The 144,179-nt window shown below is 37.8% G+C and overlaps 3 protein-coding genes across 6 annotated transcripts; all 3 read left to right on the top strand.

The window, feature by feature from the left end:
- Nucleotides 1-25,921: 25,921 nt before the first annotated feature.
- Nucleotides 25,922-59,296, top strand: LOC149823279 (actin-related protein 5-like). Of its 2 annotated transcripts, XM_090018748.1 has the most exons (13): nt 25,922-26,068; nt 26,187-26,257; nt 26,466-26,590; nt 28,984-29,028; nt 29,362-29,464; nt 29,694-29,803; nt 44,867-44,976; nt 45,048-45,138; nt 46,834-47,029; nt 47,096-47,265; nt 47,472-47,599; nt 56,537-56,879; nt 58,290-59,296. In XM_090018748.1, exons 1-13 carry the CDS (start codon nt 25,968-25,970, stop codon nt 58,788-58,790), a joined length of 2,094 nt encoding a protein of 697 aa, XP_089874874.1. In that variant the 5' UTR covers nt 25,922-25,967; the 3' UTR covers nt 58,791-59,296. The 2 variants fall into 2 exon arrangements, with proteins under 2 accessions (XP_089874874.1, XP_089874873.1); XM_090018747.1 differs by having other exon boundaries at nt 46,834-47,265.
- Nucleotides 59,297-83,724: 24,428 nt separating this feature from the next.
- On the top strand, nt 83,725-112,986 carry LOC149823278 (putative protein S-acyltransferase 16). Of its 2 annotated transcripts, XR_016434740.1 has the most exons (8): nt 83,725-84,147; nt 109,743-109,835; nt 109,921-110,022; nt 110,109-110,186; nt 110,263-110,361; nt 110,457-110,552; nt 112,310-112,614; nt 112,729-112,986. XR_016434740.1 is itself a non-coding variant. In XM_090018746.1 (7 exons), exons 1-7 carry the CDS (start codon nt 83,878-83,880, stop codon nt 112,400-112,402), a joined length of 831 nt encoding a protein of 276 aa, XP_089874872.1. In that variant the 5' UTR covers nt 83,725-83,877; the 3' UTR covers nt 112,403-112,986. The 2 variants fall into 2 exon arrangements, 1 of the variants encoding a protein (XP_089874872.1); XM_090018746.1 differs by having other exon boundaries at nt 112,310-112,986.
- Nucleotides 112,987-132,391: 19,405 nt separating this feature from the next.
- Nucleotides 132,392-136,285, top strand: LOC149823277 (uncharacterized). 2 transcript variants are annotated; one of them, XM_090018744.1, is made up of 3 exons: nt 132,392-132,545; nt 135,092-135,828; nt 135,914-136,285. In XM_090018744.1, exons 1-3 carry the CDS (start codon nt 132,499-132,501, stop codon nt 135,985-135,987), a joined length of 858 nt encoding a protein of 285 aa, XP_089874870.1. In that variant the 5' UTR covers nt 132,392-132,498; the 3' UTR covers nt 135,988-136,285. The 2 variants fall into 2 exon arrangements, with proteins under 2 accessions (XP_089874870.1, XP_089874871.1); XM_090018745.1 differs by having other exon boundaries at nt 132,426-132,545; nt 135,901-136,285.
- Nucleotides 136,286-144,179: the final 7,894 nt, after the last annotated feature.

Here is a 144,179-nt window from a genome sequence, read left to right as displayed (position 1 = left end):
TCATTATTTTTGCACTCAAGGGTTTACTCTTGCAACTGGATATCAGACAGATTGGTTTTCTTACAGGATCCTTACAGGCTAGTGGGCACCTAAAAAGAAACTCAAATTATAGTGGAAGAAGAGAAATCTTTGCATTAGATATAACAACAGTTAAATTCGTGCAGTAAGAGTAGTAAAGCAAATAAGGCTATAAGAATGTCAAAATCTGTCCAGAACAATTAGAAAATAAGTTCGAAACCAAACTTAAAACAATCTGAAAAAAAAAACAAAAAAACTTTCAAGTGAAGATAGCATCATTTACTAAAATTTTCAAATGATTTCAAATGCCCCTGTCAAAATCTGTTCGGAGATTGTGATCTTGTGAAATTTGTCAGGGCAACAGCACAGAGTGACCCAAGGCTTGGGTTAAGATCTTGAACAAGACCACGAGTTACCAAATAATTGATCCCTATGAGGAAGCACTCAGTCATAAAGCACCATGCACCACGGTTATACATGTTACAATTACGAAGTTATACAAATATCTTATTCTAGCCAACTGCCCTTTGCTCCCTTTTCTTGCTATTTCTCACAGTACAACAAGATTGAGAATAAGCACAGATGACGATGGTGGCCGGGGAGAGAGGGACGGTGAGAGAGGATCGACGATGGGGGCAAGGGCACAGCTGAGAGAAAGAGGAGGATGATGGAGGCAGTCGGAGAGAGGACGGGAGCCTTGATGGAGGTAGACAGAGAGAGAGAGAGAGGGCTGACGATGGGGGGACCTCGGCTGAGGGTTTGGGATTGCTGAGAGAGAGAGAGAGATAGAGAGAGTCCAAAATCATGGAAGAGACCCGACCCCTAATGTCAGGTAACCCTAATAAAACGTGAACCGTCCTATCTGAGTTGATTGAACGGTCCTAATTGGTTCAACGGGTTTACAGTTTTTTTTAGTTTACATATTGCCCATAGCAACAAAGTAATGATGAGAGTGAGCAAGAAATACTCGTGGATGACTGTTTCAAATATTTGGGATCTATTATTCAAAAGTACGAAGAAATTGATGGATATGTAAATCATAGGATAAAGGTTGAGTGGATGAAATGAAAAGGTGCAACTGGAGTGTTGTGCGATCGTAGAATGCCATTGCGGTTGAAAGAAAAGTTTTATAGGATGACAATTAGGCCCGCTTTACTATATGGTACGAAATGTTGAGCTGCCAATATGTCTCTTATTTAAAAAATGAGTGTAGTTGAGATGTGTATGCTTAGATGGATGTGTGAAAATACAATAAAAGATAAGATTCGAAACGAGGAGATGCGTAAGAAGGTAAGCATTGCATCCATTGAAAATAAGATGAATGATGCTCCAGTTAGAAGAATGAAGAAATGAAAAAAATATATTAGTGAAAAAAGGTCGAGGTAGGCCTAAGAAGACTTGGATTGAGATGATAGGAAAGGCTATGAATGCTTTGAACCTCACCGAGAACATGGCATTGGATAGAAATGATTGGAGGAGAAGAATTCATCTGGAATACCCAGAATGATTTTCTTTTTTGGTTCATATCGCCGACCCCAATTGTTTTGGGATGAAGGCGTAGTTGTTGTTGTTGTTGTTTGTTGTACATATTGCTCATAACAGTGGATGGGCAATCATCGAACATGACAACTCGTTGATTGTGGACAAAAAACAGGATTTAGCGGCAGTCAAAGACCGCTGCTAAATCCTGTTTTATGCATTCACACTAGGGGTGGCAATCGGGTCGGGTTGGCGGGTCAGCATACCTCAATACGAACTTGACCCATTTATTAAACGGATAACCCGACACGACACCGTTAACCCGTTTAATAAACGGGTTGGGTCGGATAAATGGGTTGGCGGGTTAGTGGGTCGGGTTCGGGTAAACTGTTAAACGGGTTGGCAGGCGGGTTGGTAGGTTGGGTTCGAGTAAACGGGTTGGTGCACGGGTCGGGTTCAGGTAAACGGGTTGACCTGCCCGCCTAACCCGTTTATTAAACGGGCCAACCGGGTTAGTGGGTTGGCATCCCCTAACACGAACCTGACCCGTTTAATAAACGGGTTAGGCGGGTCGACCCGTTTAATATACGAACCCATTTAAGTTAAACCTGAACCCGGTTAAGAAGCGGGTCCTGTCAGATTTTGCCACCCCTAATTCACAGCTGACTCATTGGCCAAACGATTCAAGGCCGATACCGAACAACATTGATCTAAACTTCCAATGATGGTGGGCGTTTGAGGATTTCACAAAACCCCTCTAATGTACATCAACTAGAGGCTTACAAATAGTGTCTAATTTGTAAGATCAATCAAGAAGTGAAATTATTTGAAACCATATGAATTAGGAAAACCAGTCCTAGGGTTAAAAAAATATGGCATTTAATAGATCTAGGTCAGATATACCATACTAGTTTCTAGTTTGCTTACTAAGCACACATGCAACAGTTGAAGTTTTGCAAGTTACTGTTAACTTGACAAGAAGATTGTGGGGTGGTTTATCTTTCAGTGTCAAGTCACATCCAGTTAGCTCAGAGAGAGCTAACATGGCAGTTAAGCTAGTGCTACCTTTAGTAGAAGATGCAAATAATTGAGTTATAGAGAAGAATTTAATGACATGAAAAATGTCATAAGAAGCATCTATCTCCCTTTTCCCTTTAACTTGTCTAAAAATTGCAATCCAACTCTATTTTGGAAAAGAATACATTAAAAATTGTGCCTCTTACGAAAGTGTATGGTCCAAGCATCATTATGAAGATCTAACCTACTAAATGCACCAAGCCATCTCTTTCCTCACACTGACTTTTATGAAAACTCTATGCAAATACCCATACAAATTTTTAATTACATTCTCAACTCAGTGAGAAAGAATGTCAATTAAGAAAAAGTTATAAAGAATTCGTTTTTTTGCACTTGATACCCTTGATTATGCTTTTATAATATTTAAGATTTAAGAAATCCCTTCATATGTTTACAATATGAAAAAACTTGCATGGAAAAGCTGAGTTGGCAAACTTTGCAGAAATTCATACCCTTTTCCATGAAAACCCCTTCCCTTCCATGAGAATGAGATTATAACACAAACAAGCCCAAGTCTTCAACCCCGGTTTGGATCTCTGAAAACTTACTCTCATATTTTTTATTATTTCTTCCTCTACTTTAGAAGTGCTTGAGGGTACATTGGATAGTTCTCATCATCTAATGCCACATCTAACTTTAAGAATGCATTTAATGTGAACTATTTGTTATTTTGTATATCTTTCAGAAAATAATCATTTAAATGTTTTATGTTGGTTGAATTTTATCCCAATAGCAAGTAGATTATGTTCTTGCTAAATTCAACATTTAATGAATAGATCAACCAAAATTCAAGGTAGATTTACATCAAGTTCTATGTGTGCAAGTGTGCAGGAGATAAATGTTCAGGAGGTACATCTCTCTCTCTCTCTCTCTCTCTCTCTCTCTCTCTCTCTCTCTCTCTATATATATATATATATATATATATATATATATATATATATATATTCAATTGCGCCTGTAATCGAGTTGGGATCTCAAGTACAAGTTTGACTTAATCAATTGATCCTGTGATCAAGTTATTTTGATGAAAAATGTGTTTTATTGAATAGGATTTAATGTATTTACAGTCATGAATTTTGTGTTGCCAAAAATCATGTACACATGTGAGACTAACGATCCAAAAGCTGATTCCTTGTAAATGGAACTTGTAGATTACATCTTTGAGGTAAGATTTACCAAAAAAAGCAAAAATATAATATAGAGAGAGAGAGAGAGAGTAATGAGTCTGTGTTAAACCAATTTGGTGCTAAATGGGTTTTTGGGCTTTTTCATTTTATTTTTAAATTTTGAAGGTACAGGTACTTGATTTTAGAGGTGGGTTTTTATAAAGTTCAAAAAATCAAGGGTCCAAAATCTTTGTAAATTTTTTAGGCTCCAAACATTATTTTTTTCATCGAAAACACATGATCCAGGTGTGGATTCTTAGTAAATCAACCATGCCCAACACATTTATAGGGCCGGAACCGCATAAAAAGCACTGGAGAAGCCCGTAACACCCATTTAGCATGCGGTTTTGCACCAAATTGGTTTAACACCGAGACATTTTCCTATATATATATATATATATATATATATATATATATATATATATATATATATATATATATATATATATATATTACAATTGGTTGCACGTGCAATCTACTATTCTCCTTTTTTTTCTTTTTCTGTTTTTTTTTTTGGAAATCAAACCCTGTATGTGGTCGGTTTTGTGGGATCGACATTTAAATCACCAGATTCCTATACATGTGAGTAGGTCTTTCTGTGATCCAAAAGTCGATAACCATAAATGCTTAAAAATTGTTCAATTTGGAAATATATTTTTTGTTTAAAAAAGTATGATCCAAGGGTGGAATCCTAACAAATTGATCTGAAAACATCTACGGTGTTAAATTGAGCGAAAGCAGCTTGCATCATGAGATTGAGATCCCTGGTAGATTGTACCTAAAAATTGTGTCCAATATAAGAGAGAGATTTTGGTAAAATCAGTTTAGTCATAAAACTGAATTCAGGTGCAAAGTGGGCTTGGGTGTAAACTTTTGTGTTTAGGCCTGTTTAGGTTCAGAACAATTCAGTTTGAATCTTTAAATTACATGCTTAAAACTGATCTAATTTTTAAATGAGTCTGGATTTTGGATATGGACTGACTCTTGGGTCCATAACTGGTTCAGTTCTTTGGTCTGTCTGAAACGGGTCTTCCCAATCCGCTCACACACATGTATCTTACCAAACTCGTATGTCTCACGTAAATATTGATTGAACATGTCACTAGCACTTTGATGAATCAAATTTAACCTACATTTTTATACATAATATGTACATTAGAAATTCAGAAAATGACCGCACTGTCCTTGCAGAACGGCCTACTTTGGAAAAAGCCTCACAATTTGCCAAAATCTATCCCATTTCTAAAAAAAATATTCTTGACTTTTTTAAGATTTTTTGCCAAACTGCAATTATAGAATGACCGTCGCAACTCATGGCTGTTAATGTCTCCAAAATAGAATGACCTTCTCATTTCATGGTTGCAAATGTTTTTCAAAAAATGTGTGAAATGCTTTTTACTAAGATTACATAAGGGGCATGTTGGATTTATTAATCCACCGAAAATTAAAAGAGGATCGATTTCATGTTCTCGTTAAGCCGTTAAAATCAAATCTTAAATAAAACTTAATGCAGAAGCGTTACCTAAATTCATAGCGCTCTGATTGGTCATTGAAGGAGTACGATCTTCCAGAACCTTTATATCTGGTCATTTTCTTTCTCTAAACCTAATGAGAGGTACTGGATTCTCTTTCTAACTTATGGAGAGCCGGAAGAGAGAGCCTTTATATAAGGTTTGGGGACTATAACCTAATGTGTTTAGGAGTCTATCTCCAATTCAGCCCATTATATAATTGTAGACATGGCAAGTCTCTCCACATAGTGTATCATAACATATGAGATACCACAGGGCCTATCTGGATTAGATAACATGAATCGAGCTTGAACCTGAGACAGTTTTACAATGTATGGTTCAATGTATGTAGGCCCACACAATTTTCTAACAATCCTCCACTTGGGCCACATACGTAACCTTATAATCACACATTGTAACCTTATGAGCTCAAAAATATTGTCTTATTAAATGATATCTCTACCAATCTGGTCCATTGACCATGTCAACATAGAACCAAAACGGTCTTCATTATAAATAACATAATTGGACCCATCAATGATCATGTATATTGACACAACCAAATGACATGAATCAAGTATGGATGTTAAGCATGGAAATCACATGCAATGTGATCAAACATGCCTATTTTCAACTCATCCTTCCTGAAAACTTTAGTGAGATTACAACATAATGAAACTGAAACTTTAACTTTATACCAAAGTGGCAAAAAAGAACTTTATTATATCATAGAACGTCCAAATACAAACTCTCACTAAACCAACATATCATAAAATGATAAAACGCCCATGCGAGTAGTATGCTCGTGAAAGACCTTAGGTGACAAACCTTTAGTAAGCGGATCCGCAATCATGGAGTTTGTGCTAATATGTTCTATCGATATCTGATCATTCTGCACTCTTTCTTTAACAACAAGAAACTTAATATCAATATGTTTTGACTTCGACGAGTTCCTGTTGTTATTGGAATATAACACTGTTAAATTATTGTCACAAAATAGCTTTAGCGGTCTTTCGACATTATCCAAAATTCGCAACCCTATGACAAAATTATGTAGTCATATTTCATGATTGGATGCCTCATAACAAGCCACAAATTTTGTTGTCATGGTGGAAGAAGCAATGAGTGCCTGCTTGGTACTCCTCTAGGAAATAGCTCTTCCGGCCAACAGAAAAACATAGTCTGACATGGATCTTCGACTGTTTTGGCATCTCGCAAAGTCAAAATCAGAATACTTAATGATCTCTAACTGATTTGACTTTCTGCATGTGACCATGAAACCTTTTGTTCTTTGCAAATACTGCATAACCTGTTTGGTTGCTTTCCAATGATCTATACCTGAGTTACTAAGATATTTGCCTAACATCCCAACAATGTACGCTAAATTCGGATGCGTACATATCTGAGCATACATAAGACTCCCCACAGCATATGCATAGAGAATTTGTTCCATAGCCTTAATTTCAGACTGATGTTTGGGGCACTAAGCGAGACTAAACTTGTCTCCTTTAGCAAAAGGAGTATTCCTTGGTTTACAATCCTTCATGCCATATCTTTCTAGAGTCCTTTCAATATAAATCTTTTGTGATAATCCAAGAATACCCCATAAATGGTCTCAATGTATCTAGATCTCTAATATAAAAGAGGCGTCCCCAAGATCTTTCATTTCAAATTTCTTTATCAGAAATCTCTTGGTTTCGTGCAGTATGCCTATATCATTACTGACAAACAATATGGCATCCACATACAAAACCAGGAAAATGAATTTACTCCCACTGAACTTATGATATATGCATTCACCAACCATATTCATCTCAAAACTAAACGAGAGGACAATTTGATAAAATTTATGATACCATTGACGAGAAACTTGCTTAAGTCCATAGATGGATTTCTTTAGTTTGTAAATCATTTTCTTAGGATCGCCTGAGACAAAATATTTTGGTTGGACCATGTATATTGTTTTATCGATGTCTCTATTAAGGAATGCAGTCTTAACATCCATCTGATGTAGCTCCAAGTCATAATGAGCTACAAGTGTCATCATAATCCTAAAAGAGTCTTTCATGGAAACCAAAGAGAAAGTCTTTGTGTAGTCAATGCTTTCCCTTTGAGTAAACTCTTTTGCAACAAAACGGACCTTATATCTTTCCACATTACCCTTTGAATCCATTTTGGTTTTAAATATCTATTTGCAACCAATGAGTTTCACATCTTAAGGTAATGAGACAAGATCTCACACATCATTGTCACTCATGCATTTAATCTCCTCATGCATTGCTTCAATCCACTTTTGAGAGTTAAAACTTTATGTGGCTTGATGGAGGTTGATTAAATCATCTTTCATTAAGCTAGTATCACCCTAATGTTCTTGTAGAAAGACAATATAATCATCTAAAATTGCCCTTCTTCTTTCTCTAGTGGATTTTCTTAATGGCACTGGTTCTTGAGATGTTTCTTGAGGTTGTTTAATTTGAACTCTAGAAGTAAGCTTGATTTTGGATAGGGAGATCTAAAGCATTACCTTGATCCGAATTTATGAAAACAATGACAGGAATTGAAATCTGATCATTGTCATCCACAACTATAGGAAGAGAAAATGACTCTTTTTTAAAAGTAATGTCTTTTATTTTATCACTCCCCTCAAACTCAACACCCTTAAAGAAACAAGTGTTTCCCATTTTGAAAAAGGACTTATTCATAGGGTCATAAAACTTATAACCCCTATACCTTTCAGAGTACTCAACGAAATAACAGTCAACCATTCTGGAATCCAGTTTCTTTTCATATAGCCGATACGGCCTAGCCTCAATTAGATATCCCCAAATATGAAAATGTTTCGTACTAGGCTTTCGACCTATCCACAATTCATACGGGGTCTTGCTTACTGCTTGAGAGGGTACCATATTCAAAACATAAGCTACAATATTTAATGCTTCTCCCCAGAAGGACTCTGGTAAGATAGAATAAAAAATCATACTCCTTATTATATCCTTAAGAGTCATGTTTCATCTTTTAGTAACATCATTCATGTTAGGAGTGCCTGACATGGTATACTAAGGGACGATCCTATATTCCTCTAGGAATTTAGCAAAAGGCCATAGACGTTGTTCACTTGATCCATCATATTTGTCATAGTACTTACCACCATGGTTAGATCTGACGGCCTTAATTTTTTTGCCAAGTTGGTTTTCAACTTCGACTTTAAACGATTTGAATACATCCAAGGACTGAGACATTTCATGAATTAAATATAGGTACCCATAACAAGAATAGTTGTCTATGGATATAATAAAATATTATTGATCATTCCAAGAAGCCGTAGAGAAGGGTCCACAAATATCTATATGGATTAGTTCTAAGACATCTGTTTTCCTTTCGGCACCTAATTTCCTTATGTTTGTTCATTTTTCTTTTATACACTCAACACAAACCTGAAGGTCAACGAAATCAAGGAAATCAAGAATCTCATTTGACACAAGCCTTTGAATTTTTGTTTAAAAATATGACCTAAGCGATTATGCCATAACAAAGCAAAATTCTCATTTGTTAATTTTTTTTGTACCTCAAAAACTTAATTATAAGGTTTCATTAAATAAGACAATAATATCAAGCAAATAAAGGTTATCAACCGTAGATAAAGAATTGGTCCCAACAAAATTTGAATCAAGAAACAATTTAAATTCATTATTTCTAAATAAACAAGAATAATTGTATTTGTCTAAAATGAAAATAGAAACTAAATTCTGCCTAAAAGCTGACATAATAAATGTTTCTTTCAAATCTAAATAATTTTTTGTCTTTAATAACAACCTAAATATCCTTATTGCCTCGATTTCAACTATTTTGCCATCGCCCATATAGATGAATCTTTCAGCATCAATTGACGATCGACAACTTAGGCAACCCTGCATAGACACACTTATGTGAGTGGTAGCATCAAAATCCATCCACCAAGTGTGTTCGAGCACATAAGTTAAATTAACTTCGTAACAAACCAAAGTAAGGGGTGTACCTTTCTTCTCATGCCAGGCATAATACTTGGTACAGTCCTTCTTCATGTGACCCTCCCCTTTGCAAAAGAAACAACTAGACTTTGGATCCTGATGTCTTTTCTATTTCTCCTTTGATTTAGGGTCAATTGCAGCTTTTTTAGTCATTTTCTTTTTCTTAAACCTGTCCTTAGTGGTTATTGCCAAATGCGCACTCTCAATCTTCTCTTGCTTCATCCCATCATCTTCTTGCACACAGTGAGAAATGAACTCATTAAGAGTTTATTTTTCCTTCTTGCAGTTATAACTGATCTTAAATTGGTTGTACTATGCAGGAAGGGATATCAAAACCAAATGCACGAGAAAGTACTCAGACAACTCTAACCTTAGTGCCTTGAGTTTTAAATCAAGGTGAGACATCTTCATGATGTACTCTCGAATGTTTTGTTTGCCCTTGTACCTCATTGAGACAAGACTTGATAGAAGAATACTTGTCTCAGCTTTTTCATTTTTCGCATAACATTTTTCAATTTCTTGAAGGAAACATTTGGCATTTGCCTCTTCGAACATGGTGCCCCTGAAAGATTCAGGAATTGCATGTTTCATGATCATGAGACTCATGCGATTAGATCGATCCCACCGCTTGGAGTTTTTTTTATCCTCAGAAGAACTCTTATCCGTAAGAGCAGATGGTCGATCTTCTCGTAGTGCAAGATCCAGATCCATACAATCAAGCACAGTCATAACATTTTCTTTCCAGTTTTTAAAATTAGAACTGCTCAAAACCGGGATGAAATTAATGTTTACAGGTATCATAGAAGCAAAGGTATTAACTGAATACAGAATAAACAAACTCACGATTAGCATACATATTCACATGAAATAACATAAAATAACATATTTAATCAATGTTGAACCTCATTACAAGATACCCAGCATAACATTGACACTTAGTCTTTGGACAGAAGTGTTAACTTGTAAGTTTTACTCTCAATACAATAATCAAAACATGGACAGTCAGTCATGTTAAACAATGAGCATGAGCATGGAAAACTGAATGATTGTCCCATATTTATTACTGAAAGTATACATTTGGGTTCGGCCAAATAGTAATCTTCCTTTGGGCCGATCACTATTTGCATGAACAACAAACATATAGACATCACAATATTCCAAAATGAACTAACATACACAACAGAGGTTACTTTGACAGCATGTTGATTCAATTAATTCATTTTAAAATATTGGACCCAGAATAAAAAATAATAGCAACGTTCAAATATGTCAACACATGCACATGAGCATAATCAGTAAAGTGCATGGGTCAAAAAGGTAATTGAAAATAGACCCACCAAAATTATCCATAATGCACGCCAAATAGCCTTAGAAAACAATAAAATCCTCACATTTTTTTATTGTCAAATGCTGGTGCATGGGTCCGACAATCGGATCAGGTCGGACCTACTTGTAGGTCCTATAAGTGGTCTAACCTGGATCAGGTCAGTCCCTATTCGGTTTAGTTTCGGTAATCCACCAAATTGAATATGGGCCCATTCCATAGGTTGGGTCTAACCACGCCCAATTCATGGCTTGAGTCGGTTTAGTCCCCAAACTGAATGGGACTAAACTGAGTCAACAGGATTGCCACTCTTTAAATAAGACCTAAGCCGATTTGACCCCGACTGCGTGTTGAACCAGGCTTGGGTCACACAAGAAGGCAATACTCGGTAATACACAGGACCAAGCAAGTCTTGTGCATTACTAAGGAATCAGCCTAAAATGAATGCTCAACCCAGGCCAAGGTTGGTACCCGAACCGCCCTGCCTGACATAGTCGGCAATGGGCACTAAAAAAGTCCCTAACTCGATCAAGTGGAGGCCGAACTGCCCTTTGGTTCGGTTGGCTGAGAACCAAGCAAGAACCAGACCTTATGGTTGATTTGTTTCCTCTGATCAAATTGGCTAAATAGGGAACCAGTCCAAACATAATGGCTGAATCGGCCTGGACTAGGATGGTTAAATCTGACTTGTAAAATCCAAAAATTTTAAGAATTTTTTAGATAAATAAAATTGAGAATTCTTGCAAAGAGATATGATTATGTCCAGTCCGAATTCGTTGCCCCTTTGGGAATTGTCCTTAGTTCAAACCTCCCCAGTGCATACAGTTTTGTTTTTGTTTGCATAGGTTGACTTGATTTTTTTTTTTTTGAAAAAAGGAAAAATGTGGGGTTAAGAGCTCCTACATTTTTTGCCAATCCAAAAAGCAAGTGGTAACGTGGGGAATTACCACTTGCTAAAAATATTAAGAGGTGAGGATGCATTTTTCCTTTTTCACGTTTTTAGGAGAGCCCTCACCACAAGAGTAGGAAGGGTATAAAAAAATGGAAAAAGAAAAATTAGTTAGAAAAACAAATGTTCAATGAAGGAGGAGGCAACATGGGAAGTGAGGGGAATCTGAGAAATCATGTATGAGGGAACAATTTTCATTTTTTTAAAAAAGTTTTGAAAAAAACCTAATTTGAGGGAGCTAAAATAGGGAGGAGCCCTCTTAGCAAATCATGAATCCACGATTTTGCTCTCCCTCACTCTCACTCTCACTCACTCTCTTCCCTCTCTAAGCCCACCATTGTTGACGTGGGAGTTCTCTTCCTCACCTTACGTGGAGCTCCAACCAGGAAGGAAGTAGCGCCATTCTGCGGGCTCGATTCTCCGAATAAGGTAAGGAGTATTATGCCCATATGCACGTATTCAATGCCTTGTAGCACAAGTATGTTGCCATACTTGTTGGATATTTGGGTGAAGATACACACTTAGATGGTGGATCTCAACCATGGTCGACGTGAACGAGTGTCCAACCTCGCGGGTGAGCATACTTGATAGTATCAACCCAACTATCTCAACTGTCTCATCATAGGCTGGTTTATGGGTTGTGATGAATGTACAGGTCCAGATGACAATGCTGGATCTGCAGATTCATGAGGGTCGTGATTGATTTCCTCTGAGGCTCAATCGAAATACCCGGGTGGAATTGAAATCTGCTTCCGTGTGCGGGTTGAATATATTTTTGTGTTGCTTCCAACTAAATGAATTATTACTATAGATCTACGTAAGTGGTCCATATCTGATCAAACGGCCCTGGGTCAACCTGGATCTGTGACACTATAGTAGGACCAAGTAGATCTTATCATAAAACCAACTTGTAGATACACGTTATGTATTTTTTTTCTATATAGAAACTTTCCAGCATGATTAGAACTAGTAGTTCATGTATAGTAGTAAGTTGATTTCAAAACCGCACACACATTAGGTATTCTTCATCACAAAACATCTCCGATATGATTTATGTTAATATTCCATCTAAGTGCAACATTTTGATAGTTGGTTTGCTCACCCGATATGTAACAAGGATATAGAAAAAAAACGGAACGTGGTCACCCTTTTTTGTGTGCAAAGGAAAGGGAGTGGTTGGGGGTCGGTTGGACCCTAGCCTGGTTCCGGGTATTTTCAAGACCCTGGAGATAGCCGACATCAATCAGAGCATTGTGCCACAGGGATTGGATCTGCTGCAGTTGTGATGCAAGCCACTGCGTGTGGCGAACAGTCAACCCATAGGGGTTTGCCTTGACCAGCAGGTTCGGATGAAAGCGTTGCACCACTGACATGGGTGTCGAAAGGAAAAAAAAACTCTCATTTCGGGTGGAAGTTGGGGCCCTACACACGCAAGTGTCGCTGACAAGGCCGATGAGTCCAGCTCCTCACCGACTGCGGGTGACGGGTAGGACACTACCCTGGTGGTGGCAGCCAAACCAACACAATATGTCAGAGGCTCATTGTAGCCTGAGCACAGTCAAACAAAATTTGCACTAGGTGCGTGGAAAAATAAATCAAGAAAAAAAGAGAGATGTGGTATGGTTTCAAGAGACTACGGTAAGAGTGCTTCTAATGGAAAAGTATATCAAGCAAAACATGCCACGTGGATGGCACAGTACGTGGGGTACGAAGGCGTACACCCTAGCTCAGAAAATGAATGTTTAAACGTGGGCTCCGGGTTGAGCCGAATTCTGATATATATATATATATATATATATATATATATATATATGGATGGTGTATATTAGGCATTCTGATGGTAAGATGCATACACTGTGATTTAACCCGGGTGTGGGTATGGGATTTTGGAAATCCCTTGTGGTGCGATGACTCACATGAAGAAATCAATAAATGAAAGATTAATGTGTGCACATATATCAAAATTTGTGAGACTCTGGGTATACCTGAAAGATGGTATATGTTATCGGATTCTCTGGGCTTTGGGTACACCTGAAAGACAGTGTATGTTATCGGACCCGTGTTCTACCTTGGAGAGGGTAGATGATACAAGCTCCGTGGGACACTTATGTTTCTGTGAGAGCTAGGCGTCTCACCCGGTCTTCAGTCCTCGGAGTTAGGGGTCAGGACTACCAATGTGTTCTAGGTGGTAGATCTAAGTCTTCTGCAAATGTTATAGGGTGCATCCTAATTCTAGTTCTAGCCATTGGGGACTACTCTATCGGTCACAGACCGTCCCATTTGGATATCCATACGGCTAGTCATATTGGTTATTAAATAATAGACCCCTGTATGATCTTGGTCTGATACAATGTCGAATGCATGTGCGTACTTACATGGTAAGTAAAAGATAAACATAAAACATTACCATTTTCTTGTATAGTTTCTGAGTGCACTTCTTGTAGTAATTCTTAGAAATTTACAGTAACAAGTGATTTTTGTAAGCATGTGACTGTATCTGACACATTTTAATCATTTTCTTGTAAAGTAGAAATCATGCTTGTCTTAGTAATAATCTCCTTCTTAGCAAGTTATATTGCCTGAAATTTTATATTCATGACACTTAAAAATGTTGCACATATATGTACACAGGACACTAAGCACAAACATATGGATATAATACTTCTTAGGCAGACGAGGTAGTCAAACCCTTTCTGCATTAATATTTTTCAGGTAGCGAATAAGTGAAGTGATCGCGGGTATCACTGCAGAAGTAGCCATGGGATCTCATTCTTCATTGATCTTGCTTAGAACTCTGAATAATTTAATTAATTCTGCATTTATGAGTTGTAATAGATGAACATAATGCTTTGTTTAATATATTGAATGTTTCTTTAGTGCTCCTCTGTTTTACCCTGTAATTCGCCCAATTCTTGGACTCATTATTTTCGTTGTTAAAAAAAAAAATTTACCAAAAATTGCTGTCCAAAGTGTTGGGGCGTTACATGACTGACCAGAAAACTATGACTAATATACGAGTTACCATGTACAGGGAGCCGAACCAGCTTGTTCCAGTCCGACTCGACTCTCAATCTAATAGCCGAATCGACTGGAACCCAAAAGCCAAACTGGTGCTGCTAGGTCACGAAAGCGCGTTTGATCGGTCTGGAAGTCGAACCGATCACGACCAATGTAGGTCAGAACCATGGCTGACACTGACCTCAAAATGTCCATCGATGGTGGCTAGCGAGAGTCGAATGCCATGTAGACCATCGCCGACCAATCGAAGACACCAACAATGACTTGGGGTGAGTCGTACGTTCCAGGTCACAATCGATTGCCAACCGATAGACCAAAAAAAAAAAGTCGATCAAGTAGATGAAGTAGGGTGCAACAATGGCAGGCAATCCGACCAACAATAGTATTCCTATTGGCCGACGATCCAAAGGAGAGGAAAAACCCCCTTTCAGCCGGCTAAGAAATTGCTTCTTCCCCACACTGACTTAACCAAAACCAAAAAGGCCGATCCTGACACCAAAACTCCTCTCGTCCGGCAATAGAGTTGGTACCTAATGTCCAAAAAAAAAAAGTTGATCCAGAGCAAAAACCAACTCTGCCTGAGAGGTTGACCGACAACAAGATCGAACCTGATCATCTGGTCGCTAGAGCCGTCCAGGGATCGAAGCAGGCAGACGCCCATCCAGCGATCAGACAGGGCGTCTGCCCATTAGATAGTCTGAATAGGGATAAACCCTATACTACCCGACGATCAACGAATCAGAGAAGGGCTCAGGCAGCCTTTTTGTCTGATCCACAAAGAGAGGAAAGGCCCAATGGCCCTCCTGTCCGGCAAGGCTAAATGGGGGTAACCCCCTTGCCACACAACGGCGATCCGAAGATCGCGACAGACCATCGCAAAAAATAAGAAAAATATATATGTATATAAAAAAAATATATTTTCAATGATTCAACGGGAACATATACTTTGATACCAATTATTGGATTTATTAATCTACTGAAAACTAAAAGAGGATTGAATCCATGTTCTCGTTAGGCCGTTGAAATGAAATCTTAAATAAAACTTAATGCTGAAGCGTTACTTGAATCCATAGCGCTCTGGTTGATCGTTAAAGGGGTATGATCTTCCAGAACCTGTATATTTGACCATTTTCTTTTCTCTAAACTTAATGACTGAATTCTCTTTCTGACTTATGGGGAGCGTGGAGAGATGGTCTTTATATAAGGTTTGGGGACCATAACCTAATGCGTTTAGGAGTCTGTCTTCAATTCAGCCCATTACAAAATTGTAGACATGTCAGGTCTCTCCACATAGTATACCATATCATATGAGATACCACATGGCCCATCTGGATTAGATCACATAAATCGGGCTTGAACCTGAGACGGTTTTACAACGTGTGGTTCAACGTATGTAGGCCCACATGATTTTCTAACATAGCGAACACAAGAGAACATTCATAATTGTGTTAGAACATTTACATGTTAAGGTAAGAACATTCGCTAATGTATGCGTATTTAGTTAAAAGAACATTCACAAATGTAGAAGTATTTAGTTAAAAGAGGTTCACACATTTTGGGGACATTTGAAACCATGAGTTGCTAATGCTTTGAAACCATGAGTTGCGAATGTTAATGTTCCCAAAATATGCAAACCTTCTTTATTAAAATTGGATAAGGGGTGCTTGCAAGAGGATGTAATAACCCGTGAAAAAAAATTAAGTTAGGATTCGGGTCGGATCCGGACCCGGACCCGACCCGGACCCAATTGAGGCACCGCCTCCCTCGTGCCTTCTTTAGAAAATAAGGCAGGGGGTTTCAAATACGACCCCCCCCCTCGCTGTCTCTCTCCCTCACAGCCTCCCGACTCTCCCTCGCTCGTCTGCTGCCGCCACCTGCAACCCCCCGCCGACGCTGCTGCCGCCGGTGACCTTCAGGTACGCTCTCCCTTTTTCGTCTCTTCCTTGATTCCCTCTCGTTCTCCCTCATTTTTCCGTTGCGCAGGGAGGGGTTTCGAGTTGCCTCCCTGCTGCCCTCAATCACAGGGGAGGGGCAAAGCCCCCTCTCTGCACTGTGTTTGGTAAGGGACGGGCCGAGCTCCCCTCCCTGTGCCACTATTAAGAGGGGAGGGGTCGAGCCCCCCTCCCTACTCCTTGCTCCTCGTGGGGTCACGGGAGGGGTCAAACCCCGTCCCTGTGCCCACTCTTAGCAGGGGAGGGGGTCGAGCCCCTCCCTGCTCCCTATATCGGCAGAGGAGGGGCTCGACCCCCCTCCTCTCTGCTCCCTCTGTCACGGCAGGGGAGGGGCCGAGTCCCTCCTCCCTGCCTCTTGTTACGGCAGAGGAGGGGCTCGGCCCCCTCCTCTCTGTCCCCTCTGTCATGGCAGGGGAGGAGCCGAGCCCCTCCTCTCTGCTCCCTTTTAGGCAGAGGAGGGGCTCAGCCCCCTCCCTGCTTCGTGATATCGGTAGGGGAGGGGCTGAGCCCCCTCCGTGCTTTTTGTTTTAACAGGAGAGGGGGTTGAGCTCCTCTCTGCTCTTTGTTACGGCAAGGGAGGGGGGTCGAGCCCTCCGTGTGCCTCTTTTCTCGTTAGGCAGGGGCATCGCCCCTGCCTTCGCTGTTTTTCGGCAGGCCGGGGCAAGCCCCCCTGCCTGGCTTTTCATTGGCATCGGGCGGGCCTCCGTTCGTTGTTGAAAGGCAACGTGCAGCCTTCTGCTTCCCCCTTAGTGGCTCGCAGGGAAGGGCCTCGCTTCCTTGCTCTCTTGGCTGGCAGGGCGAAGCCTCCCTCGTTGTCTTCTTCGGGCAAGGGTGCGACCCCCTGCCTCCTCGGAGTCCGCTGACAGCAAGTCAGTAGGGGCTCGCGGCCCCTGTTTCTGCTTCTTGCGCTTATAGCAGGTGCGCATGCGCACGATGCCCCTGCCTCTGTTTCCCTTACGTCAGGGCGGCGATGGTGCCTCTGACTTTCTATTTTGGTATTAGCTTGCTAAGATCGTTACTTTTGCAGCTCGTACGACGGACCCCGCTTGCGCTCTGCGATCCGAGCCGCCAATCGCGTACATCCGCGGACGACAGCAAGCTTGCAACTCTTAAAGGTAGGGGAAGATTGCATAGAAGACTTGGACAATGAAATTGAGTTCAATTAACTAAAAAGGACAATTAGATAAATATATATGCATATATATCATATATATTTATACGAGTACACATTTAACTCAAGGACGCAGTTTTGCGATCCTTGTTCTTTACTTTGTCGTTGCGCATTGCGCACAGGTTTTGTGTTGCACTCCTGTTTACAGTTCATTTACTTTGCCGTTGCGCATCGTGCAAAGGTTATGCGTTGCACTTCTGCTTACCGCCTTTACTTTGCTGTTGCGCCTAGGCTCTTGCTTTTGCATATGTGTTGGTATTGCCTTGCTTTTGCAGATGACGTGCAGGTTCTTGCTCTTTGCGTATGCCTTAAAGGCATCCTCGTGGAGGATGCAAGAGACATCTATCACTCACTCTTGCGACAAGAGTTCAGTTGGGAACTGGCGATACATCCTCGTCTAAGGAGAGGGATACCTCGCAAGGATCCTGGCTCTTCGTGCGTGCAGTCCTGCAGAGTCGACTTGAGGTTTCAGGGAGTTGCGCGAAAGCATCAAAGACTGCTCCAAATCGAAGCATTTGGAAGTGTAAGACCCGCAATTTTTTTCAGAAAATATCTGAATAAAATTCATGAGGCATTTACCTGTAAAAATAGCATTTTTTCTCAGAATACGAAACGAATCAATTTCTGCGAGCCAGTTATACTTAGGATATTCGTCGAATCGCGAATATATGCCCAAACACTCTGGAAGCCATAACTTCCTACCTGAACGAAATCAAAGGATTCCTGCGAGCCAACTTTCTTAGTTACGTCAATACAAAGGGAATGGCGTACTCAGAATTTTTCGGAAAAAAATCGCCGAAAACCCGAAATTCTTGCGGGACCTACGAAAATATTGGTGGGTCCCACAAGAATATTCCTCAGAAAATATCTGGTGGGACCCACAAAAATATCCCATGGAATATCCAAGTGGGCCCCACACCAAGGAACCTCTTGGCATTAAAAAGAAGCCAAGGGCAAATGGGTAAAGGGGAAACTTGGGGCCCAAGTTTCATTTCCTATAAATAAAGGCCCTCCCCTTTAGAAAAAATCGCCCCCCCCCCCTTTCTAGCCTCCTCTTTCTCTCTCCTACTTCCTAAAACCTCCCCTACCAAGCCCAGTAGGTCTGAGCCTACCTGATTTAGCCTGAGCCTGCCTGACCTGGTCCTAACCCACTTGACCTAGGTCTGAACCTACTTGACTAAGTCCAAACCCAGTTGACTTGGCTTGAACCTAGTTAGGGTTGAAGTCAAAGTCAAAGTCCTTTTTTGTCCAGATTCTGGTTTGGACTTCTGAACCCAGACCTAGCCTCCTTGAGCTGAGTTCGAACCTGCTGAACCCAGTTGATTTGGATCGAACCATGTTTGGTTCAAACCACTTGGGTTGAGTAGCTTGACCTACTCTACCTCTTTCTCAACTAAGTCAGCTTCATCTGACTTAGTCTGACCTCTCGAAGGAAGGCTCGAAGCCAAAGAAGCAACCCGGAGCCATTTCTTCCTCGATTAAAAGTAAGTTCGCTTCATTAAACCATCTCTCTCAAGTATTTGATTGTTTGTATATAGCATATACTTTCTGAAGTAGTATCTTGCTTTAGTTCTTGGTTGAGCCCTCTAGGACGCTTCGGTGTTCACGCGCTCGTCTCGTAACTATCGTCGGATATATATGTTCGAATACGCAGTATATGCGTTCTTCAAAATAGTATATCACCCTAGTTCTTGGTTGAGCCCTCTAGGACACTTCGGTGTTCACTCGCTCGCCTCGTAACTATCGTTGGATACAGATCTAGGTGTATATCTGTTGATTCTGCCGACGCGTCTTATATCGCACAGGCTATGTAATTTACCTTTGCCGTCGCGTCGTATGATGCCAAGGCTCCCTGTTTTCTGCACTTCCGATTACTGCACTCCCGATTATGCATTTACTTACGCCGTCGCGTCGAACGATGCCAAGGCTCCTGCTTTCTGCAATGTATTTACTTACGCCGTCGCGTCGAACGATGCCAAGGCTTCTGTTTTGTTATATATGTAGAATATTTCGTTCAGTTACACACCCTGAACAATAGTATATGCATTTCTTTACGCCGCCGCTGTATAAAGCACAGGCTTCTGCTTATACTACATATATAGCGCATAAATGAGCGTTCAAATGGAGATCAAACTCCAAATCGCCCATGCGATTCCTTGACCGCTCCTCGTTCAAGATTATGCTTGACGAATGAAGCCCCTATTGGAAAGGCTTCGCTTTTTGGCAAAATGCTCTTTACGTAAAGACTAAGTCAATTACGTATGGCCTAGCTATGGCCAAGGGTTCCTGCAACCTTGATGGATGCAAAGTACGCACAACGGTGCGCATCCATTTCTCGAATTAAGCGTGGCAATTTCCTACCAAAGAGGGGAGATGCCGCCGAAATGGATAAAAGAAACGCACGCTTTATCCGTAAAAGAGAGGAAGTGCTACTGAAATTTCTGAAGAAGCTAAGAATAACTCAGAAAGAACGTAGCAGGATACTCTGACATATAGCAGAGTGCTACCCAGTTCATGGTTTGCCCTCTACAACGTAGAAGGGTTCGTCACACCACTGCCAGTAGAGCAGGGGAGGTGCTGACGAAATGGTCGGCAGAAGAGCTGCCGGAACTAATGGAACGGCATAATGATGTCCGTTGATGGAACAATGTCAGATCGGCTCGTATCCTTGTGCCTGCAAGGGCACCTTGCTCGTAAGGGCCGCTGAGCCGGAGTAGAGGTTGCGCCTTGTCTAGGTTTGGACTCGTTGCGTAAAAATACGCCGAGTAGCCGATCTATTTAGATCGAGTCATATGCATGCTCATTGAGAACGGTTACGCAACCAGACTCGTAAGGGCCGAAGAGCCAGAGTGTGTTGTTTCCACCCAAAGAGGTGTGATGCTCGTGGTGGCCGAAGTGCCAAGAGCGGTGTTCTGCATGCATATGAATAAGACTTAAGGTGGCACATACCCCGCGGTTGAAAATCGTGTTAGGGGTACCCCCTCAGTAATGACTGTGTTGGGGCAGACTGAATGGGGTTGGATACATACTCCCGTAGTGCTGAAAGCACGGGCTGCCTAAATGGCATGCAGATTTTGTCCAAGTAATTGTAAGACTGGCAGACCCCTTCAGGAATTATGCTCACTGTGGTATGACAGTGATGATACAACCTTGAGTGACATGTATTTTACTTTGGACCTGATAGAGTCTAGGATGGCCTCAGTCACTCATGGGTTTTGGGGTCGTGGTTATCCTTAAGATCTAAGGATTGAACCCAACTACTGCAAGTAGAGGATGCATCCGAATATGGGCCTAGTAGGATTCTCCCAGTTGAAACACACTGCCCTACTATGGATAGGGTCAACAGGCCTCTGGGGTATCTAAAATACATAGAATAATCAACCCCCAGAACGTCGCGTTGATGCCCGGACAATAGCTCTACCTGCGTACCAAAGGCGGGAGCGGTTAATTATCAAACAATGCATTAGTTCTAGGTACAGCGATGCTTTGAATGTATGAGTGGATGACATGTTGAGTCAGTCCTGCATAACCTTTGTGAAGGTGTCATGTTCGGTATACTACTGGACCGACTGGGCAAAGACCCGTGTTGTATCCGCACGATTAAGCGAAGCTCGAGGAGTTGTCCTTAGATGCGTGGGATACAGATGTGCCAAGTATGAAGACTTGAGCTAGACATCATTTTGAGACCCGAAAGAGGTCATGGCTAAGTCGTGGAGACTTAAGCGGTTATTCAAATCACAGTCCCGAAAAGGCTTGCTCTAAGTCATGAAGACTTGAGCGGATGTTCAACTCATAGCCCTGAGGAGGCTCCTGCGATATACGCTAAGTCTTGGAGGCTTGAGCGTCGTTATTGCGCATTGCGACCCTGAGTGGTCATTATTGTACGTGAGTTGAATGGTTACATGATTGCATGCTTACCAGACCATCAGTGGTTCTGACCCCGTTTTATGGGGATTTCAGGTGTTGGACCTGCGTGGCGATATGCGAAGCATGGCGGCATCGAGTTCCAGGGTTTCTCTAGACAGAGTTGTACTGCTTCCTTTTTATTGAACCTATACTGCTTTTCTAAGCAATAGTGTTGTAATAAACATGTGATTTTCGATAAAATGGAACACTTTGGTGGTCAATGAGTTGCTTGGCCACATACCTGCAACGTGCTCGGAGTTTTCTAAAACCGACGACTCATTATCGTCTTATTCCGCTGCTAAAAGTTTTTCTAAGTTCCGCTGCAAAGAAAAAAAAAAAGAAATTCATGAAAATTTTAACTTAGCTTTGTTTTGGAAATCCGGGGCGTTACAGGAAGGATGTGACTGACTGGTTCTGCTCGCCTTTTTGGCATATCTCGGGTGATTCCGAATTGGGGGTTCAAGCGAACTTCTTAGCGGGTGTTCTGTTGAGAAACCCGTATCCCATTTATCGAGGCCGGTATCGAGTCATGCGAAACATGTAGATACCCCGATAGCGGATGTAATTTGAGATAATCACATGCATAATGTTGGCACAAGGTACTGTTGTTTCAAAAGATAAAGTAAAGTAGATAAACTTTACATCCTTGTGAAACACTCCTGTTGAGACTTCTATTGAGGAGCTATACCCCCTTCATCCTAGAGTACTTGTAGTCGTGCACGACATGTCTAGTACTGCGTTGATCGGATGAGACGGTCGTGCGACCTCGAACAACGCTAAATGCAAAATGTTGTAATCACATAAATGGCCTCACATTCGCCTTCACAGGCAAGATGCTCGGGTGGTTTAAATACCACAGCATAGACTGGGTCGTTAGTTAAGCAACCCCTAACGTACATATTCGCTTCTTTGTGTCTGTCAAGGGAGAGGACAGAGCGATACAAACTCCAATGGACAGGTTGTTAACAACCACCCTACGGGCAATGCTCCGGCCTCCCCAGTCATTGGAGTTAGGGGAAAGGGGCTACATTAGTTAGCTCAACACTTCTGCAGAAGTTGGATGCGTCCATGGCACAACCTCCTTTGGGGAATCCTCTCTCGGCTAAAGCCGTCCCTTTGGAGCGAACTCAACTAGCTATTCGGGTTATTGAAAATACATAGAATAACAGACGCCTGAACTAGTTTCAGTTGGGTCTACGTTTTGCTTGCACGTACCCGCAGGTTCGTAATTATCGAAACATAAGGTCTGTTCACATTGGTCGTTGAGTCGTGAGCTTCGCTTGCACTACTGCTTCTCTTGCACTACTGATTCGCTTGCACTACTGCTTCGCCTGCACTACTAATTCGCTTGCTTGCTCGATAGTTCAATATACTACTCGTTGAGTTGTGTACGCCTGTCAAGGCGTTACTCTAGTTGGTTAAACTGCTTACGCAGTTATTTGCGGAGTAATAAGGAGTTTCTCATACTAGTTAAATGCTTATAATAGTAGCATTATGCCAGTTGCTACATATTAGCATGTGACTTGCTTTATCCCTTGGTCGAACTGTTTGGTGCTTATTGTAGCGTAGCACTTGTTGGCTTGCATCTCTTATGATTGATGTGATTGCATACAACTCGTAATCTACGAACTAGTGGCAACTAGGATTGATGTGGTCGCTTGTCTTATAAGCTGCTTACATATTGTGATATAATTATTGTCGTATGATTGCTTATGAATGGCTTGTGATGTAATGGTTTATGCCTTACGATTAATTTAATTACTTGTTCGTGGACTGAGCCATTTTATGGTAATTATATGTTTTACGAGCATTGTTATGAGTGCTTGTCTTATTCAGTTGTTTTGTTTGGCTGACGGGTAGAGTTAGTTACCCTGTGCCCATACAATCAACTGAATTGCCATATCTGCGCGTTCTAATGTGTCGTTTACACATGCTTTGAGGGCCTATTTGAGGATTGTAATATTCCTCGTGGCAATCATACGATGCGTAGGATTATATGCTTCTGCGCGGAGTGATACAATACATATTGCTGATATACATGCTTGTGCCCATATTGTGGCTACTGACCTCGAGAGCAGTCAACTGTTCGGAGCAGTCGATTGTATAGATGCGTGTATCACCGAGTAGGGTGTCTGACGAGCACCTGATCTCCAAAGGATTATCTGCGAGGGCGTGTATGATCAAGACCAGGTACCCGGCTAGAGTGGTAGATTCTCTGTGAGGATGTACACTGTCCACGAACGGGTAGCCGCAAGGACGGTGAACTCCTGTGAGGAAGTGTATGGTCCAGGATCAGGTATACCATCTAGAGCGGAATTCCTTGTGAGGTTATACATTTCCCAGACCAGGTGATCCGGCGTTGATCTTGTTTTTGGTATTAATAGCTATCGACCCCAAGAGCGGTCTTTTGTGTTGATGCGTGTATCGCAATGATTTTCATTGGATATGGCATATGTTGGGGATCAGTTTCCCAAAGGTTTCGCTGTGAGGTTATACATTTCCCAGATCAGGTGACCCGGCTAGAGTGGGAGATCTCTGTGAGAATGTACACTGTCCACAAACGGGTAGCTGCAAAGACGGTGAACTCTTGTGAGGAAGTGTAGGGTCCAAGATCAGGTATACCCTCTAGGGCGGTATTTCCTTGTCCGGTCGTATATCTCTCGGACCAAACGATCCGACGTGGATCTGGTGTTTTCGCTTACCATAAAAAGTTATGGTGAGCTGTGTCGATCTTCTGAGATTGTTTGTGATAGTCAACTATGAATTCATAGTTTCGGCTTTCTGTTTTAGCATGATTACATGCATGACTCAGATGTGAGAATCAGATCGTTAGTGATTTGAGTTATTGATCATGTTTTGGACCTTCTACGGAAGGGTGAGCTTCTCTGAGAATGTATGACACCTTAGTGCGTCATAACCAGTGACGGTTAGCTGCGTAAGACTTTGAGAGATGAGGATAAATTAAGGTTGTTCAGGACAATGCGTTTGTTAGAAGTAGTGAGCGACAAACGATGTCCTGATGGTGATTAGATGTAGAGACCTCGTTCTAGGAACGAGGACAAGCTTGTTGCGTAGTAGTCCTCAACTTACGATCAAATGGATCGTATGCTGCATTGGTCAGTTGCCCTGCTTACTTGCTTTGAACTGCTTACTTGCTTTGAACTGCTTACTGTTTGCACTACTTACGCATTTGCACTGCTTACTCGCTTGCACTACTTACTCGCTCGCACGCCTTATTCGCTTGTACTACTTACTCGCTCGCACGCCTTATTCGCTTGTACTGCTTACGTGTTTGCACTATTCACCTGCTTGCATTGCTTACCTGTTTAACTGCATATCTGCTTTAAACTGCGTAGCCAACTGAATTAAATGTACTTAATTCAGTTCCTTGTAGTCTTTCTTGTGCACCTACTAGTTTTTTCGCGAAACTAACCCATTCTATGGGTATAGGTGATGATTAGGTACACTACAGGCGATGGCGCGATAGCAAGATGACTTCAATACTTCTTCTTCCTGCTCTTAGCTCGCGTCCTGGACGCTTGGGTTCGTATAGGATTTCCCTTAGGATATCCGAATCTTGTCAGTTTTGGTTCTTTTAGCTAACGTGCCCAAAGTTGTCAGCTTGCCTTATGATTTATCAAAGAAAAATCTTCCGCTGATTTCATAAACAAACTCTGAAGGAAAGAGATATTTCTAGTCTCTTGCCTGTTTTTCTGAAAAAGGTTCGCAAGTTTGAAATTTGGGGCGTTACAGGATGCTCACAATTGTGTGAGGACATTTGCATGTGAAGGTTAGAACATTCATAAATGTGAGGGTATTTAGTTAAAATAGAATTCACATCTGCAACGAGTTGCGAAGGTTGTGAAGGTCGTACTGTATTTGCGAATGTTTTTCTACTTATGCCCTTTATACAATTTTTTTTTTAGCAAAAAGCGGCTTGCACGTTTAGGGGACATTCACAACCATGAGTTGCTATGGTTGTACTGTATTTGTGAATGTCTTCTTGATTATGCCCCTTATGCAAATTTTTTTAGCAAATGGAGGTTTGCACATTTTTGGGATATTTACAAAGGTCGTCCTGCACTTCTTACCTATTTCCCTTATGCATTTTTTTTTTATAAAAAGAGGTTCACATCTTTGGGACATTCACAACCATGAGTTATAAAAGTTGTACTTAGGGGTGTCAACAGGTCGGGTTTGGTTCGGACCCAGGCGAATCTAGACTCAAACCAGAGTTGAGATGATGGTAGCAGGTCTGAACCCGAGTCTAATTGGACACACCGTAAGAGAAACCATTCCCGGATCCTATAAGAACTCCATGAACCAGATATTCTTTCGTGTGTTACTTTCTCTCTCCTCATTGCCACAGGAGAGAGAGAGAGAGAGAGGATGCCGTTCGTAACGAGGCCTCTCCGGCAAAAGGATTATAGAGTCATCCCTCCCCACTGCCCCATCGTCATCGACAATGGCGCCTTCAACTGCCGTATTGGGTACTCTCTCTCTCTCTAGGGTTTCTTCTCTTCTCTTCGCTCTCCTCCTCGCTCTCTGTGATTTATCACACACACACAAACACCCACCCACTCTGTTTTTGTGTGTTGATGGCAACAGATTTGCGGGAGAGTCTGATCCCAGAATCGTCTTCCGCAATGTACTTCAGAGGCCGCGCCACAAAGCTACAGGTACTCACAAACCCCCAATTATTCCCTCGCTATTAGTTTAGGGTTTTCGAAATCACCGAACCCTCAATTTCCATTGCGTCCTTTCTTTCGTAGCTTCTTCTACGGAGGATTGGTGAAGAAGTGTTTGTGTGTGAAATCCTTTTGTTCGACAGTGAATTTTCTTGATTTCGTGCTCGTTTTCTCCTTCTGTTAATCGGTTCGGTTTTAGGCGAGAGTGTTAGCATCGTCGGCGACCACGATCCGGCGCTCATGAAGTACTTCGACTTCACACGTTCGTCTCTCCGGTCCGCCTTCGACTCCAATGTCGTTTATCAGTTCGAAACGATGGAATACGTAAGCTTGATTTTGCCTTTGAATTTCGGTTTACTTGTGCTTTCTTTGAGATTCTTGCTTTTTTAGTTTACGTTGTTAAAAGTACCATTTGGATGGAGGTGTCTCGAGTAGACGTATGTAATTTGTTGGGGCTGTTTCTTTTGTATCATACGTTTGTGATTCTGATCATTAGCATTGTCAGAACAAAGTGGTGCATCGGCTTTGTAATCACTGTTATGGATATGTGTTGATTAATATGTCTGGCAATATGTTGGCAATGTTTGATGCAATGTTGTGAGAAGCGTTGAGACGTAGGGTAGGGCTCCACCAAAAACTGAAGTGCCTCGAGGCATAAAGAGTAAGCCTCAAATTTTTTTTTAAACTAAAAAAATTCCTTCAAAAAATATTTAAAAATACAAATAAATGAAAAATTGCTTTATTGACGAAGAAACAACCAATGAGAAATAGAAAATCTCAAATAAATTCCGACAAATATGAGATTAATATGTAAAAGTAACATTAATGTGTATATTGATCTATGTAAGTATCTAAAAAATAAAAGTAGGCTAGGCCATCTCAAATTTCATTAAAGAGTATCTGATATCTATCCAAATTTATGTCACATAGGTGCGGGTGCGGGTACGGGTGCGGATGTGACGATGCGGCATTTCAAAAAAACTTGGGTGCGGGGAGTGTGTATATATATATATATATATATATATATATATATATATATATATATATATATAACAGTTTTAAGTTAAGACTACGTGTATTTGTGTGCATTTATGTATTTATATATATAATATAGATAAAAATGGACTTTATTAGGGTTAACATAATCTACTTTTGGATAGAAATGTACCTCAGTGTGGTTGACTGCACCTAACACAAAGAAAGCTATGTCCAAGTGTCGCACCCGTCAGGGTGCGATGCCCTGTTAGAAGAGTCCGTGTGACATAGATCCAAATGCATATCAAATGAATTTGAGATTGTTACTTGAAGAGATGAAATAGAAACATTTAAGCAACTTCCACAAGAAAACATATGGAACAAAGCAAACTTTAAATGCAACCGATATGAATAGCATGACAATTATTTGAACAACAATATTACTGCATCAATATAATTTTTAGAAGGGTTAGCTGGTTACATGGTTTATCCCTTAAGTGGGAAAAATAGTTCAGTGGGACAGAGCAAAGTTATTTTCAAAACTGTGTTAATTTTTAAAAAGGTTAGATGTCAAAAAAATGTTAATTTTCAACTTGATGAATAATAATAATGTCGGTCGTCTAACAAGAAGGACAAAGCATGTGTTTGTATTGCGTGTGTGTGCAGCCAAAGAGGGAGAAGCAGAGAGAGGGAGACAACGAGAGAGTGAGTGGGAGAGACAGAGAGAGAGAGTCAACGAGAGAGAGAAATAGAGAGAGAGGGAGACACAGAGAGAGAGAGTCAACGAGAGAGAGAAATAGAGAGAGAGGGAGACAGAGAGAGAGCGAGAGGGAGAGACAAAGAGAGGGAGAGCGAGAGAGGGAGACAACATGATAGGGAGAAACAGAGAGAGGTAGACCGTGAGAGAGAGGGAGAAACATAGAGAGGGAGACAACGAGTGGGAGGGAGACAATGAGGAGGGTGAGAGAGAGGGAGACTTACCGACTATGTCACATGGGTGCGGGTGCTGGTGCTGGTGTGGGTGCGGGGGTGCGGCACTTTCAAAAAACTTGGGTGCGGGGTGCGGCAAAAATATAAAAAATTATATATATATATATATATATATATATATATATATAGTCCAAAAGTTGGACATAAATGACCCTGGGTGCGTTGACTGCATCGGGTGCGACGCAGGTGCGGCACCTAGTTGAAATGTCCTTGTGACATGGCTTACCCAGAGAAAGAGGGTGAGACCTTCTTCTTCTTCTTCCTCCTTTCGGTAGAGAGAGAGGGAGACAACAAAATGGAGAGAGAGAGAGAGAGAGAGAGAGAGAGAGAGAGAGAGAGAGAGAGAGAGAGAGAGAGAGAGAGAGAGAGAGAGAGAGAGACCCTAATTAGTCGGGCCTCCCCCCTTTTTTGGGTCAAATGGGGTCCCCCATTTGCCCCGAACAAAATGAGGCACACTCCTTAGGCTGAGGCGCACCTCATAGCGTATGAGGCGTGCGGCTTGTATGGTTTGTGCTTTTTATGTGCGCCTCGTGGCCAAAGGGCTCTCGCCTTGTGGTGAGGTGCACTTTTTGTGCCTTGATGCACACTTTTAACAACACTGATGCTGACCTTAAGTATTGGGAAAATGATTAGTGGATTAAATGAATAAGTTATAGTGTTTTTGTTGAGTATTATGCTATTATGTATTTGTCTCATATATATGATCCACACTATTTATTTTTTATTTTTACTCTCTTTTATTTTCTTTTCAGATCCTTGACTATGGTTTTGAGCGGATGGGTGCAAATGGCCGCCGGGTAAGCTTTTGATTATTTAAATTCTATCCTAAAATCTTTTTGTTCTTATTGTATGTAGCTTGTAGGATCTTCTTGAAGATACTAATGGTGCACACTGCACACTTTTTGAATATGCTTTGCAATAAAATTACATTGAATTAGCTGCATGCTGCTTGTGCTATTCCTTGTTTTACTTACTGCTAGGATCACCGTCTGTATTTTCTACTGTAAAGGCCTCTTTTGGACTGTAGCTGTCAGGCTTGCCTGGCTTTGCATTGTAAGGGTTAGGGTCCATTCTGATTGCAAGTTATAAGTTTCCTTATTGTTCTTATGTTAAAATTGAGGACAGAGCAGGTGGACCATCCTGTCCTAATTACAGAATGTGCATGCAATCCAGTTCATTCCCGCAGTAAAATGGCTGAGCTTCTGTTTGAGACTTATGACATACCATCCGTAGGTATAATATTTGTTTTTTTTCTTTATGGACTTGAATTATTACTTTTTTTCGGCATATATTTGATGTACAATCTGCCCTTTTTCTTTGATGTGTGTGGCACTCCTTTTTTGCTGCTTAAATATGCGAGTACCAGCTGGAACGTTTAGGAACCTCTATCCATCATCTCTCTCAAGTCATTTATCTTGCTCTTCATTTGACACATGCTTTATTTTGACATCTTGGATTGCAGCTTTTGGTGTTGATGCAGCATTCAGCTATAAACATAACCAACAATTAGGAATGTGTAATAATGATGGAATTGTTATATGCTCAGGGTTCACAACAAGCCATGTTATTCCGGTAAGCTTCCGAACCATGATATAAATTGGTAGGTGTAGGATAACTATGTAGATTTCAATTCTGATCCAGTAAATCTGAAAAAAAAATGACAAAGAAGTTTTATTTGGATTTAAGTCTTACAATTAAATCCCGGTGGTGTGGGAGCGTGCATCAGGCAATGGAAAGATATATTGAATTATACACAATGATTTAGGTCCATGTAATCATTGGTATGAATCTTTGGAAATGCTATTTTCAGATGGTAGGCAAACTTGTAGTGAATACAAGTGCATCAAGGTGCCTAACCTGACTAAATATATTCTATGCTTTTGCATGATACAATAGTTACAGAATGAATAAGAAAAGGGGCAAGTGCATAGTGCATTTGACATTGTGTATACACACACTCTTCCCTGTACTCCCTCTTTCCAAAATCCTGTCTCAACTTTGTTGAGGTTTATGCCTTTAAACATTATGTTTACAATTTGAGGTAACAGAGGTATATTCATCACACTCTAGTTGATGGGTTTTTGCCTTAAAAGAAGAGGTATACACCTCTGCCATTCCCTATCTGCTTATGGAAACTGACAATCTCTGTGACCTATCCTGTCTTTATAATGTTATAGGAATGGATATCTGGCGGGGCAGCCCGCAGGCTGGGCCTTGGCCCAGTCCTCATTTTTGAGGCACATCTGGGCCTTAACTGGACTGGGTTAAAAATAGACATGGGCTGGGCTGAGCTGGCATGTATCTTTCTCCTTTAGAAAATGAGTTGGGCCCATGGCCCAGCCAAAAGGTCTGGGCATGGTCCATTGTATCATGTTTATTTAGGTTTAGGATGCAAAAATTGGAGACTTTTGTCCTTAGGTATCATCTTTTTTTGTCTTTGAAGTTTTTGAAAGGGATGTCTTAGAAAATTATTGGGGAGGTTTTTGTTAGTTGATTTTAAAATTAAACTTGTCTCTGTTTCTTTGACAAGGATCATAGAATGCGTGTCTTTTGACTATTAGTTCCAACTTCTGAGGTTTTTCTGGGAGGTAATTGTTACATAGATGTGTGTGACACAGGTTTTGGCTTAGAACTGCCTTTCATTCTAGGATTTCTCTAAATTTGGAAATCACCATTTAGTAGGTTTCCCAAACCGTGGTTCAATTCAATCAAGTCCATAGTGTCTACCAATTTTGCCATATCTAAGCAACGTTGATTCTAGCACTCGTGTATGAAATAAAAGTCAAAGGTTTCAAGAAGAAAATGGTCCTATGTGACCATGGTTTTTGAGAACAATTCCCAAGACCTCATTGGGTTGCTTGGTGGAGACAAAAAAATGAGCAGATTTCTTCATAGGAGGATGTATTTTGTAATGAAATATGCGGAAGGATCCAAGAATGCTAAAGCATTCACTATGTCCCACACAGACAAATGCAACAAGCATAAGAGAGGAAATCCACTAAGGGATATACGAAGGGCCTTATAAAAAGGCTACACACATGAAAAATAATATCACTATTATTGAAGAGGAGCTCCCAAGAGCAATACAACATACAAGGGGGGGTCCCCCTATTTATAAGAAAAGGAGACCAAAGGGGCTCCCAATAGAGTCGTTGGGAGCCCCCAACGGTCACAATTGTGACCGTTGGGGGCCCCAACGACTCCATTGTGGGGCCCCTTTTCGGTATCCCAAAATACATTTAAAAATTAAAAAACAAAAAATAAAAAAAGAGCGAAATAAAAGAAATAAAACAAGTACCCCTATTGGGTACTTGTGAAAAGACCATAATACCCCTATCGGGTATTATGGTGAATATACATCTATATTTATATATAGATGTATATTATTACATATGTTTTAACACCCCCCGTCAAACTTTATGGGGGAATGACCGAAAGTTTGCCAAGAAGGAACCAGAAGCGGGGAGCAGACAGGGCTTTGGTAAAGAAATCTGCAAGTTGATATTCTGAAGTGACATATGGCAGTGTAACTGTCCCACGAAGATATTCATCACGTACATAATGACAGTCCATTTCAATATGTTTAGTCCTCTCATGAAAGGTGTGATTGCTGGCAATGTAGATGACACTTTTATTGTCGCAACAAAGCTTCGAAGCACCAGTAATTTCGACTCCCATATCTTGAAGAAGACTTCGAAGCCACACAAGCTCCATTGTAGTAGTTGCCATAGCCCTGTATTCTGCTTCAGTAGGAGACAATGAAACTTTATGCTGTTTCTTGCACCTCCAAGCAATTAGCGAATCTCCTAGGAAAACACAAAAGCCAATAATTGAGATTCGATCATTTGGGTTTCCTCCCCAGTCAGCATCAGTATAAGCCAGTAAGTCTAAGGAAGAGAGTGAGGATAGGAATAGCCCTTTAGTCAAAGTATTTTTGATGTATCGAATGATCCGGAGCACAGCACTCATATGCACAGATGTAGGAGCATGCTGAAATTGACTTGCAAAGTGTACAACATGAACAATATCCGGCCTGGTGATAGTCAGATAGGTGAGGGAGCCTATGAGTTGTCTGTAGGGCGTAGGATCATCCAGCAGAACTCCATCCTCCAGTCGTAGTTTAGCATTGATAACCTCGGGAGTCTCCACCTTTTTGTCATCTGAAATCCCAGATTTGGAACATATGTCTGCAGCAAGCTTCATCTGTGACAATATATACCCTCGAGGAGAGTATGCTACTTCTATACCAAGAAAGTACCTGAGAAAACCCAGATCAGACATATCAAAATTATGTTTTAACATATTTTTAACATTAAGAATACCACTTTCATCATTGCCAGTGATGATCATATCATCAATATAAAGCAGAAGGATGATGATACTATTACCTGCACGTTTAACAAAAAGAGCAGTGTCAGTATAACATGAGCGAAATCCCAATTGTAACATGATAGCACTAAATCTATCATACCAAGCCTTAGGGGCTTGTTTAAGACCATATAAAGCTTTTAATAACCGAAGAGTTTGACCTTGGTTAACACTAATTCCCGGCGGAGGGTCCATATATACTTTTTTATTCAACTGACCATTAAGAAAGGCATTTTTAACATCTAATTGGAATATAGGCCATTTCTTAGATGATGCTATCGCTATTAAAGTTCTAACGCTTGTCATGCGAGCCACGGGGGCAAAAGTCTCCTCATAATCGATGCCATACTCTTGTGAATATCCCTTAGCAACTAATCTAGCTTTATAACGTTCTAGGGAACCATTACTTTTTGTTTTGACTTTGTAGACCCATCGACATCCTATAGCTTTTTTAGTTGCGGAAGGTGAACTATTTCCCAAGTTTTAGCCTTATTTAAAGCATCTAGTTCAACTTTCATTGCTTCAACCCAATGAGGTATACCTTTTGCTTGATTATAATGGGAAGGTTCATAGTAAGAATGCAAGGCTATTAGACAAGCTCTATAGTTAGGTGAGAGAGTTTCATATGAGACAAACCTATTAGGTGGAATTGATTCTCTAGAAGAACGCCTAAGGGAGGTTTCTTCTAGGGGTTCATTAAGCCGCAAGAATTTTTCTAAAGCACTAATAGGTTTGGCTTCCTCACGCCGAGTGTATACTTGGAGATTGTCACCATTAGTTGGTGATACATCACTATCATGAGAATCATGAGTATTTTCTAAAACTTCCGGATGACTCAAGGAGTCATCATTTGAATCTTCTAAAAGATCATTGATAAACATATAATCAATTTCATTTGGTTTTTCCAATATTTCAAATCCATTTTCATCTTCTAAAAAGGTCACATCTTTGGAGACAAATAATTTATTGTTTTTATGGTCAAAGCATCTATAGCCCTTTTGATTTTCACCATATCCTAAAAATACACATTCTATTGCTTTAGGTGACAATTTATCTCTTTTATGTAAAAGAACAAAGCATTTACACCCAAAAATACGAAGACGATTGTAGTCGGGTGTCATATTGAAAAGTTTTTCATAAGGAGAGATATTGTTCAATTTTGAAGATGGCATCCTATCGATTAAATAGGTGGAGGTTAACACGGCTTCGGCCCAAAAACTTTTAGGAATATTTTTAGAAATGAGTAAGGATCTAGTGGTTTCCAAAATATGTCTATGTTTTCTTTCCGCTAGACCGTTTTGTTGAGGAGTTCTTGGACAAGATTTTTTATGACAAATGCCATGTTGTTTTAGATATGATTGAAAATCATTTGATAAGTACTCTCCACCCGAATCAGATCTAAGAATGGATATTTGACTTTGAAATTGATTTTGAACTTTTGCATGAAATTCTTTAAAGAAGTTAAAAACTTCCGATTTAAAGTTAAGAAAATAAATCCATACATATCTAGTATAATCATCAATAAAAGTAACATAATACGAATAACCACCTTTGGATAGAACCGGAGATGGTCCCCAAACATCGGAATGCATCAATTCAAAAGGTCTTGTTGTCACAAAGGTTCTAATAGGAAAAGGAGTAGACTTCATTTTTCCAAAAATGCAATATTTGCAATTGATATCTTTTTCTTTACAAAACTTGTGTCCAAAAGGAAAAAGATACATTTTAGAGTAACTTGGATGTCCAAGCCTTTTATGCCAAGTTTCAATATTTTTGTCTTGGACATAAGTACAAAATGAGGTATTTGGAAGCATTAAGTTATCCATAAAATAAAGGTCTCCCTTCCTATGGCCTTGCCCAATCCGCTTCCCGGACCGGAGATCCTGCACAAAGCACCCTTGGGATAAGAAAGATATTTCACATCCATGGTCGGCTATTTGAGAAACGGAAAAGAGGTTAAGATTTAATTTTGGAACTATTCTAACTTTTGGAACAAGAAAATTTTGAACATTTTTAGAATCAAGAGTTCCAACACCATTTATTTTGAGAAAAGTTTCATCGGCCGTAGAGACACAAGATATTTTTGAATTAGTGTGCACATTGGTTAGTGCATTTTCATGAGGAGTCATGTGAAAAGAGGCTCTGAAATCTAAAATCCAAGAGTACGTACCGGGAGGTGATGATGAGGCAATGGCGGCACCGGAGGTGGAAGAAGTAGCCTTTAGAATTTGTTGGAGAGCCAAGGAGATTTGTCCAAGAGTGTCTTTGAGATCCCCGTTCTTGCCGTCATCTTCTTTGGTGGATGATTCTTCAACGGAAGCCACCTTTGGCTTGAATGCTCCATTTAGCTTTGGGCAAACAGGTTTAATATGCCCCGGCTCATAACAATGATGACATATAATCATTTTTCTTCCACCACTCCCTTGCTTACCAAAATGAGGTGGTTTGTATGTTTTGACATGATTGCCGGGTTTAGATACGGCAAGAACTTCATCTATGCTTTTACCCATATTATGCCTAGTCTCTTCTTGAGTAATCTCGGCAATAACCTCTTCTAAGGGAGGAAACGTAGATCTATGGAGAAGTGAGGATCTAACTTGTTCAAATTCGGGACGAAGCCCAAATAAAAATTGAAACAATCTATCTTGTTCCATTTGTTTTTGTCTTAGTACCACATTCTCCATAGACACCCATTTAGGCTCTAAAAGAGCCAATTCATCCCACAAAGGATTTAGAACACTATAATAATCTTGTATGCTCATGTCACCTTGTTTTGTGGTTCTCACTTTTTCTTGCAAAAAATAAGCTCTTGCAAGATCCTTTTGGGTAAACATACCCTTCATAAAAAACCAAGCTTCATTTGCCCGGCGGAATTTTGCAATATTTGCATATACCTTAAGTTCAACATTATTCATAAACCATGCTAGGATTTTTGCATGGTTGCTCTCCCAATCTTCCATTTGGTGATGATAATCTTCAATAGCCTTGAGACGAGCATCGCCTTCAAGAGTTTTCTCTTGATTTTCTTCCATCTTTGTGAGCTTAAGTTGGGGTTCCGGAACGGTTCCCATTACATAATCCCAAAGCTTCTTGCCTTTGAGATTATTCTCCATTGCGGATGCCCACATCATGTAATTTTTCCCATTGAGTTTGAATGATAGATCGATCTTGACTTCCATTGCTACAAAATGGAGGTGTGAGAAAAAAAAGAAAGTAGAGAGATACACGATTTTACCTTAGAAGATCGTATGGCTCTGATACCATGTAATGAAATATGCGGAAGGATCCAAGAATGCTAAAGCACTCACTATGTCCCACACGGACAAATGCAACAAACATAAGAGAGAAAATCCACTAAGGGATATACGAAGGGCCTTATAAAAAGGCTACACACATGAAAAATAATATCACTATTATTGAAGAGGAGCTCCCAAGAGCAATACAACATACAAGGGGGGGTCCCCCTATTTATAAGAAAAGGAGACCAAAGGGGCTCCCAATAGAGTCGTTGGGAGCCCCCAACGGTCACAATTGTGACCGTTGGGGGCCCCAACGACTCCATTGTGGGGCCCCTTTTCGGTATCCCAAAATACATTTAAAAAATAAAAAACAAAAAATAAAAAAAGAGCGAAATAAAAGAAATAAAACAAGTACCCCTATTGGATACTTGTGAAAAGACCATAATACCCCTATCGGGTATTATGGTGAATATACATCTATATTTATATATAGATGTATATTATTACATATGTTTTGACAGTATTTATCAACTCTTTCTGTATGATATCTACACAAACTGTCCTTCCTTTATCTGACTTGTTGCCGTTGCTCATCTTATTCTGATCATCCTTTGAATTATGGCACCTTTTCTCTCTATTCTGTTGATTGTTAAGTTATTTGTGTCATTAAGGCTTCATACATGACTTTGAATCTATCATGACTCTGGATTAGAAACCAAGCCAGGGTAGCTTTTGGTTCTATATTCATCTTTTAATCCAAGTATGTTTCTAGCTACATATGAAAAGGTGGACAAGGATGTCCATTCAGTCTTGGCATGGTAATACTAAACACATTTAGAAGCGATGGATATCAGGATTTTACATGCAAAGACTAAAAATAAGTGCCTTGGCTTTTATCTGGGGCCATGTTAGACAGAATCAATTATAACTTATGAATTTAAATGAACCTGAGCCTGGTATCCAATCAAATAAATCTGCAGTCAAATCCATGTATTCAATAATTCTTTTTTCTTTGATCCATAGTAGAGGTCTATGTCACGAAATGGTACGGATTCTAATGCACTTCATGATAAACTCCAAGAATCAACACATTATACATTTGGACACAAACCTAAGAGTTAAAAGGACACACATGAAAACGTGAATGAATAACTCTATTCATAATGGACATTAAAAATACAAAAAGGAAAATTACATTGATGAATGAAAAACTCTATTCATAATAGTCACTAAAAATAAAAAAAGAAAATATATTTAAACCTCACTGCAAATACACTCAACACACAAACCTAATACTATTACATTACTCTTTCATCCCTTACACATCCACACACACCCTTATTTATAGAGGAGAAAAAGAGGAAGAAGTAAGGGAGAAGTTCTCTCAATATCTCTATATACATACGTGAATATATATATATATATATATATATATATACACACACACACACACACAAAATGATCCATTAATCTTAACACCTCCCTTCAAACTTACAGTGACTCACTGTAAGTTTGCAATTACAAATAAGTAACCCATTGCATAGAATATCATTATTTGTCTTCATCAAGTTCTTTCATTCGTTGCTTTCTTCAGGAGGTGTTCTTGATCTTCAGACATATGCTCTAAACCATTCTTTAGGATTTTCAATATCATCAAAGCTTGAGAACCTTAAAATAGAGCTCACAAAATTTTTTAACTACACACACACATATATATATATATCATAAAAAGATTTCAAAAAGATTATTAATTATATATTATGAAGAGAGGATGGCCAAACACACCAAAAGTACAATGCATAGAAAAAACATTTACTAAGACAATTTACCATTTTTCAAAAGTTATTTGAAAACTTCATTAATTTTGAGAAATCATAATTCTTAATAAGAAAACATAAGTGCATAATATCAAAATGAGAGGTATGCATAAAATATCTAAAAGATAGGTTTATAAATCATTACTCACTTTAAACATTCATGAAAACAATGCATCATTTAAAGTCAATACACATATTTATAAAATGTATGATCATTAAAGAAATAACTCACAAAAGAGTTTAAATCACAAAACATTTTTACACAGCGGAAGACAAGAAATAATTTCAATTACTCAATAAAGATTTGAGAAATGCTACATAGTTCAATTTCATTTTAGAAGTAATATACCTAAAAAGGATCACTTATGGACCACAGAGTCAATTTGCAAGGTAAAATAATATATCCTTCGGATGCTTAGAAAGCAATATAAGCAAAAATACAAAAGTGATTGTAACGAGGATCAACATAAATGCAAGAGGAGAATCCAAGCATCAGTAACACTATATTTAGTGCTAAAAAGCATTAATTCATCAACAGGTAATACAAAGTGTCAACAGTCTCAAGAGCATAACAAATGCACATAATAGCCATTATAGGCACATCCAACGCAATATGTAATTCTACTAATGAAATGTTTTAGAGAAGCATTAGTCAAACAAAAGGAAGAACATGAACAAGAAAGTGCCTACTACAGGTTTACACGAATAAAAGCACAAAGTCCACTTATATGCTTGAGAAAACAAAAATTAAACTATTGCAGAATATGCAAGACAGAATAAATCATGCAATTGAATCATTTATAAGGCAAGGTGCATGAAAATATTTTTAATAACCATTTCTCGTGCAATAGCAAATGGGTTTAGAAAAATACAAAGAGATTTAAAAAAATCTTATATATCAAAATGAATGAAATTTCAAATCAAAACACTAGTTTGACCATCAGCAACAATCACCTCACTTGACCTCCAATCCTCAAAAATCAAGTGTATCAATGACTAGAACAAGAGCATAGACATAATGCCACTAAAAGGATCAAAGACAAACACGAAGGTGTGTATAAACATATCTTCTCTACATATAATAACACTCAAAACAAGTGTATCAACGACTAGAACAAGAACATAATCACACACAAAGGTGTGAACAAATATTTCTTGTCTACATATAATGACACTCAAAACAAGTGTATCAACGACTAGAACAAAAACATAATTACATTGCCAACAATGAGCTAAAATCACATAATGACACTTAGATAAGAGGCATAATAAAAGAGAACACAATAGGTAAGAGAGCTTGTAATGAAAATACACTAATGTCACAAAAAAATATCAATTTTAACAATCTTTCGAAATACCATGGTTTCAAACAATAGATCGCCATCATAGATAAGTAGAGTTATAAGCATCCATAATAATAACAATGGCCATATAAGCAAATGAGGGGTAAAACACACTCATAGAAACCAAACTTAATCACCTACCAACTATGTAATACAAACTCTTCTAATGGGGCACTGCACCCGCGTCGTACCCGCACCCATGCGGGTGTGACACTTGGACACAACTTCCTTTGTGTTAGGTGAAATCAACCACACTAAGGTCCATTTCTATCCAAAAGTAGGTTTATTTAACCCTAATGAATTTCAGTTTTATTTATATATATATATATATATATATATATATATATATATATATATATATATATATATATATATATATATATATACATAATACACTGCCGGTCCCAAGCCCGGATAAAGGAGGAGGGTTGCGGTAGGCCAGTGACAACCAACATAAAAACTTAGTCATACCCTATGAATATGAACCAATATGAGAATTTCGTTGGGGCGTTCCCTACTGAGCGACGCGTTGTACTCTATAGGCCCGGAGGCAGTGATAAATGGGCAAGGGTTGCTAGGTCGGCGCCCGGAAGTGACGCGTCACACCGACGCCTGGGTGTGGTGTCAAATAGACAAGGGTTCCCTCACTTTGTTGGATGGGTTGGGGTAAAAAAGTTAGTCCAATACCATAAAATTAGGTTAGCCACTTGGAACATAGGGTCTTTAATTGGTAAATTGGTAGAGTTAGTAGATGTTATGTGTAGGAGAAAGATTGATATTTTATCTTTACAAGAGACCAAATGGGTAGGTGAGAAAACAAAAGTGATAGAACCTTGGGGATATAAGATTTGGTATACATGAATAAATAGGAATATGAATGAAGTAGGGATTGTTATGAGTCGTGAGTTTATAAATAATATAGTTGAGGTCCGTAGGAAGAGTGATATGATTTTACTTATTAAATTAGTATTAGGTACGGATATTATTAATATTATTAGTGTTTATGCACCTCAAGTAGGTTTAGTTGATTTCATTAAGCGTCAATTTTGGGAAGATTTAAATGGAGTAGTACAAGGGATATCTTATGAAGAAAAGCTTTTCATCGGTGGTGACCTTAATGGACATGTAGGCATTAGTAGGGATGGATTTGAGAGTATCCATGGAGGCTATGGTATAGAAGAAAGAAACGAAAGTGGAGAAAGGATTTTAGATTTTGGTTTGTCCTATGATATGATCTTAGCAAACACTTGGTTTAGGAAGAGGGAGTCTCACCTAGTAACATTTAAAAGGGGGGTTAATACGAGTCAGATAGATTTTTTCCTACTTAGAAAGAGAGATAGGGGTTGGTGCATCGATTGTAAGGTTATACCGGGAGAAAGTGTAGCTACACAACATAAAGTCTTAATTTTAGATCTTAGAATTAGATAATACCGCAAAAGGGATAGACATAGGATAGATCCTAGAATTAAGTGGTGGGCACTGAAAGGAGCTAAACAAGGAATGTTTGTAGAGCAGGTAGTTAAGGAAGCTGATTGGTGTCTCGACGAGGATTCAAAATCAATGTGGAATAAGATAGCGGGTGGCATGAGAAAGGTGGCTAAGGAGGTATTGGGTGAGTCTAAAGGCGGTGCACCGCTATGTAAGGATACATCATGGTGGAACGAGGATGTCAAATTAGCTATTAAGGTTAAAAGAGAGTGTTATAGAAATCTAAGTAAGAGTCGTGATAATGAGAATTTGGAGAAGTATATGATAGCAAAGAAGGAAGCTAAAAAAGTTGTTCGAAACGCGAGGGCTAAGGTATATAAGGAGGTTTATGACAAGTTGGATACCAAAGAAGGCGAGAAGGATATTTATAGGCTTGCAAAGATGAGAGATAGGAAATCGAAGGATTTGGGTATGGTTAGATGTATCAAAGATGAAACGCAAAGGGTTTTAGTCAAAGATGAGGAGATTAAGGAGAGATGGAAAGATTATTTTGATAAGCTATTTAATGATAGTCATGCTCAAGATCTTGGAGACTTCTCCATTCCTTTTCATGAGATAAATCGTGACTTCATGCGCAAGATTCAAAAGAAAGAAATTGCAGAGGCTTTGAAGAAAATGAAATCAAGAAGGGCAGTTGGCCCAGATGGTATACCTATCGAGGCTTGGAAATGCTTGGGAGAGAAAGGTTTAGAATGGTTGACAAATCTTTTTAACTTGATTTGGCGAACAAATAAGATGCCTAATGAGTGGAGGAAGAGTACTTTGGTGCCTTTATATAAGAATAAGGGTGATATACAAGATTGCACAAACTATCGTGGTATAAAACTCATGAGTCATACTATGAAACTTTGGGAGAGGGTGATTGAGTCTAGGTTGAGGAAGGTTGTCATGATATCGGAGAATCAATTTGGTTTTATGCCTGGAAGATCAACTATGGAAGCTATACATCTTCTTAGACAACTTATTGAAAGATATAGAGAGAGGAACAAAGATTTGCATATGGTTTTTATTGATTTAGAGAAGGCATACGATAGAGTACCTAGGGACGTTCTCTGGTGGACAATGATGAAAAAAGGTGTTTCTCTCAAGTACATTAGTATAATTAAAGATATGTATGAAGGAGTAGTAACCAATGTCCGCACTTGTGGACGGGTGACAACCAATTTTCCGATAACGGTTGGGTTACATCAAGGATCTGCTTTAAGCCCTTTCCTATTTGCGATAGTGATGGATGAGCTTACGAGATCAATTCAAGAAAATGTACCGTGGTGTATGTTGTTTGCTGATGATATTGTTTTGATTGATGAGTCTAGAGCTGGGGTTAATGCTAAGTTAGAATTATGGAGACAGACATTGGAAGCTAGAGGTTTTAAGTTGAGTAAGAGTAAGACTGAATATATGGAATGTCGGTTTAGTAAGCAACGAAGTAGTGATGGGAGTGTAGTGAAGCTTGGTGAGCAAGATATACCGGTGAATGATTATTTCAAATATTTGGGATCCATCATTCAAAAGTATGGAGAAATTGATGGAGATGTAAATCATAGGATAAAGGTTGTGTGGCTGAAATGGAAAAGTGCTACTGGAGTGCTGTGCGATCGTAGAATGTCATTGCGGTTGAAGGGAAAGTTTTATAGGACGACTATTAGACCCGCTTTACTATATGGTATGGAATGTTGGGCTGCCAAGAGACATCATATTCAAAAAATGAGTGTAGCTGAGATGCGTATGCTTAGATGGATGTGTGAAAATACAATAAAAGATAAAATTCGGAACGAGGAGATACACAAGAAGGTAGGCGTTGCACCCATTGAAAATAAGATGAGAGATGATCGTTTACGGTGGTTTGGACATATTCGGCGAAGGCCTAATGATGCTCCAATTAGAAGGATGGAGAAATGGGAAAATATATTAGTTAAAAGAGGTTGGGGTAGGCCTAGGAAGTCATGGATGAAGATGATAGGAAAGAATATGAATGCTTTGAACCTCACCGAGGACATGGCATTGAATAGAAATGATTGGAGGAGAAGGATTCATGTGGAAGACCCAGAATGATTTTCTTTTTTGGTTCATATCGCCGACCTCATTTGTTTTGGGATGAAGGCGTAGTTGTTGTTGTTGTATATATATATATAAATACATAAATGCACACACATACATGTATACATACATCCATATATTTATATTTATGCACCTCTGCACCAGTGTGGTGTTATGTCACATAGGTCCGGGTACGACGACGCGTTACTTTAAAAAAACTTCGGTGCGGGGGTGCAGGGAGGATATATATATATATATATATATATAATTTTTAACAGTTTTAAGTTAACACTACGTGTATTTGTGTGCATTTATGTATTTATATATATAATATAGATAAAAATGAACTTGATTAGGGCTAACTGAATCTACTTTTGGATAGAAATGAACCTCTGTGTGGTTGACTTCACCTAACACAAAAGAAGCTGTGTCCAAGTATCGCACCCACCTGTGTGCCACGTGGGTGCGGTGCCCTTTTAGAAGAGTTCGTGTGACATAGGTGTGGTGTTATTTTTTATTGATGATGAATGACAATTGTAGATTATTAATTTTATTTATTGCATGAATTTATGCATGATGATATGATAATTGTTTTTATTTCATTAGTGTATCTTAAAATTGTTGAAAATTATATATATATATATATATATATATATATATATATATATATATATACCCCTCCCCGTTAGGGATGGCAGTGGACCGGGGGAAAGCGGGGCCCGCTCCGCCTTGCCCCGTTTGGATCGGGGATGGAGGCAGGGACGAAGGTTAAAATCCATCCCCGTTCGGGGATGGAGGCGGGGATGGACGTACCCTTTAGATATAGCCTACCAGTTAGATACATACCTAAATGAGTTTTTTTAAAGTGCTGCATTGTTGTATCCTCACCGGTATCCGCACCCGCACCTATGTGACATAGCCTACCAGTTAGATACATACCTAAACTGACAAGATGACATGAGGTGCACACACAACTCACCCCAACGACTAACTCGGATTTCCAACAAAAATGAGTTTTGAGGTCAATCATCTATCAATCAGACCCAAGGCAAATAGCAACACATCACTTATAAACTTGAGAATCTAGATTGATAAGATGACATAAGGTGCACACACAACTTACCTCAACGGCTAACCTTGACTTAATAACAACAAGACCAAAAATAAAAGATGCATTATGTAAAATTCAGTGATGGACAATCCAAATGCCATAAAAAAAGCCAATACACACTCATGAACATTAATTTCGAAATAGGTTAGTTCATTTCAAATATCCAATTTGAAAAAACAAGTTTCAAATCAAATCCAATAAAGTTAGGTAAAAACTTTATCCTAAATGTAGTGCAATCATATGCACAACAATATGTCAATTGATACAATTATATGTAATACATAATATTTGAGAATCCTTCAAAAGATCATAAATCCACCAACGAAAAACAAGTGCACTAAGCACATCACATGCAAATACAAAACCACTAGTGGGTGAGATACAAAGAACCAACTAAGGGCTACATACAATCTCCATAAAAATAATATAGATGCTTTATATAAAATGCCCCTAAAGAGGCATAAAGATCTACACATGTATGATCACATCAAACAAGATATTTTTCTCATAATTTAACATTCTTCAATAAGCATGATGTAGAATATCAATACACAAGAGAGAAATCATAAAAGATAAACATATTTATTATACAATAACAAATCATGCTTATGCCATTCAATAAAAGCTTCTTAAGGCAAATGCCAAAAAGAAAATCTTAATCCAATACGTGTCATTTGAAAATAATCTTACTTAATATTGCAAATATTGGTCAAATATATATGAAATAACATATTAAAAAAGACCTCATTAGAAATCGATCACAATAAAAGTTCATGCTTAATCACATCATAATATTCCAAAGATAGTCCATACATACGTTAAGAAATGTGATTTTTTAGTACTTTGCAAAACACATAATATTTTAAGAAGCCACATATTCAACTTCCAATTTTGTCTTTAAGAAATGACACGCTTGTTATTACTGTTTTGGTGGGGAAATTTACCAAAAACCCATTGCAGGCTTGATAATATGCAAGTCCAATCAGTGTATCTTTTTATGGGATAACTGAATGGGCTTCATGCAAATAAATATGAAAGTTCTCTGTTTATTTGCTAAAATATATGGGTGAATATATCTGGTTCAATCCTATTGGGTTTTTGGAGATGCATTTTTTGTTTCTAAAGCATTTCTTGTAGATTCTTTATGATTGAATTATTGCATCTTTTCATATTTTTCTTGAGGATTCCTTTACAGGTATTTTCTGATATAGCTGTTGTATCTTCTCTTTCAGATTGCAAATGGTGAGCCTGTTTATGAAGCATGCTGCAGAACTAATGTTGGGGGTTACCATGTTACTGATTATTTGAAGCAACTTCTTTCATTACAATATCCTTATCATATGTAAGTACAAAAAAAGTTGCAGTTATTTAGTGCGCCTTATTTGCTATGGTAATTTAATAGCCCTTTAATAGGTCAAGTATTACATGGGATAAGGTTGAAGAGTTGAAGATGGAGCACTGCTATGTAGCTTTGGATTATGCTTCAGAAGTGCAGTTATTTCAGGTTTTCTATCATTTCTATGTCATTTTGCCAAAATTTAAGAATAATTTCCTCTGATATTAATATGTTATGTAAACATCTATTCTGTTATATTCTATTTCATCAGTGATGGTTTCAAATTCTTGCTCATCATCCTCATGCAACTGTTCTGGGCAGGCGGTCATTATCACTTTAAACTGATTTTTTTAATGTGACAGCAACAAATGGTTATATCATTATAATTAAAATTGCTTTCTCCTTTTTTTTCTCTTTTTTGGGGTTGTGGGGATCATATCCTGATAGTTGGAGATTGCAATATCTTAACCATGTTTCATCTGAAAGATGTTGCGCCTTTTTTTTTCTGTGTAGTATAAATGATCGGTGGTGTGTAATGATTATGATGAATTACGAAATGAACAATGTTTGGTTCACATGAGATGGAAACAACACTAGAAGCAGTCAGAGAACTTTTAGCCATTGCATATGTAATGAGAAAATGTGGACATTCACTGAAAAGTAGAGCATTCAAACTGCAAAAGATATGGACAACTCAATCTGCAATAAAGTCCATTATCACTACAGTAAGCATGGTATTACCCAACTTATCTGGTTATCACAATGCATAGGCTGTCTTTAAAAGGCAATAGGTTGGATCCGAGGCAATCACAATTCATCACAATGTACAAATGTTTCATTCAAATTCTCATTGTCACATTCTGCTGAATGGTTATGCATATCTCTGCCAAATTCTGAAAATGACGAGTTGGGTAGAGAAAGAAAAAAAGCTAGCAGTCAGATGAACATGTGTCCTGTGAATTGATAATAATTGAAAGTAGTATACTGATATTATATCATGTAGTTCAGATACATATTTAATGGATCTTACTATTTATCAATTTTCATGTCTATCTTTTTTATATCAACTGGTCTTGTGCAAGAGAAAAATGCAAAGAATTCTAAGTAGTTCCCATGTTCTACACTCAGAGATGAGAACATAATCAGTAGATTCCATACTAAATAGCACATGGCATTGGTAGCCCCTTCATATCTGATTTATGGGGAATATATGCTTCAGACTGCCCTGGCTGAAGATTTTCGTCTACATATATGTATGTGTATATGTATACATGAATTCATTATACCGACATCCATATGGTTGTGTGCTTGTCTAGTCCAAATAAAGCTGTAAATGGGCTGGACTTGGTTCTGTATATTCTGATCTGGGTGGGATGGTAGTCTAGGTCCTATCAACATTCAATTTCCTTTTCCTGGATTTAGGTCTCTCTGGGTCCTTATCTAGATCGGATGCATGATTGTGGACCAGCCTACACAGGTAAATCCTTTTCTTATTTTCAAAATAATATGTAATATTCATTGGATCGATCTGGAGCTTGATCTGGATCACACCAAATGGGTTGGAGTCCTAATATGTGTTAGATTTTACTCTGCCAAGCACGGTAATCTTATTGAACAGACCCAAGATTGTCCTTATGACTTACATGTTATTCTACATATGACCTGAGACTGATTGATTTGGAAGCTCTTTATGTTTTTTTTTTTTGCGTTTTTTTGCTCTTCAGTAAGCTGGTAACAGTGATTCTCCTTTTGTTTGGCCTTCTTGTTGTGTGCTTGAATAATTGTTTTGTTGTTCAATAGTGTTCTCAACATTTTCGAGTGAAGAACATGGGAATCTCAATCTTTCGCCTCTTAAAATTTCAGAATGGGACAAAGGAAGCTGAAGAAAAAACCAGATGCTGGCAGCTCCCATGGATTCCCCCTCCAGCAGAGGAGGAGCCATCAGAAGAGGAGTTGGCAAGGAAAGCTGCCATCAAAGAAAAGCAGGGTCAAAGGCTGCGAGAAATGGCTGCTGCTAAGAGGTCTTCCAGAATAACGGACTTAGAAAATGAGCTCCAAGGTTTGAAATTTCTTCTGTCTCAGTTGGAAAAGGTTGAAGATCATGATCATCAGTTTTTTCTAGAAGAAACTGGCTATGCTTCAAAACAAGAAATCGAGTCTGCTGTGACAAAATTGATGCAAACTTTAAGAAAAGCTAAAGGTGAGCCAGCTGAAACTGAGGAGAAAACTGATCTACCAGTAAGCGAGAAGTACCCTCTCCTTGATATCCCCAATGAAATGCTTACTCCAGAGCAGGTATGCAGATGTTTTCTGTCATTTTTTGTTAGTTATTTGGTGAATATGCTGTGAAATTCTACCGTCTGCTTCTAAATATCTTAGGAAATTATTTGTGGTTATCAGCACTCCTGATCACTACTTCTTGCATGGGTTTTGGTTACTATATTTTATTGTGCACAATATCTAATTGTTGGGGCTGTTATTTTGAACGTCCTATTGAGTAGTTGAAGGAGAAAAAGAAACAAATGTTCCTAAAGACGACGTCAGAAGGACGACAACGAGCGAAACAGAAACGCTATGAGGAGGAATTACAACGGGAGATGAAAAACCAACAAGATGAAGTGAAACGCTTGTATGACATCATGATATCATCTTAATCTTCTCTTGCGATTCTTTTGTTGTCATTGTTTTCCCTTTTTTCCCTGTTTACTTTGATTAAATTTTAAAATGTCTACATTCTGCTAGAAATCATACAATCTCATATCCTCAAACTGTGTAAAGGTAGGAAATAAAAGGTGAGAGCTGACACATTGAAACCTTAGGGAGATTCCTAGAAATGAGAGGGCCATGCCAGATGGATACTTCATTCTTTTCTCATACCATATGCTTTTATTTCTTGAACTAGGCTCGGTTCCGAGCTCGAGCCAAGCTGAGCCTAACTTGAACAACATTCTAAAAAGGTATATACAGTAATGGGCATTTGGGAAGGTGGGATTCTATCCCTGACCTTCCCAAACGTTGCTCAAACGGCCCACCACTGCGCCTGACCATGTTTTTTGTTAACTGTGACCCAAAGAAATATACAAATACTAAAAGCACCTAGATTAGCATCCAGTAAAAAAAATGTGAGTCGCGGAACTCGATCTCAGCACCTTTTGTGGAAGAGGCTAACACCCTACCCAATAAGCTAACAATAACTCTTAGATTTTAAGTTGGAAACATATATATATATATATATATATATATATATATATATATATATATATATATATATAATGTTTATGCAAGCCTAATCGAGCTTTTCAAACTTAATCGAGTTTACCAGCTTGATCAAGCTCGGCTCGTTTATGCACACTAAGCCTGGACTTGTGTTCAAGTTCAGCTCATTTATGTTCACGGACGAACTCGAACTGAGCTTAAACGCTCGAGCTTGTTGTGCATCCCTACCCACCAGGGTGAAAGCTTTTTGTCTGGTTAGCAAAATATATACATATATGAGACCTGTATATTTATATAACTCTATGAGCCAAGCTTAATCGAGCTCATGGAGCTTATCCGAGCTTGATTGCTTCTTCAAGCTCGACTCGTTTATGTGTACTTGGCCTGAGCCCATGCTCAACCTTGGCTCATTTATTTTCTTAGACTAGTTCAAGCTGACTTAAACGGGATGAGTCTGAGCTAGCTCGGCTCGTTGTGCAGCCCTGGTACATAGTGAGTGATTTGGTTGGGTCCCCTAGTTTAATCTAAGGTGCAAAACTTAGAATTTCTTTGTTTCTGAACATATGTTTTTTTGGAAGGGAGATCAAACCACTGGAGAAAGCGAAAGGATCTGGGTAGGAAAAATTGACTAGAAGAGAAAATTGGTTGTCGATCAAACCCAAATCAAACCTCATTTCATCGCGCTAAACTACTTTATAGGAATAGTTTTCTTTTGTATTTTTTCCTCCATGGAGGGCGAAAAAACCCCCCTGAAATTAGAGACCTGGTTGTGATGATCTTGCCCTGCCATACCTACGGTCGCCATCCCAGTGGTGTACATCCCTCGACCCCCAAGAAGAGCATCTGTCGGGAGCGTGAAGAACCCTTCCCCTTGCTAGGAACAAATTCCCAAAGTCAACTTTCGTGGATAGGAACAGATCCGACCTAACCTCTTTGACCAGAAACCAGGATGAAAAGCTCACTCTTCGCCTTGCGAAAGGGGTGCCCACATGGGGGCTTGAACCAGGAGTTTAAAGTTTGTACCTTTAGAATGCTTGTTCTTTTAGCTTACTTTTATTTATGTTTCCTTATGAAATGTGAGAGCAATTATTCCTAAAATTTGTAGTGTTTTTTATCCTTTTTGGTTGATCTGAGTGACTTCTTGCTTGCCGAAAGATCTGTAATTTTCTTCGTCTAACTGTTGGACTCCCTTTCAGTTGTAAATTATTTATGTCCAACATGCTAATATTGCTGAAAGTGTAAAGAAACAAAAATCTGTCAATCACACTCAGTATGCTCACCAAAGATTCAAAAGAACGTGCACAAGTGTCCACAAAAGGGCACACTCAATACCAAACCCACACAAGGGGTATTTCATAAGGGGCTAAAAATAAATATTATTTTATTCATCACCATGCAAGAAGCATACAATTGAAGAGGGGGTGACCTCTATTTGTATACATGAGATGAGAGGGAAAAGGAGACTCAAATAGAGTCGTTTGAGCTAGTCCAACGACTTTAATACTAGTCAACTTTCAGTCTATCTTGTTCAAACTGAACTACATATAAAAATAATAAAATAAAAATAAGAAATGAAGAAAAAAATATAATATATAATATATATATTATATACATATTTACATATGTATATTTTAACACTCCTCAAACTTACGGTACAATAACCTAAAGTTTGTCTAAAAGACAGTGATATCTGGAGCAGCGAGAGGTTTGGCGAAGAAATCTACTAACTGATATTCAGATATCACGTAAGGCAGATCTATAGTCAGTGAAAGTCCATTTCAATATGTTTAGTTCATTCATAAAAGGTGTGATTGCTGGCAATATAGATCACACTCTTATTGTCACAGCACATGTGTGAAGCATCAATTATTTGAACTCCCATATCAACCACTAACCTTCCGAGCCAAACCACCTCCATTGTTGTAGTTGCCATTACTCAATATTCTGCTTGAGTTGATGAAAGCGAAACCTTCTGTTGCTTCTTACATTGTCACGAAATCAACGATTTACCTAAAAACACACAAAACCCATGGTTGAATGTCTATTACTGTGATCACCTCCCAGTCAGCATCAGTGTAAGCAATTAAATCTAATGAAGATGAAGCAGACAAAAAAAGTCCTCGAGTTAGTGAATTGTTAATATATCTAATAATACGTAAAACTTCTCTCATGTGAACAAAAGTAGAAGCGTGTTGAAATTGACTAGTTGTGTGTACAACGTGTGCTATATCAGGTCTAGTAATTGAAAGATAAAGAGTGCTCCAATGAGTTGCTTTTAAGGAGTAGGATTTTCAAGAAGTTCTTCGTCATCAATTCACATTTTGGTGTTGGCAATCTTAGGGGTATCAACTTTCTTATCATCCGTGATTCCGGACCTGAAAATAATATCAAAAGCAAACTTAGATTGAGATAACAAGTACTCTCTAGGAGAGTAAGCAACTTCAATTCCTAGAAAATATTTCAAGAGTCATAAATCAGTCATTTCAAAATATTTTTTGAGAATTCTTTTAATATTTTCAACTCCCTGTTTGTCTCTTTCGGTAATGATCATATCTTTCACATAGAGAAGTAAGATAATAATGCATGCACCAGAAATCTTAATAAACAAGGCAATATCAGTTAAACAAGATCTGAATCGAAAATTAATCATAACACGACTAAATCTGTCATACCAAGCTTTTGGTTCTTGCTTAAGGCCATAAAAAGCCTTTTTTAGACGAAGTGCTTTACTCTTAGGAACATTTATACTAGGAGGTGCCTCCATATAAACTTCTTTAACTAAGTTCCATTAAGAAAAATATTTTTGACATGTATTTGAAATATAGACAATTTTCTAATCGAAGCTAAGGTTACTACAGTTCTAACAATGGTCATTCTAGCGACTGGAGCAAATGTTTTCTCGTAATCTATGCCATATTCTTATGAATATCTTTTTCGCAACTAATCTATCTTTATATCTTTCAAGAGTTTCATCGTTCTTGGTTTTAATCTTGTATATTCACCTACAACCTATAGGTTTCTTTTCTTGTGTAATATCTTGAATGATCCGGGTATTAGCCTTTTCCAAAGCTTGTAACTCTATTCTCCGGGCTTCTACCCATTCAAAATATTTTTTAGCTTGAGTATAGGTTAAAGGTTCCACATATGAATGAATTAATGTGATGAATGCATTGTATTTTAGAGAAAAAGAGTCATACGATACATACTTTTTCGGTGGTTTAAAAATCCTAGATGATCTTCTGGTTTGTACTTCAAGGTATTCAACATATTTCTCTAGTGCACATGGTTGATTAAGGTCCCTACGCCTAAAATATTGTAAATAGTTTTTGTTCCTATGGTTTGCTTTGCTCTTCAGTAATTATATCATCACCATTATCAAGATCACATTCATCAATACCACTATCAAGGTCACATTCATAATCACATTTTTAATAACTTGAAATCAAATCAAATAAGAATGAGTAGTTAGCTACTTTTTCTATCTTTTTAGAGTAAAAAAGTTTTTCATTTTATAAAAAATACACATTTGTTGAAACATATAATTATTTACTTTTGGGATCAAAGCATCGATGGCCTTTTTGATTTATCTGCATAACCTAAAAAGGCATAGGGAACACCCCGATGGGAGATCTTATAATTTTTGTTAGTGAAAACAAAACATTTGTATCAAAAAACTCTTCATCTATAGTAGGGGTGTCAACGGGATTGGTTTACCCAGACCTGACCCGAACCAAACCCTATAGGGTCCGTGTATGGTGATAAATAAGAAGTCCCGATTAAGACCCGGGTCCGAACTCGAAGGTCTGATTAATGCATGTTCTCGAGTATGGTTTGTGAAATTTTATACCAGACCCGGACCCAACCCGAGTTTCGATTAAGACCCGTCATTTTCAATGTAAAAATGATAAAAATATGGTTTTACCTGGTATGGTCCGAGTTTGGTGCAGTATGTTTGTTCTTATAGTGGACCTGATACCATACCTAAAAATTTGGTTAAAGTCTGGTTTCACCTAGGTCTGAACCAAACCGGACCCACACCCCTAATCTAGGGTAATCAAGAGCTAATTTAAAAAGTTTTTCAACTGGTGTTATATTTTGCAGAGAAAAAGATGACATTCTATTAATGAGATATGTGGCAGTTAGGGTTGCTTCAACCAAAAAATTCGTTGGTACTTGACTTGCTATCAACAAAGTTTTAGTTGTTTCTATGATGTGTCTGTGTTTTCGTTCGGCTAAATTATTTTTTTGTAGTGTGTGAGGACATGACTTTTGATGTGTGATGCCATGTAAATTCAGATAATCTTTAAATTCTTTTGATAAGTATTCTTCCTCTGAATCAGTGCGAAAGATAGAAATGTCATTATTAAACTTATTTTTGACTAAGTTATGAAATATTTGAAAATGAGAAAAGACTTCAGACTTATGCTTAAGGAAGTAGATCCAAGTATGCCTAGTGAAATCATCAACAAAAATCACATAGTATGCATATATCCATCCTTTGATATAATTGATGTTGGTCCCAAACATCCAAATGTATTAACTTAAGCAGTCTAGATGAAATAAAAGTTCTTTCATGAAATGGTAATCTCTTCATTTTACCAAGGATATGGTCTTACAAACTTTTTTTCAGATTTGAAAAATATTGAATTTTGGATACATTAGGATGACCAAGTCGTTTGTGACATAAATCCAAGTCAATTTTCTGAACATTGCAACAAAAGGTATCCTTAGGCATTTCAAAAAAATCCATGTAGTAGAGGCTTCCTCTATGGCCTTCCCTAATCAGCTTCCCTGATTGGTGATCCTGCATCCAACAACCATTAGAAAAAGAGAAATTACATCCATGGTCAGATATTGAGAAACTGACGAGATTTAAATTTAATTTAGGAATATACCTTACTTTTGGAATAATAAATCTTTTTGAATTTTGTAAAGTATTTTCAAAATTTTCAATTCTTTTTATTTCAAGAGATGTACCATTGGTTATGAAAACATTTGATATGTTTGACTTGATATGACATTCAAATAAATTTTTTTGATTGGGGGTCATATGAAACAATGCACCAGAATCAAGAAGACAATGAGTTTTACTGGGATCAGAGAAGGAAGAAACCCCGGCTCCAGTCGATGCTCCATTTGAGGAAGATACTCCTTTAAGAAAAGGTTGAAGAATCTCCATAAGTTGTGACATAGATACATATGCTTCATGAGATTTGTTCAAATCACCCGGTTCTTGAGACGAACCAATCGAAGCCACTTTGTTTTCTTTCTTTTTTCTAAATCTAGGACATTGAGGTTTGGTATGTCCCGACCAATGTTACCGGAAGCACCCTTAGTAGTGGGAAAGCGTGCTTCCTTGAAGCGCGTTTCAAAAGCACGAAACGTGCTGGGAAGCGCACCCAAAAAATAGGAAGCACACTTTCCAATTTTGGGGAAGTGCGCTTCCCATTCTGGGGAAGGGTGCTTCCCCCCCATTTTTCATTTATTTTATTTTATTTTATTTTTTTATTTTTATTTTCTCTTTTTTCGCTTCCTAGGTCGGTTCCGAGATGACTCTTGGTTCACTTCTAAGTCGTCCCACGCTTCCCGTTTTCTAAAATTTTGAAAGTGCCTCGCTTCCCACTTTCGCTTCCCGTATCGCTTCCTCGACTGACAACTCTTGTCCCGACTCATGATAATTATAACAAATAATCTTTTTCTTGTCCTACTCGTTGCCTTGTTTTCAATAAGGTTTGTTGTCAACCTCATTTCCTTGTTTCCAATGAGGTGGTTTGTAAGTACGCACGTAGTTTTTTGGTCTAGAGACAGCTAAAACAATCATCTTCATTTTTCAAGGGATGCCCTCTTAGCTTATTCTCCTTCATACTCAATTCTTCAAAAGTGTCAACAATAAAAGGATTTTTCCTCTACGAAGAAGCACAAATTTGGTGATTTCAAACTCCGGTCCCAAACCATTTATAAATTGATAAAAATGTTCCGCATCAAGTTGCTTTTACTGGAGCTCTATATCTTCCGAGTAATGCCACTTAGTCTCAAGGATAGATAATTCTTCCCAAAGTTCAAACAATTCATTATATTTTTCTCTAATACTTTTGTCGTTTTGAATAATTGTCCAAACTTTGTTTTGCAAATTGCACACATGTGCAATATCCTTAAGGAAATACATATTCTTAAGGTATTCTTGTGCTTTGTTGACATGCTCAAACTTTGCGAGACTAAAGCATTTTTTAATATCTACATTATTGATTAACCAAGACATAATCTTGGCGTGCCTCATTCTCTACTTTTTTCACTTTTTTTTTATAAGTGGCTAGTGCCTTAGCCTTTTCACCATCCGTAAGAAACAAGAATCTTTCAATCACACTCAATATGCTCATGAAAGATTTAAAAGAACACGCACAACAAATGTCCACAAAAGGGCACACTCAATACCAAACCCACACAAGGGGTATTTCACAAGAGGGCTAAAAATAAATATTATTTTATTCATTACCATGCAAAAAACTTACATTTGAAGAGGTGGTGACCTCTATTTTTATACATGAGATGAGAGGGAAAAGGAGATTCAAATAGAGTCGTTGGAGCTAGTCCAACGACTCTATTTGTAGCCGTTGGACTAGCTCCAACGACTCCAAGACTAGCAGCCTATCTAGTTTAGTTCAAACTGAACTAGATACAAAAATAATAAATTAAAAAATAAGAAATGGAGAAAAACATACATATATATTATATACATAATTACATATGTACATTTTAACAAAAAGGACAACTGATTTGCTTCCAGCTGAAGTATCTATTACCTGAATGTTGAGAACTGGATAACTGCTAAGTACTTTTTGCTTATATATGTTCTTAACCCCAAATGAGTAAAGCGAAGGTTGTAAGTAGCGTATCATTACCTGTATCTGTCGGGCCAATAGTAACACTGTATCGTATCATATCGTAATTTTTTAATAAAAAGTTTCAAAAAATATCAAAAAATCTAAAAAAATAGTAAAAATTCTAAAAAAAAATCATATCACATCAAATAATGATGAATTGCACAAAATACAACCATAAAATCATATATGAAACATTTATGTCTCTATGAGCTGCATAAGACATCATCAAACATCAACTATCTCACAATAACAATGCAAAATATTAAGTATCTTGCAATTAAGAACATGCCACAAGACTCGTACTTTCATACTACATAAACAAAAATATTATGACAATAGTTGCACTCGATTTTCAATCGGTTTCCACTCATTACTTGAGTAATGAGTGCCCCATTGTTATGCCGGATCATCTGATGTCATATTTTTTTTACCTTAACCCATTTTCTTTGGTGAAAAACTGGTGGAAATGCATTTTGTTTATCTTAACCCATTTCTTTGGATGAAAAAACAGTAAAAATGCACTTCTAATGTCCTCTAGACAAATGGAGAAGTTGACCCTCAAGGTATTTAAAACTAAAAAAAAAATTGGCCTTTTTAAAGTGCGCCGAAGGTGTATCGTATGATACAGCACGATACAGGGGTATATCATACGATACACCCGATACGGGTATGATACACTCGTATCGTGATCATAAACCCCAAAAGTAATGATACGTATCATACCCTATCGTACGATACAAACAACCTTGAGTAAAGCCATTGATAATTTTGCTAGCGTTGATCAACTTGTAACTAGTGAATAAAGTCCTTAATATTTTCTTAGGAGCGTTAAGTGATAACTAGCTTAAACAACTTTTGTGAACATGCATCTCATAAGCCCGAGTACGCGACTCAGGTCCTTTTGTCCGGCTCTTGCTTATTTTATTTTTCTTATGTTAGTGGTGTTGCTGATTTGACTGGTGATGGGACAATTCAAAAATTTGTCTACAAGTGTATTTTGGGTGTTAGTTTCTACCTAATCATACATACTGGCTTGTGATATGAGTCGGAACATGTTTGAACAGCTTCTCAAGGAATATGTCAGAACAAAATCAAATCATTTTGTGCCTCTGTAATTGTTTACGGTCTTTCACATTATGTCAACAGTATTGCGAGTTTAGTATTTCATACAATTTATACTATGAAACTTTTCAAAGCCATACAAGAAGAGGCGTATTTGGCAAGTATGTTTTTTCTAAAATTATGTGGACCAAATTTTCTTCTTTCAGATGCATCTCTTTTTCTCGAGAAGTGTTCCCTCTTTTCCATTAAAAAGCAACTTTTTGCCTTTTGTGATTGTGCTGGAAGCATTGTTCTCTTAATGTAAATATTTGTTTTCTCTTGACCAGGGTTTTTGTTCATTCATCATTGTGAACTCTAGAAATCAGTAGATCTTATCTCTGAGTTCTTCCTTTTGTTTTAATCTATAGAGAGAATCCAGAACTTTATCAAGAGCAGCTACTGGCTAGACATAAAGAGCTTTCTGCAAAAGTTGAGCAGAGGAAAAGATTAAAGACAAATGGTGCAAACAGCTATGGTTCTGTCAATACTTCAGGAGGTGTAGGACGTGGGGAGCGGTTGAGTGCAGCTCAAAGGGAAAGGATGCGCCTCTTAACAACTGCAGCATTTGATCGAGGAAAGGGTGAGGACACTTTTGGTGCCAAGGATGAAGATTGGCAGCTCTACAAATTAGTGAGCAAAGATAATGATGATGATGATGACGGGCAAGATGAAGATGAAGCTGAGTTAGCTCGTATCACATCCAGACTTCAGGTTAGTTTTTTTAGATGCCCCAGAGCAGATACAAATTTTCTATCTTATATAAAGATCACATATAATTTGTCCCATTTTATGGCAGTAGCATGATTGTTTTTATTATCCTTGGAACTACAAGATTGGCAAGTCCTTGATAGACAAGTCTACTATCTCAGGGGCATGAATCCTTCATATTTGAGCTGTCTGTGTGGCTGTTGATTGGATATTACCAACAGTTACCTACTTGTTCTTGAAGTTGTTAACATCTCATAGTCACTGGATGCACTTACTGTAAGTACAAATCTTGATTCCTAGGAAGTGGGAAGCAGAATGAGTTGAAGACACTAGCATATTGGATTTTTTGTGTACAAGCAACTATTTGGCTGTTGGTTTCTGTTTTTGTAAAATTTTGAGATAATATGTATATATTTTGTTGTTGCTTCGCAAGTTTGTCTTTTAGATGAAAGGAATCAAGGATTTTGCATTTTAGATTCGCATCCGATATCATTATATAGATATGGATTTATAACACTTTCTACCCTTAGCATTTTTTTTTATTGTTTAAAAGTATCATATAGTAGTTTATGTCGTTAGCTTGGTTGAAGTTTCTTGGATTTGTAATACGTGTGATAATGTGTGCACAAGTTTTATTATTTCAATGTTCGGTGTCCAGAATAAGCTTATTTAAGGTGTGCCTTTTGAATATTTTGTACATTTGTCGAATGCATGTTTGTGTTATCCTCTTTAAATTTCAGAAAATATAAAACAGTTTTTTGTTCGACAGTGATAGCTATATTGTGAAGTAGTGACAAATAGTATGCACGAGTTTTCACACTGCATTAGGGATGTCAATTAATTGGATTTTATAGCGATCCGATCAAATCCGGCTTTGTTTAATCAGATTTGGTAAGCTGAAATCATATCTGACTATAATCGGATTTGGATATGATTTTAGGTTTTTGCTAGCGAAACTAACAGATATTCCGATTTGATTGATATTCAAATCCGATTTCATGTAAAAAGCGGCTTTGATCTGAGCTTTTCACCATCCGAGTCCGAATTATAATCCGTTTAGGCAATATCTGATTAGTCGGATCTGGTATTGGTCACATTCGATCCAATTCTGAACCTTTTACATCCCTAAACTGCAGCTTTACAGCACCACCGTGTTTGCTTTATTAACTTCCTAATTTGTTTTGAGTAGTGTTTTTACTTTTATGTGTGAAGGTTGGATCCAGTTTGAGCAATCCCAAGCATTGGCCTCCAACCAAGATGGGGCTGGTTCTTTCTTTTGTGCTATCATTGTCCTAAGTTAGCTCCACTGTCACCTGAACATTAGAAAAGTTGATATGTTTATGTGAATCTTTTAATCATCTTTGTATTTCTTGACGGTTTTTGTACATTTAATTGATATTTTTAATGTGACAGGATATAGATCCCACGTTCATGCCGAAAGTAATCACAGGAACCTCCCAGCCTGTAGTGGAGGTCCCGCAGTTCCGTTCTCTTACAGCTAAAGATTTCCAGATAAACCTTGGGGTTGAAAGGTTTCGATGTCCAGAGATTCTCTTTCAGCCACACATTGTTGGAGTAGACCAAGCTGGTCTTGATGAGATGGTTGGGATCTCAATCCGAAGACTGTCATCAAAGCACTTGGCAGAGTCAATGTGCAACTCAATACTAATTACAGGGGGGAGCTGCACCTTCCCAGGCATGGAAGCAAGGCTGCTTGCTGGAATCACCAAAATCCGGCCATACGGATCATCCATAAGAGTAATGAAGGCTTCAGACCCCATTTTGGATGCTTGGCGTGGGGCTGCATATTATGCTGCCTCAGACCGATTCTCTGAACAGGCCTTCACGCGACAGGATTATTACGAGAAAGGGGAAGATTGGTTAAGGAAATACCAATTCCGATACGCTTTGTAGCAAAGCATATAGGAAGGGGAATAGCCCCTTACCGAGCTCTGAGGATCTTTCATTTTGCTGGGTTTAATCCTTGCATGCGGGTCAGTCATATTCAAGGCCACGTCTAATTCTGCAGCCCTGTTTACAAGTGCTGGACCAAGCTAATGTCCACAGATCTACATTGGGCCAGTTCTATATATATGCTAGGTCTGGTCCTGTTCAAAGGCAGTGAGTCAAGATGCTGGGCCAGGTTTTGGCAGAGCGATCCAGAATATCTTTGTTTCATTCATAGCTAGAGCGAGCGAGCTGGGGGTACAATGTGTGTCTATTCTCTCTTTGCTCTGCTTGGGCAACTTATAGTTTTTATTTTGTATTATCTGAAACTAAACTTGTGAAAGGCTGTAGAAAATATGACATGAGAACGCCTTTTGATTCTATAATATATTTATATAAATCATGCACATGATGATACAAATTGGCATTTGTTTTTTAATGTTATGATTCTAAATCTGAAGGTCTTGTGGTAATTATTGTGGCTGTGTCTGTATTTCTTATTCCCTTTTGGTTGGTGGTGAGTTGTACCACCAAAGGACTAGCCATCTTGGAAAAGGAAGAATGTGCAACACATTCAAGTGGGCTTGTGGCTGTGAGGTGAAAATCCTCCTCAAAATCATTGCCTTTCATGGTTGCAATTTTTAAGTTTGGCTTATATGAATATACCGAAATAAGGTAAAATGCTGACAATCATCTAGAAGAAGCCAAGAACAATTAATGCCTTGATTGGCCCCCCTCTGTCACTATGTCAAGAGAAGGAAGGAAGTGTTTTATATGTTGCAAGTCAACTATGGTATTAAGAAATGTGAAAAACACTAACACCATAGTGGTGTGCAGGCTGGTTCTTAGCGAGGGGATGTTGTCATCCATAGCTGTGGGCAATTGGTCCTAGGGCTGGGAAACAAGCCAAGCTGCTCATAACTTGACTCATGTTCAGCTTGTAAAGAGCTCATTTGAAATTATAAAATAGGCTCAGCAAGCTGAACATGAACAATAGTGGTTCGGCTTGGCTCGGTTCTTATGCGCTTGTTAAATTGTAATCAATATATTTTATATATATCTCATGCCATATAATATCTTTTAGAACAAATGATTGAAGTATTTGGTTTACAGGCAATGAGTTTAGAGATAACTTATTCCTTCTAGCTCTGAAACAATGTTTTTTTTTGCAGTACTATTACTTCGAACTCTAAAGTAACATTTTTTCTGCAAACGAGCCACATCGAGTTCAGCTTATTATTAGTTCGATTGGCTTGTCATAAGAATGAGCCAAGCTTGAACACTTCAAGTGCAGGTTGTTCGTTTACCAGCCCTAGCAGTGCCCTCATTGCAGCATCAGATCAAGCATGCAAGAAAACAGTTGGGTTCTTGAGAATCTAATGAATTGTTATTGTTACCTTTAATTTGTTTAGCTGTTAGGGTGTAAGTGGATCGGTCTGATTCGAGTTCGGGTTGGATTTTGCCAGACCTGCTTTGGAACTTGAGTCCAAATTTCAGACTCAAACTCGAGACAGATTAAACTGGGGGTGGTTTCTCCGTGTAAATATAAAAAAAAGTCTAAACTCGTTTCGCGTTTGAAAAGACAGTCGACAAAAATGGTATTAAGAATTAAGTTAAAAAAAAATGACAACAGAATGTGGAAGGGTTAATTCAGTTTTATTTTTACAAAACAAGGTCATAAGCACAAAATTATGTATGAGATGTGCACAAGATCTTGTAGCTTCTCTTTTAGACCATAGCTAAAAAATTAATCTGTTAACTTTCACACTCCAAAGTCCAAACGAGACATCGAAAATTTTAATTTAATACAATTGGTTTTAAAATGGGGCCATCCTTTGGTGCAATAGTAAAGTGATCGAGCACCGATCAACATGGAAACACAGGTTCTTAATTAGCAGATTTTATTTATTTATTTAGAAAACCTTGAGAAAAAATGTTGGCATATGTAGAAGTAATAAAAAAATCTATAGAAATCTGAAAAAATAAAGTTTTAACATCACTTCAACATCGTGATAAAACTGTGATACTTTCAAAAGCGACATCATATGAGTTTTTTCATAGAGACAATTGGAAAAGAGAAGAAAAAAAAAGAGACAAGATCAGGTCGGAGGCACCTCTAATGGATTACCTGCAGAGGTGCCTTGGATGTTGTTCATTCATGTGATGAACGGCAACCCTAACACCATGGCTGGAAAGTTTAGATGGTTCTCAAAAAAAATTTTTAAGGCACAAAAATTGAATGGCTGAAAAACAAGAAAAAATGGGGTGGTGGGAAAAACTAGGGCCCAAGGTCATAGACATAGATGTTTGTTTGGCTCATCATGAGAAAGTAAGGGAAAACAATTTCAACTCAACAATTTGGCATAAAAATTATATGAAAGAAATATTGATCTAGATGTGAGATAAAAGCTGGAATTCGTGCATACTCATTATTATTATTATTATTTATACCCAAATTAAATAATAATATTAATAATAAATGGGATACCACCTCGGTGGTCGGTGATTCAAGCTTTGATCTTCACTAAATGGATGGTGTGGATCACATCTATGGAGTCTGATTGGATCAAAACAACTTGCATGAATAAAACCCCTAAAAAGGGTATGAAGATAGGGGATGAGTGGATCCCAACTCTTTATATCTCCTAGAGAAATGGAGTAAAATGTAAAACCCTGTTTGAGAAAGAAGTGAAAGAAATTCCAAAGAAAAGAAGACCAAGTGGGCGAAATAAGACAAACAGTAAACTAGTTTAAAAATGAGCAAAGAAATTCTTAGGCAAAAAAAAAAAGGAGCATTCATATTGAAGTAGTGTGTCAGAAGATTTATAGTTGTTTAAATATAAATATAGTTGTAATGGTATATGGCTGTAACCAGTCTGAGGCTGATAAGTGATAATGACACACCGTATGAAAGTCTTTCCAGAATTTTGGTTTACAAATTACACAGTGTTTGGAGTGTGACAGAAAAATATTTTCCACAAGGTTCAAAACTCAAGTACAGAGTTTGTGGATTGGTGCTCAAGTTGGCCCACCTGTACCGTTTATCTAGACTTTGCCAGAACAACATGCTGTCTCGATGCCCAAGGGGGGTTGGCTTAGTGCGGTGGTGCCCTGGCCAACGGGTCGGGATTGACCCGGACCTGACTCGTACCAAACCTTATAGGGTCAGGGTTTGGTGATAAATAACAAGATTTATTAGAATCCGGGTTGGACCCGAACGGAATAACTCAATCTTCGTAAATATTCAAGCATTCAAAAATCACATTTTTTCGTCGAAAATACATGATCCAATGGTTGATTCCTAGAAAAGTGACCATGCCAAGCACATCCACATGGTTGGATTTGCAAAAAAAAGTGTTGAAAATGCCCATATTTCTAGTTCTCATATTTTATTTTACATATTCTAGTTACTCTTGGGATATATATTTATAGTCACTAGAATATATATGAGAATTGAAAATATGACAACTAACCACGATTTTCATGGATTTTTGGTTCTTTTCTCTTGAATCTAACCTTATGATGTTATCTATATGTTTGGGAATCCGCTCTTGAGTCATCCGATTTTGATGCATAAAAGAGATTTTTTAAAGGCTTTAAAAATCAATGGCTCGTGAACTTCATAAATATTTAATCCTTTAAAAATCACATTTTTTATAAAAAATACATAATCCAATGGTTGATTCCTAACAAATTCACCATGCCAAACACATCCACATTGTTGGATTTGCAAAAAAAAATGTTGAAAATATGCATATTTTCAATTCTCGTGTTTTGGTTATCATATTATAGTGCGCATATTATAATCTCTCTCTCTCTCTCTCTCTTTATATATATATATATATATATATATATATATATATATATAGATGTGATTTCTATATTTTAATTAGTAAAAAAACATGTATTAATTTAAACAATTTTTATGTTTAAAACTGTAGATGTGTTTTTGGCTAAAAGAATGATTTATTATGCAGCCAAAACTTGATTAACAAAAAAACAATAATTCTTGTTAAATTGATTTGATCCAAAGCATGTTGTTTAATAAATAAATAATAACAAACACATCTACAAGTTTGAATTAAACAAAAAAAATACATGCAAGTACTCCTGATCAATTAAACAAAAGAATGTTTGAAAGCTGAAAGCAACATACTAACCTCTTTACCTATCGCTTGGAAGCTAACCACTTGAACTATTTATGTTACACTACACAATATGCTTTTGTTTTTATATATGTTATTACAGAACGAGTCAATACGAACTGAGCCAAGTCAAACAACACTGTTGTTGGTGGAGTTCATTATACGAGTTCAAATGAGTCCCACAGGAGCCAATCTGTGAGAAGCCCTTCTTGTTTCCCAACACTGAATGCAAGGATGTAAATAGTTCACATTCGGGTTGGATGTAACCAGTACCAAATCCGACTAATCAATTCAGTTTCAGATTCGGATACGAGTGGTGCAAGCCTAAAATGACCCTTAATCAGTGTGTGTTTTAGGGGTATTAACGGGTCGGGTTTGGTTTGAACCCAGGTAGAACCAGACTCAAACCAGATTTAAGATGATGGTATCGAGTCCCAACTCGAGTCTAATAAGATCCACCATAAGAAAAACCATACTCGGATCCTATATAAAGACTACATGAACCAGACCCAGATCATACCCGATAAAAAAAAAAAAAATTAATCATTTTTACATTGAAAATGTGCTCATATTAATGGAAACTCCGGTCAGGCCCGAGTCTGGTATAAAATTTCACAAACCATACCCGGCTGCATATATTAATGGAGCCTTCGGATCCGACACCGATTCTAATAGGGTCCTCACGGGTCGGATCTGGTCAAACCCGACCCGATGACACCCCTGGTGCGTGTGTGTGCGCGCGAGGGGCCGCGGAGAGAGAGAGAGAGAGAGAGAGAGAGAGAGAGAGAGAGAGAGAGAGATGAAATGAACAAAGAAGGAACGAACAGTCATTTGATTCAGTGATCACAAAATTACACCAAAAAAATGCAACAGATTATAGAAAGAAGAGTACATAAAGCGTGAGCGAAGGGTATATATATAGAGAGAGAGAGAAGGGAAAAAAACAGGGCCGTGGGTAATTATCTACATATTAGTAAAGGAAAAAAAACAACAACAGAGCAGCAGCACCACCACCACCAAGAAGAGAAAGAAGTGAAGAGGCGCGGCGGCACCGAGCCAGCAATGGAATCAAGCCCAGGCCTGCCGTCTGGGCGCGGTCGCGAACAAGAGCTCGAGGTCCGGCGGATGGAAGTAGCCGTTGGGCGGGGGGTCCTTGCGCTTGGCGATGGCCACCGCTTTCTTCTTGGGAGGCGGTGGGCACGCGAACGACGCCGGGATCATCGAGTGCTTCGGCGTCTCGCACCCTTCTTCCCCATATTCCCTCTCCATTCTCCCTCTCTAGAGAGTCTCAGTGAAAGAACAACACAGCTCCTGCAACACAAACACAAAGCAAGATTTGGGGCTGCTTGAGAGAGAGAGAGAGAGTTTCAAGCTTTGAGAAAGAGAGAGGGAGAGATTTGAACAGAGAATTGGAGGGAAGATATCTGGAGCCTTTGGGTGCTTTTATACACGGAAACGCTTCGTTTCGGGGAAGGGAGAACGAACGGGGGCACGTTGGTTCGTTTCTGGAAGCTTGCTGGGGAAGCTGCTGGGCTGCCGCGCTAATTGGTTTTATTCGGGAAGCCTATCAAGGAAGTTTGCCGGGGGACGGTGGTAGTGGACCCCACCTTCTCCCCCATCTTGGTGGTGGACCCCAGCCCACCATCATCTGGGCACCGCCTTGCCAGATAGGTGGTGGACCCCAGCGCTACGTGGCACCCCAAAATACGAGGCGCGAAAGGGAGTCGGTGAAATTCGCGCGGGAAAATTTTGAATCTGGACCGCTAGTTTTCGATCTTTGCCCTCGACTGGAAAGTCAGCGGCGTTCTTCGGTCAAGGACGGTAGCCTTGTGAAGTCAACTAGTCAAACGTCAGGTTCGGTCCGGATTTTCAGAACTCGGGGGTGTTCTGGTGAATTCGGTGGCATTGGTTTGTGGTGGGATTCGAGGTGTTCTAGCACGCGTGGCATTGTTTTTGTACTGGATTCACACGCGTCACAAGGAGAGCGAAGTGATCTCCTACGAGGTGGACACGTGGCAACATGACATGGCGTGTTTTCTTTTTCGGGGTAGAGATCAAGGAGAACGTGGCCGCCGTGCTATATCCAGCGTGGCATCACGTCCGAGTTTGAATGCTACCCACAGACTTCTGGAAAAATTTTGGCACATGACTCCGGGTTGAACTCAAAAGTCAAGCTCCCGTGTCCTGATGCCACAATTTGTTTATTAGTAGCATCGTTTTAGCGTCGTGAAAGTTTGTTATAATGCGGATTGTTGATGCTTAAACATCTTTAAAAAATAAACAATTGATGGTTAGGTACAAAACTAATTTAATGTTAGATAAACCCTTTATATATATATATATATGGGGACTGACGGTTTCCGGCCTCCTTCCGACGTCAGATGGCCGGAAACCGTCAGGGTAGCAGCATTTGTACTGGGTGGTGTGACCCCGACAGTTGCAGCCAATCTCATCATGGTGTAATGTGGCTGAAAAATGCAAGTGTATAACCATTTTTATACACTCGAGTGTATGATAAGTTGCTCTCCGAGTACTCCCACCCAATAGAAGCTTTAGATTTTAAAAATTCTTAAACCTTTTGTTGTTGTTGATTAGACCCCCCTTATACAAATGATCCATATGCATGATTTAATAGAAAACAAGTTTTTTGATCATGTGATTATAGCATATATGTATGTTTTTTAAGACCCTTAAGGAGCACAATGTATCAAAACTTTATAACTTAAAAAATCTTATTTTTATGTAAAAAAAAAAATTTAATCTAAAACATGATTCCTATCAAATAAACTATGAGTACATCCATAAGGTTTAATTGAAAAGATACAACCATAATTTCTAGTACGTGAGAGTAGGTGCTTTCATAGCACGGTAGTATTATATATATATATATATATATATATATATATATATATATATATATATATATATATATATATATATATATATATGTGTGTGTGTGTGTGTGTGTAAAAAATAATAGTTGGCAAACATGTGCAAAGAGGTGTTCTCGGGTTGTTTTTCACAAATCTGACCTTATAAATGTGCTCGGCATTGTAGATTTGTTAGGAAACAATAATTTGATCATGTTTTTTTTACAAAAAAATATTATTTTTTAGCTTTGAATATTTATGAAAATCTTAGAGCCTTAATTTTCAAACCTTATAAAAATCTACCTACTTACCAGAAACGGATGATCCAAAAGTAGATTCATATCAAATCAAGAACTTCGAATACTAGATTGTGAGAAATGAAAATATGAAAATTTTGCAAATCCGGCCTTGCAGATGTGTTCAACATGGTTCATTTGCTAGGAATCAATTGTTTATGGGATTAAAAAGCATGATTCTTATATACTTGAATATTTTTAAAAAATCATGAGTCGTTGATTTTCAACTCTTAAAACATCCTGCTTATGCAACATGATTAGATGATTCAATATCCACTCCTTTTAAAGCCAAGCATGTGTAGAACACATCTTTATGGACAGATTTAAGAAAACAAAAATAAAAAATCTCATTAAAATTTAGTTTCACACTAGTTCTCATATTCTAATGGCCCTATATATATATATATATATATATATATATATATATATATATATATATATATATATATATATATATATATATGAACCAGCTTCTGCAGAAACGAGTTGAGCTTCAATACCTCATGCTCGGTTTTCCTAGTTGTGGATCCTGTCATGTGTCATGGATCTGGATATTCGGCCATAATTAGTGATCGGGTTTTAATGGGTCATCCCATGCGGGATGGTCTTTCATCACTGCTTGAAATTCCGGTGCAACACCACCATTCTTGAGCCAGGATAGGTGTGTTGTGGAAGCTTGTCCAGGGCATATGTTTGGACAGTCACTGACACACGCACAAGTTCATGAAAAGCATCTGTTTTGTTGTAGTTCTACTGATTTCCAAACAGGTCTCAAGGCCTCAGAATTGTCATAAATGGCTAAACCTTAAGAGCGGTGGAGATCACAATTTTTCTCAAGAACCTTCTGATGAAACTATTCCCCTCTCAAACACCTGATGAAATTTTCCAAGTGGCATCCTTTCTATCAATGGCTCCTAATCTTTCGCCTTTGATTTATCTGAAGCTGGCAAAGTGGGGGCAAGAAACATTTTCCTTCCAAATAACCAGTTTCAATGGAAACCCACGTCGCACCTCTCCGAGGGAAGCATTTTCCGCCTGAGGGGGGCTTTGGGGCATTTGGTTTCTAGTGATTTACCTTTCTAATGTGTGAAACAAATGACCCCATAAATGGAGCAACAAACGGCGTAACTTATAATCATGATGAGTTTTTCCATGTGAGGAAGGTTGGTCAAAAGCCCACGAGTCTCGATAAGAGCATCATGAGAGGCCAATCTTATGCAATTTGTCTTAAAAAAATTATCATGGGAAGCAAGAATTTTTATTACTTAAATCATTGGAGGTATACTTTAATAATTGTTTTAAGTATATTTTTGGAAAGCAATTATTGAAGATATTAAAAGCTATAAAATATTAGCATGATGTCATAGCGTGTCTTGTTATGCCATCTAGACATGTGATTCTAAATGGCACGTTCACCAACAACCGTAACTATACTCATAAATATCAATTCTAATAATCCAACAAACCTTAGATTCAACTCCCTTTTTTTAAGCAAAAAATGTTTTGGGAGGACGAGATCTTCAGATAAATTATGGTCTCATTATTTAAAAGTCAATGAGTGACGCTTCTTATCTGCATAACTTTGCATGACTTTTTTGCCTATTCTGTTATGTGAGTAACTTCTGACAAATCATTTGTACTTGATTTGAGTAATGTTGAATAATTTTTGGTAACTTTAAAGCTCGCTTACCAATACCGTTTCAACAACTCGAAGAACAACAAGACCTTCCGTACAAAGCCTCATATGAGATTGGTTCTTGAAGGCTTTTTTTTATAATGGTCAAATAATGATGTTTGGTTCTTGAAGTGTTCTGATTTTTTTTACCCTTGATATGTAAAAGATGTGATTGCCATGTGAAATTATGTCCACTTGCTCTTAAATGTTTCAAACTTGCAAATGACTCAAACGTACCAAAGTTCTGACCTAAGTCTGAAATAGATTGGACCTATATTTTTGGTTATGAATCAGATTTATCAAGGAATATCAATGGCTCAGTTTGGTCAGATATCCGACCTGAATCCAAATACAATTAGTCTCGTTCAATAGCCAGATTCAGATCCGATTAATAATCGAATTTTGGTTTGGTATTAAGTTTGCATTCAAACCCGAACCTGAATCCAACAAAAACTGGAATCCTTTTAAAACTCGACCCGATTAAGTGTATCAAATTTTAAACTAATCAGATCCGGATTCAATTATGTCTAATTTCATTCGACTCCAAATCTGAAACCAAACCTAATTAGACCATACCCAATTAAGTCAGACATGGTGTAACGCCCCAAAATCTTAACCCCCAAAATACACATTTTTTTAATATATGGTGAAAACATAACTTGAAATAGTTGTGGGTTACAGACTTTGGGCAAGTCGTAGGTATGATATGAACTATGTAAGATTGGATCCAACTTCTCCTTAAGACTTGGATCCAGGTTCAATAGTAAGGGTTCTATTTCAGAAAAATCATTCACAATTTAGACGCTTTAATATGCAAATCAGGGCAAATGCTATTTCATTCAAAAAGTTTCAATGTATCAAAATGAACAACTAACTACTTATGAATTAAATAAGTACAAAAATAACCTAAGTACACCCTGAAGAACCTAAAAGTTATGTTTCGCAAGTCCCTACCTTGCATCCACCATCCACAACTAAGTATTATATTCATAACTTGAAAGTATAAGGGTCAGATTGCATCCAATATGGTAGGTATATACCAACTTACAAAGAATTATATAACATTAAAATATTCATTCAGATTTATGATAGAACATTTCATTAATGCAAATATCCATGAAAGCATGACATATATGAAAGGTTCAAAACACTCAAATACAATGTGCTATTATCAACAATGATATTACGCACAACTTACATGAAATTTATGAATGCTAACCAGTATTATTTAGAACATGTAATGTAATATAAGTGCCACTCATGCAATACAATGCAAATGCCCACTCTTGCATGCAATATAATTCAAATGCCCACTATTGCATGTAGTATAATTCAAATGCCCACTCTGCTTTACAATTTCATTCTAAGTAACAGTGTAAACATGTGGCCTTTGTTTTGATAACCACTCTTCTTGTGGGTACTTGCAGAGCCACCCATCATCGAATCGGCTCAGACCATTCGAGGGTTTATTATGCCACGTGTTTTAATACCTCGAATGACAAGCTGAAACCAATCATAAGAAGAGCGGTCTGTGACCAAGAGAGAATTTTTCAAAGGTCACTCCTCACTCAATCGAATGCATCCAAAACTAACTGCATTAGTTGGATCCTATCACCTAAGACACATTGATAGCCTCAGTCTCCTAACGTACGAGTGACTGGAGACCATCTGGGATGTCATTGCTCCCATAACAGATTGTCACTTGAGGTTGTACCCTTTACCCTCTCAAAGATAAGTAATTTACTAAATATGTTATTGTGTTTATTAAAATAACTCGTTTATTATGCTTAGGTGTCTAAACCGAATGAGCATCTTATCTGTGAAACAATTATTACATGTGCATGTTTATCATTTATTATGGTGCAACCTTATTGCTTTCAAGGTTCTTATCAACACAACCTCATTACAGAGCTACCACTCATACATACATGTTTTACATGCCTTATCATGCCACACACCATGATTATCAAGCTATCAGTTTGATTCCTTTAACCACAAGCTGTAACGTGAGCCATACATATTTCATGCATGCAACCTTCACCATATGGCAATTAACAAACAATCAATAACATGTTCTACGTAGCAAACCGAGTATCATGAACCTTTAGCTCTATCATGAGCCAAAATAGTTATCACAAGTGTATGCCACTTCACATGAATACATCATAACATGCACTAATAGCAGAGTCACATGTATCATCATTAAATACAAGCGTATAAGTTTTTCAAAGCTCAACACATTCATATTTGAAAACCAACATGAGTATAACGGAAAATCAGTGTAGTCAAAATTGGCATTTATCTTTAAACAATAGCTGAATCTCAAGTCGAGATAATCTAGATTTTTTAGATGCATATCACAGACTCAATTTACGTATAACCTTAGTTCAGATAATCAAAGTTCCGCAATTGCACAGTCAAAACCTTACAATTGCATATTTCAGAATTGTTTATATATGAAAACTCATTTTTAAACAACTTAAAGTTCGAACAAGCATGATTATTGTTTCGTAACATGGATCATGCATATCTAGCATTTCATAACATTTATAATTCATGTATACATTTATTAAATTCAAGTCATGCATGTACCATTTACACATAAATATGCAATTCAAATCATGTATGCGTAATTCATATGTCAATATATACAATTCAACCTATGTGTGTGTATTTCATGCACTTGAAGTTATGCATGTATATTTCATACATAAAAATATACAATTTAAGTCATGCATACATACGTATTTAAATAATATGCATGTGAATTATGTACATAAAATTTTATTTAAATAATATGTATATGAATCCCATACGTAAATTTTTATTTAAGTAACATGCATGTGAAGTTTGTACATAAAATTTCATTTAAACAACATACATGCAAATTTTGTACATAAATATTTCATTTAAATAATACGCACGTGAATTTCGTAGGTAAAATAATATACATGTGAATTACATACATAAAATTTTATTTAAATAACATGCATGCAAAGTTTATACATAAAATTCTACTTAAACAACATGCATGCAAATTTTGTACGTAAATATTTAATTTAAATAATATGCATGCAAATTTTGTACGTAAAATAATATACATAAGAATTATTTACATAAAAATTTATTTAAATAACATGCATACAAAGTTTGTATATAAAGTTATATTTGAACAAAATGCAGGCGAAGTTTGTAATATTGGTATTTTAATAAGTCTACATACTTTGATTTATACACATATTTTTATACATAATTTAATACCATTCTAATATGAAATATATATATCTATACTTATATAATTTCATGCACATTTTTCATATAAAAATGAATATCTTAATATTATATAATTTATAAAAAAATGACGTAAGATCCCTACCACAAAATCCATGAAGTTTTACAAGAAGTGAAAAAAACCCAAAATATCGAAAGGCATTTTTCTTCAAAAGTGTGCATTTTTTTTGGTGATGAAGCTTGTGTGTGCCTTGTTGTTCATGCCGGATGTAGGGTATGCAGGTCTGATGCTAGAGGTGGTAATGAAGATCACAACGAAAGGTAGTGGCGTTAATCTGGCTAAGTATCGCACCTCATGCAGGTGTAGTCACGAGCGACAGGCGAGTCAACCGAATATTAAGGTCTTGACTAGGCCAGATAAAAGGAAATGGCTAGGGGCGACTGATCCGGTGGTGTCGATAGAAAAATCAGAGAAGAAGAGGAAGATGGTGGTGCAACTGGGTGTTTGCAGAAAACAGAGAAGGAGAGAGAGCACAATCAACTTAGATGACTATGGTGCGGCATCAACAAAAATCCTAGAAGAAGAGAAGGTGGAGAAGATGGGGGTCGGGTGTTGCTGGCGGTAGAGAACCAGGAGAAGGGGGACGAGGTGGCATTGGTTAAGGAGGCGTCTATAGAAGACCAGAAGAGGAGTGGCCTGGTGTCTGCAAAAAACAGAGAAGGAGATGAAGGTGGTTGACGATGGTGTGCTCGACTGAGCAGAACTCAATCCTTATTGGTGCAAAGTTCGCAGGGGAGAGGCGGTGAGGATGTTGGGGGTTGCAGTCGTCGGGTGGCTTGGTGTTTGCAGAAAAATAGAAGGAGATGAAGACGAGATGAGGTGTCGGGTGGTAGACCTGCAGGAAGCAGAAATAAAAGGAGAAAGTGGTTCAGGAAGCTGAGGAGGGTGGCGTCGGTTCAAGGTGAGGCACTAGGGTGGTGGTGGTTCTTACCACTGTCGGCGGTAAGGGTGGTTGACAATGAGAGAGACGAGGACATGATAGAGGGTGTGTGGTTTGAGAAGGAGTGTGTTGATGAGAGTGTGAGAGGGAGACAATGGGGCTTTGAGAGAGACGTGAGAGGAGGGGGGTATTTATAAGGGATATAAGAGTGAGTCATGCATTATTTCATGTGTAGATTGTGGGATGTGAGAGGGAGGGATGCATGAAACTTGGGAATGAGATGGGCGTGAAAGAGACGATTTAAGGAAGAAAAGAAGGAAAACAAGGAGGTAAATAAGGAGGAAAATAAAAGAGCCGGGGGGGGGGGGGGAGCGGGGAGAGACTTGGGTCTTTTCACTTGATGGTATCCAAATGGATCCAACATGGGTCGACCCTCTTGGGTCCCCCACCAAGATCGATATCCCAAATATATATATGTATTATTATTATATATTTTGTTAAATTGGATTGAGTCCACCAAATAGATCCAACCCTAAACCTCGTAGGTTGACCCCTTTTTGGGTCAAACACAACCAATTTATAAATGGGTTGGCTATTAAAAAATCTAGATCCAATAAGAAGAGTGTCAAGGATCCAATCAGTGCAGATCCATTTGAACCAAATCCAAATCCAAGAACCCTAAGATCCAAATAGTGTGGATCTTTATAGAACTGGGTTCAAAACTAGCCTATTTGGGTTGGTCATCTTAGATCTTCATTAGGATCTGTATCCAAATAGTTTTGAGATCCAATGGGTCCAAGTGTGCCCCAATTGGATATTTATTTAAGAAGTTGAACTAAATTACCAGAATAACTGCCCAAAATTCTTTTTTTATCTATTAAAATTTTTGAGAAATTTGTGAGTATTACACATGGAAGTCCTTAGACCCAACCCAAGTCTGACCAATTTACATCCAGAAATTTAGCTTAATTTGGGTTAGATTGAGGATAAACATATTTGGGTTTACATGGGTTCGGGATGGAACCAAATAAGAATTGTAGTTGATTTAAAAGATTATTTGGGTCAGATACAAAACAAATATATTTAAGTTTCTTTCAGTGTGTGTTGCTTTCAAAGTCTTGAATTGCTTTGGTGATGCCCATGCATCTGATTGTGGTTTGGTTGCATCATCAACACTTCTCCACCAAGTCAGCTTGGAATGTCATTCGTATAAAAGGTGATTTATTTCCACTTTCCAGTTTGTATGGACTAAATCACAAGCCGAAGCGTGGTGACTCCCTGCGGCAAGGGGTAAGCCCACATAGTTTTACCTTGCCAAGACAATTATTATAAGTACATCTGCCAGAGCCAGTGTAGCTAGGTCTCTGATCTTGAGAGTGGTTTGTTCGTGTAAATATAAAAAAAAAAAGTTTGTATAGACTAATTACTCTTCCCTCATGTTGCTTTGAAGAAAGTGGTTGCTTTATTTAATCATCACAAGATTCTTTCACGCTAACTTCAGGATGAACTATTTTTATGGAGTCAATGTGTTTTTTACAATACCAGCGTTTATTAAGTTTAGATATCATGTTTCCAACTTATTATCAGGAATATATGGGAACATAGGAAATCTACTACTTTTAATGATCACATTCACTCATGGTCTTCTATGCTTGCTGACCACCTCAATCACATCAATGAGGTTAGTATTTTATTCCTTCAAGGAATGGATGGTGATATCACACTCAACTGATTCTTTACATATATGTGCAGACCGCCTCCTACTAATTGGATAAAAGTTTTATTTTTGGCGAGCCTGTCTCCAATAAATCTCTCTCACAGGCGAGCCTGTCTCCAGCGACCCTCTTTCCTGTGATCCTCTGTACGTATCTCTCTCGGTAGTATTTCAAACTAATCTTTTTTTGAGGTTTTTGCATTTTAAACCCTATTTTTTCAATCTATTGAGTGAATGCATGCTAAAACCAGTTTATTCAAGGTTAGGGTTTTTTCAATCAATTTTTTTATTGTTTTATATTATAATCGTTGTTTTTGTAACTTTTTTAGTGAATGCATGTTAAATCCAATCAGGGTTAGGGTTTGTTCATAATTACAATTGCATGATTATCAAAAGTGTTTTATTTTTTTGATTGATAACATCGTATATTTGGAACACAACTTTCGTGTACGGTCAAAACAAACGTTAGACTTGGTACCATTGTTATAGAACAGTCAAAACGTGTGTTTTGTCCATTTTATTCATTCATTCCATCCAATCTTGGACAAGCCATCAAATAATCCCTAAGGAAAGGTCAGGTGGGGATAAACTGGTCTTTGCCAGAGCACTGTGTTAGGTAATGTGGCTTTGACTTGCCACATGGGACATACAACCTACTTAGAGTCTCTTTCCTATGTCTTCTAGGAAACCCCAACTTATTTGGGGTTTTCTTTTTGAAAACTACTCATGTAAGTGGGTAGTTCCAAAATGAGATTTTTTAATGTGAGGACTTTGAGGGTTCTTATTCACAAGTGTGAAGGACAGGATTGCAACAAGAGAAGAAAAAAAAGGTGGTGTGGATTTCTGTTTCAACTTGTCGGCTTGAGGTAATTCGCATTGACTGCAAACTAGTATATTTTTTTCTTGTTTTTGATAGCCTTGTTTTTTATAGCCTTGTAACAGTGTGTATTTGCCGGTTTCAATAAAGATTTTTCTCTTACTCTCCTCGTGGACGTCAATGGTTTTACTGAACTATTTAAATTCAGTGTCTTATGTGTTTGATTGCTTTCTTGTTCTTTCATTCCATCACGTGTTTGCATGCTTTCTGCATCCACAAGTGTGAATGACTTGTTCTGATTGCAATAAGGAGAAAGTAGGTGGTGTAATTCACATTAATTGTATATTAGTGTATTTCTTCTTGTTTTTGAGAGCCTTATGATGTACTTGCTGGTTTCAATAAAGATTTTTCTCTTATTCTTTTTACAGACTTAAGAACATACGTTCTGATTACTTAGTGGTATGATATCTTAAGGAATTTGCCTTGTTCTAACCAGGTCATTGTTGAATCTTCAAACAAAAGTAATGTCGACATATTAATGATGGTTTAGAGGGCAGAGAGGACACTTTGTTCATCATCTCAAGAAGCTTATTGACTTTTTTATTAAACTTTCAGTGCTGCCAGTGTATTCAAAGTAGTCTCTCATCTAATTATGCTTCCTGTTTCCTTTCCTCTGTCATTTTTAGGCGTGTACGGAAGGACAACCCACCTGATTGGTTACCTTCCTCTTTTGAATTGTCATTTTGGTTGTAAACATCCTTCTCGACTGGTTGGGGTCGGCTTAATCCCAGCTTAATCATAAAAAAAATTGCAGCACAGTTGGTTAGAATTAGAAGTAGAATTAGAATTAGAATTAGGCTAACCCAACAGAATTTTCACATGAAAGATAATAGGTACAACCAATATTGTCAGTATCGGTGTGTATTGTATCGTATCGTATCGGCAGAAAATTAATATGCTTCATCCTCGAATTGGATATTTTTTAATAAATGTAAAAAATACTTTAAATTAATATTTTCATATTATTTTAATGGCTTTAACGTTCTAATTGACACGTAATATTTTTTTAATTATTTTTGGCCGATTCAGAATGATTCACTTGAGTATTGGTATTAGTTGATTCACCTTAATCATTGGCCAAACGATACAGGGCCGATACCGATACTGACAACATTGGATACGACTCCTTTTTAGCGGATCCCACATCAAATTATCTCATTTTCTAACAAGATTCAAGATTGGAAAACTGAGGCGCATATGGGTCTAAAACTAGAAACCAATCATTAAAATTCAAATTTTTTTAAAGGCAATCTGGGTTAGGCAGACTCCTACCAGTTACACCATACCATTGGGTTTTGAACCTGCAACGTCCCAACACAAGGTGACGTGGACTAGCTGCTCCTGGCAGACAAGCAGAGCCCCCGTTGGTTTAAAAATCAAATCCTATCTTTAGAGTTACTACATATTTTTATACTGATAGTGTATATATATATATATATATAGGTTAAATTGTTAACATATATATTTTGAGATTATTCGGGTCAATGTTAGAATCATATAAATATTTAAGTTGGGTTTGAGTCAAAATTGGGCCTAATGAGTAGGGCTGGCAAGCTGTTAAACGAGCTGAATGAGACAAGTTGTGTTCAAGCTTGGCTTATTCATGTAGGGGGCCAAGCCGAGTTTGAGTTCATAATCAGTCTGAGTTAAGATGAGTTAGAGCTGACTTGTTTATAGAAAGAGTACATTGTTTTAGAGTTGGAAGATATAAGTTACAAAAAATTATATGAAAAATATATCTAAAGTACATTTCTTACTACCTAAGGAGCTTATATGAGTTGAACCGAGCAGAGTACCTATTATTCATATTCAGCATGCTGAGCCTATTTTATGAGTTTGATCGAGTTCTTTACTAGCTGAACATGATCGAGCCATGAGCGGTTCAGCTTGTTTCACTTGAATATAAGAGGTCTATGGGGGTGATCTGGTTGGTTCTGGCATGTCTTTTCCTAATGGATGGTGTGCATCCATGTTTGGGTCGGATCTAGGGGTGTCAAAGGTGGGGTACTGCCAGATCTCGATCCATACTGGATTAAATAGGTTATGAATCGGGTCCAATTTTCATGATCCAGAAATTTTCAATGTAAAATGTATTTTTTTACTGGCTGGAGTTTAGTTTATGTAAACATTGTAGAACCTGGGTTAGGCCTGGAAAACGAGCTGAACAAACTAACAGGGTTCAGCTTATTTACAGTCAAGTAGTTTTTCGGTTTGACTCGTCTGGCTTGTGCAAGCCGAACTGAGCCTCAGTTCATATAGGCCGAGCTAAACAATCCAAGTGTGAGTTGGCTAAATAAAAAAGGGTCTTTGTTTGTCAAAAGGCTTATAGTCATGTGTCAAGCCTAAGGCCCAGGATCGAATCCCTCTGCCACATTCGGCCGCTAACCCAGCTTGCCTTTAAAAAGAAAGAAAGAAAGAAAAAAAGAAAGAAAGAATAAAACTCATTGACTTGGGTACAGGTTAGGTGTAAACCCAGTTAGTTAGGTACTGTTTGAGTGACAACAAATAACCAGGATTATTGAAAACCTTGGTAAGTGAAAAACCTGGTTTATAGGGGAATGATTCTCCACACCCCTCTCAACAGCCTTTCACATTAAGGCTGTCCTGAGATTGCCTCAGTCTGGCCATTTCCGGCTAGCCATCGGACAACCACACAACATGAGCGGTATCTGCCTGACCATTTTTCAGCCAAAAATTTGTCTTTTTTTTTTCAAAATCCTGGTAATTCGGCCATTTTCCTGCCAGCCAATGTTCAGTTTTTTTTAGGTCAACTGATCATTTTTTCGGCCACCCACCGTCTGAAAAATGGCTAGGATGGTGTCGCCCGACAATAGCTGCACCCACCCAGCCATTTTCCTGCCAGCCACCTAACTTGCATTTTTATTTTTTTCAAGTGTTTAATGACCAAAAACCTGAAAATGAGTCAGCCAAAAAGTTTAAAAACTTGGTTTTTGGAAAACTGAATTTGTCAAAAACCAAATTTTGAGCCAGGTTTTGCCCCCCACTTGTCATCCAAACACCTTGGTGGTTTACAAACTACATCCATCTAGGGTTGTCAATGGGTCGGGTTTGGTTTGGACCAAGGTGGAACCAGTCCTGGCCCCGATTTTTTAGTATCGCATTGGGTACGGACTTGGGTATAATCGGACCCACCATAAGAGAAACCATACTCAGATCCGATAAGAACTACATGACCCAAACGCAAGTCATACCCAATAAAATAATATCTTTTTATTATTTTTACACTGAAAATTTGCAGCTTAATGGGAATTCGGGTTGGGCCTGAGTTTGGTATAAAATTTCACAAATTATATCTGGATCTACCTTTGGATCCAGACCCAGGTCTTAATCGGGTCTTCTTATTTATCACCATACTCAGACCCTATACGGTTTGGTATGGGTCGGGTCCAGGTAAACCTGATCCGTGGACACCCCTGCATCCATCCAACGAGTTGAGCTATCATAGCTTCTTTTAACATATACATGCATAAACATTATACAAAATATTAAAACAGGTATAAAATGAGTAGAGCTAAGATGAACATCCTTTGTTCGTGCTCGACACAATTATCTACAATGAGCGAACTCATGCTCTGATTGCCACTTAGATGAACCGAACACTGATGAGATTGAGATGAGTTGAACCAAGCCAAACCACGAGTTGTTCGGTTCATTTTTTAAGTAGGGACGGCAGTGGACAAGGTCTCCACCCAGCCCCGTCTTAAGATCCAAACCTCCATCCCTGCACGGGTTTGGATTTTAACCTCCATCTCTGCATGGGTTTTGATTTTAACCTTCATCTCCGCCTCCATCCTCATTTCATGTCCTTTATCCCCGGTCCAAACGAGGCAAGGCGGGGCGGGGCCTGTTTCCCACGGTCCACTGTCATTCCTATTTTTAAGCCCTAACATGAGTAAGTTTTTTCTTATGGTAAACCCAGTTGGGTTTGAGTTCAGACCCAGACCCAGCACCAGCAACTCATGCTCAGATCTAGATTTGGGCCTAGTAAGATCCGGTGAAGATTCGACCTGCTGACAGTCTTAATCATCATGACAAATTTATATTAATGAATGTTTAAAGATAGTTTTGATATTTTAAAATATTTAACTTAGGTTAACTAGGGAGATAAAGGTGGATGACACGAGGCAAAGCCTGGTTGTCTTGAAACTTAGTTTTGCTTTTAAACTTGGTTTGCAAAAAAAAAAAGTTTTTTTTGGGTGTTTTTTTTTTATATATTTACACGGAGAAACCACCCTCAGGAACATGACCTAAAACTTCAAAAACTAAGTTTTGGATTCCAAAATTTAAAAAACAAAGAGAAATAAAAAAATCAATAAAAAACAGGCCAGCCACTAGCCAGAGAATGGCTGGGCTGATGCCTCCTGGCCAGGCGGCAACAATAAAACCATTTTTTGGCTGGTGGATGGCCAAAAAATAAAAGGTGAAAAAAATGGAAAAAATAAACAAAAAACAGGCCAAAAAATGGCTAGGCTAGTGATTTCTGGCTAGGGTGATGATAGCCCAGTCATTTTCGAGCCAGTGGATGGCCGAAAATGGCCAAAAATTAAAAAGATATGTAAAAAGGAGAAAATGGAAAATGGCATGACTGATTCTTGTTGGCGATTTCTGTAAAACAAACACAGAAAGCATACCTGTATTCACCATGGTTTGCAGCTGCGTGTAGGGAACTGTGTAGAGAACTCTGCGTTCTCCTCAGCCAGACGACACCCACGATGAGTCCAGGCCAAAAAGTCGTCGGTGAGCATGACCCTGAACCCAATGGTGATTTACGAAGGCTAAGGCTATGCAAGGGCTTCTTATCATCCATTGCAATTTGCCTTCTCTTTATATAGTGGAGGAAGGGGAGGTTGTACAGTGAATGTGGGCACTCCACATTCACGTAACCTCTCTTCAAGGCATTAACTGCTCTCCATCCACCATTATGCCCACTACCTCACTACTATTTTTAATGACAAAACGGGTCACTCAATGGTTGGACCCGATCCAAATGTCCAACATTCTCCCACTTGACCCATTGACACTAAAAGTGCACTAAATTAAGGTTTATACTGCTATCTCAATTTAATTCTTCATGTGGGTTCACATGCTACCCTTTATCACAAGGATGAATCAAATGAGTCATAGAGATAAACATTCCTTTATAAAATGTCATATTCTCATGTACTACACTACAATTCACCTCCAGTGCCTAAGCATGTTGAAATTATCTTTATAAATAGGTTGATCTCTTACATATTCTATTGGTCCTTTAATATTGTTATTCTGCTATTCTCTCTAATCCACATGAGGGATCCTTTATACAAAATCAACAATATACAAAGTCATAGAGAATCAAATTCATATACACAAATATGATCATTTAATGTATTGTCATACATCAGGAGGAATAAAAAAGACCCACCCCCTTTACATGTTGGGAATACAATCCCGGTGCTAGCCATTTAGTAAGGGGATCCGCAGTCATTTCCTTCATCCCAATTGTATCAATACCAGATGATTCTCAGTCCTTCTTTTAACAACAAAATATTTTAACTACATGTATCGACACAGTGTTGAGCTCTTGTTGTTATTTGAAAAGAACACGATTGCTTTATTATCACAAAAAATTTTTAGTGGTCTCTCAATAGAGTTCACAATACCAAGACCTATAATGAAGTTTCTTATCCAATTGACCTGTGACGAAGTCTCGTATAGAGCAATAAATTCTGTCTCTATGGTATGAGCAACAATGGTAGAATACTTTTCACTTCTCCATGAGACAACACTACCCGCTAGTAGGAAAATGTATCCAGTAATGAAGTTTCTACTGTCAATACACCCACCTAAGTCCGCATCAGAGTATCCAATGACCTCTAGGTGGTCAGCTTTTCTGTAGATCAATATATAGTCTTTTGTTCATTATAAATAACACATGACCTTCTTCGTTGCCTTCCAGTGCGCAATGCTTAGATTTGACTGATATCTACCAAGCATTTCCACAGCAAATGCTATATCAGGTCGAGTGCAGGTCTGCATGTACTGCAAACTTCCAACTGCTGAAGCATATGGAACAACATCCATCTGAGCCTTCGCAATATCATCCTGAGAGTTTGAACTCTCTCCAGTGGCTTTCTTCTTATTTTTCTTTTTGAAGGAGTTTTTCTTTGGCATCGACCCTTGTTTATTCTTATGAGACGCTATATGTACACTTGGCACCCTCTCACCCTTCAATCTCTTCTCTTATTCAACACACTTGGCCAAGAGGTCATTAAACGACCACTCATCATTATGTGTGTTGTAAGAGATTTTGAAGGGTCCATATTCAATAGGTAATGAGGTTAAGATCAGATGAACCAAAAAAGAGTCAGAGATGGCGAACTTCATGCCATTCAATTGAGTCACAATATTCCTCATTTCCAAAATATGTTGTTGGATGTGATTATCACCGACATATTTCATAGACATCAATTTGGACATGACCGTACTAGCTCTTGCCTTATTAGAAGTGACAAATTGAGCATCAATGACTCCCAAAAATTCCTTCACTGTCCTGCAGTGAGGAATGATGCCTCGAATATTCTTAGCCACTTGAGATTGCAAAAGCAACATGTTAAGTTTGTTCGAGCACTCTCACTTCTCAAAGGCAGCCTTATGATCGGCTGTACTCTACAGTTTAAGAGCGGGAGGTTCGTCAATTCTAAGAGCCATATCTAAATCCATATAGCCCAAAGTGAATAACACAATTTCTTTCCAATTTAAAAAGTTAGATCCGTCTAAAAGGGGGATATTACTAGAACCGTCGATAATGAAGGAACCTAACAAAACAAGGAACAAAAACATAAAAACATCACTATTATTGCTCAAACGATACTCGTATTGAAAAGGTAAAAGTGAGACCCTTTATTTTCACCTTTTCTGAGACAAGCATAGTTGAGCCATTATCGTTCCACTTTGATGGAAACAACAATACTCATAGTTGTTCTGTCTCTTCAATTATCAAGGAATTGACTTCAGTTGGTGAAACTAACAGATCATATATCCAGAGGCAATTCAGTACTGTACCTTTGGGTACGAACATGCTTCATGGGCTAGAATACACATCTACTATCACACCCAATGTAAATTTGGAACACAACGACCTATCTTTAGGTAGAATCGATGTTTCATAAATTCACACACAATCATAATAATGAATCTTAATACGGTCCAAAGAATCCTTAATCAACACGACTCAGATCACTTTGGTGATTACATGAATCGGTCAATCAAGATCTTTTACCGAAAACCTATTTGTATTATAGAGCACGTCCATGCATACATTTTAATGCATGTATATTCATGACATAATACAAGTTCATGCTTCAACTAATATACATAAACTATCTGTCATGAATTTAGTTACAATTCATGCTTAAAACCATCATGCACAACTTAACCGACACAAAATACATGAATTTACATGCATAAGTTATGCATTATTTAAAATAAATACTTTATAAAGCATGAAAAATAACAAAAGCATGCTTATAGGGTCCATAACCTAATGTTGGCGATTTCTGTAAAACAAACACAGAAAGCGTACCTGTATTTGCCATGGTTTGCAGCTGCGTGTAGGGAACTCAGTGTTCTCCTCAGCCGAACGACACCCACGATGAGTCCAGGCCAAAAAGTCGTCGGTGAGAAGGACCCTAAACCCAATGGTGATTTACATAGGCTAAGACTATGCAAGGGCTTCTCATCATCCATTACAGACTGCCTTATCTTTATATAGTGGAGGAAGGGGAGGTTGTACAGTGAATGTGGACACTCCACATTCACGTAACCTCCCTTCATGGCATTAACTGCCCTCCAACCATTACGTCCACTACCCCACTACTCCTTTTAATGTCAAAACAGGTCACCCAATGGGTTGGACCCGATCCAAATGTCCAATAATTCTTACCAACTAGGGCGACAACAGCCCAACCATTTTTCGATGTGGATGGCCAAAAAATGAATAAAAATTAAAAAGATGAAAAAATAGACCAGCTATTTTCTAGCAAGCCACCCATCAAAAAATGTCAGGGATGGTAGCAGTCACAAGATAGCCACTACCTGGCCATTTTTTCGGCTGGTGGCTCATCGAAAAATGACCAAAAAGTAGAAAAATACAAAAAGAGAAGAACAAAGGGTCAACCGACTGATGGGCGGCCAAAAAATGGCCACACTTATAAACCTAAAATAAAAAAATCATTGTGGCCAGTGGAGTGTACAAGGCCTACTATTTTTCGGCCGGGCATCGGGTTGGGTTGGGTTGATCCAAGGTGGGTAGGAGGACTAGGGGTGTCAACGGGTTGGGTTGGGTTGGGTTGGGTTCAGACCCAGGACTTGGCCTTGATTTTCGGGTATGATATCAAGTCGAACTCACCATAAGAGAAACTATACCCAAACCCGATAAAAACTACATGAACCAGACCCGGGCCATACCTGGTAAAATAATATTTTTTATCATGTTTACATTGAAAATTGCAGGTCCTACTCGGAACGTCTGGTATAAAATTTTAGAAACTATACTAGGATCCATGTATTAACCAGACATTTGAGTTTGAACCCGGGTCTTCTTATATATCACCATACCCAAACCCTACACCATTTGGTACCAATCGGGTCCGGATAAATCCGGACCGTTGACACCTCTAAGGAGGACGGTAGTAGAAGAGGGAAGGGATGGGGATGGGGGTCGTGAGGGGTAACTCGATAAACTGGGTTTCCCGTGAAAAAAAGAGGAGTTGGTTATTTTCTCAAAATCTGGTTTCAACCAGGTTTTCAAAACCTGGTTATCACTGGAACCAGGTTTGGTATCATCCAAATGGAACACCAAACTTGGTTTTGGGTGTCCAATTATCAAGCACTTCTGAGACGGGGTTAGTACTGAAACTAAATTTTCAGTAAGGAACAGGACTGTATCAGAAAATTACTGTTTTTTAATAATATAAAATCCCAGATTTGAAGTAAAGGCATATGTGTCATTTTCTGGGAGAAAAAGGATACCACCGCCATTTTCTCTACAGTGTAAAATAACACTGCGCCTGTCCTTCCGTGCCTTCAAAGAAAGCACGAGGGCCACCCGCCGGAAAACGAGAAGTCGTGCCTGAGCCGCCCGAGTGTCTCGTTCTCCGACCACCGGGACGTCACCGGAAACCTGAACGCTCTTGAGAAACCTCCCTGACCGTCGATCTCACTACTCTGCGTCCGCGGAGAATCTGACGGTGAGATAGAGAAGAAGAGGAGCGGGGAGAAAGCCCTAGACCTCGGCGTCGCCGGAGATGAGTAGCCGGTTTTTTTCATTCCCGGTGGCCGTTGTTTTCCTGGTGATAGGGTTCCTCTACTGCACAACTGTATTCGTCGTCGTCGACGATTGGGTCGGGTTGCGGACCTCGCCGGGCCTCCTAAACGCCGGAGCCTTCACGGCGTTCTTATTGATGGCGGTCTTCTCTTACGTGATTGCCATCGTTAAGGATCCCGGAAGCGTTCCGGCATCGTTCGTGCTGGATATCGAGAATTCGGAGACGCCGATGCAGGAGATCAAGAGGAAGGCAAGTTATAGCTAGAACACTAGCCCTAGCTCTGTGTAATTTTGTGGAATTTTGTGCATTTTTTTGTTCAAAATCTTTGTATTCTGGTTTTGTTGCTCTTTTGTTGGTTGAATTTGATTTTAGTTGGAATTTTTTGCTCTAATTCTTGCTGGGACTTTGTTTGTAGCATTGCCTGCTAGTTTCTTGCATTAGATTGCACTCACTTTTGTCGAAATCGTTCCACTATTTGCATAATCATGATCGAGTTCAATGTTTAGATTATAATCCGAGGCAGAACTGACGAAGCAAAACCTGACAAATGTTTCTAATTATTGCTGAATGTGAAAAGTTTGATCGTCATCATCATGATCAATGTCACTGTATGTGGTGTGTCAATTGTATAAATCATTGCCTTCATATTTTTTCTTTAGTTTGGATCAAGATTGCCAGACTAGGAAGTGGAAGCTATGCGATGCATTTTAAAATGTAAAGGAAGCAGGAAGCTTGGAATAAAAAAAAAAGAAATATAAGAATTTAATGAGAATCAAAATGAAATACAAATAAAAACTAAAATAAAAGTGACTATTCTTAAATTTCATGATTTTTTAGTGTAAGAATTAAATTTTTAACAAAATCTAAAAATGATGACTACCAATTTAGAGAAAGGACATGGAAGTGAGTGAGAAACGGGACATAAAAAACATGAAAAGTAGAGTGCGAGAACATATAATAAGAATAGACGAAGCGTGTGGAAAACATAATAAAAGTGTGGGAGAATCGAGATTCTCATCAAGTTTCGGAAGCGAGGAGTATCGCGCATTTGAAGCGAGCTTCCAAAAAGCGGGTTTCCCACCTATCTAAGAAGCTTTCGGTAACTGTGGTTTGGATTAACATGTACATCCTAAGTCGGGGCAAAGTTGACCGATGAAAACCGTAAAACACTCAGTCCATGGTACAATACTACATTAGGAGCTTCTTATTGTTTTCTCGTCTAAATTTTCCACTAGAATATGCAACTTCATGGTTCCTGAATAGTTTCATAGAGTTTCCAAAGATTTCCTTGTGCCAAGATTATAGCATGTGATTATCAAGTGAAGATGAGCACTATTATATGGAGCTCCTTGTAGATGACATAATATTGGTTATTCAATATAGAGACAATGTAGAGAAGCATCTAGAACTTTGGAGTAGCGTACTAGAGAAAGCTGATTTAAGAATTAGTAAACAAAAATTGAATATATAGAATGCACGTTTAGTACAAAAGATAGTGAGAACAATGACATAAGAATACAAGATATGCTTGTTCAACAATGCCATAAGTTTTGGACCTTCGGTATTTAGTGCTTATATTACAACAAAATGATGGATTTGAAGAAGATATCACTAATAGGATTAGTACCGGTCAGATTAAGTGGAGGCAAGTTAGTGGCGTGTTATGTGATAAAAGAGTACCTCTACGATTGCAAAGGCGTTTCTACAGGACTACAATAAGATCAACCTTATTATATGGAGCCAAATGTTGGGCGACTAAGAAGAGACAAGATAAAGTGCATGCTGCATAGATGCAGATGCAAAGATGGATGTCTGGGGTTATAAGAAAGAATACAAATAAAAATGTATATATTAGAATGCACCTAGAAGTCCAAAAAATAAAAGACAAAATAAGTGAATGTCATTCAAGATGGTTTGGGCATGTTGTACAAGGACTTCTAACGACTCTTGTAAGAAAGGTTGACGTGGTAAAAGTAGAAATAACTAGGAAAATAGGAAGACTTGGATGGAGGTCCTTAAAAAATTTATTAGTCACTTATTTCTTTTTTCATTCCTTTGAAACTTTCAACTCTCTTTTATAAGTTGAACCAATTTGTTATGTCCTTGGGATGATGATAATCTAAATGTAAAACATATTTTAAGAATAAATAAAAAACAATAAAAAAAAATTGAGGGAGAAAAATATCAAATCAAAACCCACCTAATTCACAAGCCTTTCATGCCTATGTTGACATATAAGACCAAGAACATATTCTAATTGTACTATCCCAAGATAGGCTAGTAGTAACTTTTAGAAAAGTTTGTTTTTGTTTTATATAAACAAAGGTTTGGCGCCTTTTATGCATTTCATTTTGAAAATTTCCCCATGTAAGTCCAAAACCCAAGAATGAGGCCCCTATTTTAAGGTATCTGATATCTCTTCTCTTTTTATCTCTAGGAAATCCGCAATTTATTGTGGTACGATAAGGCTATCAACATGTATTATCCTTTGATAAGGAGGAAATGCTTACAAGATAAGTGAATGAGTGGATAGTCCAATTTGTAGATGAGTTTTATTGTATAGTTAGTGGCTGGTAATATGTTACCTTGCATTTTTGGAGGGTCAATGTGTCAATGCTTGACACTTGGACACCTATGTCAAATGGGTGCGGGTACGGGTGCGACACGGGTGTGGAGCAATTTCAAAAATTTTGCACACGGGGGACACAACTATATATATATATATTTAAATATATATATATATATATTTAAATATATATATATATATTTTAAAAAAAAATATATATATATATATATTTAAATATATATCTATGTCACAGGGATTCGGCTAGCAGGGTGCCGCACCCGCGTCGACACGACTCGACGCGGGTTCGGGTTCGGGTGCGGCACCGGGTGCGGTCAACCCGATCCTGGGTGCGTTGACCGCACCCAGGATCATTTAGGTCCATTTGTTTTTTGGATTTTTAAAAAAAAAAAATTGCCCTGTGAAATGGGCTGCGAATTTGAATTTTTTTTTAAAAAAAATCTGTTGTCAGGGCCCTGACAGACAGCTGCTGTCTGTCAGGGCTGACAGACAGCTGCTGTCTGTCTTTAAAAAAATCTGCCTGTCAGGGCTGACAGCAGTCAGCTGCTGTCAGCAGCTGACAGACACCTGCTGTCAGCTGCTGACAGCAGAAAAACCCCGATCCCCTTATATATATATATTTACATTTTTGCCCCTGCCGCACCCCCGCACCCGGGTTTTTTGGAAGTGCCGAATCCCCGCACCCGCACCCGCGCCCGCACCCGCACCCATGTGACATATATATATATATATATATATATATATATATATATATATATATATATATATAACAATAATAAGATCCGACCCCAATACCGTCTTGGATATGGGTCGGGTCCAGATCCGGACCCAACCCGAGTCCAAATTAATTTTAATAAATGGACAAAAATAGACTCGATCAAAGTTGACCGAGTCCAAAATATGGATGGACTTGGCCCCGGTGTGTTGACCGAGTCCAACACTTAGTTGATCGTGTCCGCCCCGTGTCCGAAGCTGCATCCGTATCCGCACCCGTGTGACTTAGTTGGACACCGACATTGACACTTATAGACACTTCATTTTTTAACATAGAAGTGTTCAAGAATAATGGACACCTGGTGTCGCATGTCTGACACTTTTTGAGTGTCTTTGACACGAAGTGTTCGATGTTGAACACTTCGTGTCAACCTTGTTTAAACTTTATTTTCTCTCCATATATTTTGTTGGGTCCCAACTTCAGAAAATGAGTCAGGTTGCCCTTTACTGTATAGAAAGGGCTTTCCCTCTCTCTCTCTCTCTCAGTTGATGGAGTAAACTAGTTGACAAAAAGACTTGCTGCTTACTATTAACATAGCCAAGCCCCGTCCTCAATCCCATTTCAGAACTAATTCTCTCTCTTTCACAATTTTGATGTATATTAAATTGTGTGGTGCCACATTCAGAGGAGAAAACCGAGGATGCCACCTTTTTTTTAATAGTTCTTTTATTATTTACTTAATTACCTCTCTCTCACTCTCTCCTTCCCTCCCTATATATATCATACTCATAAATATCAACGATATTTTCAAAATGTCACTATATTATCACTGTAAATTTAGCAAAAGATAATATAAGTAAAATATCATGATATTGTCACGATATTATCAATTAGTTTTACTGTTTTTATTTATTTATTACATTTTAAATATGTTTTCTTCAATGTGTTTTATATTTTTTACTTATTTCTTTTATTATTTGTGCATTATTTGTCTAAACATGATATTTTCTTATTTATTTTTGTTATTTTTTAAGCTTCGAAATTTATCATCAAACCTCTAATATTGCGAGAAATAACCTCGCTGAGATATAGTTGATACCGATATTTGTGACTATGATATATATATATATATATATATATATATATATATATATATATATATATATATATAGAGAGAGAGAGAGAGAGAGAGAGAGAGAGAGAGAGAGAGAGAGATGTTTCCACGTATCTAGTTTTTCGAAACCCGCCGTGTTTGGCATTTCGTACTTGTGTCAAACATCAACACCCATGTTAGTGTCCACGTTGTTAAATACATATATATATTCACGTGAATATATATATATATATACACACACACACACAACAACAACAACAGCTACGCCTTCATCCCAAAACAATTGGGGTCGGCGATATGAACCAAAAAAGAAAATCATTCTGGGTCTTCCACATGAATCCTTCTCCTCCAATCATTTCTATCCAATGCCACGTCCTCGGTGAGGTTCAAAGCATTCATATCCTTTCCTATCATCTCCATCCAAGTCTTCTTAGGCCTACTCCGACCTCTTTTAACTAATATATTTTCCCATTTCTCCATCCTTCTAACTGGAGCATCATTAGGCCTTCGCTGAATATGTCCAAACCACCGTAAACGATTCTCTCTCATCTTATTTTCAATGGATGCAACGCCTACCTTCTTACGTATCTCCTTGTTTCGAATCTTAACTTTTATTGTATTTCCACACATCCATCTAAGCATACACATCTCAGCTATACTCATTTTTTGAATATGATGTCTCTTGGCAGCCCAACATTGCGTACCATATAGTAAAGCAAGCCTAATTGTCGTCCTATAAAACTTTTCCTTCAACCGCAATGGCATTCTACGATTGCACAACGCTCCAGTTGCACTTTTCCATTTCATCCACCCAACCTTTATCCTATGATTTACATCTACATCAATTTCTTCATGCATTTGAATGATAGATCCCAAATATAGATCCCAAATATTTGAAACAGTCATCCACCGGTATTTCTTGCTCACCAAGCTTCACTACACTCCCATCACTACTTCGTTGTTTACTAAACCGACATTCCATATATTCTGTCTTACTCTTACTCAACTTAAAACCTCTTCCTTCCAATGTCTGTTTCCATAATTCTAACTTAGCATTAACCCCAGCTCTAGACTCATCAATCAAAACAATATCATCAGCAAACAACATACACCACGACACATTTTCTTGAATTGATCTCGTAAGCTCATCCATCACTATAGCAAATAGGAAAGGGTGTAATGCAGATCCTTGATGTAACCCAACTGTTATAGGAAAATTGGTTGTCACCCCTCCACAAGTACTGACATTGGTTACTACTCCTTCGTACATATCTTTAATTATACTAATGTACTTGAGAGAAACACCTTTCTTCATCATTGTCCACTAGAGAACATCCCTAGGTACTCTATCGTATGCCTTCTCCAAATTAATAAAAATCATATGCAAATCTTTGTTCCTCTCTCTATATCTCTCGATAAGTTGTCTAAGAAGATGTATAGCTTCCATAGTTGATCTTCCAGGCATAAAACCAAATTGATTCTCCGATATCATGACAACCTTCCTCAACCTATACTCAATTACCCTCTCCCAAAGTTTCATAGTATGACTCATGAGTTTTATACCACGATAGTTTGTGCAATCTTGTATATCACCCTTATTCTTATATAGAGGCACCAAAGTGCTCTTCCTACACTCATTAGGCATCTTATTTGTTTGCCAAATCTTGTTAAAAAGATTTGTCAACCATTCTAAACCTTTCTCACCCAAGCATTTGTAATGAAGTGCCGAATAAGAGAAGCGAAGTCTCCAAGAGCAAACAAGAGAGCACACACATACACAAATAGCCACTAATGGGTAAGAGAACAACAAAACCACAAAAGTGGCAAAACACCCAAAAGAAGAGAAAAAATATATTCCACTCAAGAAGGCTTCAAAGAAGCATGCCTTACAATGGGGAAAATCCCTTTATTTATAGACAAAAGAGGAGGCCTTGGAAGGGCTCTTAGAGGGACGTTGGAACCCTTCCAACGGTCATAAATATGACCGTTGGATGCTCCAACGTCCTCCTAAGGGGGGCCTTTCCAAGGTGGAAAAAGAAAAGGAATAAAAAGAAAAAGAATAAAAAACAAAAAAGAAAAAAAGATTACAATATGCGAGAAAGTGTAAAAAGACTGTTTTACCCCTAGTGAGTATTTACAAAAGAGATATATATTTATACATGTAGATAGACACATAGACATATATATATATATATATATATATATATATATATATATATATATATATATATATATATATATATATATATATATATATATATATAAAACATATTTTAACACCCCCCTCAAACACGGTGAGATCGCCGAGAGTTTGCTAAGGAGAAAGTAGAAACGAGGCAATGGCAAAGCTTTGGTGAAGAAGTCCGCCAACTGGTATTCGGTAGGAATATATGGCAATTGAATGGTGCCTCGTAAAAACTCATCACAAACATAATGACAATCCATCTCAATGTGCTTTGTTCTTTCATGAAAGGTGTGATTGCTGACAATGTAGATAGAGCTTTTGTTGTCGCAACATAACTTTGAGGGAGTTGAGAAAGAGATTCCCATATCTTTAAGCAAACTTCTTAACCATACGATCTCAGTGGTGGTAGTGGTCATCGCACGATACTCTGCTTTAGTAGAAGAGAGGGAAACTTTCTGTTGGTTCTTACACCTCCATAAAATAAGTGGCTCTCCAAGAAACACACAATAACCTGTGGTAGAAATACGATCATCGGGGTTACCCCCCAATCAGAGTCAGTATAAGCAAGTAAAGTAAGAGGTGAAGAAGAGGGTAAGAATAATCCTTTTGTTATGGTGTTTTTCAAATATCTGATAATTCTCATGACTGCAGCCATGTGAATGGTGGAGGGAGCAGTCTGACGGGCCTGGTGATAGATAAATATGTGAGTGACCCAATCAATTGACGATAAGGTGTGGGATCAACTAAAGGAGTGCCATCACTGGCTCTCATCTTGACATTGATTACTTCTGGCGTCTCCATCTTCTTGTCATTTGTCAGCCCAGACCGATCAATAATGTCGAAGGTAAGCTTCATCTGAGAGAGAACATACCTCATTGGGCGAGTATGCAACTTCAATACCTAAAAAATACCTTAGATAACCAAGATCAGACGTATCAAAATTTTCTTTAAGAATATTTTTAATAAGGTCAATACCTTTCTTATCATTACCTATGATAATCATGTCATCAACATATAATAACAAAATTGTAATGTGATCATTAGAATTTTTAATGAACAAAGCAGTATCAGTATAACACGAGGAAAAACCATTATCGAGAACTACTTTGCTAAAAAGATCATACCAAGCTTTTGGTGCTTGTTTAAGACCATAGAGAGCTTTATTTAACTTTAAAATATTTCATTTACCAATTTCAAGACCTGACGGAGGATCCATAAGGACTTCTTCACATAAATTTCCATTTAAAAATGCGTTTTTAATATCAAGTTGATATATCGGCCATTGCTTAATGGACGCTAAGGCAATTAAAGTTCGCACACTAGTCATTCTAGCTACAGGAGCAAAAGTTTCTTCATAATCAATCTCATATTCTTGGGCGTAGCCTTTTGCAATCAAACGAACTTTGTATCTCTCAAGAGATCCATCACACTTGGTTTTGACTTTATATACCCATCTATACCCAATTGTCTTTTTTTCTAATGGTTGACGAATAATGCTCCAAGTTTGAGCTTTGTTAAGAGCCTCTAATTCAACTTTCATAGCTTCAATTCAATGTGGATGATCTTTAGCTTCTTTAAATAAAGTAGGCTCATGATACGAATGTATTAACATGAGACAAGCCCTATAATTAGGTGAGATAGATTCATAAGATACAAATTTTTGTGGTGGTCTACTCTTACGAGAAGATCTCCTAGGTGGATCAATAGGTTCTTCTAAAGAGAGGTCTTGAGAATATCTCTCAAGAGCAGATTGATGTTCATTTCCTAACCGCCGGGTATATACATTTATATCATTAAGGTTCTCATTTTGAGAAACATTATCATGTTGTAGCATATCATTATGATGTGAGATGCCATCACAAGTATCATCGCAAATAATTACATCAGGCAACTCAATTCTAGGAGTTAGATCAAATAGAAAGGAATAGTCAATGTCTTCTCTAGATGTGTGAACATCAAATCCATTTTGTTCTTCAAGAAAGTTTACATTTCTTGATACATAGAGTTTATTATTTCGAATATCATATCATCTATAACCTTTTTTATTTTCACCATAGCCAATGAATACACATTCAAGAGCTTTGGGTGATAATTTATCTTGTCCTTGAACAAGCACAAAGCATTTACATCCGAATATCTTTAATCTATTAAAATCTGGAGTAATTTTAAATATTTTTTCAAAAGGTGATACATTTTTTAAAGAAGAAGAGGGCATACGATTGATAAGATATGTTGCGGTAAGAAGAGCTTCGGCCCAAAAGTTTTTAGGAACATTTTTAGAGACAAGAAGTGCTCTTGTAGTTTTAATTAAATGTCTATGTTTCTTTTCCGCAAGACCATTTTGTTGCGGGGTTTTAGGACAAGATCGTTGATGTAAAATTTCATTTGTTTTGAAATAATTTTGAAAATCTTTAGACATGCATTCTCCTCCAGAATCGGATCTAAATATAGCTATATTGTTTTGAAATTGATTTTGAATAAGAATATAAAATTCCTTAAAATTAGTGAAGACATCAGATTTGTTTTTAATAATGTATACCCATGTATATCTAGTAAAGTCATCAATAAAACTAACACAGTAAGAGTAACCCCCTTTGGACATAACGGGTGCCAGCCCCCATACATCGGAATGCACAAGTTCAAAAGGTCTTTTTGACACAAAATTACTATGCGAATACGGAAGCGAATGAATCCTTCCAAGGATACAATCATTGCATGTGAATGTATTTGTATTACAAAATTTTTCCAAAAAGGAAAGAGATATAACTTGGAAATACTAGGATGTCCAAGTCTTTTATGCCAAGTCTCAATATCTTTGGATTGAACATGATTACAAAATGATTTGGATGGCAACGACAAAAAATCCATATAATAAAGATCCCCTCTTCTATGGCCTTGCCCAATCCGCTTCTCGGACCGAAGATCCTGTACATAGCAATGGGTTGGTGAAAAGGTGACATCACATTCAAAATTGGTAATTTGAGAAACGGAGAAAAGATTTAAATTAAATTTTGGAATAATTCGGATTTTGGGAACAAAAAAGTCTTTGTTTTGATCATAAGTTTTCTCAAGGTTCCCAATGCCTTCAACATCCAAGGATGTTCCATCGGCAGTGGAAATATAAGATTTGAATTTGTTGAGACTTGGTTTTGACAAAAGTGATGCATTCAGAGTCATATGAAAGGAGGCACCCGAGTCAAGAATCCAAGAGGTCATACCTGGGAAGGAGGAGATGGCGGCACCGGAAGTGGATGGTGTAGAGGATGATGGAGTGGAATTCATCTTCATGAATTGTTGAAGAGTTTCGATAAGATGAGCAATGGACTCCTTTATGTCTCCATCTTTCTTTGAATCTTCATTTGGAGGAATTTCCCCAACGGAGGCCACCTTCTTTTTAAACCTTGGACAATCTGGATGAATATGGCCCGGTTCATTACAATTATGACAAATAATTTTTCTTCCTCCTCCACCATTATTTTTTAAAAAGTGGGGTGGTTTGTATGGCCTTACATTGTTGCCGGGTCTAGACACGGCATGAACTTCATCAACATTCTTTTTTAGGGCCAAACGAGTCTCTTCTTGACACAAGTTGGCTAAAATGTCACTTAGAGGAATAGAAGCCCTATGAAGGAGTGATCCGCTTAATTGCTCAAACTCGGGACGAAGCCCATGAATAAATTAGAAAAATCTTTCTCTTTCCATTTGATCTTGCCTCATGGCAATAACACTACCTTCCCATTGTGGTTCGAGAAGGACAAGTTCATCCCATAAAGAAGATAAGGTACTGTAATAGTCCCTAATACTCATCTCACCTTGCTTGGTTTCTCTTACCTTTTCTTGTAGGAAGAAATGTTTAGTAAGATCTTTTTGAGTGTACATGCTTTTCATAAAAAACCAAGCTTCATTGGACCTCTTAAACTTTGCAAGATTTGCACAAATTTTTAACTCAACATTATTCATGAACCATGCTAAAATTTTAGCATGCTCACTTTCCCAATCTTTCATTTTGGAGGAGAAGTCAAGAATAGCTTTCTCCTTTTCTTCTTCATTCAAAGCTTTTTCCTCATCACCTTCAAACTTGGTTAACTTCAATTGTGGTTTCGGAATGGTTCCACACACATAACCCCAAAGCTTTTTACCTTTGAGATTATTTTTCATAGTGGTCGCCCACATACGATAATTGGTTCAATCTAACTTGAATGAGAGATCGATTTTGGCGTCTTTGTTGGCCATTTATAGAAAAAGGTTCAAAAGCAAAAGAGAGGAGAGATATTACTTGACAAGAGAGGATCCGATGAAGCTTTTACAACCAATGCTCTGATACCATGTAATAAAGTGCCGAATAAGAGAAGCGAAGTCTCCAAGAGCAAACAAGAGAGCACACACATACACAAATAGCCACTAATGGGCAAGAGAACAACAAAACAACAAAAGTGACAAAACACCCAAAAGAAGAGGAAAAAATATATTCCACTCAAGAAGGCTTCAAAGAAGCATGCCTTACAATGGGGAAAACCCCTTTGTTTATAGACAAAAGAGGAGGCCTTGGAAGGGCTCCTAGAGGGACGTTGGAGCCCTTCCAACAGTCATAAATATGACCGTTGGATGCTCCAACATCCTCCTAGGGGGGGCTTTTCCAAGGTGAAAAAAGAAAAAGAATAAAAAGAAAAAGAATAAAAAATAAAAAAGAAAGAAAGATTACAATATGCGAGAAAATGTAAAAAGACTGTTTTACCCCTAGTGAGTATTTACAAAAGAGATATATATTTATATATATAGATAGACACATAGACATATATATATATGTCTATGTGTCATAATCTATATATATAGATATATATGTATAATATATTTTAACAGCATTTCCAAGCCTCGATAGGTATACCATCTGGGCCAACAACCCTTCTTGATTTCATTTTCTTCAAAGCCTCTGCAATTTCTTTCTTTTGAATCTCGCGCATGAAGTCATGATTCATCTCATAAAAAGGAATTGAGAAGTCTTCAAGATCTTGAGCATGACTTCTATTAAATAGCTTATCAAAATAATCTTTCCATCTCTCCTTAATCTCCTCATCTTTGACTAAAACCCTTTGCGTTTCATCTTTGATACATCTAACCATACTCAGATCCCTCGATTTCCTATCTTTCATCTTTACAAGCCTGTAAATATCCTTCTCGCCCTCTTTGGTATCCAACTTGTCATAAACCTCCTTATATACCTTATCCCTAGCGTTTCGAACTACTTTTTTAGCTTCCTTCTTTGCTATCATATACTTATCCAAATTCTCGTTATCACGTCTCTTACTTAGATTTCTATATCACTCTCTTTTAACCTTAATAGCTAATTTGACATCCTCGTTCCACCATGTTGTATCCTTACCTAGCCACCTTTTTCATGCCACCCGTTATCTTATTCCACATTGATTCTGAATCCTCCTCGAGACACCAATTAGCTTCCTTAACTACCCGCTCTACAAACATTTATTGTTTAGCTCCTTTTAGTGCCCACCACTTAATTCTAGGATCTATCCTATGTCTATCCTTTTTGCGGCATTTTCTAATTCTAAGATCTAAAATTAAGACTCTATGTTGTGTAGCTACACTTTCTCCCGGTATAACCTTATAATCGATGCAACAACCCCTATCTCTCTTTATAAGAAGGAAAAAATCTATCTGACTCGTATTAACCCCACTTTTAAATGTTACTAGGTGAGGCTCCTTCTTCCTAAACCAAGTGTTTGCTAAGATCATATCATCTAAAATCCTTTCTCCACTTTCGTTTCTTTCTCCTATATCATAGCTTCCATAGATACTCTCAAATCCATCCCTACTAATGCCCACATGTCCATTAAGGTCACCGTCGATGAAAAGCTTTTCTCCATAAAATATCCCTTGTACTACTCCATCTAAATCTTCCCAAAATTGACGCTTATTGGAATCATCTAAACCTACTTGAGGTGCATAAACACTAATAATGTTAATAATATCTGTACTTAATACTAATTTATAAGTAAAATCCTATCACCCTTCCTACGGACCTCAACTACATTATCTATAAACTCACAACTAATAACAATCCCTACTCCATTCCTATTTCTATTTATTCCTGTATACCAAATCTTATATCCCCAAGGTTCTATCACTTTTGCTTTCTTACCTACCCATTTGGTCTCTTGTAGACATAAAATATTCATATTTCTCCTACACATAACATCTACTAACTCTACCAACTTACCAGTTAAAGACCCTATGTTCCAAGTGGTTAACCTAATTTTATGGTCTTGAACTATCTTCTTTACCCCCACCCGTCCAACAAAGTGAGGGAACCCTTGCCTATTTGACACCACACCCGGGCGTCGGTGTGACGCGTCGCTTCTGGGCGACGACCTAGCAACCCTTGCCCATTTATCACTGCCTCCAGGCTTATAGAGTACAACACGTCGCTCAGAACGCCCCAACGAAATTCTCATATTGGTTCATATTCATAGGGTGTGACTAAGTTTTTATGTTGGCTGTCACTGGCCTACCGCAACCCTCCTCCTTTGTCCGGGCTTGGTTCATATATATATACTTGTAGATTGTTGTAATGAAGTAAGCAGAATTAAAAGAACAAAGTGCTAAGGCACATACAAGTCCAAGAGTGGACAATGCAAAGGCACAACACAAACACAAGAGTGCAAAAGCACATGTCCACTAAGGGACAATACAAAGTCCCAACAAAGGGCAACATAAACGAACAAGTAAAATAATAAGAGGTTTATTGATAATATGCTTGAAAAAGCATTGTAAGAATAATGGGGAGAGAATCCCTATTTATACACAAAAAGAGAGAGGGAGTGACCTTGGGGAGTTCCCAATGACTCTATGGTCTAAAAGACTATAGCGCTCCTCAAGGAACTCCCTAATTACAAAAGTAAAAAGAAAATAAATAAAAGAAAAATACAGTTTTTAATAAATAGTATTTATTACATTTAAAAAGACAAAAATGCCCCTATAGGGCATTTAACTATTACAATATCAAAATACATATATATATACATATATTTTAACACCCTCCTGAAACTTACGACAAAGTAACCAAAAGTTTGTTAAGGAGAAAAATGAACCAAGGAGTAGGAAGAGCCTTGGTGAAAAAGTCAACTAGCTTGTACTTTGATATAACATACGACAACTCAATGGTCTCTCTCAGATATTTATCACGAACATAATGACAATCCATCCCAATGTGTTTGGTTCGCTCATGTAAGGTGTGATTGCTTGCAATATAAATTGTATTCTTATTATCACAACACTTCTTCAAAGGTTTTGAGATTATTATCCCTGTCTCTGAGAAGTCTTCTTAGCCATACAAACTCCATAGTTGTTGTAGTCATTGCGTGATATTTAATTTCTGTTGAAGATAGAGATACTTTTTGCTGCTTCTTGCATCTCTACGAAATCAAATAGTTAACTAAAAATACACAAAAACTCGTAGTCGAGACTTTATCATTGGGATTTCTTCTCCAATCAGCATCAGTATAACTGTATAAGCATGAAAATTTAATAAAGAAGAGAATAAAAAAACTCCCTTTGTTATAGTACTCTTGATATATCTGACAATTCTTAATACAACACTCATATGCATAGTGGTCAGAGCATGTTGAAATTGGCTGACAAAGTGAACTACGTGATCTATATCTAAGCGAGTGATAAATAAGTACGTGAGAGACCCAACAAGTTGGCGGTAAGGTGTAGGATCTTCGAGCAGAGTCCCATCTTCCAACATTAATTTAGTATTAATCACTTCAGGGGTTCCTATCATTTGAAATACCAGACTTAGTACAAATATCAACAAGTTTCATCTAAGAAAGAATATACCCTCTGGGCCTAAGAAATATCTTAAAAAGCCTAAGTGAGACATATCAATTTTTTTAAAATATTCTTAATATCATTGACTCCCTGCTTGTCATTTTCAGTGATTACCATATCATCTACATAAAGTAGAAGAATAACAACTTTAGAACATGTACTTTTGACAAAAAGAGCAGTGTCAGTATAACAAGAATGAAAACCCAGATGAGTCATTACATTATTAAATTTATCATGACAGGCTTTAGGAGCTTGTATAAGACTATACAAAGGTTTTAAAACCTGTGACTCGAAACTCGTTCTTTATTGACTCGTGACTCGGCGGGTCAACTCGGTGACTCAGACCGGGTTTTGTGAACTTTTGATTTTAAAAGAAAAACAATATATAATTTGTCTCAAACCATGTTTTTGAGTAAACATATAGTCTCCAAATGTCTGTAAGAATATAAAAACTGCAAAGAGCTATAGAGGTTTGCTTGAATTTGATATCTATACAAGCACTTTGACTAATTCATGACTTGAATTAGAGGATGTGGTCACCATGAGTTCAGTCTGCCACTACCTACGGTTCCTAAAATGGCCAATCATATATGCTAGCTTGTTTTAAAAGTTTCAATTCCCTCTCTAACAAATCCATAAATGTAAAATAGGGATATATGTGCATATTGAAAGTTTATAGAATGCCCAATATCAACATAAATAAGCAATTTTCTCATGTATGAAAACTATGCAGAAAATATATTAATGGCACAACTATAAAAAGACTACTAATATTTGAATCTGTACAATGCTTGTTCACATAACAAATGGATGATGAAACCTAAATGTGACTTCCTAGTTCTTATAGGCGATTTTATTCTACGGATTTAAATGATTTTTTATCTTTAAATGTTTTTTATTTTCTTTTTTTATACAAAATCTGGGGGTAACCCTTGTTAAGACCATAAAATTAGGTTAGCCACTTGGAAGATAGGGTCTTTAACGGGTAAGTTGGTAGAGTTAGTAGATGTTATGTGTAGGAGAAAGATTGATATTTTATGTCTTCAAGAGACCAAATGGGTAGGTGAGAAAGCTAAAGTGATAGAACCTTGGGGATATAAGATTTGGTATACAGGAATAAATAGGAATAAGAATGGAGTAGGGATTGTTATGAGTCGTCAGTTTATAGATAATGTAGTTGAGGTCCATAGGAAGGGTGATAGAATTTTACTTATTAAATTAGTATTAGGTACAAATATTATTAATATTATTAGTGTTTATGCACCTCAAGTAGGTTTAGATGATTCCATTAAGCATCAATTTTGGGAAGATTTAGATGGAGTAGTACAAGGGATATCTTATGGAGAAAAGCTTTTCATTGGCGGTGACCTTAATGGACATGTAGGCATTAGTAGGGATGGATTTGAGAGTATCCATGGAGGCTATGGTATAGGAGAAAGAAATGAAAGTGGAGAAAGGATTTTAGATTTTTGTTTGTCCTATGATATGATCTTAGCAAACACTTGGTTTAGGAAGAGGGAGTCTCACCTAGTAACATTTAAAAGTGGGGTTAATATGAGTCAGATAGATTTTTTCCTACTTAGAAAGAGAGATAGGGGTTGTTGCATCGATTGTAAGGTTATACCGGGAGAAAGTGTAGCTACACAACATAGAATCTTAATTTTAGATCTTAGAATTAGACAATGCCGCAAAAGGGATAGACATAGGATAGATCCTAGAATTAAGTGGTGGGCACTGAAGGGAGCTAAACAAGGAATGTTTGTAGAGCGGGTAGTTAAGGAAGTTGATTGGTGTCTCGAGGAGGATTCAGAATCTATGTGGAATAAGATAGCGGGTGGCATGAGAAAGGTGGCTAAGGAGGTATTGGGTGAGTCTAAAGGCGGTGCACTACTAGGTAAGGATACATCGTGGTGGAACGAGGATGTCAAATTAGCTATTAAGGTTAAAAGAGAGTGTTATAGAAATCTAAGTAAAAGTCGTGATAATGAGAATTTGGAGAAGTATATGATAGCAAAGAAGGAAGCTAAAAAAGTAGTTCGGAACGCGAGGGATAAGGTATATAAGGAGGTTTATGACAAGTTGGATACCAAAGAGGGTGAGAAGGATATTTATAGGATTGCAAAAATGAGAGATAGAAAATCGAGGGATCTGGGTATGGTTAGATGTATCAAAGATGAAACGCAAAGGGTTTTAGTCAAAGATGAAGAGATTAAGGAGAGATGAAAAGATTATTTTGATAAGCTATTTAATGAAAGTCATGCTCAGGATCTTGGAGACTTTTCCATTCCTTTTCATGAGATGAATCGTGACTTCATGCGCAAGATTCAAAAGAAAGAAATTGCAGAGGCTTTGAAGAAAATGAAATCAAGAAGGACAGTTGGACCAGATGGTATACCTATCGAGGCTTGGAAATGCTTGGGAGAGAAAGGTTTAGAATGGTTGACAAATCTTTTTAACAAGATTTGGCGGACAAATAAGATGCCTAATGAGTGGAGGAAGAGTACTTTGGTGCCTCTATATAAGAATAAGGGTGATATACAAGATTGCACAAACTATCGTGGTATAAAACTCATGAGTCATACTATGAAACTTTGGGAGAGGGTGATTGAGTCTAGGTTGAGGAAGGTTGTCATGATATCGGAGAATCAATTTGGTTTTATGCCTGGAAGATCTACTATGGAAGCTATACATCTTCTTAGACAACTTATTGAGAGAAATAGAGAGAGGAACAAAGATTTGCATATGGTTTTTATTGATTTGGAGAAGGCTTACGATAGAGTACCTAGGGACGTTCTCTGGTGGACAATGATGAAGAAAGGTGTTTCTCTCAAGTACATTAGTATAATTAAAGATATGTATGAAGGAGTAGTAACCAATGTCCGCACTTGTGGAGGGGTGACAACCAATTTTCCTATAACAGTTGGGTTACATCAAGGATCTGCTTTAAGCCCTTTCCTATTTGCTATAGTGATGGATGAACTTACGAGATCAATTCAAGAAAATGTGTCGTGGTGTATGTTGTTTGCTGATGATATTGTTTTGATTGATGAGTCTAGAGCTGGGGTTAATGCTAAGTTAGAATTATGGAAACAGACATTGGAAGCAAGAGGTTTTAAGTTGAGTAAGAGTAAGACAGAATATATGGAATGTCGATTTAGTAAGCAACGAAATAGAGATGGGAGTGTAGTGAATCTTGGTGAGCAAGAAATACTGGTGGATGATTCTTTCAAATATTTGGGATCTATCATTCAAAAGTATGGAGAAATTGATGATGTAAATCATAGGATAAAGGTTGGGTGGATGAAATGAAAGAGTGCAACTGGAGTGTTGTGCGATCGTAGAATGCCATTGCGGTTGAAGGGAAAGTTTTATAGGACGACTATTAGGCCCGCTTTACTATATGGTACGGAATGTTGGGTTGCCAAGAGACATCATATTCAAAAAATGAGTGTAGCTGAGATGCGTATGCTGAGATGGATGTGTGGAAATACAATAAAAGATAAGATTCGGAACGAGGAGATACGTAAGAAGGTAGGCGTTGCACCCATTGAAAATAAGATGAGAGAGAATCGTTTACGGTGGTTTGGACATATTCGACGAAGGCCTAATGATGCTCCAGTTAGAAGGATGGAGAAATGGGAAAATATATTAGTTAAAAGAGGTCGGGGTAGGCCTAGGAAGACATGGATGGAGGTGATAGGAAAGGATATGAATGCTTTGAACCTCACCGAGTACATGGCATTGGATAGAAATGAATGGAGGAGAAGGATTCATGTGGAAGACCGAGAATGATTTTCTTTGTTGGTTCATATCGCCGACCCCAATTGTTTTGGGATGAAGGCGTAGTTGTTGTTTGTTTGTTTGTATACAAAATCTGGGGGTAACCCTTGTTAAAATATATGTACTTATATATTTCAAAACTGTAATTTGAAACTCAAAAATCAAATTTCAAACATCCCAGAACTCGCCCGAGTCAAGCCCGAGTTTTGGCAAACCGAGTTTGCCTTGCCGGGTTTGCCTTGCCGGGTTGACTCGCTGGAGGGCCGAGTAGAGCCGAGTCAACGAGTTGACTCGGCGAGTTTTAAAACACTGATATAATCGACTAAGCAGGCTTGCTATGTCCCTTCCTTCATCCCAATCAGAATCACAAACTTCTGCTCTGTCTATTTCTTATGGTCGAGGCCGAAGTTTTCTTCCTAATTCTCGCGGTCGTGGACGTGGTCGAGGCCCGGGAGGACGAGGCAAGCTCCAATGTACCTACTGTGGAAGATTAGGGCATTTAGAAGATAGATATTTTGACAAGCATGAACAACCTCTTGCATCTTCAGCTAAAGTTGTTCCTACAGCACAAGTGGCCAAACCTGAGTTCCCCACCGTTCCTCCTAGTGATTCAGTTACACTCACTCGTGCTGAGTACGATGATTTGTTGGCACATATTCCATCTAATTCCCCCGTGGCTGATATTGCATGCTCTGCAGGTGATGAATTATCTTGCCAAGGTAGTAGGTGGATTATTGATTCCGGGGCATCTAGCCATTTCTGTGGAAATGAATGTGATTTTTCAAAATTGAATAGTGTTGCTAATCATAAAAATGTTGTTCTTGCCGATGGGAGTTCCTCTCCTATTGTTGGCCAGGGAAATATCTCCATCTCCCCTACTCTTCAGTTATCAAATGTTCTCCATGCCCCTTCATTCCCCTCAAAATTTGTTATCTGTTAGTCATGTTGCAAAGGAATTGAATTGTCGAGTAATATTTGATCCTGCCTGTTGCACTTTTCAGGACTTGCTGACGGGGAAGACGATTGGTGGAGGCTATGAGGAAGATGAAGTTTATTATCTACACCAACTAGTTGGCACTGTTCATTCTGCAGTTGAGTCCTCTTCTAGTCCCCTGCTTTGGCATCATCGTTTTGGTCATCTTCCGTTGCTTAAATTGCGTAGAGTTATTCCTCACACTCTGCTGTGTGAAGCATGTCAGCTTGGGAAGCATCATAGGAGTTCATTTCCGTCTAGTCAGAGTCCTTCGATTCAGAATTTGTTTGATCTTCTTCATGTTGATGTTTGGGGTCCAAGTATAATTCTTAGTCGTTCTAAGTGTCGTTATTATTTAATCATTGTAGATGATTTTTTCAGATTATCTTGGGTATTCTTATTTAAAAAAAGAGCTAAAGCCCCCATTATTCTTAAATCCTTGATTATTAAAATAAAAACTCAGTTTCTTGCGTCAAAGTTGTTCGCACTGACAATGCTCTTGAATTCAAATGCTCTGACTTATTACAATTTTACAAAAATCTTGGGATCCAACCTCAGACTTCTTGTCCTCATACCTCACAACAGAATGGAGTAGCGGAGCGTAAGCATAAACACATTCTAAATGTTGCCCGTTGCCTTATGATTCAGTCTAATATGCCTGCGTCTTACTGGGGAGATGCAGTTCTAAGTTCTAACCGCGGGATACCTAATAAACCGTGTGCCTTCAACCTCGGTGGGGGATCATATTCCCATTCAAATTCTCAGACCTGAAGCTCCTCTTTTCCTTATCTCACCAAAGGTGTTTGGTTGTGTGTGCTTTGTTCATAAACTTGGTCCCAACCGAGACAAATTGTCACCTCAATCTATAAAATGTGTTTTTGTTGGGTATCCTAAGCACAAAAAAAGATATCGTTGTTATGATCCCATATCCCAGAGAGAGTATGTCAGTGCGGATGTCTCATTTTTTGAGTCTATTCCATATTTTTCTAGTACTTCTCCGAGAATACATGCTAGTCAAGGTGATTCATTCCCTCTTCCTGTTCCTCCTTTTCCATTAGAGTTTGTTCGTCTTGAGCCTCTTGTTCCCGGTCTGACTTCGTCTCGTTACAAAAATCCTCCTATGGTGTACACACATCGAGCTCCACCCAACTCTATGTCTGTGCCATAAGCTTCTCCAGAGGTGAGTGTTCTTGACCCTACTGTCGATTCTCTTGTTGATGGTGATTTACCTATTGCTCTTCGGAAAGGAAAAAGGCAATGTACACTTCATCCTATTTCTCAGTTTGTTTTCGAGGCCAGACTTGGTGAAAATATGAAGAATTTTGTATTAGCATTGTCTGCTACCTCGGTTCCTCTTAATCACCATCATGCTCTTTTGGACCCCAAATGGGCGAAGGCCATGCAGGATGAAATGGATACACTGCTTTCTCGGAGAACATGGGACTTAGTTGATCCTCCTCCTGAGGCTGATATTGTTGGTTGTAAATGGGTCTATACTATTAAGTATAACTCAGATGGATCAATTGAAAGGTTTAAAGCTCACCTAGTTGCGAAAGGCTACACTCAAACTTATGAGGTGGACTTCTTTGAAACATTCTCTCATGTCGCTCGTCTTGGGACTATTCGTCTTGTTTTGTCGGTCGCAGTGCACCATGGTTGGTCTCTATATCAGCTTGATGTGAAAAATGCCTTTCTGTATGGCGACCTGGAGGAAATAGTTTACATGCAGCAAACTCTGGGGTTTGAAGTTCCGGGGGAGTGTCGAAGGTTTGCAAGTTGAACAAGTCAATCTATGGTCTCAAACAGAGTCCTCGTGCGTGGTTCTCCAAGCTGGCTGAGGTCATGTCAGCATTTGGGTTTGTCTGCTCTGCCTTAGATCACTCTCTTTTTATTAAAAAGACCTGCACAGGGATTGTGGTCATGATAGTATATGTTAATGACATTATAGTAACAAGAAGCAGTGAAAAAGACATTTCTGACACAAAGCTCCATCTTCAGAAACACTTTGTGACTAAGGATCTGGGACCACTCAGATATTTCTTAGGCATAGAGGTTACAAGGAGTAAAGGTGGACTGATTCTGTCACAGCGAAAATATGTCTTGGATCTACTGAAGGAGACAAGGATGTTAGGTGCCAAACCTGCAAGGATTCCTATGAATCCCAAGTATCATCTGTTTGATGAAAAATCCGAGTATGTGGACTGTATTCGTTATCGCTCCTTTGCTGGCAAGCTATTATATGTGACTGTGACCAGACCTAACATATCTTTCGCAATGAGCAAGATAAGTCAATTTATGAACAAACCTACAAAGACTCACTGGGATGCTGCTATGATGATTCTCAAATATCTAAAGTTCTCCCCTGGTAAATGACTATGGTTTAAACAAAACCCGTCTTTAGATGTTACTGCCTATTCAGATGCAGATTATGCAGGGTCGATTGTTGACAGAAAGTCCATAACAGGATTCTGTGTGTTTGTTGGAGGAAATCTGGTTACTTGGAGAAGTAAGAAACAAACTGTAGTTGCTAAGTCGAACGCTGAGTCAGAATATCGGGCTATGGCTCAAACTGCTGCTGAGATGATGTGGGTTAAATCTGTGTTGACTGATCTTCAAGTGAAAGTCTCATTACCTATGGAGATGATATGTGATAATAGAGTTTCTACCTATATTGCTAATAATCCAGTGTTTCATGAACGGACAAAGCATATTGAGGTGGATTGTCACTATGTTCGTGACTTGGTCCAGACTAGGTACATTTGCACCAAGCACATATCTTCAGAGAACCAAATTGCTGATGTCTTCACAAAACCTTTAGCGAGTTCAAATTTTTCGAAATGTTGTGACAAGCTAAGCATTATTGATATATATGCTCTAGCTTGAGGAGGAGTGTTAAGAAGTCGTCGCATATGGGTAGTTTAGTAACTACTCATATGCAATAGGGGCATTATTGTAAATAAGGCATGTCTAATCTCTCTATTTAAGTGAGATTAGACCTAATTATAATGAGATATACGATTCTCTCTCTCTCTCCCCCCTCTTTCTCTTTTCTGATTTGCGTGAAACCCTAGTCGCCTTCAACACTTTATATCCATCGAATTACTAGTATGGGCTACTTATAGATGTGTTTTTTTTTGTGTTTGTTCAGAGCAGTGCATTGCTGCGTACTTGTGCAGTAATAGCATGCTATTAAGAGCATTTAGTTAGGTGCATGTATGCAACAGACAATATGTCGTTGGGCATGATTATGTGATAAATATTAGCTTTCGACCACAGTTTTAGGGAGATTCAGACACTTTGCCTGGGGGTGGTGTTCTTGACTCAGCTGTAGTTATTTTTATACCAAGAAAGTGGCGTCAGTGGAGGTTGATTTTCCTAATGTCCTGGCATTAAATGTTGATTTCTTATGTTTCGATGAATGATGCTAATTCCTGATCTCGGTCGAGGAACAAGTGTGAAATCCAGTAATAAAATACAAATTGTATGTTAAGCTATAACTGAGAACCTAACTTGGACTTCGGTAACGTTGTGCCCGTTTTGAGTATTCATGAGTTTAAGGAAAAATGAAAACTAAAATTGTATGCATTTAATAGGTATATGCCATACAAAAGCAACTCTGATAAATAATTTAATAAGTTCATGCACGATCATTGAATCGTGCATCTTTACTGTTTTGCATTAGTTCATGCATTCATACTTATTCTGTTTCACCTGATAATTGTTATTGCATGATACCTGTTTAAATGCTTGAATGATAAGTTGATTAAGGAAATTATTATTGCAATATTTATCTGAAATTATACATGAATTTGGTTTATGCTATTTCATTATCCTTTGAATTTTTAAAGGAATTCGTATAAAGGACTTTGGTTTTTACCGGTTTCAAAAAAATTGTTTTACAGGACCAGGAACTCAGTGGTGGGTTGACTTGCTAGCCGGAGACTCTGAGCCTTGCGTGACATGTTTTGGTTCTTTGACAAAGTGGCTCCTTGTGATAGATGATTTTTGTCTTAGTTATTTGACTTTAATTCTTGATTAATAAAGTGATTATTCTTCATTGATTCAATGCATTATCTGTTGTGGTTTGGTATATATTAAATCTGTGAGACCCCAGATCCTTAGGTTTGTTTTCGCAATTGTTTAAAAAAATAATAATAATAATTTTTACTATTTTTATAAGGATTAGTTGGGGTCGTTACAGAGTTGATATCAGAACCAAACCACAAAACTATGCATTGAACTATTCTTGGGATACTAGACTGTCTTTGTATAAGACAAGGTTGGTATTTGAGCCCTATTAGATTTGTTAGAACCACTATAAGAAGGTCACAACTCGTACTCTAAAAGCAGTCTATATCACTGGTAAGAGCTGTTTTGTATTTTTAGCTTTACTGTTGTGAAAATTGTTGAATTTTTATATTGTTGACCGTAGGGATAATTTATTTAATTTTATATGTGTGAATTAAATTGTTGTGTTTGTATGATTGTGATTTTTGTGTGGATCAATCCTAAAAGGGTAGGATTGATAAGGGTACGAATTTAAAAAAAAAATCTTGCTCGTGTTATGTTTGATTTGGGTGATAGCCGTTCGTTTATTTCGTCTTTTTTTGTGGGTTTGCTTGACCTTGTTCCATTTAGCCTAGAGAAGACTCTCAATATGATGTCTCCTATCGACCTGTCTACTTGTTGTGGGCAATATCTTCTTGCAGTTCAAGTAGTCATCGAGAAACATGAGTTGTCTGCTGACTTAGTCATATTAGACATGACTTTTTATCAACTTCATGATCATCTTCTTTTGAATTATCCCTTTCTTCCTTTGACTCAGGCCTTGAATAGTTGTTCTCTTCTTCAAGTTCAATTTCCAAACCAGCTTGCAGTTTTCTCCACTCAGTGTGATCAGTCATGACACCAGATCTCTCTGGCATCCATTCACCCAGTAAAATTTAGGTTATCAATGCTAATGAAGTCATACAATCGGTTGCGGCATCTCGTTGTTTTTGTATTTGTCTACAAAGTGCACATGATATATGTATTATGTAGTATTAGAATGCATATTAGTACTCAAGAGACAGCATGGTTGTGCACAGCTTAGGTGTGCAGGGACCGAGTGCAACAGTGATATCCACCATTTTTTGGCAATCTGACTGTATGGAATGTGCTCAGCATCGTCCAATTTGCCAGAAACCACCCTTGGTTAGTATTTTTTTCATTGAAAAACACAATTGTGTAATGTTTGAAATTTACAAAACTTGCTGAATGTTGATTTTCAACCCTAAAAAAACCTGTTTATATGTCAAAATTGAATGATTCAATCAACCACGTAGAAGACATCTGTACGGTCAGAATTAAAAAATATATAAAAATTATGAAAATTGGAGTGGGATAAATCTGTGCACACATATCCCTTACTCTATTACTTATCTAGGATGCAGGTAATGAATATTAAAAATTAAAACTTTATAAATTTGAGAATCTAAGATCTAGCCAGTGTTTGACTTTCATGTAATATGTGACAAGTACAAGGCTATTCAAACGTGAGTGCTGAACTAGTTTCTTTTCTTAGTGTGGATGCATTAAGAAAACCCCAAATTTCTCTTGCACCCACTAGCGCTGCTCATTTGATTCAAGATATGTTGAGCAAAGAAAAACAAGATGGGAGCATCTCCCCAAACCTGTTCTATGATTGTTCTAAACAGTAAAAGACAAAGGATCATAAATCATGAGAAAACACAGTGCACAGATTTTTTATGTGACGTGGAAATGATAGTGATGCATTGACTACAGAAAAGGTATGTAAATAGCTAAAGAGGAGCCCCAAGGAGGATTGGCGTAGTGGGGTGGGGCCTTGGCTGCTAGATGGGCAGTCAAGGCGCCCCTCTGCACAAGCCAATGTATAGCATAGGCCTCGGGGGCAGGGGTCCTAGCCTCGGAGTTTTATGCTGCCGGCATGACGACCGTAGGTATGGGAGGCTGAGCCAGCGCGACCAGGTCTTCATGCTGGGTGTGGTTTCTTTGGGTTATAAATCCAAAAAAAAAAGCTAAAGAAGAATTGTGGTTCTGCCATGCATGCAATATTAAATGACAATGAAGGAATTAACCAAAAAGGTTGAGACGAGGGGAAAAGAGCGGCAGCTTTACAGTGACTGCAAAATCATGGGAACTTCTTTAGGCCATCTGTGGTCGGGCAATAAACTTCTCTATGAAAATTAGTTTCTCAAATTGTTTGTTTAGGAAAGTGATGTTGTGACATTGTATTATGAAGTTCCTGAGTAACCAATGAAAAATCTAGTCAAAGTCTGTAACTGCTTTTAGGATAGAAGTCCTCTAACTTTGTATTTCACTTGATTGTCACAACATTCAACCTGAAAATTGCAGATGATCTTCATGTGATTATGAACCATGAAATTCTGCAACTCTGTTGTATTGGTTTGTCTGATCTTGTTGGTTTCTGGATTCATCAGCATGCTCTTGTGTAAAATGGAGGTTTTTTTTATGTGGGGGCTTGATATTTACAATGTCCCCAACTTTATTGATGTTCCAGATAAGTTGACCTGCAGACACTCCCATTTGTGATCATCAAGTCCATCTTTATGCTGTTGTAATGGCTTCTGAACCTGACCTTTTTTTTTATCCAAATAAATGCAGGGTGGGGATTTGAGATATTGCCAAAAATGTTCCCGTTATAAGCCGCCTCGTGCACATCATTGTCGTGTTTGCAGGAGATGTGTACTGAGAATGGTATGTAGAGCAATAACTGCTGCATAAATTATTAGTTGTTTTCAGCTTCCGGACAGAATTATATTGCGCTTCATGTTACTTGCAGGATCATCACTGTGTCTGGATAAATAATTGTGTTGGCCATGAAAATTACAAGGCCTTCTTCATCTTTGTCTCGTATGCTGTCATAGCATGCATTCATGCCATGGTACAACCTCATATTCCTTTATTTGTTAATGTATATCTATGAAGCTGATGATGAATCCCTAATTGTTGTGAATGTTTTTGTTTGAGGTTATGCTTCTAAGCACTATAGCACACAATGTAAACAAGAATCAGCAACTGGATGGCGAGTCATTCAAAACTGCATATGTAAGTAATCTAGTGTTTTTTCCGTTTGTAAAGGGTGGCATTTCTCTGGTGGTTTTGAAAGTAATGTATTTCTCAGATACTCTGCGGGGCAATATTGGTTCCATTAAGTGTCGCATTAATTATTCTCCTGGGATGGCACATATATCTTATTTTTCATAACAAGACAACAATAGAGGTGAGTTCTGATATTAATTCATTCTGCAGTGTACATTTTGTTAGATTGTTAAATTAATTTTATAAGTTTGACTGTATATGTTGTCACTCTTGCAGTATCACGAGGGAGTAAGGGCAATGTGGCTGGCTGAGAAAGTGGGGCACATTTATCATCACCCATACGACCTGGGTGTTTATGAAAACCTTATCTCAGTAAGGCCATCTTTTCACAACCATGCCTATTTAAAAAATTTATACATAATTATGGAAAGAATATATCTGGTTATATATAAAAGTTAAAACTTTTTGAAGCACTGTATATGATCCATTGCCACAAATGTTGCAGATGTATTGTGTTTATAGCAAAATTGTTATGATAATTTTATGTACGTATATATGAAAAATATGATAGGTTCAATATAAGAACTTTTTATAATCTATTGCAACTTTATCATGTTTTGTCAAAATATTCTGATGATTTCAAGATTCAGTGTGCCATTCTTGGCATTTGACTGGAATGACACCATTGATGATGCCATTATGAAAAGGAACACATGCGAATGCAAGGCCTAAATTTTATAGAGGAAGGGATCCCCCTTTCTCCTCCCAATTAATATGGGATAAAGTAAAACTAAAGATCTCTCTCTCTCTCTCTCTGGGATGGCTACTTGAAGGGAGAAAGGGGGACTGAGTGAAAGAAAATGATACGTTTGAAATCACACATTTTTTTAGATTCATATGATTGTGTTTTGCTTTCATTTTTCTGTAGTTCTTCATTTTCTAGTTTTTTATATATATTTAAATCTTCCAAACGTTTCCTGATTTTTTCTGGGGCATTTTATGTCTGGTTATGATTGAACTTATAATTTAGGATTATGCCTTTTCATTTTTTTCTTTCACATTCTTCAAATAACAGGAGCCTCCTTTTATACTGAATATAAAATATTCTTATTTTCTCCACTCAACAGTATTTGCTGTTTTGCAAAGGACCATGTTTATTGATTTGTGCACTTTTTTCCCTCTTTGTTTGAAGTATCAAGTTTATGTCATTGAAAAGGATGTTACACATTTTCTTCATGATTACTGTGGTTTTGATAATGGATCAAATATGGGTATGTATTTATTCTTCGCCCCTAGCAAAATTTCTTTATATGTCCATCTCAAGGTTGCCAGACTAGGAAGCGGAAGCAGGAAACTATATGGAAAGCGGAAGCGAGAAGCTATGCATTTTAAAATTTAGAGGAAGCGGGAAGTGAGAAATAAAAAAACAAATATAAGAATTGAATGAGAATCAAAATGAAACACAAATAAAAAGTGACTTCTTAAATTTCATGATTTTTTTAGTCTAAGAATTACATTTTTAACAAAATCTAAAAATGATTACCAATTTAGAGAAAGCAATTGGAAGTGAAAAGCATGAGAGGAAACACATAAAAAACATGAAAAGTAGAGAGAGAATATATAAAAACAGATGAAGCGTGTGGAAAACATAGGAGAAGCATGGGAGAATCGAGATTCTCATCAAGTTTCAGAAGCGAGGAGTATCACGCTTCCAAAACGAGTTTCTAGGAAGTGGGCTTCCCACCTATCTAAGAAGCTTTCGGTTACTCTGGTCTATCTTATCCTACGCTGCACGGATTGTTCTTATTTAGTCAGTGCTTTCTAGTTTACCACTTCACTTCAGTGATTTATGGTGTTTAAGTTGCTGCTTCACACCATCCATGCCTTGGAAGATTGCATGCCGAACTTTCTTTAGAGTGGATGTTGTAATATAATCATGTTATTTTCAATTCTCTTATCCTTTTGTATTTCCATTTCATCAGAGAATAAAAAAAAAGAGATTCTTTTTTTTTTGCTTCTTTTCAAGAGCTCAAAGATACTTGTTAATACCTTTTCCAGATCTGGTTAACATGGTTACTATCATATTAGAGCCTCTTCGATCCCAAGTGTAATGCTCCATCACTGTGCAGATACTAGGGCCAAACATTTTCAGTTGGCTTTTTCCAACTTCCCGGCATATTGGTTCGGGTCTCTGGTTCCGGACTTTTCACAATGGACTTTGAAGTTTGAACGGTCCAAGTTAACAATTTCAGGCAGAACCATTGTTTTTATTCAAGCCAATTGGAGGCTACTGCTGCTGCTGACGCTAGGAGGAAATGAGTCTTGGGGAATATCTTCATTGCAGCTGCTTGGATTATTCACATTGGATTCAGTTCACTCGCCAACACCAATTGGTTTTCCGGCAACTGAGAAGGGATGCTACAGAGGCATCCAAGTGAGGGGTCCCCATATCAACTCATACGATCAATCATTTACATGTATTTTTACACGATAAAAAATAGGAAAAAGCTTGTGTGGCACTGAATTTGTGTTATGTACAAAATTGCAGATATCATTACATGGGTGGTAGCTGTGGTGTGTCTCCCTTTAACGAGATGATCAAAGACTTCAGGGAGTGTAATTTCCATCCTTTTGCCTGTCCAATACTTTCAATAGAAAGCTCCATTTTCTCCTTTTATATGTATTTCAAAAGGGAAGTATCGTGTGTGTGTGTGTTTCTGGTTAGGCCTTCAGCGTTTATGTGCTGTTACTTTTGTTGGATGTCTTCCCCTGTTTGTTGTAGTTGATGGGAGTTTTTGACCCTTTTAGCGCCAAAGGAATCTCTCTCTCTCTCACTCTGCCTAAAAAGTGAAGGCAAAGAAAGAGAATGGAGGTTACCACCTGTGCATTGTTTAAGCAAGCAATCAACTTGTCTGTATGCTGCACCCAAGGGGGGTTGATGTAATGAGGTGTGGGGCCTTGGCTGCTAGACAGGTGTTCAAGGTTCGATCGCCATGAGTGTCTCCTCTGCGCAAGCTGACACCTAACCTAGGCCCTGTGGGTGGGGATCCTAGCCTTTAAGTTTTACGTTGCTGGCACGATGACTGTAGGCATGGCAGACTGAGCCAGCGCGGCCAGGTCTTTGTACCAGGTGCTGTTTCTTTGGGTTATAAATTAAAGAAAAAATAGTCTATATTGCCAATCAAGTGGAATCTCTCTCTCTCTCTCTCTCTCTCTCTCAGATGCTATCTGCCTAACGAGTGGATTGTGCACAAAGAAGGTTACCACTTTGGATTGCTTTTGTTTTTTGATAATCAAGCTGGGGGATTAAGGCCCCCCTCATGACAAATAGTAGACAAGCCTTACTGATGGTTACATTCCAATCAGGTGGCTTATCCTTCCACTGGAGGTTTTCACCAAGACAAAAGCTTACATAATGTAAGGTCCGGATTTCTTATCTGGAAGGAGCAGTGATCCAATACATTCTTCAAATAAGTAGTTCCTGTTCCACATCTGTTTGCAGAAATTGTGTTCTTTCTGGATATCCAGACTTGATTTTATGCAGAGATGATAAAAATAATTTCATCTTGGTTCAATTGCTGCAGAATGTCATTAACGATGATTGACTCTAGAAGGAGCGAGTCATAAGGAAGCTGAACAACAGCTAACAAAAGAAAGTGGCCTGATTTATCAATATATCCCAGAGGGGGTGGCAACCAACGATCAAGAATGATTTCAAATTTCATCCAGCAATTGATGATTTTTCGAATCTTCTCTGGCGAACTTAGCTCGAGGAAGTTCTCTTTGCATGAACTCCATATCAAGTGCAAAGCGCTTTCCAACTGCAATTGATTATTGTAATGAATTAACTGATTTCTAAGCTTCCAGATCTGTGAGAAAGTGATGAAATGAGGTTATCCAACATGTGCAAAGCCACTCATGCTTGAATTTGATGGCAAACCACCATTGTAGCTGATGTAGATGGTGGGTTGCAGTGTCTTTAATCTACCAAACTTCAACATGATGTTGTTCCAAATTTGCACTGTTATAGGGCATTCAACAAAAAGATGTTGGTGAGGTTCCAAGGCATGACAACATAGAGCACATCGATTTACAATGGGAATGCCAAACAACTGAAGTCAATCTTGGGTGAGTAGCCTCTGTTGACAACCCAAAAATAGCGTCCAAGTTGCTCGTGGTAAATGGGACTTTATCCAAATGAAGCGACACCAGTCCTCAGAGTGGTATTTAATACCAATGTCCTTCCATAACTGGCAACGAGTGATTCCAGCAGCCTCCTTGTTTTTCCAAAAAAGAGTGTCTGAGTGCAAAAATAGAAGGAATTTGCGAAGGAACCCAATTAGGGAGCCAACTACAGATGTCATAGTTATGCTGCTATAAAGAGGTTGCTTCAAAAACTGTAAGTTGCAGATTCCCAAAAATCTGTCCATATTGACTAGCTGAAAGGGAGTCTATAATACGTTTTTGGAGCCAAGGTTCAGTCTAAAACATGGCTTGAACTTCATTTCCTATATGCCATCGAACATCAGAAGCAATATGAGTCCATCCCTAATGAATTCCACGCCATGCATACCATCTTTTGGTTCTAAGATATTTGGATCACATGCTCTTGATTCCACCACTTTGTAACACCACATGCTCTTGATTCTAAGATATTTAGATCACATGAAATTAGTGTAAATGTAGCGCGCACTAACACGATTCTCACAAACACCACAATGCACAAGGAATTACGTGGTTCGGTCAAGTTATGACCTACACCAATGGGAAGGTGCTATCTCTCATTCTCTTTACATACGATAGAGTTGAGGTATATTTATTATGAAGTCTCGAGTTGCTACAATTAGAGAGGTTTGCAATTGTTTTTTATACAATTTAGAAAACTAAGGAAAGTCTGATTAGAATTGATTTCTTCTTTGCTAGGTAAGTTCCTCTCCCCTTTAGAAACTTCAATCTTAGGCAATTCAACTCCCTTAACTCTTTCCATAACTTAGGTAACCTGTTTTCATTAGAGTCCTTCACATGGTTAGGCAACTTCTCTTTATTAGAATCCTTCACACGGTTTGCTTTGTCTTTTCCAATTTGGTAATTGTCTTCTTTAGAGTCCTTAAATTGGTAACTTTCAATCTTCATCATTAAGGAAGGATCTACACCACACGAATCTGAACCACTTACCTTAACAATTAGCCTATCTTGATTTAGAGATAAGTATTTGAATGCCCATAAAAGCCATGTTAGTTTTGTTGGAATCACTAATTCAACACAAACCAATACATCCTTCGGTTTGTTGTGGTTTTATGGGTCAAACACAAATCCAGAAAGAGGTTCGAATCCGATAAGGTTTCAAATAAGGAACACAAATTATCCAAACATAAGCAAAGAAGCAATCAATCACAAGACAAGAAGATTTGTGTGGTTCAACGATGTACCTATGTCCACATGAAGAGTTTGAAATGATCTTATTAATGAGAAAACAATCACCATATAAGAGAAATATGTAAAAGTATAAAAGAGTAACAAAAGCACTTATCAATCGATCTACCAAGTAAAATGGATGCATGCAGCCAAACCTTTCTCTCTCTACCACCAAAGATACAACACCCAAGAACACCTTCTTGATGGTTTTCAACGGAGAAACAACCCTTGCACTCAATGATTTTTTCTCTCTCTTGTCTCTTTTTTTCACACACCAAAACCACCCTCACAACCACCATACATAACGTGATAGGCTCCCTCTTTCTCTCATGTACTTTCCTTAATGTATAAGGTAAGCGAATAAAAAAAAACAAAATAGAATCCCATAAGGACTCTATACATAATGTGGCAAGTGGGTGTAACACCGCACAAAAACATAGAGCAATATTTTTTTATATAAAGCCTGATCAATGACAATGCTCTACCCGAACTAAGTACTAGGAGGCCTGCTTGTGCGTAAACACTAGCATATATTAATCAACTAGAACTAAGTTAAAAAATAAGACAACCAAGGACAAAAACTCTTTTTCAAGAAAATAGAAATACAGTAAAAACATTTAGTTTAGTTTTTTTTTAAAATTTTGGGTAGGTTACATGTATGATAATTTAGCATGAGACTGAATCTAATTCTCATATTGGATTTGGGTATATGTCCAAATCGTGGATTGATCCAAATCAGAGATTCAAAATTCAAGATAAACATAAAATAACACCATTCATGAATTGATTGAATTGCTTGGAAACATGAGTAATAAAAATAACAAGTGTAAATAAATTATAAATCATTTTCAACACAAATCTCGAATCTAGATAGTTGGTTCTTGGCACCATCTGCATCATGCTGTTATCGCTTCAACACCCTACTCATTACCTGAATGTGTATGATATATGAGTCAAACTCATAAAATCTTAGTAAAAACACAATAATATTGCATATATATACATAGATAAGCATACATGAAACCATATATCTTTCAGAACATATATAATGCAACATAACAATCATGATGCATTTCAATGAGCAACTATATCAGTTAAATCCATGCAGCATATTTCATCAAAATATAAGCATATCCATAATTGAGCTTTTGCATTATTGGGGCATATTTTCAATACAAGTTTTTATAGAATAAATGTGATCAAGTATATGCTTATGTTTCTCTTTCTTACCCTCCTGTGATTACTCGCAGGCCACTATTGTCGAATCAAATAAGACCACTCAGGGTTTTATTATGTTATGTATTTTAATAACCTGAGTGACTAGTTGAAATGGATCTAATGTGGGCGGTCTGTGACTGAGAGAGATCCCCTAAACACCACTCAAAAATTAAAATGCATCATAAACTTCTGTAAAAGATATGAACATACTACCTAGGACACATTGATAGTTCATCTTTCTAACTGAAGACTAAATGAGTCACCTTTCTCTAAAAAACACATAATGGTCTAACAAAGTTTTGTATCGCTTACCCTCTTTAAGTTAAGCCCAAGTTTGAATGAGTTATCAAGTATTTTTATTAAAGATAAGGGTCTATTGCATTTTATCACATTTTCACAATCAATGGACAAAAGCACTAAAACAATGATGATTAAACTGAAAAATGATTGAATAAGGTCATCATAATGAACTATGAGTGGAGGAAACTCATAATAGATTTGGATCAATGTGATTTCATCAACCAAAAAATAGGGCTGTGCAGAATGAAGGAAGAGGCACCGCATCCCATCACACAATTTGGTTGTGTTTAGCATCATTTTGCTTCATGAATGAGAAATCCTACCATCTTGTGGCTCTGATACAGCTGGTTGCATGACTCCATTGGTTTCTTCTCTCCATGTAATGTGTCTTGCTAACATGATTAAGCTGGAGAGCAAAAGAGGGTTTAACCATATGTGCAGGAGGCATATATTGGAATGAAATGCACATCGTATGTGACACTACTTGGAACATGGCAGGGCATGCAGAATAAGCAGAGGAATGAGTTTAGGAAATTTCAAATTCATATATTGGTTGGAAATGCACATCGTATGTGGGGAAGGGCATCGTGCTATCATCTTTGCACTGCTTTGCAGATATTTTCTTGCTTAAGGGTATGTTACCTGTCAACTTAGACTGAGGCTTTCTGCTCTCTTTGCACTTGTTTCTGAAAATACAGTTTCATTATCCATAATTTAAATCTATTTTTCACTTTGATCCAGCCTTTACGTGTTAGCTATGTCTGGTTGGGCCTTCCACATCATCGTTATGTTGTGACATATTTTACATCTCAACTACCTTCAAGTTTCTCTATTAGATCTTAATCTAATCCACTGGTCTGAGAAGTCTGTCCTTCACATCTGAAAAATGTAAATATGCAACGTGTTTATATTGTTTTTCCCTAGTTACTACAAGTTCTTCATTTCACATGGTCTCTCTGGTGCATATTTTGTACCTTCCTGGCTTCCTCTAAGTCTACTCAATCAGTAGAATGTGGCTTGGGGTTGGTTTGACGGTAATGCTTTAGCCTCATGCATTTGCAACAAGACTATATGTACCTGTTACATCACATATTTCAACATATTCTTTTGAAAAGGTTGGCTGTTCACTAGAATTATTTGCTAACGAGTTCTTCTTGCTTTTGCAAAAGGACATTGTGATGCATCAAACTCACTTTGTGACACAGAAAACTGCACAAGTTGTTCTTTCAAGTATGGAAATTGTAGCACAGTCAATGAGTTTCAAGACCCAAATCCGTAATTTCAAGGTGAATCTTGAGCTTGAGCTAGATATTTTTCTTTCTTTTAATACCTTGTCTTTTATTGCATTAACTGGCCTGTATTTGAGCTGAACCTATTCCTTGCAAATTACCTAACCTGGATTTGTAGCATTCCTGTTGGGGTGCAAATTCATTTTGTACCCTAATCTTACCCATGGCCCTTAAAGTTGAAGCCCAGCAGCCTGTTGTCCTGATCTAGATCCCACCCACATCCAAGTAGCTTACTTGATTGATGCTTCAAGTAACTGTTTCTAATTCTATAGTTGATTGCCTTCTTTTTTTCTGTAATTTTTGGTAGTCTGTTTTTTGGTGTGTATTTTATACTCTTTCCTTTATCCCCCCCACCCATGTTTAATAGAAAAAGATAACCCCTCTTTCCTGCTCAAAACTTTTGAGTGTATTTGATTATTTTTAAGTGTTGGATCCAGATTTGCTTCAAAGAAAGAGATGACTTGCTCAATAATATAAGTGATTTTAGAATGCTAACTTTTAATGTGGGAGTATGATACTCTAAATTCTGCTATTCTCAATTGCTCAGCTTTTCCATTTTACCTGGCTTGATAGTGTTCTTTTACATTTTTGTCCTTATGACCCATTTATGCAATTTTGATTTTGCAGATGACGATGGAAGCACTTTCTGCTAATAAGGTGTAACACTTTTCTGTTATTTTTTAGATAACTTATACATGCTTCACGTTTTTTGAATTTCTGAACGATCTATGTGGTTTCCATATTCAGTCAACTGAAATTTGAAGTTGCTCCAACATTTTTCATGTAGACGTTCAGAAAGTAGCAGGAGATACCATTGAATACCACGAGGTTCTGTTGACTCTTTCACCAATATTGGTATAGGGCACTTTTCCATTTAATTAATTGACTGCATCATTTATGTTATACCAACCTGGTGAAAAATGTATTTCTGAAAAGAGATTTCAAGCCTAGAGGCACGTTCTTAAGATCGCTATCTTTAGAACTTCAATCGCCCCACTCCGGAAATTCCGAAGATGCGAAAAAAGGTTTTGTTACGACTGAGTTACCAGGATACAACTAGGCTTGAACCTCAAGAGAGTCACTGCTTCGCAAGAACAGATGACCTCTACCACACATAAACTCTGCAAGCCAAACCGAGAAGAAAGAAAGGAGAAAATTGGAGAGTCAGAGATCCTGATGATTTTAAAAAGACGAAAATAGAAGAATTTATAGACTTTTAGAGTGGCCAAAACGTTTTGCGATAAATGAGATTAATGGCCATAAATCTGACGGTTTGAAAATAGGACGAAAAGATACCTGAACGGTCACCCACCTTTGACTGTTAATTAAAGGCCTCCAAAACCGTCCAACAGTCACAAAGCGCCTTAAACTCAATATAAATGATATTAAACTTTTCAAACGGCCAGATATCTCAAAACCAAAAAATCAAAACGGATATTTGCGCCTCATATGCACCTCGCACCGCTGCGAGCGTGCAAAGTGCAAAGTGCGCCATCAAAACGCCACATTGCGCCTCAAGCGCCCTTGCGCACGCACGCACGCGCGCGAACGGCACGTCCGTTGCTGCACGATGCACAACAACGTCCGCAAGCCACCCATGGACACAAGGCTTACCAAAGTAAAGAATAGAGAACAAATTCTGTATTTAAACAACTAGAAAAACTGATTTCTCTTATATATGGGACTAAACTTTTTAAAATACTTTTGGTGGAAAGAAATCATCAATTTTAAAACTTTCCTAACAATCCCCCGCTAGTTTTAAAATATATTTGGCTTGCATAGAAACTTATGTATCAGTGAGAGTGTCTGCATGACTTGAACCCCCACTATTTGAAAGAAAACCTAAATTAACCAAGGTGCTAAGTGGACTTACCTTGAACTTAGCTTCTTGAACTCCCACTATTTGGAGAATTTATCAAATTCTCCACCTAAGTATTCACCTCCTCTATCTGTTCTTAAATGTACAATCTTTGTTTTAAACCTATTTTGTACTTCAGCTAGATAAAGAAGAAATTTGGAAAATGCTTCAGATTTATGTTTCATCAAATAAACATAACAAAATTTTGATTAATCATCTATAAAGGTAATAAAGTACCTATTGCCACCACGACTAAAAACATTATCCATCGTACAACATCAGAATGCACTAATTCAAGCAATTTATAATTCTTTTTTACATTAGGAAACGAGAGTCTAGTTAGCTTAGTTTGAATGCATGTCTCACACTTATGTTTATGTTCTATTCTCACATGACACAGAAGAAGACCAAAATTATTCATATTATGAATGCAACGAGAATTTATATGTCCTAATCGTGAATGCCAAAGAAAATAGGAGTCAACCATATAAACAGAAGTAGTAGCTTCATTTATGCTCATCTTGAACATACCACCAGTGGCAAACCCTTTTCCTACAAAGATTTTCCCTTTGGTCACAGTTACAATCCCAGACTCAATAACAATCTTAAAACCATTTCGTGACAGGAGATCTGCAGAGATTAAATTTTTTCAAACTTCTGGAGCATAGTGGACATTCTCAAGTGTTAGGACTTTCCCAGAGGTGAACTTAATTTCCACACTCCCTTTTCCCAGCACTTAAGTTTAGGAAGAGTTTCCCATAAAGAGATTGCATCCCTCCCCCACTACTTCATACGACTTGAACAAATTCCCATAAATTTTGTCACATGAACTGTGCTTCCAGTATCCAAGTACCAGTCCTTATTTGCAGCCACCATAAAGGTTTCAGAGATTACAGCAACAAGCCTCTCCTTTGACTCATTTGGCTTAGGACCAGTCCTCTTCCGTTCTCTGCATTATCTAGCAAAATGGCCAAACTTGCCACAAACATAGCAACTAATTTTCTTTTTATCAGTTGGCTTTTTCCCTTTCACAATTTCTTTTTTTGATTTTCTGGGTTTTCATGATTTTGTCACCCTTGTTACTAACAAAATTCACTTTAGGATAACCTTCTTTAGGACTCGAATTCTTTTTGTCACGAAGACGAGTCTCTTCCTCAATTCGAATGTCCTTAAGAAGGCCATCTAAAGTGATTTTCTCATTTTTATGTTTTAGGTGATTCCTATATTCTTTCCAGGAATCCGGCAGCTTCCCAATGATGACAACAACTTGGAAGTCATCATCAAGATACATACTTTCTCCTTTGATCTTATAGGCCAGTATTTTCATCTCATGAATTTGAGCAAGTCTAGGCTTATCATTAACAATAGAAAAATTAACATACTGATCTACGATAAACCTTTTGTTATCAGCATCTTCTGCATTGTACTTGATCTCGAGAGCATTCCACAACTCTCCAGCCGACTCCAATGGTGAATACAAGTCAAAGAGAGAATCGGCTAAAGTGTTCAGGATATGCTCTTTGCATCGGTAGTTGTCAGTATACCACTTCTCTCGCTCTTTCTTCTGTTCTTCTGTCTCAACTTCTCCAGCAGCAACAGTGGGATAAGGCTTTTTGAGAACATAGTCAATATGCAGCTCGGATAGCAAGAAAGAGACCTTTGATTGCCACCGCTTGAAGTTTGACCCATCAAATTGATCGAGTTTTTCAAGGTCACGGCTAAGCAGATTGATGGAGTTGGATGTCGAACCAGAGGCCATATTGAAGTTCTAAAATTGTTACACCAACCTTGTGAAAATGGATTTCAGAAAAGAGATCTCAAGCCTAGAGGCACGTTCTTAAGATCGCTATCTTTAGAACTTCAATCGCCCCACTCCGGGAAGACCGAAGATGCGAAAAGGGGTTTGATGCGACTGAGTTCCCAGGATACAACTAGGCTTGAACCTCCATAGAGTCACTGCTTCGCAAGGACAGATGATCTCTACCACACTTGTACTCTGCAAGCCAAATCGAGAAGAAAGAAGAAGAAGATTTTGGAGAGTCAGAAAATTCTTGTGTATTCAAAAGACGAAAATAGAAGATATTTATAGACTTTTAGAGAGGCCAAAACGTTTTGCGATAAATGAGATTAATGGCCATAAATCTGACGGTTTGAAAATAGGATGAAAAAGTACCTGAACGGTCACCCACCTTTGACTGTCAATCAAAGGCCTCCAAAACCGTCCAACAGTCACAATGCAACATTAACTCGATATACATGCAACTTAAAGTTTTTCAAACAGCCAGATAACTCAAACCAAAAAGCAAAACGGATATTTTCACCTCATAAGCACCTTGCACCGCTGCAAAGTGCAAAGTGCAAAGTCAAAACGCCACATTGCGCCTCAAGCGCCCTTGCGCACACACGCGCGCGCGCGCACGTGTGCGCGAACGGCGCGTCCGTTGCTGCACGATGCGCAATCCACCTAAAGAATCAAGGCTTACCAAAGTAAAGAATAGATAACAAACTCTCTATTTAAACCTCTTGAAAAACTTTTCTCTCTTAGATATGGGACTAAACTTTTTCAAAACTCTTTTGGTAGAAATCATTAATATTTTAAAACTTTCCTAACAAAAGTCCCTGCAAGAGCAGCAGAATATAGTCATCAGCATAGTACACACATAGGTAGCTAAAGCTATCTGACAAAAAAAACAGATAAGCAAGCAGAATTATGAGCTTCTTATAGTTCCAGGAGGCAATATTGCATGAAAACGATCTATACCAAACATACCAAGGTTTGAGAGAGTGAAAGTTGTTACACCAACCTTGTGAAAATGGATTTCAGAAAAGAGATCTCAAGCCTAGAGGCACGTTCTTAAGATCGCTATCTTTAGAACTTCAATCGCCCCACTCCGGGAAGACCAAAGATGCGAAAAAGGGTTTGATGCGACTGAGTTCCCAGGATACAACTAGGCTTGAACCTCCAGAGAGTCACTGCTTCGCAAGGACATATGATCTCTACCACACTTGTACTCTGCAAGCCAAATCGAGAAGAAAGAAGAAGATTTTGGAGAGTCAGAAAATTCTTGTGTATTCAAAAGACGAAAATAGAAGATATTTATAGACTTTTAGAGAGGCCAAAATGTTTTGCGATAAATGAGATTAATGGCCATAAATCTGACGGTTTGAAAATAGGATGAAAAAGTACCTGAACGGTCACCCACCTTTGACTGTCAATCAAAGGCCTCCAAAACCGTCCAACAGTCACAATGCAACATTAACTCGATATGCATGCAACTTAAAGCTTTTCAAACGCCAGATAACTCAAACCAAAAAGCAAAACAAATATTTTCACCTCATAAGCACCTCGCACCGCTGCAAAGTGCAAAGTCAAAATGCCACATTGCGCCTCAAGCGCCCTTGCGCACGCACGCGCGCGCGCGCGTGTGCGCGAACAGCGCGTCCGTTGCTGCACGATGTGCAACAACGTCCGCAATTCACCTAAAGAATCAAGGCTTACCAAAGTAAAGAATAGATAACAAACTCTCTATTTAAACCTCTTGAAAAACTTTTCTCTCTTAGATATGGGACTAAACTTTTTCAAAACTCTTTTGGTAGAAATCATTAATATTTTAAAACTTTCCTAACAATCCCCCACTAGTTTTAAAATATATTTGGCTTGCATAAAAACTTATGCATTAGTGAGAGTGTCTGCATGACTTGAACTCCCACTATTTGAAAGAAAACCTAAATTAACCAAGGTGCTAAGTGGACTTACCTTGAACTTAGCTCCTTATACTGTTAATGGAGTTTTCAATCATACATAGGTTTCCAAAATTTCGATTGTGTGGATTTCATGTTGGCACATTTAGAGCCTTGTGCTTTCTTGGATTCATGAGTGCTCTAGAGAATTGCCAATTCTCATAAGAAACAGCTCACATTTCTACAATCATATAGGTGAGTTTGTCTAGGTGTACTGTAACACACACCTTAGCCTTAAGGCCTACAAACTCATTAAGAGCTATTAGCTCAACCCTCATATTAGTTACAGCTCATGAGCACACATCAGTAATGGGCTTACATAAATATGCTCAATATCTGTCATTCACCAATTCGTTTCCCATTGAACCTATGCATGTGGGATCTCCAGCGCTCTAGGTTGGGTATCCTTAGGTGATGACTTAATTGGCTTAATTTCCATTCCCCTCAATGTTTTATTGATGACATCTCTCGAAAGGCCTTTCGTAAATGGGTCTGCCAAATTTTGACATGACTTCACATATTTCAATGAAATAATATTGTCATCAATCATTTGTCTTATAAAACTGTGTCTTAGACTAATATGTATAGACTTCCCATTGTATTTCATATTACTTGCTTTACATATAGCTGATTGGCTATCACAAAACATTGAAATAGTAGGTATAGGCTTCTCACCTAGTAGAATATCCACTAGCGTATTCTTAAGCCATTCAGCTTCTCTACAAGCAGATGCCAAAGCAATAAACTCAGATTCCATTGTAAAATGAGTTATACAGGTCTGTTTCTTAGACCCCCATGCAACTGCTCCTCCTCCAAGGGTAAAAACCCAACCACTCATAGACTTGGAATCTTCAAAGTCAGTATTCCAACTTGCATCACTATACCCTTCAATAACAGCAGGAAACTCGGTATAGTGAATTCCATAGTCTAAAGTATGCTTTAGATATCTAAGAATCCTGTTCACTGCATTCCAGTGTTGATGACCAGGATTATTAGTGTATCTACACACTTTACTAATTGCATAGACAATGTCAGGCCTTGTGCAGTTCATTGCATACATAAGGCTACCTACAACACTGACATATTTTAATTGTTGAACACTAGCACCATAATTAGGAGTCAATTTCATATTTGGATCATATGGGGTGCATGCTGGTGAACTATTAAGATATCCATACTTTGTAAGCATTTTCTCAATATAATGTGATTGACATAATACAATGCCATTTTTATTTCTTATAATTTTGATTCCTAAAATAACATCTGCAACACCCAAGTCTTTCATACAAAACAAGAAAGATAAAAATCTTTTTGTTTGATTTATGCATTCACTATTGTTACCCAAAATATGCATATCATCAACATATAAACAAATAATAATAATTGAGCTACTATCTACTTTACTGTAGACACATTTGTCCGCATCATGAATTTTAAAACCATTATGCACCAGAGAACTATCAAATTTTTCATGCCATTGCTTAGGGGCTTGCTTTAATCCATATAAGGATTTCTCAAGTTTGCAAACTTTGCGCTCTTGCCCTAGCACTACAAAACCTTCAGGTTGCTCCATATATATCTCTTCATCTAATTCTCCATTCAAAAAAGTTGTTTTCACGTCCATTTGATGGTTTTGAAGCTTATATATGGCAGCCATGGCAATCAGAATTCTAATAGTAGATATTTTGGTTACAGGAGCAAAAGTATCAAAATAATCAATACCTTCTTTTTGTTTAAAGCCTTTTGCAACCAAACGTGCTTTAAATTTATCGATTGTACCATCAGCTTTTAATTTCTTTTTGAAAATCCATTTGCAGCCAATAGTTTTGCAACCAACAGGTAAATCCACTAATTTCCAAACATTATTAGACATAATTGATTCTATTTCATCATTAATAGCTTCTCTCCAAAAGGCAACATCTTGAGAAGACATAGCCTCTTGAAAAGACACATGATCATTCTCAATTAGAAATGTATAAAAGTCAGAACCAAAATTAGTTGGTTTTCTAATGCGTTTACTGAGTCTAACTTCAGTTTCTGGTTCATCAACACAATCATTAGAATATTCAATCATGTCATTTACAGGAAGTTCATCTAATATAATCCGGCTGCCATCAAGAAGAGAATCAAATGCATTTTTATGTTCTATGAAAGATGCATCTTTAGATTCTACAATAACATCATTAACAATGTCCAAAAATCTATATGCTTTACTATGTTCAGCATACCCAACAAATGCACATTTAAATGCTTTAGGTCCAACCTTCTTCCTTTTATTTTCTGGAATTTTAACATATGCTAAACAACCCCAAACACGAAAATAACTAAGATTAGGTTTCTTACCAAAACACAATTCATAAGGTGATTTATCAGATTTGGAATAAGGAACTCGATTAAGAATATAACAAGCAGAAAGTATAGCCTCTCCCCATAAGTTGGAATGTAAACACGTATTAAGCAGCATAGCATTCATCATTTCTACAAGTGTTATGTTTTTCCTTTCTGCTACTCCATTCTGTTCAGGAGTTCTAGGAGCTGACGTTTGATGGATAATACCATTATCTTCACAAAATTTATCAAATTCTCCACCTAAGTATTCACCTCCTCTATCTGTTCTTAAATGTACAATATTTGTTTTAAACCTATTTTGTATTTCAGCAAGATAAAGAAGAAATTTGGAAAATGCTTCAGATTTATGTTTCATCAAATAAACATAACAAAATTTCGAGTAATCATCTATAAATGTAATGAAGTACCTATTGCCACCACGACTTAAAACATTATCCATCGTACACACATCAGAATGCACTAATTCAAGCAATTTATAATTCTTTTATACACTAGGAAACAGGAGTCTAGTTAACTTAGTTTGAATGCATGTCTCACACTTATGTTTATGTTCTATTCTAACATGACAAGGAAGAAGATCAAAGTTATTCATATTATGAATGCAACAAGAATTTATATGTCCTAATCTTGAATGCCAAAGAAAATAGGAGTCAACCATATAAACATAAGTAGTAGTTTCATTTATGCTCATCTTGAACATACCACCAGTGGCAAACCCTTTTCCTACAAAGATTTTCCCTTTGGTCACAGTTACAATCCCAGACTCAATAACAATCTTAAAACCATTTCGTGACAGGAGATCTGCAGAGATTAAATTTTTTCAAACTTCTGGAGCATAGTGGACATTCTCAAGTGTTAGGACTTTCCCGGAGGTGAACTTAATTTCCACACTCCCTTTTCCCAGCACTTAAGTTTAGGAAGAGTTTCCCATAAAGAGATTGCATCCCTCCCCCACTACTTCATACGACTTGAACAAGTTCCCATAAATTTTGTCACATGAACTGTGCTTCCAGTATCCAAGTACCAGTCCTTATTTGCAGCCACCATAAAGGTTTCAGAGATTACAGCAACAAGCCTCTCCTTTGACTCATTTGGCTTAGGACCAGTCCTCTTCCGTTCTCTGCATTATCTAGCAAAATGGCCAAACTTGCCACAAACATAGCAACTAATTTTCTTTTTATCAGTTGGCTTTTTCCCTTTCACAAAATTCTTTTTGATTTTCTGGGTTTTCATGATTTTGCCACCCTTGTTACTAACAAAATTCACTTTAGGATAACCTTTTTTAGGACTCGAATTCTTTTTGTCACGAAGACGAGTCTCTTCCTCAATTCGGATGTCCTTAAGAAGGCCATCTAAAGTGATTTTCTCATTTTTATGTTTTAGGTGATTCTTATATTCTTTCCAGGAATCCGGCAGCTTCCCAATGATGACAGCAACATGAAGTCATCATCAAGATACATACCTTCTCCTTTGATCTTATAGGCCAGTATTTGCATCTCATGAATTTGAGCAAGTATTGGCTTATCATCAACAATAGAAAAATTAACATACTGATCTATGATAAACCTTTTGTTACCAGCATCTTCTGCATTGTACTTGATCTCGAGAGTATTCCACAACTCTCCAGCCGACTCCAATGGTGAATACAGGTCAAAGAGTGAATCGGCTAAAGTGTTCAGGATATGCCTTTTGCATCTGTAGTTGTCAGTATGCCACTTCTCTCGTTCTTTCTTCTGTTCTTCTGTCTCAACTTCTCCAGCAACGACAGTGGGACAGAGCTTTTTGAGGACATAGTCGATATGCAGCTCAGACAGCAAGAACGATACCTTTGATTGCCACCGCTTGAAGTTTGACCCATCAAATCGATCAAGTTTTTCAAGGTCACGGCTAAGCAGATTGATGGAGTTGGATGTCGAACCAGAGGCCATAAATGAAGTTCTAAAATTGTTATACCAACCTGGTGAAAAATGTATTTCTAAAAAGAGATTTCAAGCCTAGAGGCACGTTCTTAAGATCGCTATCTTTAGAACTTCAATCGCCCCACTCCGAAAATTCTGAAGATGCGAAAAAAGGTTTTCTTACGACTGAGTTCCCAGGATACAACTAGGCTTGAACCTCAAGAGAGTCACTGCTTCGCAAGAACATATGACCTCTACCACACATAAACTCTGCAAGCCAAATCGAGAAGAAAGAAAGGAGAAAATTGGAGAGTCAGAGATCCTGATGATTTTCAAAAGACGAAAATAGAAGAATTTATAGACTTTTAGAGTGGCCAAAACGTTTTGCGATAAATGAGATTAATGGCCATAAATCTGACGGTTTGAAAATAGGACGAAAAGATACCTGAACGGTCACCCACCTTTGATTGTTAATCAAAGGCCTCCAAAACCGTCCAACAGTCACAAAGCGCCTTAAACTCAATATAAATGATATTAAACTTTTCAAACGACCAGATATCTCAAAATCGAAAAATCAAAACGAATATTTGCGCCTCATATGCACCTCGCACTGTTGCGAGCGTGCGAAGTGCAAAGTGCGCCATCAAAACGCCACATTGCGCCTCAAGCGCCCTTGCGCAAGCACGCACGCGTGCGCGCGAACGATGCGTCTGTTGCTGCACGATGCGCTGCAACGTCCGCAAGCCACCCATGGACACAAGGCTTACCAAAGTAAAGAATAGAGAACAAATTCTGTATTTAAACAACTAGAAAAACTGATTTCTCTTAGATATGGGACTAAACTTTTTAAAACACTTTTGGTGGAAAGAAATCATCAATTTTAAAACTTTCCTAACAATTTAGACATCACTCTAGCTTTGGTTATTTCATTCTGATTATCAGAACAACTATATAGAATTTTGGCATTTTTAACTGCAATAATATGCATTCTACACTCAAAGTCCCCTATCACTGTGGTATATGAAAGCCTTCCCTAATGTCACTGTGGTATAAGATGTTTTCCCCTCCATGAAGCTGAAAAATAGAAGCTGTCACTCATGGCATGCCCTTCTTTTTTTGTGTTTTTCCTAGGATACCTTGATTCATGAATGCTATAACAGCCCGTCATATAATTTAATTTTGCAACAAGGTCTTATAATTTTATATCACAGTATGTATGTAAATGTTTGTTATATTCCCAAAGGATTGGTTATACACGACGTCATTACTATATTATATTTTTTTTTCTATTAGAGGCTTTTACTGGCACTAAAATAGCGCCATAGTGTCAGTAAAAGTTTTACCGGTACAACCTATACTGAGGAAACTATTGTATGAATAATTTGACACGATTCTCTAAAAACCCTACAATTTTTTATATTCTTCTAAAGTCTAAACTCACAAATATCCAACATTGTTAGGACTCTTTTACCCTTCGCAACTGCGATACTGCCTGTCCGCTAGTGCAAACTCTCACTTAAATCCAAATTACACATATTTTTATGTGGACCTCACAAACTCGCATAAATTTATTTGCGAATTTTTAGTAAAATTGAAACCACCAAAATCACAAATATCATTCCAATTCGCATATACTTCACGATTTTGCATAAATATATTTGTAATCCCTCACTTGCAAGTATCCTATTTATTCACATATACTTTAAGAATCACATAAATATATGTGCAAACCTCCACTTAAAGGGAAACAACAAAAATCACAAATATCTTACTTAAATATTTATGAATTTATTAATATATACGATTTTTCTTAATATTTGCAAAGTTCTCGAATCATGTACACACTCATTTTTGAACTTAGGGTTTCTTCTTTTCATTTGTATCTGCAAAGAACTTCCCTGTAAAACTATTACAACGATTACTGTGTAATTTGGCTCTGCATTCTGAGGTGGTTGCAGTATCATTCTTAGCATTGACTTTCCCATTTACAGGTTCAAAATGTGAGTTTCATACAATATATACATGTGTATCCCCATGCATATTTCTGTTTAATATTACAACCTACAATCAGAGGTGCAAACGGATTCAACTCACGATCATTTAATATTTTCATCCGCATTTCTGTTTAGTTGATACTATAGATGTTTTTTTTATGTTTCCTTGTATTGTCATCGACTTTCCCAACCATCAGATTTTTCGTGTAGGTTTACTATGTTTACGATTTTTTTCATAGAAATATATATTTATTTTTATTGTATATGATTTATGATTGTTTGATTGTCCTTTAGTTAATATTTATTGTTCTTGTGTTGGTGTAATGAGTTTAGAGTTCACTGTACAAAAGCATTAAATATCTATAGTTGTTGAAGTAGGCAGTTAATAGTTAATGATGACATTTTAAACGGTTAAAGTACACTACCGTAGATCTAACAATACTAATTGGAGATCTATTGTGGTATCTAAAAATAGTACCTTTAAGAAATTTATGATTTTAAAATCTTATAAAACTGGACATGCTGGAGACTTATTGGGCCTCCAATATAGTTATTCTTCAAACTTAAACAAAAAAAAATATGAATAGATGTTATGGACGATGATAATAGAGAATTGATGTTATTTAGTGGTGATGTTTACTTTGATGTATGCAAAGTTAATCAAAGATCAGTTAAACAAGGAGTAGTTAATAAATATAATGATGCAAATCTCATAGAGAATGTGCATGTATCTCAGACACCATCTATCGAGCCAAGTACTTTATCGATTATCCAATTATCCCAAACAGTGGACAATATTGATGTTGTATATGATCAATATGCATCTTGCTAATTGTTTACCCATGCATACACTAACCGAATCATATTTTTTATCTTTAAATAGTTATATTCAAGGCAACAATTTTTTTATTAAGGCATGATGTTATAATTAATATTATTTTGTCTTGTTTGCTATAGTATTATTCTGTCTTTAAGTTGTATATCCGTTGGTTAAGTTGTTATAATGCATTAACGTGAATAAGTGGGACATGATTTCAACATCCTCCCCCCATGGCTGTCGATCATGTCATACTCATCCTTGCATCATGTGTCACCATGTATATTTTGTTTTAGTAATTTTTTTATTGATTCTTATAAATGACGTGAAAGTCAAGTTGTCTTATGGTTGCTATTCATATTTGGAAATAAGTTTTTGTTAAAACTAAAAGGAAATATTAAATTTTTTTATTCTAACAACTGTACATTGGCTTCGTTAAAACATACTAAGAAACTTTTATTATATATGGTGTCTTGGTTCAATACATGAAATCAGAACATTTGCATCTCTTGCAATATTAATATTATGTATTATTTACATATATTAAATTTTAATGACATGTATATTGTTCAAATATGTCAATATAATCCATATATTTAAGTTATATAGGTTATTTAGTGATCCTAACCTACTAATTTTCCAACATTTTGTCCTTCCGAGTCTCCAACGAAGGGTCTATGTAAAAGAAAGAGAACATCATTTTTTTGATGCGTAACTCATACATGGCGATTGCCTCATATGAATCCGCAGACATCTCCGATGCACAACGTCTCTGCGCCTAAACAATCCTTAAGGTCTCGTGACGACTTCAAGAAAAGGGACTGTTGGAGTCATGATGGCTTCCTCCATTGGGAGGAGATATCCCATTCGGACAACAGGCGACCAAGACGCAGGAGGGCAGCCTGATTGCTCGACAGCCCTCGCTGCCAGTGAATCCTGACCACCGGCTCAATTAGTCCCTTAACAGGCCTATCGTAGAGATTGCCAAACGGAGCATGAGCAGGTTTCCGGCATTTAGGAAACCAATGGCCGAGCAACGGAAGACTTACAGTTCTCCAGCGGTACTCCAGCAGCATCCCCACCTTACTAATTGTCTTCCTTGGAAGTTCTCTCTTACAACCATCTCAATTTTGTCTCTAACCCAAGCAAAAGATGCTTCATATAACTAATAACCGGGCCCACGAAACTGCATGAGATTAGTCCACGTGGCAGACCTGCACGTGAGCAGCAGAGGTCTGGTGCAATCCAGCATGGAGGTATCACGTGGGCGTGCAATCCCCAGTCCCCACACTTGCTCTTTGTTTGTTGTGCCAGTACCTTTTGCCCATCAATAATCGATAAGGGTGGCAAGCACAACCACTTGTTTCCCTTGTTCCTGTTGAAAAATATTGGGTGACTACATAAAGGGAGGAGATTCGATCCCTGGTCTTCTGCTGGTGATGGTGGGGATGATGGAAACTGAAGACAACCCGGTTGGGAATTTCAGGTTCGATTCTTAGATCGTCTGTATTTATTTATACGGGGTCTGTTGTTAGTTTAGTTCATCGATATCCTCTTTTTTTTCTTCCACTTGAACTTTTTTGTGTTTCATTTCATGGTCAGTTGGCAATTTCTATCACCATCTTATGGTTAGTACCATAGTTGGATTCTTGGGGATGTTTGGGTGTTTGGATTTTTTGATTGCTTCTTTGGATATTTGATTCGTTTTTTCTGATATGGGTATCACTGAAGGGACAATCTGTCTCGATCTTGCCCTGACCAAGCCATCTCTCTCTTTCTCTCTCTGCTTTGAGTGGTAGAAGACCCTTAAGAAACCCTTAAATTGGCTCATAGATTGTGTTCATGTCTTGAGATACTGAATCTTTGGTGATGGCGTGGTGCGGGGATGTTTCTGATTGTGATTGGGGCTGACTAATTTTTTAGGAGAGTGGGCTTTTGAAAAGAATGAGAGCACACAAGGGGATACTTTTTTTCTTTGCTTATTTTCTGGATATGATCAGAAATTGAAATATTTTGGCACGACACCTAGTTGCAATTCTGTTGAAATTGATCTGATCTAGTATGGGATTTGCGGGCTTGAGGGTGTTGCAAAAAGTTTTTAGGAGCTATTAGTGAAGGATGTTAGATCTAGTCAGGCCTTCTGTCGTGTTTGGTTCATGTTACTCAAAGTTGATTCCATAAGTGAGACTTGTTTTGACTTGAAGAATGTGGTACACGTATTTGGCAAATTTCAAAAAGCTGAGTACCCGATTGCTTGGATTTGATTTCGGTTCCATGAACCAAATAGGTCTTTCTTGAACACCATTCAGTGGGTTTCTTCTATTTATTTCATGTGCATCTACACTGTTGTCTGTTGGGACCGCGAGTTCACTTTAAATTTATTATAAGCTGAAATTCCAATGAATGAGAAAAGAAATGTATGAATCAAGTTTTAGAGAAGAAAATAAAGGTTTGAAAATTGGGTTATAAAATAAGGAAACAGTGAAATGCCATTCAGTTCTTCAAATAGCTCATTCATAATCATCTCCTGCTATCTAACTTGGTAAATTAAGAAACCTTTTAATGAAAAATAGAAAATTTGAAGAATAGCAGCATGTAATGCTATTGGATGTCATTTAAACTGCAGGACAATGAAAAGGAAAATCCTACTTACCTCAAGACAAGCTATAAACACTTAGTTTATGTAAGAATAATGTGTAGGCTATTTCATTTAGAACTTTCTCAGAAGATTAGTTTGATCGCTTGCTATTTTGAAGGTCTAAATCATGATGAAATTCTACATTATCCTCAGCAAGCTCTTGATGCTGTCTCGAGGCAGCTGGGGTTTGAAATGGATGATTAGATGGTGTATAGGCATACTTCTATTTTCCCTGTAACTATGGAACACACACTGCTTATGTTGGCAATGCGTGGTGCTCATTAATTATGTTCTAAAGCCTATCTCATCAGAGAATTTTGGAACACTGACCAAAATTTGACAACGTAGGACTTCTCTTGGACTTGGTTAGACATAAGTTAGGTACAATTAAAGTCACAATTCGTGGACTTGTCCCTGGATGCCTAACCTCAAATTCGTGTTGTGTTGAGTCAATCAGATGTTTAGGATCATCCCAAGTTGAATATACTGTCAGTTTATTAGCAGTTTGAGTTTATGGGCAGCCATTAGACATTTTATGTGATCACAACTTTCCGTTAGTTTTAAGGAGTAGAGGCAGGAAACAAATGTGTGAATGCAGTAGGAGAGAGGTTTTATAAAATAACATAAACTGTCCTGATAATATATTTAGTTCTAACTGCTATTTTTATACATTTCAACTTTCTTATTTACTGGAGTACTGAATCAAGTATCAGCTTTGCGAAGCTCAAAATAAATGCTGGCAACTTATGTTGCCATATTGTCTTGGCTGGTCATTGTTCATGGCAGCATGAATCTTCAGTTCCAGACTTCTCTACAACCAACTGCCATTCTAGGATCCTGTGGATCACTCTGCAGTTAAGTGTCTGAAAACTGGATCATTGTTCTGTCTGCAGCTACCATAGAGGGTTGGCCTTGATAATTTTGATGAAGGGATCAGTTATATTGTCTTTCACATTAAATAGTTGAACCCAAGGTTGTTCATTGCACAAGGTCAAGAAATTATCCAAGTAGCTCCCGGATGCAGTTTCTTATACACTATTCATCAATAATGAATACTGAATTGAATGTTGAAAATCTCCATGTATTAACGAGAATTTTTATTCTTCCTTGTCATAATGTAAATATATTTTGATATGGGGTACCATATAAAACTGTAAAACAATGGGCATGGTAGGCAGTGACCATGTAGCATCCCCAATACTGGTGGAATAACAGAAAGCAGACTGGGTTGAATGCGTCTACACATCACAACCTTCTGTGCTGATCTTAAATTAATGCCAAGTCTTGAAAATTTTTATTTCGTTGTTATGGTTCTTATTTTCATATTGCTGGTGTGTCGACTCTATGCTTGAGGGGGTTGGGACTAACCATCTTGTTTTGGGTGATCCCTTCAGTATTGGCTGCAATGGTGCATCACCTTCTCTTATTGTTGTCGACTGGAACAAGAAAAGAAAGTTAGAAGATGGGCAATTGGCTCTGCCATTGCCGAAGCTCAAATGTATAACTCAATCTGACAGATGTAAAGATGGAGCTCAGAGCTTTGAACCAGAAGGCATTGAATATGCCATGGGAACTTATGCAAAGTATTTTCCATCTGAAACAAAGGATTATGGTCCAAACAGCACACCAGAAGATGTTTTATCATCTACAGATAGTGAAGGGGGATATGCGAAACTGGCAATAATATCAGAAGAATCAATATCCAGCAGTAGTAGCAACAGCTTCGTTGGAGACTTTGACACCACCATACCTACTGAGAACTGTAGTGATAGCACTTTCAGGGATAACCTATATTCCTTGGCTAGCAGAACGGTCAAAAGGAAATTAAAAGACAGTGAAGGAGCGGAAACAATAGAATGCCTAAGCAAAGAACCAAAGCCCTTGTCCAAGGGGTTGAATTGTATGGGCATCCTTGATAAAGAAATGGTGATTGAAAATTTGAAAGAACCTTTAAATTATGTGTCAGAATTTCCGTACACAGAGGATGACTCTCTGCTGGAGTTGGGCATAAGCTATGCAGATCTGATTGGTTTAGAAGAATGCCAAAACACAGATGATGTCACCTTACTGTATCTCACTGATGCATCTTCCCCTATTTCCGTACCGTCGTCTGGAGGATGGAATAATCAAGGTGAATGCTTTATGACTTTTTCTTTGAGGGGTTTTAATTTTTTACGTGTATGATTAATTAGCTTCCTGCTAGTTTTTGGATGCAGACACTCTGCAGTGCGAGAGGAAACCAACAATTGATCAGGAATTCGAGCAATATTTTGCTTCACTTTTGATTTAGCATGGGCTTTGTGTAGATAAATATCGTTACTTGGCATTCTTGCATTTAAAAAGTGAAACGATCTATTTTTACATTTAACAATGTGAGAAAACCACCTTCCTAAATGTACAAAAAGTAGCTATTTTTCTGTTCATTTCCTCTGCTTTGAACTTTCTTTGCGTTGAAGTTGGCCTGTGCCTGAGCAGCTGCTTCAGCTTTTGCTTCTTCTCTGCATTTTTTAATTAGTTCCAGAGATGCATCCATTTCACTTTGTTTCTTCAGTTCCCTGATAATTCAAATAAAGTGTAGTTATGACAGTTATGTGGTGTTACTGTATGGTATTTTTAGAAAATAAATTGCATTTCAGACCGATGAAGTATTTGTCAATTGGCAAACAAAATCTACAACTAGTGGCAGAGATACTTCACCATATCTCAGAATGGCACCTGTATTAGAAGCTGGAATTAAAATACCACATTAGCATTTCTAGCTAAAATATTGGAGTTATTTCATTCACAGATAGTGTCGTAGCTTTGATAAATGCTCCCAGTATCTGAATCAAACACTCTTTAATAAACAAAATATTGTGATAAAAACATGATATTTTCTTTAATAAACAAAATATTGTGATAAAAACCATTTTTAATTCATCAAGTTGAGTTTCATTGAGTTCTAGACTAAATGATTTACATACAGATGTTCAAATTTGTGGAGGAGTTGGAGATTTTTTTTTAATATTGGGCTAAAAATATGATATTTTCAATTTTTTTGGTATAATGTTATCCCTTGAAAATATTGTGATAAAATTGTGAATTTCAAATTACCGGCAATATTTGTGACTGGTCAGAAACACTATTCAGAGTTAAACCTTTGTGAGGAACCCACTCAACTTCCAAATGTAAGAGTTTGCACTGAATATTCATTACCAGCATCAGGTTATTAGAAAACCAATTAACCAAAGAGAAAAAAAAGGTAGTGAAGGAACTATAACAATCGCATGCCCAGCTAAAAAAAAGGCACTTGAATGACATAATGTGCAAGGGAGAAAGTAAGTATACAAACGATGTCACTTGCTTCACCTTTAAGGTTTTCAGGGCAATGTCTCAAGCTTTGATGATTGCATCCTTTAATCCTTTCCAAGCTCACATGAGAAAATGGTGTAAAAAACTTCACCAGTTTCAGGAAGGACACTTTCATAATGGACTTTCCATTTCAATCATCCATAAAGATTAATCACCTTAACTGTTTTATGTAACTCACAATGTACTAATTCATCTATCTATTCCCCGCCCATGCTCCCTTATGCATGGTAACATATTTATATCATTTACCAAGATGGTGGTTTTTCCTAAGCAATGTTTTACATAAAAAATGGTACTCTCACTACAACAAATTTGATATTTAGTGACAGTCAAAACTGTCACTAAAATCCACAAAGGCTGTCATAGTTGTAGCTCTAATGACCGTCGCTATAGCTTTCGTCAATAAAACATCTGACAGTCACTATTATATAGCTTTAGTGATGATACTTTCCGTTGCTATTGGTTGTCACCTTTAGCGACAACTTTAACCGTCACAAGATCCCTTTATTAAATAGTTATGGCTTAGACTGTCACTGAAGATGCTTCATTAAGAAAAAAGTAAAGAAGATCATTAGTGACAGCTTAAGCTGTCACTAATAAACATATGCTAATAAATATATAAAATATTAGCTTATATATATATATATATATATATATATATATATATATATATATATAATCTGAAAGAGAGAGAGAAAGAGAAGCATTTCTCATCATGTGGGAATTGAAATATGCAGCTTCATTTCCTCAAATCTCTGCTTTAATCACCAGAGATCAATCCTGTATTCATGTGGCTCGTACTTAAAGCCCTAAAAGTAACTCAGCTAACCCAGAACTAAAAAAATAAATCGGTAAGGTCAAGATGAAACATACAAAGGAAAAATTCCTACAACAGTGTGGGAAACTATGTTACATAGGTGTGGGTGCAGATGCGGTGATGCGACACTTTAAAAAACCTTGGGTGCGGGGAATATATATATATATATATATATATATATATATATATATATATATATATATATATATATATATATAGAGAGAGAGAGAGAGAGAGAGAGAGAGAGAGAGAGAGAGAGAGATAAATGGACTTGATTAAGGTTAACTGAATCTACTTTTGGATAGAAATGGACCTCAGTGTGGTTGACTTCACCTAACACAAAGGGAGCTGTGTCCAAGTGTAGCACCCGCCTGGGTGCGGGTGCGACGCAGGTGCAGTGCCCTGGTAGAAGAGTCTGTGTGACATAGGCGGGGAACAAACCACAAACAATTCAATCAAATCAGAGAAATGCAGTTGGGATCCTTAATGATCTTTGCCAAAGTTTGCAAGAATTCAACCAAATCAGGACCATATATTACTTGATGATCAACAACAACATTCACCTATAATAAATCAAATAATTGTCACCTCAGAGTAACCAGTTAATTATTCTTCTCATGTCTAGTCAAGTTGCTGACAAACCAAGCAATTCCCAGTCCCAACTGGAAGCTATTCCATGTGGAGCTTGAGCGATGGGGTCATGTTGTGCAGCTTGCATGCTTGATGAAAAGGGATAGCACAGTCATATAGTATTGGGTGAGTAAGAGTTACTGAAAGCTTCTTAGATAGGTGAGAAGCTCGCTTCCCGGAAACTCGCTTCCCGGAAACTCGCTTCGGAAGCGTGATACTCCTCGCTTTCGAAACTTGATGAGAACCTCGATCCCCCACGCTTCTCCTATGCTTTCCAAATACTTCATCTATTCTTCTTATATGTTCTCTTACTCAACTTTTCATGTTTTTATGTGTTTTCTGTAACGCCCCAAAATCCAAGACTTATAACTTTTTACGAAAAAACTCGAAAGCTTCGCAATTGACCATTTTTCAGAGTTTTTAAAAGCAGTTCAGTGGAAAATGATATTTGAAATAGAAAGTCAATGGACTTTGGGCGCATTACAATGCAAATTTTCCTTCATAAACAGATTTGGAAGTTAGTACATTTAAGAAACCAAATAGAGATTTTAATAGTTTAAGACTTTACAAATGAGAGATTTTCAAGAAAACCTTTATGCAAATTTACTGAAATATCCTCAAGAGCGAAATGTCAGGAAAAGAGTCTCATCTTGATCTCATCACGCCATCGTGCCATCACCTGTCACATAAACCTAAACATCACTTGTACCTATAAAATGGGTCAGTTTCATGAAAAACTAGTAGGTGCACAAGCAAGACAACAAAGAACAAAAATTTAGCAATGCATATTATTTAAGCGATTTTAACAAGTAATAAGCTAACATAGCAGCAAATAAACTATCCCTAGCATGAGCAATAGATTATGCAAATGAACAATTGAATATGCAACCCCGTAAGTGTTTCCAATGTGAGCAATTAATTATGAAATCAAGTGAACCATTAACTATAACAAGGTAAGAGTTCATTCATCACAAGATATACGTAATTTCACGACAAGTAGGTACATTAATCATAAGATGCAAGTAGTTCATAAACCTCAAGTTGTACGCAATTGCATAATAAGCAGTTCTATTAATCACAAGATGTAAGCAGCTTATAAGACAAGCAGTTACATTAGTCATAAGTTGTAAACAGTTTGTAAATTACGAGTTGTAAACAATTGCACGATAAACATTTTTATTAATCATAAAAGATTCGAGCCAACAAGTGCTGTGAACAAGATATTTATTATTTCGATATTAGCTGGCCGTGTGGGTACGCACTAGGTACGACACATAGAAAAAGCTGAGACTAATCCAGGGGTTTATTATGACATGTATTTTAGATACCTCAGGTAGCTAGTTGAGTCTGACCAAGAGAAAATTTTTCAAAGGCATTTGTAGACAATGGATGCATCCTACTTCTGCAGAAGTCTATGAGATCTACCACCTAGGATAATTTTCGGTAGTCCCTTTCTCCTAACTTTGATGACTGGGAAAGTCGGGTCATTTGCTCGTGAGGTGGTTGTTAACAACCTGTCCATCGGAGTTTTGTACCAATCCATCATCTCCCTTGATGAACACAACGGGTTGAATGAGTGCATCAGGTGTTATTTAACTGAAGACCTATTCTACATGCTCTGGTCTTTCAACTCACTTGAGCATCTTGCCTGTGAAGGCGAACATCATCATTATGTGATTTCAATAATGTGCCATTGCACGTTTCGAGGTTACCACAAACCTCTCATCCTACTCATCGTAGTAGAAACATACTGTATCTGTCTAAAAGTACAACCACGATGAGAGGGGTCAACTTACTTGTGAGGGTGAAAACTTCACCATTATGTGATTTCAATCACGTGTCATTGCACATTCAAGATAATCATAGACCTCTCATCCTACTCATCGTAGTACGCAACGTACATGTCTAAAAGTACAACCATGATTTGAGGGGTCAACTTACTTGTGAGGATGAAAACATCACCATTATGTGATTTCAATCACGTGCCATTGCACGTTCAAAGTAATCATAGGCATCTTATCGTATTCATCGTAGTACACAACATATCTATTTAAAAGTACAACCACGATGAGATGGGTATGGGTTTCTCGAGGACAACTTAGCACAAAGTTTCGCAACAATATAATGTACAACATATAAGTTTGACATGCTAAAACTTTGCGAAACAGATAACATCATACGTGCTCTAGGATTGCCACGAATCTGACATATCTCCCAAATGCATCGACTCGGGGTGGGGCTAAATGCTAGAACCTGCTCAACTACGTTCGAGAAGTCGAAGTCCCATACGGGGAACTCTCTTCTCGAGACTAAAGCACATGTACGGAACTTCGCGTCTTTCTTGAAAAGAGCAAAGTTGGTAGGTGTCCCATGCGAGGCTTACATGGGAGGAGTCACAAGAAGCAAGCCTATGCCCAAGGTAGGGCGACAAGAAAAGAGGCAGAAAATAACAGTATAAAAGTAATGCCAGCAACAGGGAACGGTAAAGACAGAAAAGTAAAGACAAGTAAAACCGGAATGTAAAGACAAGAACTAATGCAAAAAGAGCCTGTGCACATCAAGCGTGGCGGCAAAAGAATGACAAGAACAATAGGAAGTAGTAAAGACAGGAAAATAAATGCAGAAAGGAAAAGCCTGGCACATAAAGCGTGGCGGCTACAAAAAGCAGTAAAAGACAAGAAAGTAAATGCAGAAAGGAAAGCCTAGGCACATTAAGCATGACGACGACAAAAAGCAATAAAGATAAAAAAGTAAAAGGATAAGGATCGCGAAACCGCGTCATTAAGTTAAATGCATACATATATAGATATACATATACATATATTGTCCTTAGTCCTTTCTTTTCTTATTTTAGGCTTTAATTGCTTAATTTAAGTTTGTCTATTGTCCTTTGTGCAACTTTCTCCTACCTTGGGGAGTTGCGGGAGTTGCGCACGTCTAGAGTGTACGAGCTGAAGGTCTCAGGCAGTGGAGCGTGAGCGAGCTCCGTTGCGCAAGCTGTGAAAAAAAAATTGTTAGCGTGGTAAAAACAAAATGAAAGAAAGATAAGGGGCAGAGGGCGAACCCCTGTCTGCTGAGGAAAAAAAGAGGGGCAGGGGCAAAGCCCCTGCCAGAGAAACCCCAACGGCAGCAGGAGCATCGCCCCTGCCGACCAAAATGAAAGAGGGAGACAGAGAGGGGCAAGAGCATCACCCTTGCTGGCAAAACCAAAGGCGTCCGGGGCCTTGCCTTGATGCCCCTGCCGACCGAAACGAAAGAGGGAGACAAAGAGGGGCAGGGGCATCGTGTGAGAATAGTCCAGAGTCGATGAACAAGAAGCCGCAAAGGAGAAAGTGAATGGGGCTGCAACTAATCACGTCTTTCCATTTTTTTTGGAAAAATCGTGATCTCTTCGATACTTATAATGTAAAACTTAATACATGACCTAATACATGGCTATATGACACAAATAGCCCTAATAAGTTACAACATTTACAAGTTTGTCCAATATCAATTAGACATGTTACATAAGGGGAGTTTGGATCTGGGTCCGGATCCAAACCTTAAGTACAAACACAAGTGTACCCAGTCTAATAGCCTCCCTCAAGTTGTGCATGATTTTGAATCATGGACAACTTGCCTTTTAGAAACCAAAACCGACACTTTGTGAGTCCTTTGGTGAACAAATCGGCCACTTGGTCTTCTGTTCTAATACAATGAGGCTCCATCTCTTTCTCCTCTATCTTCTGTCTGATAAAATGTTGATCAATCTCAATGTGCTTGGTCTTGCTGTGATGAATAGGATTAAGAGATATTTGAATAGCACTTTGATTGTCACACAAAAGAAAGCAACCAACAATCGGCTCCTTTAACTCTGTTAACAAATGTCTAGTCCATGTCACTTCTACCGTAACAACAGTCATCGCTCTGTATTCTGCTTCCGTGCTAGATCTAGCCACGGCCTTCTATTTTCTGCTACTCCAAGAAACAAGATTGACACCAATGAAAACACAATACCCTGAAACTGACTTTCAATCATCAGGATCCCTGGCCCAGTCCGCATCTGAATAAGCAATGATGTCATGAGCAATATTCATGGATCTGCTTTTGGTGTACAAGAGTCCATCTCCAACAGTACTCTTCAAGTACCTCAGTATTCTTTTTACTGCATCCATATGTCCCGTCCTTGGCTTATGCATGAATTGGGAAACTTGATTGACTGAATATGTGATATCGGGCCTGGTAAAGGTAAGATATTGAAGCATTCCCACTAGACTCCGATATTTGGTGGGATCATGATACAAGTTTCCGTCTTGCACACTTAGTTTCTGGTTAAGCGCACTAGGAGTAGCAAGAGGCTTGCAATCTTGCATTCCACCCTTTTCTAACAGATATAGGGTGTATTTATGTTGGGTCAAAGTAAGTTTATTTTCTTGATTATACACCTCTACTCCAAGAAAGTACCAAAGGTTTCCAAGGTCCTTCATTTTGAACCTTTGACTCAGGATATCTTTAGTTTCTTGAACGCGATTCTCACTGCTTCCTGTAATAATTATATCATAAACATATATCAATAAGAAGGTAGTAAACTCCTTGCCTCGAAGAATAAAAATAGAGTGATCCAATTGTGATCGATAAAAACCATGTTTTTGAATTTCTAGGGAAAAACTCTCAAACCAAGATCGAGATGCTTGTTTCAATCCATAAAGTGCTCGATTTAGTCTACATACATACTCCTTTGAATCTCCTTCTGTATAGCCTGACGGTTGTTCCATGTATACTTCTTCCTTCAAATCTCCATGAAGAAAAGCATTCTTTACATCTAGCTGACTTATTCTCCAACCAATGAAAGAACAATGCGAATTGTGCACATTTTGACAACTGGACTAAAAGTTTCATCATAGTCTTGTCCAAACTCTTGGGTGAATCCCTTTGCTACAAGACGAGCTTTGTATCGTTCAACACTCCCATCCGGTTTGTATTTGATTTTGTAGACCCATCGTGACCCAACAACATTCTTATCTGGAGGTCGGGGGACAATTGTCCATGTTTGACATTGGTACAAGGCTTCCATCTCTTCATTCATAGCTTGAATCCATTTTTTGGAGTTAATGGCTTGATGAAAATGTCTAGGCTTAGTCTTTCTCAATCTGTGACAAAAACAATTGAAAATCCATGGTGAAATTCTCATAACTGACCCACCTTTCAATGGGATGCCGAGCTCTTTCAGATCGTCTGATCGGAATGACTACTAGATTAGAAATTGGATAAGTAATGTCATTGGATGACATAGGCTCTTCTTGTTCAATATCATCCAGAGTCAAGGGTGAGTCTCTTTCTCTTCTCCTATAAACTTGCCCAGCAAACTTGTTAATCTCTGGAGGATGTTCTATTTCAAGTTCTTGTATGTTACTATTTCCATCTTGACAGGATGTTCTTTGAGCACAAGAAGAAGAACACTCATTGTTGGTTGCAGGAAATAACTTTGCACTAAGCCATGGATCATAAAATAGCGCATTCATATTGGTTTGGGCAGAAACATATTCTCCTTCTCCAAAATCATTTTCATCAAAAACTACATTCCTAGATATCTTGATTCGTCTGCTGTTAGGATCATAACACCTGTACCCTTTGTGATGATCTGCATATCCGACAAACCTACACTTTGATGCCTTAACCTGAAACTTGTTTCGCAGAGAAGAGTC

This window comes from Nuphar pumila, chromosome 10 (assembly GCF_984573655.1).
Source record: "Nuphar pumila chromosome 10, dmNupPumi1.hap1.1, whole genome shotgun sequence".
In the NCBI taxonomy this organism is placed as follows: domain Eukaryota; kingdom Viridiplantae; phylum Streptophyta; class Magnoliopsida; order Nymphaeales; family Nymphaeaceae; genus Nuphar; species Nuphar pumila.
This window is presented reverse-complemented; position numbering and strand designations above follow the sequence as displayed.

Coding starts and splice junctions, on each gene's coding strand:
- LOC149823279 (XM_090018747.1), top strand. CDS start 25,968: ATGCCGTTCGTAACGAGGCCTCTCCGGCAAAAGGATTATAGAGTCATC. Junction 26,258..26,465: donor GCCGCGCCACAAAGCTACAG/GTACTCACAAAC, acceptor GTTCGGTTTTAG/GCGAGAGTGTTAGCATCGTC. Junction 47,600..56,536: donor CAAGATGAAGTGAAACGCTT/GTATGACATCAT, acceptor TTTAATCTATAG/AGAGAATCCAGAACTTTATC.
- LOC149823278 (XM_090018746.1), top strand. CDS start 83,878: ATGAGTAGCCGGTTTTTTTCATTCCCGGTGGCCGTTGTTTTCCTGGTG. Junction 110,187..110,262: donor AGTCATTCAAAACTGCATAT/GTAAGTAATCTA, acceptor TGTATTTCTCAG/ATACTCTGCGGGGCAATATT. Junction 110,362..110,456: donor ATAACAAGACAACAATAGAG/GTGAGTTCTGAT, acceptor TCACTCTTGCAG/TATCACGAGGGAGTAAGGGC.
- LOC149823277 (XM_090018744.1), top strand. CDS start 132,499: ATGGTGGGGATGATGGAAACTGAAGACAACCCGGTTGGGAATTTCAG. Junction 132,546..135,091: donor AACCCGGTTGGGAATTTCAG/GTTCGATTCTTA, acceptor TGATCCCTTCAG/TATTGGCTGCAATGGTGCAT. Junction 135,829..135,913: donor TGGAGGATGGAATAATCAAG/GTGAATGCTTTA, acceptor TTTTGGATGCAG/ACACTCTGCAGTGCGAGAGG.